Source organism: Bufo gargarizans, chromosome 5 (assembly GCF_014858855.1).
Source record: "Bufo gargarizans isolate SCDJY-AF-19 chromosome 5, ASM1485885v1, whole genome shotgun sequence".
NCBI lineage: Eukaryota > Metazoa > Chordata > Amphibia > Anura > Bufonidae > Bufo > Bufo gargarizans.
This window is the reverse complement of record NC_058084.1, coordinates 282,915,691-283,059,869: the sequence shown is the minus strand read 5'-3', so window position 1 is coordinate 283,059,869 and position 144,179 is coordinate 282,915,691. Positions and strand designations below refer to the sequence as shown.

The window sequence follows — 144,179 nt, the reverse complement described above, 5'->3', positions numbered from 1 at the left end:
TGTCACCTCCTCAAAAGGACGCATGAGCCTACAGGCATTGCGCATGAGCGTCCAGTAACGTGGCAAAAAAATTCCCAGCTCCGCAGAGGCTGTCCTAGCACCCCGGTCATACAAATACTCGTTGACGGCTTTTTCTTGTTGGAGCAGGCGGTCGAACATTAGGAGTGTTGAATTCCAAAGTGTCGGGCTGTCGCAAATCAAGCTCCTCACTGGCATGTTGTTTCGGTGCTGAATGTCTGAAATGTGCGCCATGGCCATGTAGGAACGCCTGAGATGGCCACATACCTTCCTGGCCTGCTTCCTGGCTACAGGACGTCCTGTAAGTCTGGGTACTTAGACACAAAGCGTTGTACGATGAGATTCAACACATGTACCATGCACTGCACATGTGACAACTTGCCCAAATTCAATGCCGCCAACAAATTGCTTCCATTGTCACACACCACTTTCCCGATCTCCAGTTGGTGCGGGATCAGCCACTGATCCACCTGTGCGTTCAGGGCGGACAGGAGTGCTGGTCCGGTGTGGCTCTCTGCTTTCAGGCAAGTCAACCCCAAGACAGCGTGACACTGTTGTATCCGGGATGTGGAATAGACCCTGGGGAGCTGGGGGGATTCAGTTGATGTGCAGCCAGACGCCGCAGCAGAAGAGGACTCAGCCGAGGAGGTTATGGAGGAGGATGGAGTAGGAGGAGTAGAGGAGGTGGCAGTAGGCCTGCCTGCAAGTCGTGGCGGTGTCAGCAACTCCGCTGCAGAGCCACGCATTCCATGCTTGGCAGCCGTCAGCAGGTTGACCCAATGCGCAGTGTAGGTGATATACCTGTCCTGACCGTGCTTTGCAGACCAGGTATCAGTGGTCAGATGGACCCTTGCCCCAACACGGTGTGCCAGAGATGCCATGACTTCCTTTTCAATCACTGAGTAGAGGTTTGGGATTGCCTTATTAGAAAAAAAAATTCATCCGGGAACCTTCCACTGTGGTGTCCCAATAGCGACAAATTTTTTGAAGGCCTCAGACTCCACCAGCTGGTATGGTAAAAGCTGGTGGGCTAAGAGTTCCGTCAAGTCAGCTGTCAGACGCCGGGCAAGGGGGTGACTCTGTGACATTGGCTTCTTACGCTTAAACATTTCCTTTACAGACACCTGACTGTGGGCAGATGAGATGGAACTGCTCAAGGTGAGAGGCAGAGTGGCGGGTGGTTGAGAGGGGGCAAGGAGGACAGCATTGGTTGACGTGGCTGAAGATGCTGAACCAGGAGGAGGATGGTGGCTTTGAGCTTGTGTGCTGCTTCTACTCGTCATCATGTGTTGATCCCATAGGCGTTTGTGATGTGCGATCATGTGCCTTCACAAAGCAGTTGTACCTAGGTGGGTGTTGGATTTCCCACGACTCAGTTTCTTTTGGCACAGGTTGCAAATGGCATAGCTGTTTTTAGAGGCAGACACACAAAAAAATTCCACACTGCTTTGCAATGACGGCATTCTGGTGGTGGCAACAGCATGCGTTGATTGGCGTGCTGTCTGGCTGACCCTGGGTGCCGATACATGCTGTCTGACTGTGCCACCAGCTCCTTGCGATGACCTCCCCCTGCTTCCAACTTGTCTCCTCCTTCTCTCTGTCTCCCCTTCTGAACTTTTCCCCTCTTCTTCTTCTCTTCGAGCAGGCACCCACGTGGCATCCATGGACACATCGTCATCATCAACCACTTCACTTGTATCTGACACCTCAACCTCCATGTGTGTAATGCTGCCTGACTGAGACATATCCCTGTTATCTACATCCCCTGGCAATAATGGTTGTGCATCACTAATTTCATCCAACTGATGTGTAAATAACTCCTCTGAGGGATCAAGTGAAGCGGCTGTGGTGGCTGTGGTGGTAGTGGTGGTTGTGGCGGCGGGGGGGAGAGTGGTAACTTGAGAGCAGGTGACCGAAGCTGAGCTGGAGGAGGATGGTGCATCAAGGTTCTCAGCGGAAGCTGTTGAAGATTGGGTGTCCTGTGTAAGCCAGTCAACTATTTTCTCCAGATTTTTTGGGTTCAGGGTACGTGGCCTCTGAACACTGGGCATTATTCCAGGGCCAGTGGAAATCACAGCACCACGAACACGACAGCCCCTGCGGCGTGGCCTGCCTCTGCCTGTCATTTTTTATTAGATAAGTGTTACTATGCGTGCAAGGTACTGTGCCACTCTATATAAGTGGTGGGCTGTGGGCACAGTACAGTCTGTGTGGGCCTGACACACACGGGCTTGCAAATGTGATTATATCACAGAAAATTTTTCAATATAATTTTTTTTATCTGCAAGGTATGTGTGTGAATGACACCCTGTAACGGTATGAGTGCAGGCCTAGCTACTAGCCAGTTGGCACAATACAGAATGTGTGGGCCTGACGCACACGGGCTTGCAAATGTGATTAGATCACAGAAAAATGTGAAATCGATTTTTTTTTCTGCAAGGTATTTGGGTGAACGACACCCTGTAACGGTATGAGTGCAGGCCTAGCCACTGTAACGCACCAAGTCGATTAGTTAGGATCTCAACTGCAGAGTCAATGGACATCAACTATTTACCACACTGCCTAATTGCTGGCTGTGTGTTTTGCGGCTGCTCAATTTGAACCCCAGGCGGCTCTCTCAGTCTTAGGCGGAGAGGTTGGGGTTACCAAAATCATGTACCGCAATACACATAAACAGATTAATTAATGGGGAGGAAGATCTCCTCTTAGTTGCAAAGGTCAGGAGGTATTTTTATAGCAATTCCTCAGGAATATATATAACTGCAATATCAACTCTCACCACCGGGTGGCAACAACTCTTCAGATTAGTATGTAACTGCAATATCAACTCTCACCACTGTGTGGCAGCAATTCTTCAGATTAGTATGTAACTGCAATATCAACTCTCACCACTGTGTGGCAGCAATTCTTCAGATTAGTTTGTAACTGCAATATCAACTCTCACCACTGTGTGGCAGCAATTCTTCAGATTAGTATGTAACTTCCACATAACCAGCGGAGCCTGTTAGCAGGCATGTACTTGCGATTTAGGAGTCCTCCAAGAGGAAGGCAGCAGTGTGGAAGTCCGTAGCAGATGGTGGTGAATCCTCCAAGAGGAAGGCAGCAGTGTGGAAGTCCGTAGCAGATGGTGGTGAGTCCTCCCTGAGCTGCAGGGTTCCAGACCCGCATCAACGATTCTGTCCTCTTGTGCAAATGGAGCTGACAGGGTGCGCACTCCATTAGTGGAACACCCTGTACAGCCCCTGACTCCTATTTATTGGCCAGAGCGTGAGTGGGCGGCGCCTTTAGACAGCCCAGCAGCAGGTGTGTTCCATCACAGTACCCCCCCCTAAGGGGACCCCTCCGGGGTACCCCAATAGGGGAGGGTCGGTCGGGGAACCTCCGGTGCAACAACTTTTGGAGCCTGGGAGCATGAACGTCTTGCACATCTTCCCAAGAGTCATCCTGGAAGCCATACCCCTTCCATCTAACGAGGTACTGGATCCTCCCCCGTCTTCTCCTGGAATCGAGGAGCTGTTCGACTTCAAATTCCTCTTCACCTTGGACGTCTATCGGGGGCGAGGGTCGAGGATCCCGTGATGGGAACGGGCTAGGTCTAAACGGCTTCAACAGTGACACATGGAATGTGAGATGTACCTGTAGTCGAGGGGGAAGGGTGAGTCTCACCGTGTTGGGGTTGATAACCCTTTCAATCGGAAAGGGACCCAAGAATTGTTTTCCCAATTTCTTGGAAGGTACCCCCAACCGAAGGTTTCTCGTCGACAGCCATACCGAGTCCCCGACCTGGTAGGAAGGATTTCCTCTTCTGCGGCGGTCGTAGTAGGTCTTTTGTCTTTCCTTTGCCCGTTGGAGGTTGTCTTTCAGCGTCTTGAGGGTAGTTTGCAGAGTAGTTAGATAATCGTCTGTGGCTGGAACATTTGTGGGAAGACTGGTTTGAGGAAAAGACCTGGGGTGGAATCCATAATTATCAAAAAATGGACTATGTAAAGTGGAGGAATTCATGGAATTGTTATAGGCGAATTCGGCGAGGGGAAGTAGGCCTTCCCAGTCATCTTGGAGAAATGAGCAGTGACATCTGAGGAACTGTTCCAGGCACTGATTCACCCTTTCTGTCTGCCCGTTCGTTTGGGGGTGATAGGCGCTAGACATCCTGTGGTCAATTTGGAGTCTGGAACAGAGCGCTCTCCAGAATTTGGATATAAATTGCGAACCCCTGTCTGATATGACCTGGCAAGGAACTCCATGTAACTTTATGATATTGGACAGGAAGGCCTCGGCTGTTTCCCTGGAGGAGGGTAACTTTTTGAGGGCCACGAAGTGTGCCATCTTAGTCAGCATATCTACTACCACCATGATGGTGTTGTTTCCTCTGGAAAGGGGGAGTTCTACGATGAAGTCCATCGAAACCCATTCCCAGGGTCTGTTGGCGATGGGAAGACTCATTAGTAGACCATATGGTCGATTCCTGTCACTTTTGCATGAGGCACAGGTCTCGCAGGTGGAAACGTATACCTCAATCTCTTTGGACATTTTTGGCCACCAGAAGTTCCTGCGTATCAAGTTTATGGTTTTGGCTATGCCAGGGTGCCCCGCGAGGGGTGAGTCATGGCAGAGTTTGATCACCTGGGTGGTGAGGGAGGGTGGTATGTACAGTTGGTTATCCTTGTAGAGGAAACCTTGTTGGTTCTGTAGAAGACCTGGGGGTGTGTTGGCATGGTGTCATGGAACCATGAACCAGACGTACAACAAGAGATAAGTGGGAATAAGAAGGCTTTATTGAAAATCAAGCTGTAAGCAAAAGTCCAAACGGATGGCTAAACCGAAGCAGGGTCTTGCGTAGCCAGAGGTCAGGAACCAGAAGGGTAGTCAGACGAAGCCAGGATCAGGAACCAGCGGGGTAGTCAGACGAGGCCAGGATCAGGAACCAGAAGCAGCAGCAGTCTTAGAAGCATGTGAACACAGGAGGACCAAGCAAGGAACTGAAGCCACAGACCTCCTATATATATGAGCTAGGCATCCAGCTCCTCCCAGTGGGAAGGAGAAGCCGCAGGGTGGGAGGCTACAAGAAACCCAGAAACCAAAATGGCCGCCAGCACATGTCAAACGAAGGAGAACAGCAAGAAGGTAAGACCATGACAGTACCTCCCCCTCAAGGGCCCCTCCTCCGCGGAGTAAGGAACGGTTTCTGAGGGAAGCGTGCGTGGAAGGCTCGGAGCAAAGCAGGAGCATGGACATCTGCGGAGGGAACCCAGGAACGCTCCTCTGGACCATAACCACGCCAATGGACCAAAAACTGCAACCGACCGCAGACCAGGCGTGAGTCCAGGATATTGCTCACCTCATATTCCTCACGATTGCCCACTTGGACCGGACGGGGCCGAGGAACCGAGGAAGTGAAACGATTACACACCAATGGCTTCAACAGGGAGACATGAAACACGTTGGAGATCCGCATGCCAGGAGGAAGCGCAAGGGCATAGGCTACCGGGTTTACCCTGCGAAGCACTCGGAAGGGACCAACAAAGCGAGGCGCCAGCTTGGGAGTGGGCACTCGAAGGTTGAGGTTGCGGGTGGACAACCATACACGGTCTCCGACCTGGTAGGAAGGAGCGGGCGCTCGTCTGCGATCAGCCTGGAGTCTCTGGCGCTGCGCAGAGACCTCAAGGGACCTCTGGATCTGTACCCAAGAAGCACGTAGGACGGAAAGGTGATCCTCCACAGCCGGAATATCCTGGGGAGAGAATACCTCCGGTAACACGGCAGGTTGGAACCCATAATTGGCCATGAAGGGAGACGTCCCAGAGGAAGAGTTCACCGCCGTGTTCCTGGCAAACTCAGCCCAAGGCAGGAGGTCAACCCAATTGTCTTGGTGATCGGAGACATAGCAACGAAGGAATTGCTCCAAGGCCTGATTGGATCGTTCTGCGGCCCCATTGGACTGAGGGTGGTAGGCCGAGGAGAAAGAGAGATGAATCCCCAACTGGGAGCAAAAGGCGCGCCAGAACCTGGACACAAACTGACTCCCCCAATCCGACACAATCTCCTTGGGCAAACCGTGCAACCGGAAGACCTCCCCGGCGAAAATCGTGGCCAACTCTTGTGCAGAGGGTAACTTCTTGAGAGGAACACAGTGGCACATTTTGGAAAACCGATCCACAATCATGAGAATGACCGTATGGCCTCGGGATGCAGGGAGGTCCACAATAAAATCCATCCCCAGGTGTGACCATGGGCGCTCCCCGGTGGCTATGGGTTGCAAAAGGCCCAACGGAAGGTGCCGAGGGGACTTACTCTGGGCACAAACGGAGCATGCCGCTACATATGCGGCGATGTCGGAACGTAGAGAAGGCCACCAGAACAGACGTGAAACAGCCCAGGACAGCTGATTCTTTCCAGGATGCCCCGCGGCCTTGGAGTTATGGTAGGTTCGCAACAACCGAGTGCGCAACTCCTCAGGCACAAAACATCTGCCGTTGGGTCTCCCAGAGGGAGCACCAGATTGAGCCGCCAAAATCAGCTCACCCAGAGGAGAGGTCAGACTGGTGCGAATGGCGGCCAGGATCTGATTCGGAGGTATGACCGAAGTCGGAATCGACTCCTCCCTGGACAGCTCGGAGTACTGCCGTGATAAGGCATCCGCTCTGATGTTCTTGGAACCGGGTAGGTAGGAGACCACGTAATTAAAACGTGACAAGAACAGAGCCCATCTGGCCTGACGTGGTGTCAATCTCTTGGCCTCAGAAAGGTAGGTCAGATTCTTGTGGTCCGTCAGGATGAGAACCGGAACCACCGAACCCTCGAGCAAGTGCCTCCATTCTTTAAGGGCCTGCACGATGGCCAATAACTCCCTGTCACCAATCTGATAGTTGCACTCCGCGGAAGACAGTTTCCGGGAGTAAAACCCACAAGGAAGCAGAGGACCCTCTGGTGTTCTACGCTGAGACAGAAGGGCGCCTACTCCCGTCTCAGACGCGTCCACCTCGAGGACAAAGGGCAACCCAGGGTTGGGATGCGACAGAATCGGAGCCGACACAAAGGCGGACTTTAGAGCCTCAAAAGCTCGGATGGCCTCGAGCGGCCAGACCTGGAAATTACTGCCCTTCCTGGTCAGATCCGTGAGAGGCTTGGCTAGCATAGAAAAGTCCCTGATGAACTTCCGTTAATAATTGGCGAAGCCCAAAAAGCGCTGCAGGGCACGGAGACCACTGGGCTGGGGCCACTGTAAGACAGCCGAAACCTTCTCAGGATCCATGGAAAACCCCTCAGCGGAAATGATGTAACCTAAGAAGGTTACCTGGGATCGGTGAAATTCGCATTTCTCAAGCTTACCGAACAGCCTGTTCTCTCGTAACCGTTGCAACACTCGTCTGACATCCATAATGTGGGCCTCCATGGATTCAGAATATACCAAGATGTCATCCAAATAGACCACCACACACTGCTGCAACAGGTCACGGAAAACATCGTTGATGAATTCCTGGAAGACTGCGGGCGCATTGCACAACCCAAAGGGCATAACCAAGGATTCATAATGACCGGTCCTGGTGTTAAACGCGGTCTTCCACTCATCGCCCGCCTTGATCCTTACCAGGTTATATGCCGCCCTCAGGTCGAGTTTGGTAAAGACCGTGGCCCCTTTGAGGCGATCGAACAGCTCGGAAATCAAGGGTATCGGGTAAGCGTTCTTGATCGTGATGCGATTGAGACCCCTGTAGTCGATGCAAGGCCTCAACTCACCGCCCTTCTTTTTCACAAAGAAAAATCCAGCCCCTGCCGGGGACGAGGATTTGCGAATGTGTCCGCGTGAAAGCGCCTCCCTCACGTACTCCTCCATGGCCTCATTCTCCGCTACCGACAGTGGATAGACTTTGCCACGAGGAGGAACGGCACCAGATTGTAACTCTATGGCACAATCGTATGGGCGGTGCGGAGGTAGGGCAACCGCGCGCACCTTATCGAATACATCCCGGTACTCTTCGTATTCAGGAGGCAACAGAGAGTCCGAGGAAGTACACAGCAACTTGACAGGCCCATGGATGCAACTAGACCCACACTGCGGTGACCACGAGAGGATCTCGGCCGATCTCCAATCGAAAGTCGGATTATGCTTCTGGAGCCAGGGGTACCCCAAGACCACCGAGTAGTGTGGAGACGAAATCACCTGGAGACAGACCGACTCTCTGTGAACGGCACCAATGGCTATCCCCACTGGAAGGGTCTCATGAGTCACGTGTGGCGGCAGAAGGGGTCTGCCGTCTATCGCCTCAAGAGCCAGTGGGGAACCTCGAGGCTGCAGAGGAATGGAATTGGCGGCAGCGAACACACTATCAATGAACAAACCACCAGCACCAGAGTCCACCAACGCCTGGGTCGTCACCAAGCCCCCGACCCAGGAGAGGACAACAGTGATCAGTGGTTTGTCAACACGGGAAACCGGGGACGAGGAGACTCCACCCAAGATCTGCCCCCGACAGGATCTCAGGTGCGAGCGTTTCCCGGACGGTTCGGACATGCCAACCGAAAATGCCCACCGAGACCACAGTACATGCATCGGCCCTCGCGTCTCCGGAGTACCCTCTCCCCCTCGGACAGACGAGCAAACCCCAGCTGCATGGGTTCACCCCCAGACAAGTCATCCCCAGGAGGCGTGGGAGGAGAGGGAGGCACGGGTGGGACAGCAAACGTAGGCGCCAATCTGTTAGAAGGCCTCCGCAGGCTCTCCTTAAAGGAAGGTCTCTCCCTGAGTCTGGTGTCAATCAAAATCAGGAAAGAAATAAGAGACTCGAGCTCCACTGGTAGGTCCTTAGCTGCAACCTCATCCTTCAAGGCATCCGAGAGACCATGAGAGAAAGCAGCGACCAGAGCCTCATTATTCCAGCCCACCTCTGCTGCCAGGGTACGAAACTCAATGGCGTATTCAGCTACGGATCGCGAACCCTGTCTGATGGACATAAGGAGCTTCGCAGCAGAGGCAGCACGAGCCGGCACATCGAATACCTTCCGAAGAGAAGCAACAAAACCGGAAAACTCGGCAACCACCGGATTGTTGTTCTCCCATAAAGGGCTGGCCCAGGCCAAGGCCTTGTCCGAGAGCAGCGAGATCAAGAAGCCCACCTTTGATCTCTCAGTAGGAAAGGCATGTGGCAGCAACTCGAAATAAATGCCCACCTGGTTAAGGAAACCTCGGCACTGAGTTGGCTCTCCCCCAAAGCGCTGTGGAAGGGGGGCAGAACCGGTCATACCCCGAGACACCGCAGGCGCAGCAACAGGTGTCGGGGTAGGTTCTGGCGCAACAACCGGAGCGGCAGTAGGAGCGGGCCCAGGAGCGACAACCGACCCATCGGCAACGGAAGCGAAATGAGCCGTGCGTTCAAGCAGGGTTTGCAACGCCACAGCGAACCGACCCAACAGGTGATCCTGCTGATCAAGTCTGGCAATCAGCGTAGGTAGCGAGGATGGCCCTGTACCGTCAGAATTCATGGCTTGGTCCTAATGTCATGGAACCATGAACCAGACGTACAACAAGAGATAAGTGGGAATAAGAAGGCTTTATTGAAAATCAAGCTGTAAGCAAAAGTCCAAACGGATGGCTAAACCGAAGCAGGGTCTTGCGTAGCCAGAGGTCAGGAACCAGAAGGGTAGTCAGACGAAGCCAGGATCAGGAACCAGCGGGGTAGTCAGACGAGGCCAGGATCAGGAACCAGAAGCAGCAGCAGTCTTAGAAGCATGTGAACACAGGAGGACCAAGCAAGGAACTGAAGCCACAGACCTCCTATATATATGAGCTAGGCATCCAGCTCCTCCCAGTGGGAAGGAGAAGCCGCAGGGTGGGAGGCTACAAGAAACCCAGAAACCAAGATGGCCGCCAGCACATGTCAAACGAAGGAGAACAGCAAGAAGGTAAGACCATGACACATGGTCCATATTCAAAGCATCCTTAAGCTGGGTTTCCAACCCGACAGTGGCGAGGACGAGTTTCTTAGGTGGTATGATCCATGTGGGGGCTGTGTCCGCAGCGCAAAATTCAGCTAGGCGTGATAGGGCGTCGGCCTTCCCATTTTTTGAGCCTGGTCGGTATGTAATTTGAAAATTGAATCTGTCAAAAAAGAAACTCCACCGTACTTGACGGCTTGACAGTGTTTTACTGGTTTTCAGATACTGTAAGTTACGGTGCTCCGTGTATATTGTGATGGGGTGTGTTGAACCTTCAAGTAAATGCCTCCAGTTTTCCAGAGAACATTTTTTGGCGAGGAGTTCCTTTTCCCCTATGGGGTAGTTAAGTTCGGCGTTATTTAGCGTAACGGGGATGAGAAGGAGCTTCGCTGGGACAGGACCGCTCCTATGGCTGCCTGGGAAGCGTCTACTTCCAGCACGTAATGATGGTTCGGATTCGGAAGGGTCAGTATCGGTGCCATAGTAAATCTGTTCTTTAGTAAATCAAATGCTGATTGTGCCTCGATGGACCAAACAAATTTAGTGTTGACACTAGTTAACCGGGTTAGCGGTTTAGTGGTAGCGGAGAAATCCTTGATAAATTTCCTATAGAAGTTTGAGAACCCCAGGAATCGCTGAAGGGCTTTCCTGGAGGTCGGGATCGGGCAGTTTTAAATGCAAGTGATCTTTGAGTGATCCATCTGGATACCCTGAGGAGAGATTATGTATCCGAGGAACGGAAGGGAAGTGGTCTCAAATATGCATTTTTCCGGTTTGACGTATAAGCGATGAGCGCTTAATCGTGCAAGTACCCAACGGACATGTCTCCGGTGGTCGTATAAGGTGTCGGAGTACACTAGTATATCATCTAGATAGATGATTACGCATACGTCCAGTAGGTCCCTAAAGATGTCATTTATAAAGTTTTGGAATGTGGCAGGAGCGTTGCACAATCCGAAGGGCATCACAGTATACTCGAAGAGTCCGTACCGGGTGCGGAAAGCTGTCTTCCATTCGTCGCCCTTCCTGATCCTAATCAAGTTGTATGCACCTCTTAGGTCCAACTTGGTGTAGATTGTGGATGTTTGAAGTCTTTCTATGAGTTCGGATATTAGCGGCAGGGGGTACCGATTTTTGATTGTTACTTTGTTCAACGCTCTGTAATCGATGATGGGCCTTAGGCTTGAATCTTTGTTTCTTACGAAGAACATCCCTGCGGCTGCCGGGGAGGTTGAAGGCCGAATGAAACCCTTCCGTAAGTTTTCTTCCAGGTACTGTTTAAGGTGAACAAGTTCTGGTTGTGCCAAGGGGTAGATTCTTCCTGTGGGTATCTCACTGCCCGGCAACAAGTCAATGGGGCAATCGTAAGATCTATGGGGCGGAAGGGATTCCGCCTTCTTTGCACAAAATACCTCCGCAAACTCTGCGTATTGGGTGGGGACCTGATTCACTCCCACATGCATGAGGGTCTTGAGAGGGAAGCAGGTCTCCACGCAGTAGGGCAAGGTAAACCCAACTCTCCCCTGTTCCCACAGGATGGCCGGCTGATGTAACCGCAGCCATGGCAACCCTAAAATCACGGGGAACAAAGGAGAGTGTATGATATCAAAGGATAAGAATTCTGTGTGGTTATTTTCGCATGTCACCAGGAGGGGTTGAGTCTGACTGTGGACAAGTCTAGAAGTGGTACCGTCAATGAAACTCACGGATATCGGAACGTTTTTTCTCGTGTGGGGAATTTTATTTCGCTCTATCAGATGCATATCGATAAAATTCCCACAAGCTCCCGTGTCCACCATGGCTTCAACGATAATTCGGTTTTGGTCCCACTGTAAGGTGAGAGACGTGTAGATGTAAGCACCTGTGCTATTATTCCTATTGCCTAAGGTACAAGACGTCAACCTCTTACCTTCGTGTTTCTTTCGTATGAGGGGACATCCATCAACTGTATGGTCGGCAGACGCACAGTATAAACAGAGGTTGAGGTTACGTCTCCTGGCTTTCTCCCTCTCAGTCAGAGGACCCCGAATCGCCCCGATCTCCATCATCTCTGCTGCAGGACCCGGACTGGACTGTCTCGGGGTGGGTATGAACCCTGAGAGTCTCTCTGCCCTGCGTTCCCTCAAACGTCTGTCAATGGTGGTAGCCTTACGCATCAAGGCGTCAAGAGTATGTGGTAACTCTCCTCGGGCTAATTCGTCCTTCAGGGCCTCAGAGAGACCGAGACGAAACTGATTCCTAAGAGGGAGATCATTCCATTCAGTCTCTCGGGCCCAACGAGTGAATTCCGCAATGAAGTCTTCTACGGGTCGTCTTCCTTGCTTTAGACTGCGGATGGCGGTCTCTGCGGTCAGCTGTTTGCTATGGTCCTCGTAGAGGAGGGCCATTGTTTCAAGGAACAGGGGAAAGGAATCCAGGACTGGGTCTTCTTTTTCTAAATATGTATTGGCCCATGCTCTGGGCTCCCCCCTGAGGTACGAGATCATTGTAAGTACTTTTGTTCTGTCTGTTGGATAGGTCCGGGGCCGTAATTCAAACATTAGTTTGCACGCATTTAGGAAATCACGGAACTGCTTCCGGTCTCCCGAGAATATTTCAGGTGGGCTGACCTTGGGTTCTGGTCCATCTCGGGGGTGACCCGTGCCGTGAGTGACGAGTTCCCGTAGGGTCTGATTTTCCAACTGGAGGGTTTGTACGGTCTCATTGAGGGTCCCCACTCTCTCTGTGAGGGCGACCAGGTGTCCAGCGAGCTCTGCTGGATCCATTAGGGTTCCACTAATATGTAACGCACCAAGTTGATTAGTTAGGATCTCAACTGCAGAGTCAATGGACATCAACTATTTACCACACTGCCTAAGTGCTGGCTGTGTGTTTTGCGGCTGCTCAATTTGAACCCCAGGCGGCTCTCTCAGTCTTAGGCGGAGAGGTTGGGGTTACCAAAATCATGTACCGCAATACACATAAACAGATTAATTAATGGGGAGGAAGATCTCCTCTTAGTTGCAAAGGTCAGGAGGTATTTTTATAGCAATTCCTCAGGAATATATATAACTGCAATATCAACTCTCACCACCGGGTGGCAACAACTCTTCAGATTAGTATGTAACTGCAATATCAACTCTCACCAGTGTGTGGCAGCAATTCTTCAGATTAGTATGTAACTGCAATATCAACTCTCACCACTGTGTGGCAGCAATTCTTCAGATTAGTTTGTAACTGCAATATCAACTCTCACCACTGTGTGGCAGCAATTCTTCAGATTAGTTTGTAACTGCAATATCAACTCTCACCACTGTGTGGCAGCAATTCTTCAGATTAGTATGTAACTTCCACATAACCAGCGGAGCCTGTTAGCAGGCATGTACTTGCGATTTAGGAGTCCTCCAAGAGGAAGGCAGCAGTGTGGAAGTCCGTAGCAGATGGTGGTGAATCCTCCAAGAGGAAGGCAGCAGTGTGGAAGTCCGTAGCAGATGGTGGTGAGTCCTCCCTGAGCTGCAGGGTTCCAGACCCGCATCAACGATTCTGTCCTCTTGTGCAAATGGAGCTGACAGGGTGCGCACTCCATTAGTGGAACACCCTGTACAGCCCCTGACTCCTATTTATTGGCCAGAGCGTGAGTGGGCGGCGCCTTTAGACAGCCCAGCGGCAGGTGTGTTCCATCACAGCCACTAGCCAGTGGACACAATACAGTATGTGTGGGCCTGACGCACACAGGCTTGCAAATGTGATTATATCACAGAAAAATGTTAAATAGAATTTTTGGTTTCTGCAAGGTATTTGAGTGAATGACACCCTGTAACGGTATGAGTGGAGGCCTAGCCACTAGCCAGTGGGCACAATACAGAATGTGTGGGCCTGACACACAGGGGCTTGGAAATGTGATTAGATCACAGAAAATTTTTAAATAGAATTTATTTTTTCTGCAAGGTATTTGAGTGAATGACACCCTGTAATGGTATGAGTGGAGGCCTAGCCACTAGCCAGTGGGCACAATACAGTATGTGTTGGCCTGACACACACGGGCATGCAAATGTGATTAGATCACAGAAAATTTTTTAATATAATTTTTTTTTTCTGCAAGGTATTTGAGTGAATGACGCCCTGTAACGGTATGAGTGCAGGCCTAGCCACTCGCCAGTGGGCACAATACAGTATGTGTGGGCCTGACGCACACGGGCTTGCAAATGTGACTAGATCACAGAAAAATATTAAATATAATTTTTTTTTATCTGCGAGGTATTTTTTGTAACACCCTGTATGAATGGTGTGCACTGTGCACACAGTGCTGTATATGACTGAGCCTGCAGCCTCTCACACACGGGCAGCCAGGCAACTGCAATATATATATATATATATATATATATATATTTTAAAAAAAAGCACACTGATGTACCAGCACTGAAAAGGGCTTTTTAGGACGCTGTCCTTACAGCAGATGAGTCTGTGGACACAGAACAATGCCCTAGCTAACGCTTTCCCTATTGAATCAGCAGCAGCTACGCTCTCCCTCCTCTCACTGTGAATGCAGTTTCCGAATGAATCTAAAATGGATGCTGTCCAGGAGGTGGGAGGGTCTGGGAGGGAGGGTCTGCTGCTGATTGGCTGGAATGTGTCTGCTGACTGTAAGGTACAGGGTCAAAGTTTACTCAATGATGATGTATAGGGGGCGGACCGAACATTGCATACGTTCGCCCACAGCAGCGAACGCGAACAAGCTATGTTCGCCGGGAACTATTCGCCAGCAAATAGTTCAGGACATCACTTATCAGCCTGTGTAATCTTTCCAGTGCAAACGAGCACCAATGGATGTGTTATTATCTATCGGCACTCGCACTGCCCAAGTATCAGGCAGTGTAATAGGGGATTAACAACAGAGAAAAATAGTCAGGCAGGTCTGATAGTTGTTATTATCGCTAAAACTGATTTCCATTGGTGGGAACCTGTCATCGCCATAGATATAATGATCACTAATAACTGTCATTACTGAGTGGATGATTTTCAGTAATTAGTCATTAATTGTCCAGTCTACTAAAAAGTGTAGACTGGAAGGTGGGTTGGAAATTTAATATGAAAAAAGCAAGTTGGCATGGCCTCTAACAGTTATTTTCCATCTGTGCTTTATTCACTTTATTATTTTTCCATTAATACTGGAAACGAATTTAGCAAATTCGGGTTTTTTTTATGAAAGAAAAATCACTAAGCAGAAAAACAAAACTGTTATCCTATTTCTGTTTGCTATCTGAAAACAGTGACTTGGAAAATGAAACAAGAACTAATGTGCATCTTACAGAATTACTGCTGTTTGTCATGAACAGATAAGAGATCTGAGTTACACACAAAAAAACACAAGGCAACAGGTTGAATGGCCCAGATAAAAGACGATCAGAAAGTAAGAGGAAAGGCTTATAGACTCAGTATGACAGTAAATGCTACAGAATAAAGGTAAAGCATGATCAAAGGTTAGAGACAAAGCAGTTCGATCCATGGGCAGATCACATCATGATCACTGCCAAAAGCAAAGTAAAAGAATGATGAAGAAAATAACAAAATATCAAGATATAATACAATAAAGTCAGAAATATAAATAGGGAGCCTAGGATGACTATCGATATTGGCTATATAAAGGATAGAACGGGCTATTTTAAAAAGGTAGGATGCCAGTAAGAATGGGCACATTGGTCTCCAGTGATGGATCATTCTGCATATCAAAGAAAACACAAAAGATTTTGGTGAAGTAATTCTTTAAAACTAAGTACTAATCTACAATGAGCCATACCATCTGTGTCCATTACATGATCAGGACCGATTTACACTGAAAAGCCCCAAAAATTATTTTTTCTGTATGAGCTATGCATTCACTGTATTTTGTATGCACACAGTATTAATAGGCGTTATTCACAGCCACCACTAGATGGACTGGGTCACCCTCTCTATAGAGATGTAGAGATGGAATTGCAGATAAGAAGCTTATAGACTCTAAAGCACTAGTGTCTAGATGTGTTAAGGCTTCCAACCCTGGATATATTCTGCAGTTTGAAGCTATCCACATCTCACAATTGAAATTGTGGACTTGCAACATGTTCTAAAAAGGTTCAGAGCTCAGTCTGACGTTTAGGGTTCACCCTGTTGGCTGCATTGTTTTATAAGAAGTATTACATCCCATCATGGGCAGACTGGGAACTTAAAGTGGCCCTGGAAAAAAAAAACTAAAGTGGCCCTATGTGGTACGGGTGTCCAAATTAACAGAAGGCGGGGAAACCCAAATAGGCGGGGCCAGCAATACCATAATGTAAAAAACTGTCCCAGCAGAACCATGTACAACAGAGCAGCACAATTTATTGCCCAAAAAGCTGTTCTTCTGTTGTGGCCATCATTAGATGCCAAAAGATATGGAGCAGGCGGCTTAGGAGGTGAGATGTGGGCCACAGCAGTTGAATTCACATGGCATGTGCGGTCGCTGGTGGGGTACATGAATTTCTGATTCTCACAGTGTTAATTAATGCTGAGAGCTCATTATGTACCTGGCCAGCAGCAGAGAGAAAAGCATTGGCCCACCAGGAAATTTCCCTGTAAGGTCTTTGGCCAATTCGCCCCTGCATCCCATGCCTGGATGCTTAAGTTAGCTAGAGAAGTGTTTCGTAAAGAAGGTTGCTCTAAAGAGACACTTTGGCCAATTAACTACCTGTGCAGCCATGAAACCTGTAACATCTGTGGAAAGGGCAGTACCAACTGCCAGTCTGTGCATGATAAGAACTGTCCTAATATGTTTGCATATGAATTCAGTACTTCAGTAAACAACTGTTCTGCTTCACAAATGCCTTATCATTGCTTACTGCATTGCTACACTGCACCAACATCCACAACAGCACCATGGGTCCCTGCCTGGCACCTCAAAACCTTCAACATCAAAGGCACTTCATTAGGAAGGAGAACCCCAGAACCAGAGTGTGCCCCAAAGGGAAGAAAGGTGTGCACTTCCCATGACTGCACAGTCTAGGGGAGCAACAGAGTACTACTTGCTACTATCACTCCTGTTCTCCTCCTCGACACACCTCCCCTGCAGCGTGCTACATAATGTGTCCCTTCTGTGAACTCCACACACAGCATCATTTCAGAATAAAAGAGGTGTGATTTATTGTAAAAATTAAAAATTTTATTTCAGTACACGAGGCTCCTATTATGCGTAACTTTCTTTTACTGAATCCGCAGCTAAAGAGTTAAATATCAGTACATAAAGAAAAGGTACAACCTAGCATGCTTGAACATATAGTAACCAATAAGGATGTATCAGAGAACATATAAGCAATATGAGGATAAACTCTGCCCTCTTTCTTTAGCTGCGTCTGCAGTAATAACAGCTGAGTGAAAATTTTCTTGTTATATTAATGATATCATTCTATCACATTTGCTCATTATTGTCCTTATTTTCTATATTAACTCCTTGTTTATTAACTTGTGGTTTTATTCATCTTTTTTCATCCTTCTTACTTAACATATGTGATCTAATTTTCCTTTCCCTCGTTGGTTGAGCTTTCGTCTCCCGCCCGTTCCAGTCAGTGCGAGCGCTGCTCTCAGACTGGACGGACATTTTTAATCTGCTGTGTAGAAAGATTTTTACTTCACAGGTTTCCTCATAATTTACTCTCTATATTAGTGACTGCTCTCTCTATATATATTAATTCTGCCTTTGAATACCTCACCTGAGGAAAATACTTTTGATATATACACATACTGTATATTATATTATTTTACCGGTAGTTAATTATCTACCCTTACAGGCCTCACTATAAAATGTGAATTTCTGTTTATTACAGGGCCCTCATATATACAGTACAGACCAAAAGTTTGGACACACCTTCTCATTCAAAGAGTTTTCTTTATTTTCATGACTATGAAAATTGTAGATTCACACTGAAGGCATCAAAACTATGAATTAACACATGTGGGATTATATACATAACAAAAAAGTGTGAAACAACTGAAAATATGTCATATTCTAGGTTCTTCAAAGTAGCCACCTTTTGCTTTGATTACTGCTTTGCACACTCTTGGCATTCTCTTGGTGAGCTTAAAGAGGTAGTCACCTGAAATGGTTTTCAATTCACAGGTGTGCCCTGTCAGGTTTAATAAGTGGGATTTCTTGCCTTATAAATGGGGTTGGGACCATCAGTTGCGTTGTGGAGAAGTTAGGTGGATACACAGCTGATAGTCCTACTGAATAGACTGTTAGAATTTGTATTATGGCAAGAAAAAATAGAATATCTGCTAGGAAACCACTGCTAAGGACAGGCAACAAGCAGAAGAGACTTGTTTGGGCTAAAGAACACAAGGAATGGACATTAGACCAGTGGAAATCTGTGCTTTGGTCTGATGAGTCCAAATTTGAGATCTTTGGTTCCAACCACCGTGTCTTTGTGCGACGCAGAAAAGGTGAACGGATGGACTCTACATGCCTGGTTCCCACCGTGAAGCATGGAGGAGGAGGTGTGATGGTGTGGGGGTGATTTGCTGGGGCCACTGTTGGGGATTTATTCAAAATTGAAGGCATACTGAACCAGCATGGCTACCACAGCATTTTGCAGCGGCATGCTATTCCATCCGGTTTGCGTTTAGTTGGACCATCATTTATTTTTCAACAGGACAATGACCACAAACACACCTCCAGGCTGTGTAAGGGCTATTTGACCATGAAGGAGAGTTATTGGGTGGTGCCAGATGACCTGGCCTCCACAGTCACCAGACCTGAACCCAATCAAGATGGTTTGGGGTGAGCTGGACCGTAGAGTGAAGGCAAAAGGGCCAACAAGTGCTAAGCATCTCTGGGAACTCCTTCAAGATGGTTGGAAGACCATTTCAGGTGACTACCTCTTGAAGCTCATCAAGAGAATGCCAAGAGTGTGCAAAGCAGTAATCAAAGCAAAAGGTGGCTACTTTGAAGAACCTAGAATATGACATATTTTCAGTTGTTTCACACTTTTTTGTTATGTATATAATTCCACATGTGTTCATTCATAGTTTTGATGCCTTCAGTGTGAATCTACAATTTTCATAGTTATGAAAATAAAGAAAACTCTTTGAATGAGAAGGTGTGTCCAAACCTTTGGTCTGTACTGTATATCCTCAAACTGAACATTTGTAAGATTTTCAGGATTCTTAGTTTACTTTATGGTAAAGCACTCATGTTTTGTTTATACAGGAGTGATGGTAACAGATGGTCAAGACATACTTATGTCTCTCAAGAGTTAAAGTCTAAGAATAATAGCCAAATTTTGTTAATTTGAGTCAATAAGTATTGGTATATGGAAGAAAGTATGCAAGGATATAATGAAATATTATATAGATATCTATTGCGCAATTGTATGAATCATCTAATCATGATATGTGAGTATGACATACATGAACTACATGGTAATTATGGAGTTACTGTAATTGTTATTTGGGATATTGTATTCCAGAGATGTTCCAAATATAAAAGAAGTTAATCCTGGATTACTGATAGGAATTTAAACTCATAAATGATCATTTAAATAGAAAGGTCAATTATATTGGAAAGCATTTCAGCTATAGGGATTATGTTAATACATATTTGTTGCATTTCTAAACAAAGGTTTATATTTACAGTTATATTTTAAAGACTACAATAATATTTAATAGAGTAATATGACATATCTCAAGCAGAATATTACTTTATTAAAAAAGGTAAAGATTTTGTTTTATTGTAGAAAGAAATATTTTGTGTGATCAATTAAATTAATCAATATAATTTGTATTTATAAAAAATCCACAAACATACACAAAGATATGTGACTGAAGGAATAAAGATAAAAAGGCTACACTTACATAAAGGATTTTGCATTAGGATAATATTTTCAATAATACATAAACATCTATATTATGTTAAAATATAATATGGTAATAAATGAATGGTATGGTACACTGTGATAATATAGGTTAGCTATAATCACCAACTTTGGTGTAGTAATAGGAAAGAAGAAGATATCTTTAATCAAGACTAAAGTAAACAGGAAATGTAATGTTTTCTAGAGACTGTGATATTCATGAAGTCTATAAACATAAAGACTGATGTGCACAGAGTCCCAGGAAAAGACTTGGAGGTAACAAAGGTGTGAAGATAAGGGGCACTGGAGAGTGACCCAACACCTGGAAGCACACCTGTCCATAGCCAACTCCATAGGTAAAGTTCCACACAGAAAGGAGGTCTGTGACAGAAGGACTGGCATCCAAAATGGAGAATTGAGCTCAAGAAGAGCAAGTGCTGAAGAGCTTCAGTAAGTGATTTAGGGTTAGTTTAGCTAGGGTTTTAATAAGTGAGTTATTTAGCTCCTATGTACAGCTTAGGTTGTTAAAATGCTATTCCTTTGGATTGCCATAAACACCTCTGTGAAGTTCAAGAATCTGCTACTTGTGATACTAAAGTTAAAAGCTTTGTTAAGGACTACATTCATTTTACTTGATTGTCAAAAATCATGCTAAAAGCGTGAAATTCTTCATATGAGGCTGAATGGACAGTTACTCTACCATGTTAAACCTGGTGAGAAAGAAGAGGAATGACAAAGTCACAGCTGTTCACAGATGCTTCTGAAGAAGACCAGGGAATTCCTGATATGTTTGTAAGTTAAAATCTGTGTCCAGGAAAGTTGTGTCACCGAATATAATAAAAGATGATAAATCTTGTACATGAACATCATTGGAAAATATGATATAATTCAATTTAAGGAGTGTGCATCATCCACATTTACAGTAGTTCTATCAATCAAATCACAGACTTTGATTAAAATTTAAGATGAATAAGTTAAATTACAGTATCAAAATCATGACGAGACCAGAGGAAGATGATGAAGAGAAAAAGATGCCTAATCGGATAGTAGATTCGTTTCTAAATTTATTTCATTGGTATTCAATCACAGTTTACCATATGTTCAACAAATAGTATTGTTTTATTGTAAAATAAATAATTGATGGACAATTAATTAATTTATAAAGAAGAAAAGAAGAATGAAGAGTCCAAGATAATTGTAAAATTTAATGTTGTGGGTTCGAAAAGATTATCTCACCCTCAAGAGGGGGAAATGTTAAATAATATGTGATATAATATTAATTGGTATTTAATATAAAGTATGTATTACACTACACAGTGACACCATTTAAAGTAATACACTTGGCAATGGGAGGTCTGTATGGGAACGTCAAGAACTATATTTGAAGTCTACCATATATGACAATGTATAAGCCCACACATTAGTAAAGACACACCTGTATCTATGGTATAAATGACAGACAGGGACAGACAAGGGGTGGTCTTTTTACACTCACTCACACACTTTGTTGGGGGTTGTTTCACGATGGCTAGAGATGCAGACACATGGAGTCTTGGGAAGAGGATTCCTGACCTTCAACAATGATACCTCAAGGACTTTCAACATTCACTCATGGACAATTAGACGAATACTTTTCCTAACCTATTTCTGTAAGTACTCAACTCTTATGAAGACTAGTGTTGAGCGGGAGGTGCCATATTCGCTTTTGCGATATTTTGCGAATATTCGCTTGAATATTCATCTTATATTCGACGAAATCGAATATTCATCATTATTGTATTTATTGCGATTAATATGCGATTTAATCATTCGCATATTGTGATTTTTAAGCTTAGAATTAGAAGTTATGAATTATAACTTCTAATTGCTTTATAACTTAATAATAAGGCAACTTTCCTATTCTTTAATCTTGGAGATCTAGATTTAACCCGAATATAGCGCTATATTCTATGCCTTTGTTAATAAAAGAATCAAGATAGCGAAGTATTCTTTATTCTACATCAACGAAGATAGCGAAGTATTCTGCATCAACGAAGATACCAAAGTATTCTACATCAACGAAGATAGCAAAGTATTCTACATCAACAAAGATAGCGAAGTATTCTACATCAACAAAGATAGCGAAGTATTCTACATCAACGAAGATAGCGAAGTATTCTACATCTTCTATATCTTCCTATGTTTAATGCTGCACAAAAGTTAGCTTAACACCGTATTAAAGTTACTATAGCATTACGCGATAATGACAATTACGTCATTATCGAGTAAGGCGATTTTGTTGTCCCATATCGAGTATAGCGTGTTGACAATCTTTTAATCCTAAAAATCTCTTCACATAAAATTTAGCAAACAGTGTTGGATAGTTGGTAGACATAAGTAAAAATAAGCGAAAATGTCTATAAAAAAAATAAATTGCGGGACATTTACCATAGGAGTGGCCATGAAAAAATAAATGCAATTATAAATAAATACGATAAAATCGTAATTTTTTATATTTTTTTGCGAACTGACAGAGGAGAATCGTCAACCCTCCCTTCTCCTAGCTTGAATAGCCAATGGGTAGGCCCTTTCACACCTTAGCAACATCCATAGCAGCCAATCGTACAGTAGCCTGCCCCTTCACTATATAAATAAAGACACTGCCGGGTTGCCATTTTGTGAGTTTAGTTGTTGGATTGAGAGGAGCAAAAGGGTTTGTCTGTCAGTCTGAGAATTGTGCATTGATCTAAATTAGAGTTTATTAGATAGGGATTAGGGGAGGGAATAATTAGATAGTTTGTAGGGTGCAGGGTAGTTCAGAAAGTTAGTTTAGGCAGTGTTAGGGCTTAGTTTATTATATAAAGTTCAGTGTAGAGTAGGGACTAGTTAGTTTGAATTGATCAAATACAGATAGGGAATTAGATAGTACTTTGAGGATCAATTAGCTTAGTGTTTAGGGTTTAGCGTAGGGTCTACTTTATTATTTACAGTTAGTGATAGTTAGGGTTTAGGTTAACTTGGGACATATTAGCTTAGTGTAGGGTCTTAGTTTAGTGTCCTACTGTGTAAATTTGTAGTCTTTCATTGTCTGTCCCTAGTTTGTTCTTTTTGTCCTAGTATGTGTCTTTGTAGATAGGTAGGAGAAAAAAATTAAAGTTTTTGTGTTACTTGTGTTCGTTTTGTCTTAGTCCATGTCTTTGTAGGTAGGTAGGAGAAAAAAAAAAGTTTTAGTGTTACTTGTGACGGCGGGTGGTGCAGGGGGGGTGTTGCAGGCGGTGGGGGAGTTGCGGGAGGCGGGCGGTGCGGCAGACGGGATCGCGATCCCCCGCCCGCCTCCCCTTGAATAATCGTTGGTTTCTAGTGGGTATACCAGGGTGCCAGCTGGTATAAACGGCAGACATCGTTGATGCGATGTCAGCCGTTTAACCCTTTCCATACAGCGGTCCGTACGGACCGCTGTATGGAAAAGGTTGACAGTAAGAGGGAGCTCACTCCCTCTCCGATCGGGAGGCTGCTGTGCCTTTGCAGCCCCCCGATGGAGAGGGAGAGAGCCCCCAGGCAGCCCCCCGAAGCCCCGTCCTCACCCTTCCCCGTCTGCGAAGTTGTGGCCGACGGGGAAGGTTCCCATGGCATAGATCTGTTCAGTGTAAGTAAAATACAGTACAGAACCCTATATAGGTTCTGTACTGTATTATACAGACATCAGACCCACTGGATCTTCAAGAACCAAGTGGGTCTGGGTCAAAAAAATTCAAAAAAAGTGAAAAAAGTTAAGATAAAAAAAAAACATTTGTCACTGAATAAAAATTAAAAAAATAAAATACACTACACATATTAGGTATCGCCGCATCCGTAACGACCTGATCTATAAAACGGTCATGTTACTTTCCCCGCACGGTGAACGCCATAAAAATAAAAAAATAAAACTATGAGAAAATTGAAATTTTGCCCACCTTACTTCCCAAAAAAGGTAATAAAAGTCGCATGTATGCCAAAATAGTACCAATCAAACCGTCATCTCATCCCGCAAAAAATGAGACCCTACTTAAGATAATCGCCCAAAAACTGAAAAAACTATGGCTCTTAGACTATGGAAACACTAAAACATGATTTTTTTTTGTTTCAAAAATAAAATCATTGTGTAAAACTTACATAAATAAAAATAAAGTATACATATTAGGTATCACATGACCTAACCCCTCAGATGACCACTGTAAAAAAAGAACAAACGGTGTATAAAAAGCAATTTTTTGCCATCTTACGTCACAAAAAGTGTAATAGCAAGCGATCAAAAAGTCACATGCACTCCAAAATAGTGCCAATCAAACCGTCATCTCATCCCGCAAAAAATTAGACCCTACTCAAGATAATCGCCCAAAAACTGAAAAAACTATGGCTCTTAGACTATGGAGACACTAAACAATTTTTGGGTTTTAAAAATGAAGTTATTGTATAAAACTTACATAAATAAAAAAAATTGTATACATATTAGGTATCGCCGCATCCGTGACAACCTGCTCTATAAAATTACCACATGATCTAACCTGTCAGATGAATGTTGTAAATAACAAAAAAAGTGCCAAAAAAGCTATTTCTTGTTACCTTGCCGCACAAAAAGTGTAATATAGAGCAACCAAAAATCAAATGTACCCTAAACTAGTACCAACAATACTGCCACCCTATTCCGTACTTTCTAAAATGGGGTCACTTTTTTGGAGTTTCTACTCTAGGGGTGCATCAGGGGGGCTTCAAATGGGACATGGTGTCAAAAAAACAGTCCAGCAAAATCTGCCTTCCAAAAACCGTATGGCATTCCTTTCCTTCTGCGCCCTGCCGTGTGCCCGTACAGCAGTTTACGACCACATATGGGGTGTTTCTGTAAACTACAGAATCAGGGCCATAAATAATGAGTTTTGTTTGGCTGTTAACCCTTGCTTTGTAACTGGAAACAAAAATAATAAAATGGAAAATCTGCCAAAAAAGTGAAATTTGGAAATTGTATCTCTATTTTCCATTAAATCTTGTGCAACACTTAAAGGGTTAACAGAGTTTGTAAAATCAGTTTTGAATACCTTGAGGGGTGTAATTTCTTAGATGGGGTCACTTTTATGGAGTTTCTACTCTAGGGGTGCATCAGGGGGCTTCAAATTGGACATGGTGTCAAAAAAAAACTGTCCAGCAAAATCTGGCTTTCAAAAACCATACGGCGCACCTTTCACTCTACGCCCCGCTGTGTGGCCGTACAGTAGTTTACGGCCACATATGGGGTGTTTCTGTAAACGGCAGAGTCAGGGCAATAAAGATACAGTCTTGTCTGGCTGTTAACCCTTGCTTTGTTAGTAAAAAAAAATGGGTTAAAATGGAAAATTAGGCAAAAAAATGAAATTCTCTAATTTCATCCCTATTTGCCAATAACTCTTGTGCAACACCTAAAGGGTTAACAGAGTTTGTAAAATCAGTTTTGAATACCTTGAGGGGTGTAGTTTATAGAATGGGGTCATTTTTGGGTGGTTTCTATTATGTAAGCCTCGAAAAGTGACTTCAGAGCTGTAGTGGTCCCTAAAAATTGGGTTTTTGCAAATTTCTGAAAAATTTCAAGATTTGCTTCTAAACTTCTAAGCCTTGTAACGTCCCCAAAAAATAAAATATCATTCCCAAAATAATTCAAACATGAAGTAGACATATGGGGAATGTTAAGTCATCACAATTTTTGGGGGTATTACTATGTATTACAGAAGTAGAGAAACTGAAACTTTGAAATTTGCTAATTTTTCCAAATTTTTGGTAAATTAGGTATTTTATTATGCAAAAAAAATTAATTTTTCTTACTTTATTTTACCATTGTCATGAAGTACAATATGTGACGAAAAAACAATCTCAGAATGGCCTGGATAAGTCAAAGTGTTTTAAAGTTATCAGCACTTAAAGTGACACTGGTCAGATTTTTTTGGTGGTTCGTATAAAAACCAAAGAATGAGCCACAAAAGCGGGGCATGCAGCCAGAGTAGTGGTAGGGGCAGAAGAACGAACACCGCTGGACAGCAGCCAGCACGTGGACGCTCCGGCAGTCATGGACAGGCAGGCGCAGTCAGAAGTGGAGGATGCCTGATCCAAGAGTTTTATGGGCATGGCAGCCGCCCAATCGGTTCTGACGATGCGGATGTAATTGTGGCTTATGTGGCACAATCGAGCACCATTGATTCATCTGCCCTGGCTCGCAGCAGGAGCAGCATCAGCAGCGGTGGAGCAACTCCACCTCCTGGTTCACCACCCCCCAGTCCCCAAGATTCTACCCCGCTCCTGTTTAGCGACAGTGAGAGTGACATGTTGGGGGGAGTTAATGCAGGAGGGGGATTTGGACTTTAGTCCACTGGATCGTCAGGACCTTATGGAAGGGATAGAGGAGGAGGAGGGGGTACCTCCTGTGAGTACCCCTGTGACATCCCTTCCAACGGGTACAGGTGGGATCAGCCACACAACCCCCGCACCTAGTCAGACTCAGGTGTCAGTGAGGGGACAGCAAAGCCATGGCAGGGGCTCCACGTTAGCTGGTCCTCTCAGTCCATCACATGGGGGCCTTGAGTCTGAGGAGGAGGGTGACCCAGAGGGGGTGCCACCTCCTTCGTCACGTGATAGCAGCACTGACAAAGGTACTGTAGGCAGGCGAGGCAAATTGCGCGCCAGGACACCAGGGAGCCCAGTGTCAGGGGCTCTACTGGTAAGAGCGGCAGGCAGCAGCAGCCAGCTCCTACTGTGCGCACCGAGCCTGAACAGCTATGCCATGCCAGGATGAGGAGAGGGAGGTGTTTGGCTCGGCTGGGTACCACTGCCCTCACCCAGCACCTTAGACACAATCACTGGCGGGAGTGGGAAGAGATGTGGGGTGGACGTAGCAAAAGCACCACCACCAGTGTGCAGAGGACAGCACCTCCTGCCACTGTTCAGCAACAGTGACTTCTTGGCCCCCGCTGTCGGTTCAGGCCGTTGAGAGGTCCCTTGTCCATCACTCTCCTTTTCTCTCCCTCCAAACATCCGTTGTTTTTTTTATATTTTTTACTTATTTATTGATATTTTATTTATTTATTAAATTATTTATATATGAATTGATTTATTTAATTACAATGAATTTATTATTGATAAATTTAGTTATGAATTTATTTTTCTATTTATTTTTTATATATATATATATATATATATATATATATATTTATATGAATTTGCATTATATTTTTATCTATTTATTAATTAAAAATGTATATATGTATTGTTTTTTATGTGTTTTTATTTTTTTTAATTTAATATAATCATGTCTGTTTTAATTCAGTAATAGGGTGTATGACATATTATTTGGAAGATGCAGCAGAACACTGCGTTTTTGCTTACAACGACATCATGTTGTGTTTTCTCGAAGCCAGAGGGCTGTGGAAGTGTCGGTGTTTAGCAGCGGCTCTTTAGTTCCTCCTCATGTCTGTGAGGAGGAATGTGTCCCGAAGCTCCACCCACCCATACACGATCAGTATCGCACACACGCTAGTCTACATCCAACTGATGCACCCATCCCTCATGTGCCTGTGTGAGCACTGAAGGCAGTGATGAGCCAAGTTTCATCGGCCGGAGTCTGGAAGCGTTCCGTCATGATCCGACGGGGGCATCGCAAACTCCCTTTGGCGATGAAGCAGTGTTGTTCCAAGGCTGATGGAAGGGTCCACATTGGGGCTTCCACCAGGGAGCAACCTGCATGATCTCTTGCCGGTCCTAGGGCATAATGATCTATTATAAGGGCCTATTTTGAACACCCGGGGTATTAGTGTCAGGCGCAAAGGGTGCATACTTCAGCATGGCGGGGGCTGACAGGCACAGCGGATCGCCAACACTGTCATCCAACACAGTGCATTTTTGAGTCTGTTAAGAGGGGAACAAGTGTTCTTCAGTTACACAGAACTGACAGAAAACTGTGCATAACGATTAGCAGTTTGGCTCCTTTCACACGGGCGTCACAGATAAGATCCGAATGCATCGCGTGCGCTTTTATGTAAAAGCCTGTGATTTTGCAAGCAAAGTCAATGACTTTTATCTGCGATTGTGTTAAGTTCTTCATTTTTTTCCACGCGTGTGCAATGCGTTTTGATGCGCTTTTAACTCCTCAGATAAAAAAAAAATAAGATTTACTTATAACATATCCTACCAACCATCATTGAAAACGCAACGTGCCCCCACCTGCTTGTGGATGCAATGCGTTTTTCACGCGCCCCCATTAACTTCTATGGGGCCTGTGTTTAAAAACGCAGGATATAAAACAAGCTGCATTTTTAAAGCAACGCACAACTGATACGTGAAAAATAAAAGCTTATGTACACAGACCCATAAAAAATAATGGGTCAGGATTCAGTGCATGTGCTATACATTCACATCACGCATTGCTCCTGCGCGTTTAACTCACCCGTGAGAAAGAAGACTTTTTTTTTCTATTTTTATAAATTAGTATTCTTTGAGGATCTATATAAATGTACAGTAATCCGGTCCTCTAAAATGCTGTTGTATGGAGAAGGAGAAAAAATCTGCACTTAAAAAGATCAGCTGTGGTAGGTAAATATATAGATGTTGTCTACAATGCAATATTAATATATCTATCTCACCCATTTCAGCCTGGAAGCAATCAAATTTGCTACCAATGCTGATATCAGCATTCTATTGGACCCTATGATTGTACATAGATATAGAACTTCAATTAAAAATGATTTCTAATTATATAAAATACACAATAAAACCATAACCGTTATTAATAAAGCCCAAACAGTTTACTGTCAGTTCTATGTAACTGAAGAACACTTGTTCCCCTCTTAACAGACCCAAAAATGCACTGCGCTGGATGACAGCGTTGGCGCTACACTGTGCCTGTCAGCCCCGCCATGCTGAAGTATGCACCCTTTGCACCTGACACTAATACCCCGTGTGTGCGATACTAATCGTGTATGGGTGGGTGGAGCGTCGGGACACCTTCCTCCTCACAGACATGAGGAGGAACCAAAGAGCCGCTGCTAAATACCGACACTTCTACAGCCCTCTGGCTTCGAGAAAATGCAACAAGATGTCGTTATAAGCGATAACAAAGTGTTCTGCTGCACTTTCCATGTGCCTGATCTGTAAAATGAGAGATTTTGTTCTATATCTAGATGTTAATTCCTTTATATATTTACATACATTTTTAGCTATATATACTGTAATTATTATTATTACTCTTAATATGTCTCAGTTGATGTATGGTGTTGCCCGGGTCTGGTGGGGGCCCATTCCCGGGAACACACTGCTGCTGCCCACATGTCACCTGCTGTTGCTGCTGTCAGAGATGTCTCAGTTGATGTATGGTGTTGCCCGGGTCTGGTGGGGGCCCATTCCCGGGAACACACTGCTGCTGCCCACATGTCACCTGCTGTTGCAGCTGCTGTCGGAGATGTCTCAGTTGATGTATGGTGTTGCCCGGGTCTGGTGGGGGCCCATTCCTGGGAACACACTGCTGCAGCTGCATTTCCTACGGAGTTAGGCCAAGATATTTATAGTCCTTATACTCCACCGTAACTTCTACCTGCTGCTGTTTGTTGGCATGATCACGGTGACTTTTATGTAGGACTTTTAAAACACTGTTGGCTGCTGCTACCTGTCTTGCGGAGTTAATCTGAGATATTTATAGGCCTTATACTCCACCATAACTTCTAGCAGCTGCTGCTGCTTGTCATCTTGATCACATTGACTTGTCTGTAGAACTTTTAAAACACCGTTGCCTGCTGCTGCCTGTCTTGCGGAGTTAGGCCGAGATACTTATAGGCCTTATACTCCACCATAACCTCTACCTGCTGCTGTTTGTTATCATGATCATGGTGACTTTGACGTAGGACTTTTAAAACACCGTTGGCTGCTGATGCCTGTCTTGTGGAGTTAATCTGAGATATTTATAGGCCTTATACTCCACGGTAAATTCTACCTGCTGCTGCTGCTGTGTGTCTTGGTGCTGGTGACTTAGTTGTAGGACTTTGACCAATAAAGTTAATCTTATGGTGCCTTTGCCTGTATTTAATCTGAATATTTAGTCCTATGTATGTGTAGAACTTACACTATAGCGTTCACATTTATAAGATTAGGTGTTTATTGATCCTGCCTGTGTAGTTGTGTAAATAATGTTGTAGTTCTTTTAGTGAAGAGTTATCATTTATAAGCTGCTGCCTGTCATGACAGTGCTGGGTTAAGCAGATCGATGGGTAGCTCTTGATCGGTAGCTTTAGTATTTAAATTCTACTTTCTGCCATTATTCTGCTAAATTATGATTGATCCTTGTATTACATTACAACAAAATATGTGTTGAAGCAGTCTGTCAAGATTGTTTGGAGACAACCGACATGGACCACTAATTTGCTATAGTAGTTTCTCTAGTATATAGTATTGGAATTCTCAGAAATTGGTGTGCATGTTTGCTTTTCTGACATGTGCTATGCTCATTATGTATAATCAATGATTAAAATAATAATACTAATATATATATATATATATATATATTTTATTAAAGTTTTGTGGTAATAATCAACATTCACCAACATATATATTTTTTTTAGTTTGTTATTTTGAAAAAATTGTGTTTGGGGGAGCCCTGATGTGGTTATCACTGTTAAAGGTGGGGACTGCACCTAGCCTTCCATTGTCAGAAGTTGTTGTGCAGTTAAAACTGTACAGGACTGATTGACGAAAAAAGTTTATTATTTATATATTTCTTTTATGTAAGGATCGAGGTTCGAACATGGTGTCGTCTGTCATCCTGGGAGGGATGGCTGACTTCCGTGTTGACCTCTCTCTACATGGTTTTGTGTGACTGGCATCATACGCAGCCATGTGGTAATCCGGTTTTGTGAATGTAGAATTATTGGCACATTTAGATGTAGCTATATACATTATTAATTTGTTAAAGAATATTCTAGAATATATGTAATGAAAATTATCACATGATTATTATAGAAGTCATGTCACCATTTTTTGAGAGATTCCACTAAATTCATCCCGCTTTTCTATTGTTAATGAGGATGCAATGCTCCAACAAAAAAAAATTGCGTAATCGCAAAAATATTTCTAATCCATGCTGGTTTTTTCTTCTAACAATCCTTTTTTTATTTTATTGTATCAGCTAGATTTTGTAGTAGATAAATGTCATTTTGAAATGACATGAAAAAAATAAATGCACATACAGTTTTAGTAGTTATTAATCTCTACACTGTATGTATTCAATTTTCAAATACAAATTTTTTTATTAGACTTTTTATATATTGAGAAATTAATAATCTAGCGGAATTTTGTTCACACATGTAGTAATATATTTATTTTAGCAAATAATCATAATTTTATAATTTAATTTGTACTTGGCACTATTCAGTTTTTACCCTACTTGACTGATGTGCCATAGTTTGGGGGAAAAAATGCTTACTATTCAATAAACACCCAAATTCAAGAGAATGCCAAGAGTGTGCAAAGCAGTAATCAAAGCAAAAGGTGGCTACTTTGAAGAACCTAGAATATTACATATTTTCAGTTGTTTCACACTTTTTTGTTATGTATATAATTCCACATGTGTTAATTCATAGTTTTGATGCCTTCAGTGTGAATCTACAATTTTCATAGTCATGAAAATAAAGTAAACTCTTTGAATGAAAAGGTGTGTCCAAACTTTTGGTCTGTACTGTGTATATATATATATATATATATATATATATATATATATATAGGTATATCTTTATATTTATATATATTTACTCTAGCAGAAGGACCCAGCTTCGCACGGGTATATGTCATGCATTTTTTTTCATGTTTCCATAGGTCATAAAATGAAATCAACAGTATCCTATTAATAGTGACTGGCGATCAGGCTAATTTTCTCTAATTTGACAAAGATGGCCCATAACTTTGACTGTGCAATAGTTACAGAAAATACTGCGCTTGTGCTGGGTCCCCATGAATTTATGAACAATTACACGCCACCCCTCTGCCTTACAGTAGACCGTCACCCCATTTGTCATGTGAGCGAGGCCCCAGGTTTGTCATGTCTGGGTTCTATCTTCTACCCACGATATAGGCTTCATTTCTGGGGGGCTCTCATACCGGTTCCATAATTCCGGGCTGAGTTATTGCAAAATGTATTTTCCTGGGTGGCTATAGCTCTGAATTAAATATACGCTGGACTCAATGACATCACGCCAGACTCGAATCAGCTCATTAGCATGCGGCATCTTTGTGTGTATATTATGAGGTAACCATCTGTCACACTAGTAAGTGAATACATCAAAGGTACTTTTTAGTAGTTAATGATTGTATATAATTAGTTAGATTATAATCAAATATCCACATGACAGGTTCCCTTTAATATTCATATTTTACACTAACAGTTACCCGGATTATACTCCTAAATTTTTTTATGAATAAGATCCGGATAGGGACGTGACATTGCGTAACACCTACCTCATAGCATATCGCTGTATAGTTGTGCCATCATCCGTCATATGACTGAATATTTCAGGACCTGAAAAGTGGTCAAAACTTGTGATCAGTGCTTCTGGCAACCGGGAATAGGACCAGCGAGCTTCTATTAACTGATAAGACAACTTGACCACGTGTATGGCTGTTAGGCTTGAATTGGCTATCATACTGTTATTTTTTTGGGTATGTATCGGGATAGTACTTTTGAGAGAGCATAGAACACCGCAACAATTATTTCCTGGTAGCAAGGGATATGTATTGCAAGTTTCATTGAAATCAATGGTTGGGTTTTGGAGTTTTTTTTAGAAACATACATAGTCGTGGCCAAGAGTTTTGAGAATGACACAAATATTAGTTTTCACAAAGTTTGCTGCTAAACTGCTTTAGATGATTAAATATAATTACACGCACTTCATACATTTCAAAGGCTTTTATCGACAATTACATGACATTTATGCAAAGAGTCAGTATTTGCAGTGTTGGCCCTTCTTTTTCAAGACCTCTGCAATTCGACTGGGCATGCTCTCAATCAACTTCTGGGCCAATTCCTGACTGATAGCAACCCATTCTTTCATAATCACTTCTTGGAGTTTGTCAGAATTAGTGGGTTTTTGTTTGTCCACCCGCCTCTTGAGGATTGACCACAAGATTTCAATGGAATTAAGATCTGGGGAGTTTCCAGGCCATGGACCCAAAATGTCAACGTTTTTGTCCCTGAGCCACTTAGTTATCGCTTTTGCCTTATGGCACGGTGCTCCATCGTGCTGGAAAATGCATTGTTCTTCACCAAACTGTTGTTGGATTGTTGGAAGAAGTTGCTGTTGGAGGGTGTTTTGGTACCATTCTTTATTCATGGCTGTGTTTTTGGGCAAAATTGTAAGTGAGCCCACTCCCTTAGATGAGAAGCAACCCCACACATGAATGGTCTCAGGATGCTTTACTGTTGGCATGACACAGGACTGATGGTAGCGCTCACCTTTTCTTCTCCGGACAACCCTTTTTCCTGATGCCCCAAACAATCGGAAAGAGAATATGACTTTGCCCCAGTCCTCAGCAGTCCATTCAGCATATTTTCTGCAGAAGATCACTCTGTCCCTGATGTGTTTTTTTTTTAAAGAAGTGGCTTCTTTGCTGCCCTTCTTGACACCAGGCCATCTTCCAAAAGTCTTCGCCTCACTGTGCGTGCAGATGCGCTCACACCTGCCTGCTGCCATTCCTGAGCAAGCTCTGCACTGGTGGCACTCCTATCCCGCAGCTGAATCCTCTTTAGGAGACGATCCTGGCGCTTGCTGGACTCTTGGACGCCCTGAAGCCTTCTTAACAAGAATTGAACCTCTTTCCTTGAAGTTCTTGATGATCCTATAAATTGTTGATTGAGGTGCAATCTTAGTAGCCACAATATCCTTGCCTGTGAAGCCATTTTTATGCAACGCAATGATGGCTGCACGCGTTTCTTTGCAGGTCACCATGGTTAACAATGGAAGTACAATGATTTCAAGCATCACCCTCCTTTTAACAGGTCAAGTCTGCCATTTTATACTACAAAAGAAAAAATATGAGGGATTCAGCCCGCACAACCCTATGCAGGTGCAGATTGCTATGGCAAAATACAAATACAAACTCAAAAACACAAATGCAATCGCACTCTGCAAACAGCACTCTGCCCTGCCTTTATGCTGGATGTTGAATAAGGCATTGGTGTACATTTTGGCCAAAGCATAATAAGCCACTCACCACGTCAAAGTCACCTTCATGAGTGGTCCCTAACACTAGTTCCTACCTGTTATGGGCCATGACAGCCACACAAAATCTAGGGAGTGTAGGTACAGCATGCACGCCAAGCACACTCTGCTTTTAACCCCATCCGGTGCCATTACAGCTTTCATCGGATCTAGGGCTGCAAGTACCAACATGCATGCTGAGCCCACTATATATTTCTCCTGGAGCCAAATGGCTACTGGTAGGTGCTATATAAGCAGACTCAGTTTTATACTGACTTTAAAACCAGCCTCCAGGGCATAGTAACTGGTCAGGTGTGCATGACTGCTTGGAGATCACCACGCCTCCAATATATACTACAAAGAAAAAATATGAGGGATTCAGCCCGCACAACCCTATGCAGGTGCAGATTGCTATGGCGAAATACAAATACAAACGCAAAAACACAAAGTATATAGTGGGCTCAGCATGCATGTTGGTACTTGCATCCCTGGATCCGATGAAAGCTGTAATGGCACCGGACAGGGTTAAAAGCAGAGTGTGCTTGGCGTGCATGCTGTACCTACACTCCCTGGATTTTGTGTGGCTGTCAAAATGTACACCAATGCCTTATTCAACATCCAGCATAAAGGCAGGGCAGAGTGCTGGTTGCAGAGTGCGATTGCATTTGTGTTTTTAAGTCTGCCATTTTAACCCAATCAGCCTGACATAATGATCTCCAGCCCAGTGGCGTAACTAGAACTGACCGGGCCCCACACCAAATTATTGAATGGGCCCCCCCCCCCCCCCCCCATGGGCAACTTCTTCAGTATAAATATACACAGACATTCAGTATATAGTCTTAGGCCTGTTTCTCATTTCACATATGCATTTTATGCATTGAAATTTCCACCAAATGCCTCCACTGGTGAGATAACTAGGTTCTGTTACATATAGATATACAGTATAATAGATAGGAGATAGATGATGGATAATCACACACACACCGTTCACATACATACACTTGCCTTTTATGCAGGCTAGATGGATTTGTCAGGCTGTGGAGGATCCAGAAGAGTTTCTAACCCCAGAGCACATGGCTGGGTGTCTCCTCCTCAGAGCAGTGCAGCCCCCCCCCTCCCCCTCCCCCTCCCCCTCACTCTGTCCCGACACTGACAGCAGAGCAAAGAGCACTACTGCCCTGCCATAATATGACAGTAAGTGAAGAGGAGCAAAACTGGGGGGGGGGGGGGGGGGGGTGTCTTAAGGAAGCTCCAGGGAGATTTTTTAAGGTAGCAGCATAAGCTGCTGCTGACAAGAGCTGCTGTTATCTTCAATGCGGCCCTCCACTATACGCTGCCTGTGAGGCCAGAAGTTTATATCATAGTACATGCAACCCTGCCCTGCTAACACCCCTGCTACTGCTCCCGGGCCCCTTCTAAGCTCAGGGCCCCGAAGCAGCTGCTTCCCTGATAGTTACGCCCCTGCTCGTCAACATTCTCACCTGAGTTAACAAGACAATTACTGAAATGATCTCAGCAGGTCCTTTAATGACAGCAATGAAATGCAGTGGAAAGGTTTTTTGGGATTAAGTTAATTTTCATGGCAAAGAAGGACTATGCAATTCATCTGATCACTCTTCATAACATTCTGGAGTATATGCAAATTGCTATTATAAAAACTTAAGCGGCAACTTTTCCAATTTCCAATATTTATGTAATTCTCAAAACGTTTGGCCACGACTGTACATAAGGTACATTTGATATATATATATATATATATATATATATATACATATATATATATGTGAAAGGAATGATTTGCTACGTTTCTAACCATGTACAAAGTAAACATTTGTGAAATGATAGAAATAATGTCTTGCATAAGAGAACATATACATTACTGAGTGTTGCCGATGTTATGTCAGCATTGTACCGGGACATTTTTTTTGTCTCGGATCTTACATGATCCATTGTACGTGATCCATTGACATGGTGCCACATATGGTCGTACCAATTTTTCACTATGACTATTTTCTTGTGCCGGTGGTCATGTGTTTGCCACAATTCAAACCGAATACTGCGGACTGTGGCGCTCTTAGCAGCACGCGTGACGGGACCAGTTCAGATCATAGACCTTATACAACATGCATACATGTAATCCAACATTTTTTAAATACAAGTACTAGTAATTAATGTGATCATGTCACCAAAAGAAACCAAAAATGAGTGCTATTAATGTAAAATGTTTGATTTTAGGTTACCGTTATAACATTACATTTAATTTAAATTGTATGTGTGTGGTGTATGAAGAATGGGGTATTGGCCATCTGAGGAGACGTGTACCTGTGTAGTGAAGTGACGGTACGGTATGGGGTGTACAGCTGTTTCGCCTTCACGTGGTGCACCCCGAGTTACGCTAAATGAACCAGCGAATACTGAAATACTGGAGGTCGATCATTACTTCTTCTAAACTATGTGTGTGTGTGTCTGTGTGTGTGAGTGAGGAGGTGGGGGGGATAAGTTGAAGGAGGGGGGTTTAAGGTGGTAGAGGGTTTAAGGGGGGAGGGTTGGTTGTTGTGGGTTTTATAGCGTGGGATATACAGTGTGTAGCACGAAAATGGAGGTGCTATGTGCATGAGAGATATTTGTCTGCTATTCATACATACATGTTACAGACATTGTAGTGTGATGAAACCACTATAATTTGTGCCATAATCATTCACACCCAATGACGTAGCTATACTTCCGCGGCTCATGTCTGTAACCATCAGTAATACTGATGGTGGACATTTAACCCATAAGATGCAGTGGTCACTTGTTAACTCTAACAATACAAGCAATAGGAAACTTTAAGCAATAGTGACCAATATTCTATCATTGCAATTCCAGCTTTGACGATTTTGCTATAGGAGGTATTGGTAGACTTAATGAATATAACGGATATATGACTATATCTATGAATAGTGCATTATATAAGTTGGATTCGCAATGCGATTGATAATTGTAAGTAATATCGCTTTGCGATTACAACTTGGGCGATTTTGCTAATGGTGGTATAGGAAGAAGTAACAAATACAGTGCTATATCTATGAATAGTGCATTATAGAAGTTGGATTAGCAATGCGATTAATGGTAGTAACTTATCCCAGTGCGATTACAACTTGGGCAATTTTGATTATGGTGGTATAGGAGAATTATCGATTACGATGAGAACAAATGAATATAACACTACTCTATCTTCCTTAATTATTTCCAGCAATCCTAAACTTGCCTATACCGAGATGTTAGTTGGATACGCAATGCAATCAATATTAGTTCATTTTCTCGCATTGCGATTACAACTTTTAGTCAACTCACCCTATAGGTTGTATTGATATCTGCGTTAATCCTGGCAATTCTAAGTTGTATTCGCAATGCGATTAATTGAATTTTAATTACTCGCATTGCTCTTTTAACTTACAGCTGTCCAGATTTAATCTAACCAACCAATAAAGAGAATCCTGCTCTATTTTCTTATTTGTTAATTCTAATAGTCAATTGTTCACATTAGTCAATTTTCCAATTGGTCCCCCACTATAAGTTGCAATCGCGTTCGAATGGAACCTTAGAGCTCTCTATTAGTCAGATTTTCTATTGTTGGCTTAATAGAATTAAGTTTCATTCGTACGATGATATGAAATTTGCCTGCCTATACAGTCCACTTTACTATGTTTGGTTTGTTATCGCGATAATACGTCATTTAAATAATCGTGTGCGTGCGTCTGTACGTGCGTGCCTGTCTTTGGATCGGAAAGAGAGTGGAGAGAGACAGATTCGAGAGAAATTTGGAAAAGAAATTTCAAACCAGAAGAGCTGGAATTTTTGATCACTGTAAGTAATCCTACCTAATATATGAGGGGAGAGAAGAGACAAACGGCCTCAATATCTCATCCACATATTCACTGGCAGGTTGGCTAAGAGAGTCATTGCCCGAGACTATCGGGCGCCCTGGTATTGGTTGCTTCCTCTTATGCACCTTGGGTAGTGCATAAAAGGTGGGGATCGTTGGGCTTTTATTGTACAGAAAATCCAACTCATCTTTGGATATGAGGTTATTGCCTCTAGCTGTTCTCAGGATCCCTTTAAGGTCCTCCAAATATCTCCTGGTTGGATTTTCAGGAAGGATCTGATATATTTCTTTATCCCCCAGTAATCTGTTTACCATATCTACATAGTCGTCCCTGTCAAGGATAACTATGTTTCCCCCCTTGTCACTAGGCTTCACTATTATGTCTTTGTTGGATCCTAGTTCCTCCAGTGACTCCAGTTCTTCCTTGGTTAAATTCCTAGGGCTCAATTCCCTATTTATTCTCACCTTATTGATGTCCTGAGATACCAACTGGACAAAAGTATCGATTTTCTGAAACTGCGCGTCGGTGAACGAAGCCTGTGTCATGGATGAATGACTTGACGCAGGCTACAGTGATTGGCTGGAATGGTGAACGTTGAGAGGTGGGCGGGACCCACAAGGACATATAGGAGGGTCATAATGAGCGCGCGGACACATACACCTCTATCCCCTGACGAAGCCACGGTGTGGCGAAACATGTCGGGAGGGAGGGAAATGTGTTGTCAATTTTAAGCAGTGTCTGACCGGCAGGGAAACGAAGTATTTAGTACGCTGCAATCAGCAGCATTGCAAACATAGGAGAGAGTGTGAGAGCGAGCCCTAACAGGGACAGATAGTGTTACAGCGTGCCTCTATGAATGATAATAGAGGACACGCTAGAGCAAAAGCAGAGGGAGATGACAGGGAGCCAGCACAGATAGAGGATGAATGGTGATGTAGCGATAGCGATGTGTGAGAAGCTGACTACTACATCTGCAGGAGTGGAAACGGCAACATTGTCAGCAGAGTGTTACTAAAGGTCACAGTGAACCTATAGTAGGAGTGACACTTCAGCCAGCACATGATAGTAGCGATAGCTGCGTGTGAGAAGCTGACTGCTACATCTGCAGGAGTGGAAACGGCAACATTGTTAGCAGAGCGTTACTAAAGGTCACAGTGAACTTATAGTAGGAGTGACATTTCAGCCAGCATATGCAATGTGACTAAGAATCACTCTGAATAAAGCAAATCACCCTCAATCCAATTGCTGGTTCCAATATTATCCCACAACACTAGGTGGGACGTATTCACATCCATCAAAACATCCCGTTGATTTAAAGGGAACGCGACCACACCACTCCGAATTAACCCTAGCCAATATCAGACACTGATAATTTTAAATAACTGTTCTTCTGAGCGTGTTTTTTCTTTTTCGTTTCAATTTTTAATTAATAACCATTAAAGATATAAGTTTTAATATCAGTTAGGGACCCCTACAGGGATTCAAGGTCTCATTAGACCATTGCCATATATATATATAAATATCCCGAGGGTCTCTAAAAGGGACTTTTGTTTATGAAATCCTCTCTGAGATAACACTTGAGGCTGGGCAAGAAAAAAGGAAGAGAGTGTACTGTGCCAGTTTCAATCTGACTGCCCAGAAATCCATGGGGTCAGGGAAGAAGGTACGTGCTGGAGATAGGCCACAGTGCTGCTACTGCTGTAATAGTTTCTGCTGCTTTTTGGTGTGGCAAAAAAAACATGCAGTTTTTTCAACACCATACCTGCGTGTTGTTCCAGCAAAAGGTGAAACACACAGGAGACTTAAAGGAAATGTGTCACCAAAAATTGTATGTGCCAGTTAAAACCGGATAGCACCACATATCCTTTTTTTCTAATCTGTTTTTATTTTCTAATTAGATATTTAATTATTCTATTTCCTGAACATGATTATGTTCTTAACAGCATTAAGAAAGCATTAAGAACATTTCTTTACATTTACAGCAGCCACATGGGCCACAGACACAATGGTCAGAAGGGGACCTCATTGAGTTATATGGGAGAGTTTTCTAGGCATATTCTGTGACCTGTGCAGAGGTCATTGTACAAGGAAGGAATAGATAAGCTTTCACAATCACCTATTGTGTGTGATGGATCCTGTCTTATCATGACCATGATTAAGACTTTAGGTTGAAACGCGTAGACCACTTTGGTCTCCAGTCGGCCAATGGTTTTTAAGATGATGCAATAAACGCAGAAATTTTAACAGTGGCCTGATTTCTGGAATTTTTGCACTTTGGCTGAATTGTTCCCTGGTCCGGGGTTTCCTTGCACGACCATGGCATATAAGGGTGAGCTAAAATTATTTATTTGTTTGTGACAGAGGTTATATCATTACAGGCAGGATTAGAATGTCAAATAAGCAGGTAACGGCAGAAATCTGTCAGACTTAGTCTACTTTCACACTCGCATTTTGACTTTCCGTTTGTGAGATCCGTTGAGGGCTCTCACAAGCGGTCCAAAACGGATCAGTTTGCATTCTAATGCATTCTGAATGGAAAAGGATCCACTAGGAATGCATCAGTTTGCATTAGTTCAGTCTCCATTCCACTTTGGAGACGGACACCGGTGTCCGTCTGATGAAACTGAGCCGCCCTGGCACACAATGTAATGGGGACGGATCCGTTATTCACTGACACAATCTGGCACAATAGAAAAAGGATCCGTCCTCCATTGACTTTCAAAGGTGTTCAAGACTCATCCGTCTTGGCTATGTTAAAGATAATACAAACGGATCTGTTCTGAACGGATGCAGACAGTTGTATTATCTGAACGGATCCGTCCATGACAGATCCGCACAGAACACGAGTGTGAAAGTAGCCTAAGAAGTGGCGCCATTTATTAGACTTAGTGGCCAGAGCAAAAATTCTTTATAAATATGCTAAACATAAAAATGTGATTTAAACGATAGGTTATTTTCTGATGACATATTTCCTTTAAATTACCTTACTGTAACTCTATTTTGTAATAATGTAATTCAGTTTTGCTGTGTGTTTTCCCTTTGCTGGAAGAAAATGTACCATAAACGCAGGTTTGTTATGTTTTTTTGTTTTTTTTTGCTGCACAAAAACACAGCACCGCTGCAATGTGTGGCAGCACCCTAAATGCTGGACTGCCCTCTTACGTCTTGCCTGATCTTAGGTTCTTAGTTTACTATTTTAACCTGTGAAGTTGTGTTATCCTAGTTATGCCTGTTAACCAACTCTGATATTCCACTGCCTGCCCTGACCTTAGTCTGTATACCGTACTGACCCCTTTACTGCCTGCTCTGGCCTCAGATTTGTTTTATGGAATTGCACAAACTTTGCATGCCCTGACCTCTGTCTGTTTACCGACTATGAGTATTGCCTGACTCCTTGGTGCTTTGCACCGGTGTCTCTGACCCTGTCTGTCAGCTGCCAACTACACAGGACTATTTCTATAGGTAGCAGCCTGGTTGGTCCCCTGCATTGAAGGCCAGATCCCTGTATAGGTGTTAAAGGGTGAAAACCAGGGGATCACCAGGATAACACCTTTTGGACAAGTCAAACCGGTTAGCTGGTATAATTACACAGTTTTTTCTTTTGCCTATTTTTGTGTGTATTTTTTGTCACAACCTAAAAACGCTATTGGATATGATCAATTGAAACAAAATCCTGCTGTATGGACTGCAACTTTCTTGCATGCCCGAGTGCCCTTTCTACTACCTAATCCCTTACAAAAAATATATATGTACATTTTTCATCTTCTTACACAGCTGGCTTAGGCTATAAGTTGTTCATAGCAGTAAGAATGTTTACAACCTAGGTATAATTTTCATGTAACTGCACTATTGGTTTTAAGCCATTTTACCTAGATTTCAGGCACTTTTGAAAATGCTTAGACTATTTTAAGCTGTCTGAATATGTATGTATGAAATGATATTTTTCCCCAAAATGCTCTTGCTTTTCCTAATGCAAGATGTTTAGAGAACAATTGAAACACTTTGGTGTATTCAAATAGAAATTATATGTGCTTCAACATAAGATGTAGTTTAAAAGCAATTACTCATCATGATGATAGGAGACAAAGGGATCAGCCATCATCTTAAGTGGTGGATTGAATAATTGTTTCTAAATGATAAGGTATATATTCCCATGAGCATTCAGTCTTTTGTTCTCATTGTTGATACATTGCTTCTAGAGATTAGTGAATTCGTTTGTAATGAACTGGGTTAGGCTACTTTCACACTAGTATTTTACAGATCTGTTTGAAACGGATCAGTCACGCAAATGAAATAACGAAGGCGAACGGAAATCATTTAAATGTATCCATTCGAATGGATCAGTCTGTAAAGCGGATCCGTTCGTCACATTTGTTTCCGTTTTAGCTTCCAATTAGCGGATCAGTTTTTAAGGAGGAGGCGTGTCTCAAAGTGTACACTCACTTTTACAGTGTATTTAAGCAGGGAAACCTCAATTTAGGCTGTGTTTTGGGACCATGTTGCCTGCACACTAACTTCTACGATTGAGGTTACTAATCCTGAAAGCGAGATGGAGAAGACATACCCAGGAAAGAAGAAGACTGTGGTATTGGGTCCACCCGATAATTTCCAAACGGATGACCAGAGGCATTTTTTCCGTCCTGTATTCGGAGCTTCGCGCGCATCCAGAAAAATGTGTCAACTATATGCGCATGACTGTCGAGAGTTATGACCGGCTACTGCAGAGCATTTCGACTTGAACACTACAAAGCGCGTGTTTAACTACAGACTGACACGAGCTAGACGACTGGTGGAGTCTGCCTTTGGCATTTTAGTTGCCAAATGGCATGTTCTCACCAAATCCATAAATCTTAAGGTTGAAACCATAGACGATATAGTCAAAGCTTGTGTAGTTCTACATAACTATCTGTTATCAGAGGAACCACTACGCCTGGACACGCAAGAGGATGATTGCACACTTACCAGGCTGCAACATCTGTGATATCGTTTAACCCTTGCCGTGGCCTGAATGAGGGACTGTTTCGCCGATTACTTTGTTTCTGAAGCAGGCAGAGTGAGTTGGCAGGACACTGTTGTTTAATCTGTTTGATCTTCTATTAAAGTTTTTTTTTGTATACACCTTGTGTCATCTTCTTTTGTACTCAGCACTAGTGATATATTTTATTTTTTTCACACAAGCTAATGCCACCCCATGACATAGTTCACATTGCAGCATCACTCTTGTGAACATGAACACGGTCCTGATCCTTATGGGTGGCATTAGCTTTTGTGAAATAAACATGAAGGGTAGTAGCCACACATATGGTTATTAAAGGGGTTGTCTCAGCTTAGAAAATTGGTGCATATTGCTAGCATATGCCTCACTTATAGGTGCAGGTCCCAACGCTGGTGACATAGTGTCACGGTGGAGAGCGGGGGACACCCCCACACCGTACAATGTGGAGCAAACGGTAAAGCAACTAGGGCAGGTAACCGGGATAAAGGGAGCAAGTCACCTCCTATGCATCCCTAAATACAATCCCTGACCTCCTGACGGTATGAGCCAACCCTGATGGTGGGAGGGCTCATACCCGGAACCTTGGACCCTAATTCACCCTGATGAGCCCTAATGGTAATGTAAGGAGAAAGAGACAACCGGTTCCTCCAAGACACGGAAGAACTGGAGTCTCCCACAGGCCTAGCAACAATGAAGGAGCAGAGAGCAAGCATAAACACATAACGTCAGGTAAGAGCCCATTGCAAACGACACGCACTGGAACAACCACCACTTACCTGCCACAACGACTGGGTGGAACAACTACAGCTTGCTAAATTTTAGTTCACCCCTCCAGGAAACCATGGAGCGCACTTCCGCAGGCATAGACAGACACCAACACCAAATAGACCAGACATGGAACACCAAATGACATACAACAAACAACCTGTACATAAACCCACACCAAACATCATAAGCAGGTGAGGAAGGGTAAGAGGACAAGGGGAAACATCGGGATTACATTGCCAAAGACCTTGATGTTCCACAAGGAGGCCCACATGGACAGGTAACACATCCAGAGAGGAGCAAAGCTCCTACTCATACAAAGGCAGACCTACCACTAACCTCTAGCTCACAACTCCAGTATAAGAAGAGCCATGAGGCCACACTCAGCTCCACCTTGCACACTCCTTTAACCCTAAACAAACCATAATGGGAAGGAACACCAGCCTTAAAGGGGAAGTGTAAAATCATGCTAACAACACGTTGCCATCAGTAACAAGCATGCACAGCAAAAGTGTCACAGTCCACTACCACCAGACCATGACAACCATGACACATAGCCTCACAAGGTGTTGTCTGTTGGACTTCGGTCTGGCTACCACCCAACGCTCTCTCTATAGAAGTCAATGAGAGTGCAGCGCACATGACCGGCCATTGCTCCCATTCACTTCTATGACCCGATGGAAAAAGCCTACTCAGTGCTTGGCTAGTTTTAGAGGACCCATAGAAAAAGAATGTAGAATGGATGTGCCTGAGCTGTGCACTCACCAGCACTTTCATGTTCACAATATAGGTGCGTGCACAAGTGCTGGGATACGCAACAATTTGCTGGCATATCCTAGTGATATCACCCATCGTTTGTGTTGAGACAACTCCTTTAAGCTATTGGCACCATTGTGTTTTTGTTGTTTGACAACATCACACATCTACCTTGTCAGGAACAGTAATGCTAGTTAAAGGGGTTGTCTGGGTTCACAGCTGAACCCAGACATAATACCCATATTTTCATCTAGGCTGCCCCAAAAATGAGCTGAATTGCATCAGCCAAAGTCATTTTATGGCGATCCGATGATGTCCCGGGCTCTCCATAGGACTGCCAGGCGGAGCACATAAAGTTGGTAAACACATAAAGTTGGTAAGGGCTGAGTTGACGCGCCAATTCCGCCCCCTCCCAGAGGCATATTAAGTTATCCATCATTAACTTTATTTCTTCTGCAAAACCTTCTAGAGATTCAGACACGATCTCTACAAGGTTCACAAAATGACCGTGACGGCTCCTTCCGAAGCTCTGGCTGTTGAACAGGGTTCTCAAATTCTGACGGAAATGTAAGAGCCTCTATTCAAAATAGGGATCGGTAGGGGACCGGGTTTGTCCTGAGTAGGTACATGACCAACAGGAGGGCTGGGGGTGGCGGTCGGTCCCGGGTCTGCCTCAAGAGGTGGGTCAGGCGCCTGAGTGCTGCTGGCAGTTCTGTTGGAAAAAAATAAATAAATTATTGGCCTTCAAATACTGCATCCAGGTTCTATGCTATTGCTACTGTCGACTGTAGGGGACTTCCCAAAACAGAGGGGCCAAATGCTCTTTTGTCTCAGACAGCCCTTGCACTCAGAATATGAGAGAACAGTTGTCCCTCCAACCGCAGGGGGCTGCCTGAAACAGAGGGCCAAACGCTCCTCTGTCTCAGACAGCCCCTTGCACTCAGAGGGAGAGGAAAGCAAACGCTTTTTCCAGTCCCCCAAAAAATAAATAAAATTACCTTCTTAGTGCAAGCATCCGTCTTAGGAACCCCAAGGCCGCATGATACATATATGGGGGCCTTGAGGTTGAGGATCCACTCGCGGCCTGATCCTCCCGGTTGTAATCCCTCTTGAGCGGTCCTGCATTGACCGCCACAGAATGAGAATCCTTTGAACTGTGAAAAAAAAATTGCAAGAATGTGGTAAAAATACATATTGTATTACATACCACATTGCCTCTGAGCCGCCGTGGTGAGATTCCCACAGGTGGTGAATAAGGCCTCACCCATCTCCCCACAGAGACACTGGGTCCACTGATGGTCGGCATGGTGGCGGTCAGCGAGGTACCATAAAGCGGGATGCACCTCCACCAGTTGGATGAGGAGTTCATTATCGATGTAAGGGACAACAAACTCCTCATCTTCCCTGGTGGAGACTCTGGAACCCTGTAAGAAAAAGAAAAACGAAATTTAGTAAAAGTCCAAAAACCAAATGGGAATTAGAACTAGGTATTAGATACTTAGCACATCCCCGGCCGCCACGGGCTCTCCCACGAACTCTGGAGGAAACTGGGGAATCCTGCCTGGTGCCTCTAGGTGCAGGTTCCTAACAAACAAAAAAAGTAAATGTTAGGGGGCGTGGTTTGCCAGCCGAGAGAGATGGCCGCCTGAGCTGTGAGCTCCCAAGCCCTAAATATCGACTGCATAGCTAAAGCGAGTTGGCACCTGCCTCAAATCGCTGATTTCTGGAGCACAAGCCTCCCTCCTTGCCCCCATGATGACGAGAGGGAAGAGATCGGTCAAGAAGCAAGGGAAGCTGGACTTCTTTGTGGAGAGACTAAGAGATCAAGATGGCGCGGGCTCGCCCAGCCTCCACGCGCTCCTCGGGCTCTGCGGAACAAGTTTCACCAGCGATCACTCCACCCCAGCAAAGAAGCCCGTTTGCCTCCCAGTCCTCCCCGACACATTCATCACCTCCGGTCAAGTCTCCTCTGATCCAGCCTGAGACGTGCTCGCCTGACCAACATAACCCTTCCAGCTCCCGGGACCGGGAAGACGACTCCCCCTGCCAGAGCCCACCCGAAACAAAAGCTGCGGCTCCACGGAGACACGCTGAGACCAGCGGGGGTGAGTGAACGGGATGCCCCGTCTCTAATAGACTTCCCTACCACCGATGATCTAGCTATCGGCAGTATGATCAAAGAAATGCTGGTGGTCTTCAGCCGCTCCATGCACAGTGAACTTGCGGCCTTGTTATCTCCCCTGCAGGCCTCCATAACAGAGGCAGACAAGCGGCTCACACACGTTGAATCTAAAATGGGGGACTTCGCGGCATCTCACAACCACCTGGTGGATGCGCACGAGGATCTAACCTCTGAAGTAGAAAGACTTAAAAATAAGGTGTTAGACCTAGAAGACAGGTCCCACTACAATAATATTAAACTTAGAGGCATACCAGAGGATATACCACCAAGGGAGCTGGAAGCCTATATTCTGGACCTAATGAGATCTCTCCTGCCAAACGTAGGCGACAAAGATCTTACTTTGGACAGGGCCCACAGAGTGGCCCGGCCGAAACTCCTAGCTCGGGTCCACTTCTTTCATATTAAAGAACTGCTCATGAGCGCCTCTAGGAAGAAAGGCTCCTTGCTAGCCCCATATGAAGGGATTAAAATTTTTGCCGACTTATCTGCCCCTACTCTTCAACAAAGAAGAATCTTGGCCCCCTTCACTGCTGCTTTAAGGGACCATAACATTCCCTATCGTTGGGGTTTCCCCACCAAGGTTCTAATCCAGCATCAGGGCACGCTGCACACGGTGCATTCCCTGGAGCTAGGACGGAAACTCCTGGTGGATTGGAACATCTCCATGAAAGAACCTCCTGACCTTCAATCAAAAGGCCCAGAACCTATCGCAATGGACTGGCAGACCGTCTCATCCAGGCGTAAGCCACATCGCTGACTGGTGACCTGCCAACTTGTTTTAAGGTTGTCTCTCATTGTTTGGGCTCAGTGCGGTTAGTCGGGTAGAAACCGCCTCACAAGCCCACACCATAGTGCCTGATGGATATCAGGCGTCTTTTCATGGTTATAGTTTTATCCCTATTCTTGTTCTTACTTCCCATGCAATGTTACTGTTACCTTAACATTTTCCTTTTTTATCCTCCTCAAGTACCAATAGACAGGGAACCGCGGGGTCCAGAGCTGAGATTATGTGTTTCGGGGCCTGTCCCACATCTTCCCACTATGTGTAGGTTTTACTTTATAGATCTGCCTTTCCCTCCATCATGGTTCTCAGGATTGCCGCTCTGAATGTTAAAGGGCTGAACAACCCCTTCAAGAGATCTATGCTATGGAGGGAAATTAGCGAACTGAAATGTGACATTTTCTGTGCCACTGAAACTCACCTGCTTAAATCTGATGGTCACAGGATCCATCATCCTAAGTTCCCGCACATTTATCAGTCCCATTATGTCAAAAAGCAGAGAGGAGTCCTAGTGGCCATAAGTAATTCTGTGGCCTTTTCCTTAAAATCCTCGGTTCTGGACCCTAGCGGCAGATTTATTATCCTAATATGCTCTATTAATAATGTGGAATACACTCTGGTTTTTGTATATGCCCCTAACAGGCATCAGGTATCCTTCCTCCGCCGCCTAGCATCGAGGGTGCGTCGGTTGCGGTCTGGCCATGTGATCTGGGGAGGGGATTTTAATTCCATTTTAGACCCAAGTGTTGATACCACGACCCCCTCCAGAGATACTCCTGGAGCTATTAATTCCCTATTTCTACAAGAAGACCTGTATGATGTTTGGAGAATCCAGCTTGGGTCTGAAAGAGATTTCTCTTCTCAGCGGCAGGTCAATCATATTCTAGAATAGACATGTTTCTGACTGGTAGGTCAGTGATTGCTAACACAATCTCGTCGTCCATCCACACGATCACATGGTCAGACCACGCCCCGATCACTCTGACGCTTAAAGAAACTCATTTAACTAAACCCTATTCTCCCTGGCGAAATAACACTTGTTATTGATCATCCCGACCTTTCCAAAGAACTCAAATCTGCATTGACGGAGTTCTTCAGTATAAATGATGGCTCTGTCTCCAATCCCTCCACCCTGTGGTGCGCCCACAAGGCGTATATTAGAGGTGTCTTTATCAAAATAGGTAGCAGACTCCAAAGGGAACGTAGAGAGAAGATAGATAGGCTACTGAGGGAGATCAAGACGGTTGAAACCCTCAATAAGTCCTCCGTTTCTCCTATGCATTCAGAGAACCTAAAATCACTTAGATCACAGTTATCTGCCTGTCTCCTTTATAGGCACGAATTACGCTTAAAAAGGACACAGGCTGCTTTTTACTCTCAAGATAACAAAGCAGGCCGCTTGCTGGCTAACCGTTTAAAACAAAGAGCAGCTAAGTCCAAGATCCCCTATCTCCTAGACCCTTCCTCAGGGAAGAAAATAGCATCCCCTGCGGAAATAGCTGACGCATTCGGATACTTTTATGCTTCCCTCTATAATCTGTCTCCTCGTAAACTAGTCACAAGCAGATCTTATTGATGCCTTTCTAGACAGGTTGAGCCTTACAAAAATGACTGCTGCCCAATTAGACACTCTCAATGCCCCCCTGACCACTGAAGAACTTCACGCCATTGTTAAAAAATTACCTTCACATAAAGCCCCAGGTCCAGATGGCCTATCTAATTCCTACTATAAGGTGTTCTTCAACCAACTCTCCAAATATATGCTCCAATCATTTCAATCAGCCAGAGAAACAGGATTCTTCCCCAAAGAAATGCTTGAAGCGTTAATAGTGACCATCCCCAAACCCAATAAGCCAACTGATGATCCAAAGAGCTTCCGCCCCATATCCCTCCTAAATACAGATATAAAGATATTTGCCAGAATCCTATCAACCAGACTAGCCCCCCTCATCCCTCTATTGGTACATTTGTTAAAGGTCGTCAAATTCAAGAAAACTCTAGAAGAGTCCTAAACATACTCGCTCACCTTCATAAGAAAAAAAAAAAACAGCGCTGTTTGTGACATTGGACGCTGAAAAAGCGTTCGACTGCATTTGCTGGTCCTTCTCCTTCGCAGTCTTGTCCAAAATGGGCATAGCAGGCCCCATCCTCGCCTCAATTCAGGCCCTGTATAAAGACCCCTCTGCTAGGGTATGGGTAAATGGGTCCCTTTCCAGACCCTTCACCATTTCCAATGGGACCAGGCAGGGCTGCCCCTTTTCCCCTCTCATGTTCATATTATCCATTGAACCCCTTGCTCAAGCCTTACGGCTGGAAGGGAAAGTGTCGGGCATTCAGATCGCGGATCGCACTCATATATTGAGCCTATATGCAGGCGATGTGATACTCACGCTTACCGATCCCATCTCTTCCCTATCCTCAGCCCTAGACACGATCTCCCACTTTGGCCGACTCTCCTATTATAAATTAAATTCATCCAAATCCCAGGCCCTACCCCTTAATTAAGACCCCCAAACAGGGGATTCCCTAAACTGGACCAAATTCAATATCTAGGCATAAACTTTACCTCCTCAACTCATAGACTGTATTTAGCCAACTACCCTTCTCTCTTATCTAGTCTAAAAAAAGATCTGGAGCAATATGATAAATTTGAAATCTCTTGGCTAGGTAGGTTGGCCACTTTCCAAATGTTTGCCTTGCCTAAACTCCTTTACCTATTTAGAGTCCTCCCTATAAAACTTCCACTATCTTACTTCTCTCAATGCAATAAGCTATTGTATACTTTCCTATGGCATGGCAAGAAACCCAGAATAGCGTCCAAAATTCTGCATGCCAGGAAACAACTGGGCGGTATTAGTTTACCTAATATACATGACTTATCTAGCGACACAAATTGCCCAATTAGAGAGTTGGTGGAAGCTGGATTTTTCTAAACAGTGGACTCCTATTGATTCCACGGAGGTCCCAGGGGGTAACCTGAAAGCTTTACTGATAGCCTCGCTAACTAAATCATATATAAGACCCGACCTGTCCTTCCTTGCCACCAATGCCGTAGATTGTTTCCGATATGATACCCTCACATCCAAAGGGTCCCGCCCTACCCCAGGCCCTTTCCCATTAGTGGTTTTAGACTACCTTATTCCTGATTTGGGAGTGGGAACTTGGCACAAATATGGTATAACAGAAATTCTGCAGTTGTTTTAGGATGACAGCCTTTCCTCCTTTGAAAGCTTACACCATGCCTTTAAGGTTCCCAATGCTGAGTTCTACAAATATCTCAGAATTAGGCATTTCTTAGTAGACAATCCCACTCTGCCAATGGCAAACGTGCGGATCCTAGAGCTTTGGTCATTACCTATACAGAAGCTAAAAACCCTTCGCCCCTTATACTCACAGCTTAGTCGCAAATACACTTTTATTATGTCCGCGCCTTTCCTATCCTGGGAACGGGACTTGGGGTCCAAATTTACGCCTTTACAATGGCAATCAGCTTTTAAATACATCTCGAAGAACATCACCTGTGTGACCCAATATGAATCATTTGTAAAGACCTCCCTGAGATGGTACTTCACCCCTGAAAGGCTACACATGATATATCCGTCTGTCTCTCCCCTGTGCTGGAGGAGCTGTGGCCACAAGGGTACATTGTACCACATACTATGGAACTGCCCGATAATTCAGCCATTTTGGAAGGAGGTTTTTTCCCTGATTTCTCAGATCTCAGATTCAAAGTCTGCCCTAGGTACCCCCTCCCCCTCAGTAGCATTACTGCTGATCGGTATCACAGAGGTGCCCATTGCTTACAGGGGATTGGTCTGTCATATCCTTCTTTCTGCCAAATTGGCTATCACTTCTAAATGGAAGTCTCTACATCCCCCTACATTACTCGAAGTAATCCAAAGGGTTAACAAGACCTGCCTCTTCGAACAAATAATGGCCTCTGCGACTTCGAATGGTACTTGCAATACCGTGAACTATGAGAAGACATGGCGGGTGTGGAGGTCATCACGATATATGTCCCCCTCCTAACCTTCCATGTTTGACAAAGATGGAATTCTATACAATATGTTCCCCATCATTTCCCCTATTGTTACATTCTGAGGAATTGTTGATTTTCTGTACTACTTCTTGATTTGCTGTATCATATGTATTGCTCTATGTTTTATCTCCCTTTGTCTGGGAGACTTAATGTTCACCTATGTTTTTCACCTGAGTCTACTCACCTGCGAGTGAGTATTAACTGTAATTGTTTGAAATATCTCAATAAAAAATTGATTGATTCTAAAAAATTAATGTTAAACCATAATAGAGAATACATATATAAATATAATTACTTGTTGCCAGCCCTGGTCCCTGCTTGGTTCACCTCCCCTTGATGCGGCTGAGGCCCCTTCGGAGGAGTGATGCTCCTCTTCCACAGATGATGAAGAAAACTACAATAAAGTACATATCAATGAATGCAAAGAATACAACTGTACTTCAAACTCCAAGCATTGCTTGTTATACTTACTGGCTGCACAATTCGCCTTCGCCTTCTGGGTGGGCTTACATCTTCGGATCCAGATGGTGAAGACATCTGTACGAGACCTAATACAAGACCAAATGCAGATTAAAAATGGCATATGAACATGTTTAGAGCACCATTGATAGAGATATCACATTTATAAAATATTTATTTCAAAAACTTACTTTGGAGTAGAGAAACTCGTGCTTGCCCACTACAGAAAATACTTCCTATAATTTTTTTTTTATGGGTTTTTGAAGATGCTAAAAAAAATAATAATATTCCCAAAATTATGTTTTTGAAGTAGAAAAAAAAATGTGTGGATGTGAGGCACGGAGGCAAAAGTGAAGCTCGGTGGCAGATGAGAGGCAAGGCATAAAAACTGAGGCAGGAGAGGCATATGGAGCCTGAGGAGAGGCATATGGCAGCTGATGAGAAGCATAGGGTCTGACGAGAAGCACGGTGGCAGATATGAGGCATGGGGCTCTAAAATGAGGTCTGAATGGGGGTCACTCACATTAAGGACTGAGCAGAGGTCTGATTGTGGGTCTGATCTGATGTCTTGTTGGGGTCTAGCAGAAGTCTGATTCTGGGGCAGGGCCTCTTGGGCAAAAAATAGGTTGTATAGCTATATATATATCTTAGGGCTGCAGCTATCGAATATTTTAGTAATCAAGTAATCTATCGATAAATCCGATTAACACCTTAACGACCCAGGACGAGAATGCTCGTCCTCAAACGCCGGCACTTAGCGCTTTAGGACGAGCGCTCTCGTCCTGCAGTCGTTCCTCCCCCACGTGCGGTCCCCCCTGTCAGCAGCAGAGATCCGGTGGTTACTGACCGCCAGATCACTGCTGCATCCACCAGCATCGGCAAAAACGCAGATGCCGGTGGATTAACCCCTCATATGCCGCGGTCAGCGCTGAAACAAGGATCAGAGCCTGTCCCATAGTGGGACAAAATAATAAAGTGAAAAAAAAGTTAATAAAATAAAGTTTTACCAAAAATGTATAAAGTTTCAAGCAAAAAAAAAAAAAAAAAAAGCATCCTTTACTAAAAATAAAGTAAAAAAAATAGTAGGAAAAAGACAGACATATTAAATATTGCCGCGTCCATATCGACTAGCTCTATAAAAATATCACATGAACTAACCCCTCAGATGAACACCGTAAAAAATAAAAAACAATTTTTGGTCACCTTACATCACAAAAAGTGTAATAGCAAGCGATCAAAAAGTCGAAAAAACTATGGCTCTCAGACTATGGAGAAACTAAAACATTATTTTTTTGTTTCAAAAATGAAATCAGTGTAAAACTTACATAAATAAAAATTGTATACATATTAGGTATTGCCGCGTCTGTGACAACCTGCTCTATAAAAATACCACATGATCTAACCTGTCAGATGAATGTTGTAAATAACAAACAAAAAAAACTGTGTTACCTTGCCTCACAAAAAGTGTAACATAGAGCAACCAAAAATCCTATATACCCTAAACTAGTACCAACAAAACTTCCACCCTATTCCGTAGTTTCTAAAATGGGGTCACTTTTATGGAGTTTCTACTCTAGGGGTGCATCAGGGGGGCTTCAAATGGGACATGGTGTCCAAAAAAACACAGTCTAGCAAAATCTGCCTTCCAAAAACCGTATGGCATTCCTTTCCTTCTGCGCCCTGCCATGTGCCCGTACAGCAGTTTACGACCACATATGGGGTGTTTCTGTAAACTAAAGAATCAGGGCCATAAATATTGAGTTTTGTTTGGCTGTTAACCCTTGCTTTGCTACTGGAAAAAATGGATTAAAATGGAAAATTTGCCCAAAAATTTAAATTCTGAAATTTCATCTCTATTTGCCAATAACTCTTGTGGAACACCTAAAGGGTTAACAACGTTTGTAAAAATCAGTTTTGAATACCTTGAGGGGTATAGTTTCTTAGATGGGGGTCACTTTTTTGGAGTTTCTACTCTAAGGGTGCATCGGGGGGGGCTTCAAATGGGACAGGGTGTAAAAAAAAAAAAAACACTGTCTAGCAAAATCTGCCTTCCAAAAACCGTATGGCATTCCTTTCCTTCTGTGCCCTGCCATGTGCCAGTACAGCAGTTTACAACCACATATGGGGTGTTTCTGTAAACTACAGAATCAGGGCCTTAAATAATGAGTTTTATTTGGCTGTTAACCCTTGCTTTTTAACTGGAAAAAAAAATTAAAATGGAAAATCTGCCAAAAAGTGAAATTTTGAAATTGTATCTCTATTTTCCATTAATTCTTGTGGAACACCTAAAGGGTTAACAACGTTTGTAAAATCAGTTTTGAATACCTTGAGGGATGTAGTTTCTAGAATGGGGTCATTTTTGGGTGGTTTCTATCATGTAAGCTTCACAAAGTGACTTCAGACCTGAACTGGTCCTTAAAAAGTTGGTTTGAGAATTGTCAAGATTTACTTCTAAACTTCTAAGCCTTGTAACATCCGCAAAAAATAAAATATAATTCCCAAAATGATCCAAACATGAAGTAGACATATGGGGAATGTAAAGTAATAACTATTTTTGGCGGTATTACTATGTATTATAGAAGTAGAGAAATTGAAACTTAAAAAATTAGCAAATTTTAAAAAAAATTGGTAAATTTGGTATTTTTTTATAAATAAAAATTATTTTTTTTACTCCATTTTACCAGTGTCATGAAGTACAATATGTGACGAAAAAACTATCTCAGAATGGCCCAGTTAAGTCAAAGCGTTTTAAAGTTATCACCACATAAAGTGACACTGGTCAGATTTGCAAAAAATGGCCTGGTCCTTAAGGTGAAAATGGGCCCAGTCCTTAAGGGTTAATAGAGTACTCTAATAAAAAAATAAAAAAATAAAAAAAAATGGTTTCCTTTATAAAATGTCATCAGTCCTCTGTTCCATCATCCCCCAATGCCATTAGTCCTGTATGCCATTAGCTCACCCATGCCATCAACTCCCACCATGCCATCAGCTCTCCCCAGTGCCATCAGCTCCCCCATGCCATAAGCCCCCTCAGTGCTATCAGCTCCCCATGCCATCAGCCCCCCCCCGTTCCATCAGCTCCCCCATGCCATCAGCCCACCCCCTCAGTGCCATCAGCTTCCCCATGCCATCAGCCCCCCTCAGTGCCATCTGCTCCCCCCAGTGCCATCAGCTTCCCCATGCCATTAGCTGTGTGTGCCATTGTGTGTTTAAATGGTGATGTCTGTCCTGTTGTCTCCACATGTGTATTGGTGATCTCCCTTTGTCCTGAGAGATAATTAGATTGCCTTCGGTTGTCTCTGGGACAGAGAGGAGGAAACCATGATGCATTGTGGGGATGTGTTGCATCTGTTTTGTATTTGCAAAACTGTAATAAAAACCAGGGTGGGTGTGCCAGCACATCAGAGCACTGCTGACCCTCAAGACGGAGCCTTGTCTCGTTATTGGGGGGATTCCCTGTATGCTGTTGGAGACTGATTGCCAGGAGTGTAAGCTGACTGATACGCTTTTCCTGTTCGTCTGCCGGCAGCTATTTGTGAGGTTCCAGTTTGGAGTGCTATTTTGTATCCAGTTCGGGAGGTTGGTGTTCTGCAGTAGCTGTACCTGTCTCTCGGAAAGGGGCATATCGCCTAAACGGATCTTAACCCCTTGTCTGCTGAAACGGTCCGTTACAGATAGACAGACATTAAACATTTCTATACTTACCAGTTTGTATGTCTTCCAAGATGGCCGATCAGAATGGCTGCTGGGGGAGTGTACAATTCTTGAGCATGCTCAGTGAGCAAAACGTTTAGAAACGGATCCGCCTCAAACTGAGCCATTACAAACAGATCCATCACTAATTGACAATCATTATATTGGATGGCGGATCAGTTTGGATCTGCTTCGTCAGGCGGACAGCAAAACACTGCAGGCAGCGTTTTGGTGTTTGCCCCCAGAGCGGAATAGTGACTGAACGGAGGCAAACTGATGCATTCTTAGCGGATCCATTACCATTCAGAATGCATTAGGGGAAAACTGATCCTTTTTGGACCGCTTTTGAGAGCCCATGATGGATTTCAGAAATGGAAAGCCAAGACACTAGTGTGGAAGTACCCTTAGTTACGAACATCTCCAAATTTTCGGACAGCAGACAAACCTAAAGATTTCAGGTTCAGTTTGGATGAATCCAGTAAAACGTTGCACAGTGCCATTTTACTGCACATGTCGTCAGGAAAAAACACAAGGGAGGACAAAGAAGAAGGGGAAGTGGGGGGGGAGGACCTGGATGAGCAAATCAGTGCTGCAGCAGACAGGAAGGCGCAGGAAATGTTTGGTGGAGGTGATTACTGCTAAAGAGGGATCTACAGGTTATTGAATTCAATGGATCACCTACTTTTTACCACTACAGTGTGGAAATTGACATTATGTGCTCAATAAAAGACATGAACAGTATAACTGCTTGTGTGACATTAGATTAAATAGTGTGTGTCTATAATTGTGGCTTAGGCTCCTTGCAGATGAGCGTTCCTCCCACAGCGAGTCCGCAACACAGCTCTCGGCCTGACCTCCCAGAGCTGCCGAGGTTCACATAGCATTATATTTATTTATGATGCTATGTAACCCTTACAGTTCTGGAATGTATTAGATAACACTTGCATAATGCCGCCAGTGTTATCCAATACATTCCAGAACTGTAAGGGTTACATAGCATCATAAATCAATATAATGCTATGTGAATGGCGTCAGTGCTTGGGAGGTCAGGGAGCTGCATTGCGGACTCGCTGCGGGAGGAACGCGTGTCTGCAAGGGGCCTTAGGCCGAGTTCACATCAGCTTTCAGCAGTTGTGCATGCAGCCATTCCGGGACCATGGGAGAGCCACCAAAATCTGGGACAGTTGGGAGGTATGCATTAGTACACCCCCAGGGAGACTTACCACAGGCCTGAATCAGACTTGGAGGGCATCTTCAGTTCTCTTCTTCTGCCCTTGAGGGGATGTGTGGCTGTTGCAGTGTTCAGGCTTCAGTTCTACTCTAGCCAGAGCCCAGAGACAGGAGATGACGGTGATGCTATAAGGTGGGCATGTAGGCGGGCCAGTAGACAGAGTGCTCCAGCTTCCTCGTTGGAACTGTTGAAGTGTGTGTGACTTTGCAGATTGATGGAGCAGTAGTTCCTGCTCACTGCTGCTCCACCAATCAGCGTAACAGAACCATGAAAAGGTGCAAGTGTGAGTTTCTCTCTTAAGAAATCAAGCTTAACCAATGTATATGTATGTCCTGATGAGTATCATTTGCGCCTCTTCCTCCATCACCTTTATCAATACTCTCGGAATCAGATTGTAAGGTGGAAAGGAGAGCTTTTGGCCATGGGCCTGACAAGGCATCCACCATTAGTGGCTGGTTCCGGTTGGAGAGGGAACAGAATAACTCTAGCGGTTTGTTTTTTCGACTTGCAAAAAGATCCACCTTCGGAATCCCCAATTTTTTTGAACATATTGGGGTCTAGAGACCACTCTCCAGCTCTTAGATTCTCTCTGCTGAGATAATCTGCTACCATGTTCTCCTTGCCCTTTAGATGGACGGCTACTAATGATTTTAGATTTTTTTTCTGTCCAACAGAAAATCTTATCTGCCAGATTGTGCAGTTTTTTGCTTCTTGTCCCTCCTTGACGATTTAGGTAGGCCACTGTGGTGGCATTGTCGGTTAGTATCTTTATGTGATGGGACCTTATCGATAGATGTAGAAACAGAAGCACTTTGAAAACCGCCATCAATTCTCTTATATTTGAAGAAGCTGAGGCCATCTCTGAATTCCAAGTACCCTGTTCCATCTTCTGTGTGGCCTCCGCAACCTCGGCTGCTGGCGTCGGTTGTTAGGACGCCATGATCTGTTGGTCGTCAAAATACTTTTCTTTGAAGATTCTCTCTCATCTTCCACCAGAAGAGAGACAGTTTTACCTTTAATGGAATTTTTACTCTTCTGTCTAAAGAGTCCTTTTTTCCATCCCAGGACTCTAAGAGAAAGCTCTGTAGGATCCTTGTGTGGTGTTGGGCCCATCTGACCGCAGGAATTGTGGATGTCAGATGACCCAATAGTGTCATGATGTCTCTGATTGACACTCTTCTGGACTGGCTGAATAGCGAGATCTTCTGATACAAGGAAATCAGTTTCTCCTGAGGGAGAAAAGACATAAGGTTGTGGGAGTCTAGAAGGATTCCTAAAAATGTATTTTGTTGGCTGGGGACTAGATCTGATTACTGTATATTTATTAACCAATATACTGACAAAAAGAGGGTGATGTTAAAAAGGAGCAAAAAAAAAATAATCTTTATTTAGTCACAAGGTTGGGGGGGGGGGGGGAAATAAATACAACACCGTTGTTCACACAGGCTGGTCAGGTATTATCGTCCTAGCCACAGGACTGCCTAAATAAAGATTTTTGCTTTAGTCCTTTTTAACATCCCCCTCTTTTTGTCAGTATATTGGATTATTTAGGGGTGTATACCTGCGTTACCATTGAAATTGTAAGCCCATATTTATTAACCAGCCTACTTCCACCATTTCCTCCTAGACGATATTTAGCTGTATCTGAAGATCTCGAAGGGATGGGGCTGCCATCAACAGATCGTCCAAATATGGGACAATTACTATCCTCTGGAGATGTAAAAACCCGGTTACATCGGCCATGATCTTTGAAAATATTCTGGGGGCTGACGACAGCCCAAAGGGTAGTGCCTGGAACTGAAAGTGACATCTTTGACCTTTTAGAAATATCACGATTCTGAGAAATCTTCGATAGCCTCTGTGTATGTGAACATGGTAGTACACATCTGAAATATCCATCGTTACCATGTAACAGTCGCAAGACATTAGGTTTACTGTAGATCTGATTGTCTTCATTCAGAATTTCTTGTAGGCCATGTATCCGTTTAGTTTCTTTAGATTGATTATTAATCTGAAGGTCTTGTTTGGTTTCTTGATTAGGAAGATGGGCCAATAAAACCCCCTTCCTTCTTGCTCCCTTAGAACTAGAACGATGACCAGTTTTTGCAGGAGAGATAATATCTCAGATTCTAGGGCCTGCTGTTTTTCTATTCTGCATAATGGTCTGTTGAAAGTGAAGTAATCTGGCGGAGGTTTGTCGAATTCGAGCTTGTACCCAACGCTTATAGTAATTCTTACCCATGGAGAGGTTGAAATTTTTTCCCAGGCTGAGGTAAACATCCTTAGTCTGCCTCCTACCTGAAGCCTGGCATCATTGATCAGGTTTTCTAGTTCATTCAGGGTTGAATAAGAATCCTTTCCCTCTTCCTCTAGAGGGTTGGCATCTTCCGGAACCCTCCTTTCTCTTCTGATCCGGTCTAGCTTTCCTTTGACTTCGAAAGGAACGGTGCTGTTGGTAGAATCTTGCATCAGAAGGAAATCCTTTCTTCCTATGTGATGCTTTATCCAATATATCTTCAAAGACTGAACCGAACAATCTATACCCCCACAAGGAATGGAGCATAGATGATTTTTTGAACATGCGTCTCCAGACCATGACCCGAGCAATATAGCTCTTTGTGTGGCATTTGAGAGGGCCGAGGATCTGGCTGAGAGTCTTACTAGGTCTGCTGAGGCATCGGATAGAAAATTTGAAGCTTGCTTTAACATGGGAATTGAAGCTAGAATTTCTTCCCTTAGGGTCCCTGCTGCCAGGTGCTCTTCTAGTTGCGTTAGCCAGACTAATAGAGATCTAGAGGTACAAGTGGCCGCTATACTGGATCTTAGCATGGCTGTGTTAGTCTCCCATGCATGTTTAAGAAGACCCTCACATTTTTTTATCCATGGGATCTATTAAAAGGCCCATATCCTCAAAGGGCAGGGAAGTCTTCGACATGCAGTTGACAGGAGCATCAATTTTAGGAGTCTATTCTCATAAGGCTGAATCTTCATCAGCAAAGGGATATTTTCGATTAAAGGAATTCGGAATTGCAATCTGTTTCTCCGGATCTCTCCATTCCTTAGTAATTAACATCTTTATAATATTATGGACAGGGAAGACCTTCCTCTTTTTGTCTCCTAGTGCCTGGAACATTCTGTCCTGCAGGCTCTTTAACTTCCTCAATTTTCATTAGCTCTTGTGGTTCTTAACAACCTCTCTGTATCCTCCAGGGTGCAGAAGGGCTTCCCTGAATCATCTTCAGAGGATTCAGAACCCTCGTCTGATATTATCTCTCCCTCATCAGAGTCAGGTTTCATCTGAAAATCCGACCTCTGAGATCTCTGCGAGGTAGAGGGCTGAGGGGCTGAGGAGCCGTTTTAACCTCTTTCTTTATCATACTTCTTATTGCTTCAAGGAAGAGGGGTGACTCTTCAGTCACTACTTAGTCCGTACATCTGGGACAGAACACCTTTTTAGTATTGGACGGTAGGGATTTCCTGCATAATGCACATTTCTTTCGTCCCAAGGATCCATCAGAGGATTTTATGGTGCTGGTTTCCCTGCCCTACAAGATAATCAATATTTTAGGGCTTTCTTAAAAAGGAATGGCTGTCTGCACCAGTGGGGGAATGCTAACAACTTGTGATCCACCCCCCACCCCCACACAAGCAGGGTACAATCTAACATGGCTGGAAGGAGGCTTAGCGGGCTCTGGGCTTGAAGGATGTTACAGGGGCATCCACTGGGGCCGACATGCTGCAAACACCAGAAGCGCATCTTTCCTTGCTCACGGCCTACCTGATATCCGCCAGTCCTCTGACATCTGCTACCGGAAGTGACGCGCAGAGACCTAGCAAGTGGAACTCTCGGCCCAGAGAGTTCCGGCCTGTCTGCGCATGCGCGCGATCCCTCGTTCCCCGCGATGATCGAAGCAGGGGAACGGAAAAAACGTAGACTTACCGATAATTATTTTTCCTTGAAACCACCATGATGGCTACGGATGAGATTGACCCCTTGACCTCTGTAGGGGCAGGAAATACAGAGAGATTAAGAAGCTCCCACCCACTCTCACCCTCAGTGTGTACCCGATACCCAAGTGGGTATAGATACATGTTTAAATGTTTCCATCATTTTTATAATTTTTTTTATTATACATGTATTATTTTTTTGTACAAACCGGATTCCAAAAAAGTTGGGACACTATACAAATCGTGAATAAATACGGAATGCAATGATGTGGAGGTGCAAACTTCCAATATTTTATTCAGAATAGAACATAAATCACGGAACAAAAGTTTAAACTGAGAAAATGTACTATTTTAAGGGAAAAATATGTTGAATCAGAATTTCATGGTGTCAACAAATCCCCAAAAAGTTGGGACAAGGCCATTTTCACCACTGTGTGGCAACTCCCCTTCTTCTTACAACATTCAACAGACGTCTGGGGACTGAGGAGACCAGTTTCTCAAGTTTAGAAATAGGAATGCTCTCCCATTCTTGTCTAATACAGGCCTCTAACTGTTCAATCGTCTTGGGCCTTCTTTGTTGCACCTTCCTCTTTATGATGCGCCAAATGTTCTCTATAGGTGAAAGATCTGGACTGCTGACTGGCCATTTCAGTACCTGGATCCTTCTCCTACGCAGCCATGATGTTGTGATTGATGCAGAATGTGGTCTGGCATTATCTTGTTGAAAAATGCAGGGTCTTCCCTGAAAGAGATGACGTCTGGATGGGAGCATATGTTGTTCTAGAACCTGAATATATTTTTCTGCATTGATGGTGCCTTTCCAGACATGCAAGCTGCCCATGCCACACGCGCTCATGCAACCCCATACCATCAGAGATGCAGGCTTCTGAACTGAGTGTTGATAACAACTTGGGTTGTCCTTGTCCTCTTTGGTCCAGATGACATGGTGTCCCAGATTTCCAAAAAGAACTTTGAATCATGACTCGTCTGACCACAGAACAGTCTTCCATTTTGCCACACTCCATTTTAAATGATCCCTGGCCCAGTGAAAACACCTGAGCTTGTGGATCTTGCTTAGAAATGGCTTCTTTGCACTGTGGAGTTTCAGCTGACAACGGCAGATGGCACGGTGGATTGTGTTCACTGACAATGGTTTCTGGAAGTAATCCTGAGCCCATTCTGTGATTTCCTTTATAGTAGCATTCCTGTTTGTGGTGCAGTGTCGTTTAAGGGCCCGGAGATCACGGGCATCCAGTATGGTTTTACGGCCTTGACCCTTACGCACAGAGATTGTTCCAGATTCTCTAAATCTTCGGATGATGTTATGCACAGTTGATGATGATAGATGCAAAGTCTTTGCAATTTTTCTCTGGGTAACACCTTTCTAATATTGCTCCACTATCTTTCTGCGCAACATTGTGGGAATTGGTGATCCTCTACCCATCTTGGCTTCTGAGAGACACTGCCACTCTGAGAAGCTCTTTTTATACCCAATCATGTTGCCAATTGACCTAATTAGTGTTAATTGGTCTTCCAGCTCTTCGTTATGCTCAAATTTACTTTTTCCAGCCTCTTATTGCTACTTGTCCCAACTTTTTGGGGATTTGTTGACACCGTGAGAATTTGAATCAACGTATTTTTCCTTTAAAATTATACATTTACTCGGATTAAACGTTTGATCTGTCATCTACATTATATTACAAATAAAATATTGACATTTGCCATCTCCACATCATTGCATTCAGTTTTTATTCACAATTTGTTTAGTGTCCCAACTTTTTTGGAATCTGGTTTGTATTATCCTCATAATATATACTAAACTTTTATGGGAGGGAATATATGAGCAGTCATGGTGGATTCAAGGAAACAGAATTACCGGTAAGTCTAATTACGTTTTTTTTCCATTTCATCCACCATGACTGCTACGGATGAGAACAAACAGATTACTAAGAGGGGGGGCAACTGCTTGCTACACTCTTTGGCCAAACGCCAAATCCGCCACAGCAGAAAAATTCAGTTGTAACTTTTTTCCTGCTGGCTTTTAGGGTACCAATTACTAAATCTGAGAGGCCCTTGCTCCTTAGGATCTCGCTTTCAGGATGCAGGCCGATAGCTTGAAGAGACCCAGGCTTTGATGTAAGATTGGCCCCTGTGAGAGAATATTCTTCTGGAAAGGAATCAGCCATGGATCTTCCAAGGATAAGTTTTTCAGGATGGGAAACCAGGTTCTCTTGGGCTAATATGGGGTTATTAGTATCACTGAAACTGGATCTGTGAGGATTTTCTGCAGAACCTTGGGGATTAATGCTCATGGGGGGGGGGGGGGGGGTTGTCTGCTTAGAAAATCTGCCTCTGTATTTTCCGATCCTTTCAAGTGAATGGCTGTGATAGATGAAACATTTGTTTCTACCCAAGAAAATATTTTTGTTGTTAAGGATCTTAATTTTTGGGACCTTTTGCTTCTTTGATGCTTCAGGTAAGCGACTGCTGTTGTATTGTCAGAGAATATTTTTAGGTGTTTTTCGCTTAAAAGATTGATTTAATTTTAGAGCCTCCCAGACCGCTCTTAACTCCCTGTAGTTTGATGACTCGTTTTTTATCCATTCTGGCCACTTCTCTTGCCAGCTTGAGGAGGCCACCATTGCACCCCATCCCATTGCGCTTGCGTCTGTTACCACTTGTATTCCTGGCTCTTTTTGCCAGATAACCCCCCTGGTTACATTGGTTTCCATCTTCCACCAATTTAAATATATTTTATTTGCAGGGGAATTTTTATTATGTCCAAGGATGACTGATGTTTGTTCCAATTGCTCAATATCCAGGATTGTATGGTCCTGGTGTGGGCTTGGCTCCAGGCAACCACTGTTATGCAGGTGGTCATGAGACCCAAGATGTGCATAGCATTCCTAATCGAGGTGCTGTGTTGAGTTTGGAATTTTCCAATTTTCTCGATAATGGTTTTTATCTTTGCCCAAGGTAGTAATGTCTTTTGGGCTACTGAGTCTAGTATCACCCCAAGAAATTTTCTGTTGGATGACGGAATTAGGGAAGATTTTTTTATATTCATCAGCCAACGCAAGCTGGAAATTTTTTGTAAGAAGGTTTGCGTGTTTGTGACTGCTTCTGAATCTCCCAGTAGAAGGAAATCGTCTAGGTATGGAAAAATTACTAGTCCCTCTTTTCTGGGGGAGGGCAACAATTCCACTATGAGTTTCGTAAAGACCTTTGGTGCGGATGAAATGCCAAATGGAAGGGCGCAGAACTGGAAATGATTACATTTTGTGATCCGGACTTTGTATTGCAAAACGAAGATATCTTTGCAAATTTTGATTTATAGGGACGGGATAGTATGCATCTTTGAGATCTATGGACGTCATACATGCCCCCTTTTTTTTATTAAAGGGACGATGGAGGAGATGGATTCCATTTAGAATTTTTTGTACACTATAGTCTTGTTTAGATCTTTTAGATTTATGATGGTTCTGGAGGAGCCATCCGATTTTTGAACTAAAGAGTCTTGAGTAAAAACCTTGTTTTTCCTTTGGCATCAGGAACAGTTTTATTACTCCTGATGCTTTTAATTCTAGTATACCCTGCCAGATTTTTGAAAAGGTATTGGGATTGTGGGACGTTAATTGGAATCTTTTTGGTGGGGTAGAGGTAAATTCTATTTTGTATCCCTTTTTTTAAAATAATTTCTAGTGCCCAAGGGTTTGATGTTGTGGCTTCCCACTGGGTTAAGAATTTTTTTAACCCCCCTCTACTTTGGCATCATTGCTTTTCACTTGGTTTGTTTTGGGGGTTGAGGAGGAAGCCCCTGCCTTTGCCCCCCTTCTGGTAACTCAAGCAACCAGGCTTTGCTTCTATATGGCCTAGATTGCTGACTGAAGGGGCGAAAAAATTTCCTTTTTTGTTCTTCAGGAAAGCCCTTTTTGTGGGCGGCTTTTTCTAGTATTTTATCGAGTACTGGTCCAAAAACATATTCCCCTGAGAATGCTATGGAGCAAAGTTTAGATTTAGAGATTTTATCACCTCCCCAACAGGATTTCATCCAAAGTCAAGAGTTTGAGAGGGCGGCGTCTTTGGCAGCAAATCTAACCGATTCAGTGGAGGCATCTGCTAAAAATGCCGTGGCAGATTTTAAGAGGGGAATAGACTGACTGATTTCTTCTCTGGGGGTTTTATTTTTTATATGGCATTCCAGTTCATTAAGCCAGAAATACATGGCTCTAGCCACTGAGGTAGCTGCAATATTCTTTTCACCCCAAACATAGAAGCTTCCCAACATTTCCTTAGAAGGGAATCCACTTTCCGTTCCATAGGGTCACGCACCTGGGAATGCGTCTTCTAATGGCAGGGAAGTCTTTTTTTGACTACTTTTGCCACCTGAACGTCAATTTTAGGAGTATTGTTGAAATTTTTTTATTCGGCAGGGTCAAAGAGTAACCTGGTCAATATAAAGTATAGAGTGGTTGTGCACACCTCATTTGGAGGGCTTCATCAAACGTTTTTATATAAAACAAATTACTGGTGAAGAATAATATCAGTTTCATTTTAAATAGGTTAAAAACTGATGTGACAGTATCCAATATGTAGGGAATTTCAGAGATATTCAACGGTACGGACCAGGGTCAGGTGGACCATAAAGTATTGGGGGTCTCCATAATGAATATCTCGGATAGTCCTCAAGTAGCTATATATAGCCCTCTGACAGTTCAGGAAAAGTCAAAAAGGTGTATCAACACTCATAAGATAGATACAGACATTAGCCAGAATTCATCAATATAGTGATCAATAATTCATCCACAATGGGGGGACCAAAGAGAACAATAGTGAAAAAACATATATCCACAATGGGACCACAAAGAAAACACAAATGTGAATGTAGAACACAAAAAATATCAAAGTAAACACATAAAAGTGAGTCCACCTCTTTAAGAAATATTATAAAATCAATTGAAGAGAGACCTAGTGTTTATGTATGAAGTATTTCCACCAATATGGATCATAATTCCACCTATAAAATGGAAAGTTCCACCTGTGAAAAAGAGAATGAGGATTCCACCTCTAAAAAGGGGGGGGGGGGGGGGGGGGGGAAGTGTAGAAAGTTTCTCCAATGGCTACTTCATCCACAGTGGGGCTGCAGGGGTTAAAATGTAGCGAATAGTTCATCCACTGTAGGAAGACCATATTGCCTATTGTAACAAATGGATATAATAATAATAATTATAATATTTCTTAAACAGATGGACACCTTTATGTATTTACTTTAATTCTTTTTGCATTATACATTCACATTAGTGTTTTCTCTTTGTAGTCCCATTGTGGATATATTACTGTTTTTTCATTATTGTTCTCTTTGGTCCCATTGTGGATGAATTATTGATCACTATATTGATGAATTCTGGCTAATGTCTATCCATCCGATGAGTGTTGATACACCTTTTTTACTTTTCCTGAACTGTCAGAGGGCTATATAGCTACTTGAGGACTATCCGAGATAGTCATTATGGAGACCCCAATACTTTATGGTCCACCTGACCCTGGTCCGTACCGTTGAATATCTCTGAAATTCCCTACACATTGGACACTGTCACATCTGTTTTTAACCTATTTAAAATAAAACTGCTATTATTCTACACCAGTAATTGGTTTTATATAAAAACGTTTGATGAACCCCTCCAAATGAGGTGTGCACAACCACTCTATACTTTATATTGATCTTTTTTCTATAGACTGGGTGTGTCTATATTGGTTGGAGCACTAATCCCATATGCAATAATCAGGTGATTCATCTCAAACAACCATGTTTATCAAAGAGTAACCTCTTTCTGAATTCTCTAGAAACCCCCAGTCTTTTTTCAGGATCCGACCATTCATCAATGATCATCTTTTATATTTTCATTAATAGGAAAGACTGTAGCTTTTTTTTTTTTTTGTAATCCCCCAAACATTTTGCCCTGTACAGATTTTGTTTTTTGGACATTTCGATACCCATGGTATCCCTTACAGCTTTAATAAGTTCATCCATATCTTCAGAGAAAAAAAAAAAAGTATTTTTTTTTCTTCATCATCCTCTACTATCTCCCCATCCGACAACTGATCATCATCAAGATCGTGTTTGAACGCTGACACACCTTCCTCCATGTCCTCAGAATCTGAGGAGGATGGAAAGGATAACCTTGGCTTTTTGATAGGAGGTGCGTTTTGAGGGGTGATAAGAGAGGCCAATGAGGATCTTATTTCATCCCGAATCATGGTTTTAATTTCCGTCATGATAGACTGTTGCTCTTCCATTTAAAAGGTCGCTAATGCAATTTTTGCAGAGTTTCTTCTTATATCCTTCAGGTAATTTTTTTGAGCAATTAAGGCATTTGGTATACTTTGTTTTTGCTTTTCATTTCCTTAACCTAGGTAAAAGAGCAACCCCAAATCAGGCCCATGAACTAACTTAAGAAAACATTTACAGAGAGGGATGCAGGTTTCCCCCTGGGAGACTCACGGATGGAGTTACCAAAGGTGGGTCTGCACATTCAACATGGGTCCCAGGAGCTTCCGGAGCCATCGTCGCTGCAGACAGGGGAGACGCTGACTGTGCGCTGCCACACTGTTTTGAAGCTCGGTGTCTGACGTCATCAGGGTTTGCTTCAGGAGCCCGACCCAGCGTGATGACACGTACCCCATGAAGCTCTGCCCCTTCTGGAAATAGCCGGAATTACAGCGGAGCCTTGAGCATGTTTTGCAGCGTTCGGCGTCCCCGCTCCCACTGGTCTGCTTCCACACAATCAGGAAGGAAACCCTACAAGCCTCAGTGAAATCAGGTCTCCCGCTATCAGAGAAGAGATCCACATCAACCTCCCCAGCCCAGCTTTGGCATAAGCTGCGGGAGGGCTGAGGAGGAGATTGGCAAGCCAATCTTTTAGTAAAAAAAAAAAACAATAAACTCTTCAACTCCCACAGGAGTCTTCTCTGTGCAGCTTGCCCCATAGAGACAGGAAAAACACTGAGGGTGAGGGTTTCTTAAACTCTCTCTGTATATTTCCTGCCCCTACAGAGGTCAGGGGATCAATCTCATCCATAGCAGTCATGGTGGATGAAATGGAAAACCGGGGCTGCCTTTATGGAAGGACTTATGCCAAAGGCAGGGGTAAAGGTTGTGCCCCTACAGTACCCGTCCTCTGCAGGGCCCTCCCGGAATGGGGCAATATCCATAGGCCATGCGACATCCACTTTAACTCCTGACACGGCAGGAACGGCTTCCACGCAATCCCGAAGACAAGAAACAAACTGAAGCAGGCCTTTTAAACTTGAGCTTCTATGTCGTTTCCTGTCCTGGGGAGGTGGAGACACCCTCCTGGAGTGCAGTTGTGGAGGCGCCGGGGAAAAGGGTTAATACACTTAACATTGTATACTCCTTTTCATCCCCTTTCGACCTTTTGTCTGCCATGTGAGAGCCAGTTTGTTACCTTTATTATGTATTTTTTGTGCCCAAACAGACCACATACCGGAGGCTATGTATATCCTTACTGCCAGATAAATTGCAGAATATAATATTTCAGGCATTTTTTTATTGTACCCATCAGCTAGTAAGTATTTGATACACTCTCAGATAATTGATCCTGCGCTGGATTGATTAGAGGGAGAATGCTTAGTCTATCCCCACAGCAACGCATCCTGTAATATGCACCAGTAGCGATAACAGTATGGATCACAAGGTATTTGCTCAACCACACATCCTCAAGCAAGATCTCGCACATGTGCAATAGGTCAGGGCCAGATCAGGCTGCGAGTGACGGCTCCATCTTGCGCCTGCGCAGAGCGGTGACACGCACGCTTAGACGCCAGGCCGTGGATGTTTGTGATGGCGCCATCTTGCATTTTAATTTAATGCAATTGTTTGATCAATTCAATAGGTATATGCTGTAAACTAGCACATTACTGCCTGTATAAAATGTATATGTAAGCTATTACACCACACCTAATAAGCATAATGCCATGGCAAACCATCAGCTCCCCACATTCAATGGGAAAATAGAGGACCCCTAATGACTGACAACCTGTCAGGTAGGACCATGCATACAATCAGCCAGCACTGTACTACTGCCCACTGGACTCCTAAACCCTAAATGAGCAGAGATTTACAAGATCAGAAAACATTAAGTTATACTGAATACTTTACTACAAAACTATACGTCAATCTGCTCGGCTTCCCCTGTGCTACAAGCTGCTGCCTGCAGAATGGTTTAAAATTTTCAACTGACTGCCTTAGGGCTCATGCACACGTCCCAGCAAAAAAAAAAAATTGACAAGTCCTATTCTTGTCCGTTTTGCGGACAATAGGACATTTCTGCAGGAAAAAAAATTAAAAAAAATGATATATATTTTAACAGGATCTCTACAGTTACCCATCTTTTGCAGATCAGCGATTTGTGGACCCTTAGAGGATAATTTTCCTTTATCCTAAAAATTTGTTAGTGTTACACCCATCTAAATGTGACCACTGCAAAAACGGAAAGAAAAAAAAAATATGTATTTCATTGAATACAGAAGTTGTATCAGGGTGGGAAGTACCATAATTTTGAAAGATCAAGGAGCACTCGGCAGACAATTGCTATTCTACAGTATATTAAAAGGTCAATTTGAACATTGCTGGATGAAAAATTTCTTCTTTGTCTCATAATAGATCTTGTGAATACTAGCATGAATGTAATCACCCAAAAAGCAAATGTTCTTCATAGGCATGGTAAACATGAACATTAGATTGTCTTATTAACAATTTACTGAGGGCATTTCATTAAGAATGTAGTTGTGTTTTACATTGCTGGGAGGTAAAAAACGAAACATCAAACCAAGGATCACATTTAATAGAAAACATAATTACACTGATGTGGAGTAAAAGGAACACCTTTTGAATGCTCAATGAGAAATGAACTAGTCAGTGAAGCAATGCTGCCCCCTAAAGCTCATGTGTGATGCATGCAGCTTCACCATGTTTGGATATCACTAGTTATTTTCGGATACAAAAACGATAGGTGATCAAGGACATTGATGACAATACCTCTTTTAGACTGGTGTTACCCACACATTTTTGTGGCAGTTTGAGCCAATGTCCAAAGTGGATCCAGTAGTGATGAGAAGTATAAGTACTTTCTTTATATTCCCTTACAACCCACTTCTTGTTTTGCCTCAAAAACTGTGAAATCATCCGACCTGCATTTTTTGTTGTTTTCACGCGGATCCATTCACTACTATGGGGCCTCAAAAAAAAGCAGACGCCACGCGGATGTCATCAGTGTGCTATCCACATTTGTACAGCAATTCACAAATTACAGAACATGTCCTATTCCTGTCTATTTTGTGGACAAGAATGGGCATTTCCAAGGACCAAAAAAAGCGCGGGATGCTCACGGCTGGCATCTTTTTTACAGATGGCAAAACGACAACGGCCATGTGCATGTGGTCTGAGATTGATTTCCTTCACTCAGATAAACAATACTAAAATCCTTCAGATAGCACCAGTTTTGATGATTGTAACCAAGTCGTCCACATTTATTAGGAGTTACATTCTTTTCTGCGTATTTTAAACAAACCCTTTTACTGCCAGGACTATTTTGCCAGACACAAATATAACCTGAATTTTATATAAACTTATACCCCCATAACCATATAGTTCCTTAACAATCTGGCACACTGTAAACTGTCACACTCATAGGTACCTTCCTGCAATTCTGCACCAAAACATAACATTTTGTAATAAATTGCAAAAATAAAAAACCTTTTGTTTGTGGATACAATACTTACAAGATAAAGAATACCAGCTCAAATTTGTATTCCTCCTTTCATCATGTGCATGAAACCCACTTCGACCATGTTGCAAACATGAACGTTTCCAAAAGAACAATTCAACATATGGTAAAAGGGCTCTTGGCTTCACTTCAGTACTGAACCAATTAAAAGTTTTGGGACATGAAAAGTGAAGCCAAAAGCCTTTTTACCAGATGCTGAAATGTTCTTTCTAAAACTTTACTGGATACAAGTAGATAGATTCAAGCAGAACCTGAGACCTATAACTCCAAAAAAGAAATGTTCTAGATTTACAGAGTTCAGGGCACAGTTAGCACAAACGTTTCAGATACAAGCGACCAGATTAAGTGCAGGGGTGACCATACTCTCAACTGCTTCTCTCTTCACTGCCAGTGTGACAGTCAGAGCAGAGCATAAACGCTCCAAGTCATCCTTCTTCCTTATGTCATTTGCAGCTTCAATCCTCCCACCGATACTTTATAAACATACACAGCTGGAAAGTAAAACTTCAAGTGGGTGCTATGCCCACAAACTTATGGCACTTAGAATGGCATCATTTAAAAACTACAATTTTGGCCCCTATTAGGACTGCACACTATTTAGGTGTAGCTATAAAATATATTGGTAGAGAAAATGTCCTCGTCTATGAACTCCTGACAGCTCTTAAACACTAATTTAAGCCATATTCATTATCTATTCATAATAAGCGAGCAAATTGCAATGCTAACAAATTTCTGTCCGAAAAGGTGTCGTATTTTTTTCTGTGGTGTCCACAAAATGAATTTCTGTTTACATGAATATATAAAGATATTACGGTATCACACACCCTCAGCCTTTTATTCTCTAGGGCAGGGGTAGGCAACCTCCGGCACTCCAGGTGTTATGAAACTACAACTCTCAGCATGCATACTTGCTCTACTCAGAACTCCCATAGAACTAAATGAAGCATGCTGGGAATTGTAGTTTCAGAACAGCTGGAGTGCCAAAGGTTGCTGATCCCTGCCCTAGGGTAATTAACTGTAGTTGATAACCATTCTTAATGGGGTGCATTCACATTACTGCAAACCTCAGATCCACAAAAAACAGACACAAGCCGTGTGCACACCAAATTGATTATCCATAATCCATTATCATCAATGTGTCTGCATTCCGCATGTTGTGGCCAAAGATAAGACGTGTCCTATCTTTTGCAGCGTGGCCACATGGACCTGGAAGCATGCAAATATTCTTTGAACTCCTAAAAATTTTTTTTTTTTTTAAATAATTTTTTTTTTTAAAGCAATCTAGATAATAGACTGGTGCCCAAAACTGGATTGCATGTTGAAGATGCAGTTGCACCAGTTGCTTTATGAAACTGTAAAATACTTTCTTCTCTAGATGCCATGCCTAGAGAGAGAAGACAAAAAAAATGTTCATTCTTTACGCAGTATATTATTATTTTTTTATTGATTATGAACAATTACACCCAAATCTAATGAGTCAAATACATGGCAAATCCAAGAGAAATTGGTAGCCCTAATTTTGTTGTGGTTTTTAAAAAGGAGATTTTTGTATAACTTACCAGTAAAATCTCTTTCTCGCTCTTCATTGGGGGACACAGGAACCGTGGGTATAGCTATGTCCTCTAGGAGGCGTTGACACTAGTAAAAGCTGTTAGCTCCTCCCCTGGCAGCTATACCCCCTCCAGCCTGGAGAGAGCGCTTCAGTTTGTGTAGAAGCAGGAGAAGCAAGCCAACCAAGAAAAAACATGGAACATCAAATATGTCGAAAACCTAACGGGGTTCTAACCAGCAACAGCCACAACTGCGGTCGAACAACAAAACTGGGTGGGTGCTGTGTCCACCAATGAAGAGCGATAGAGATTTTACTGGTAAGTTAGTTATACAAAAATCTCCTTTTCTCGCCCATATTCATTGGGGGACACAGGAACAATGGGACGTCCAAAAGCAGTCCACAGGGAGGGAAAACCACAGACCCATGGAAGCAAGCATCCCTGCAGGCATCTACGAAACTGCTGCCTGCAAGACAGAGTGGCCTAAGGCAGCGGCTGCCGATGTATAAGTATGCATCTGGTAAAAGCTTGCAAATGTGTGTAAGGAGGACAAGTAGCCGTCCTACACGACAGTACAGCCAAAGCGTGATTCCTCCGAGCCCAAGATGCGCCCACCGCTCTGGTGGAGTAAGCCGTGACACCTAAGGTCGGAACCCTGCCTTGGGCGCGGTATGCTTCTGCAATTGTAGACCGAATTCAGCATTCGATTGCCACCTTGGAAGCCGCTATTCCTTTTCGAGGACCCTCTGGAATGACAAAAAGGGAATCCGTACGGCGGAAGGAACCAGAGGCCGCTAAATAGATGTTCAGAGCTCTGAAACGTCCAAATGATGTAACTCCTTTTCCTTAGGGTGTGAAGGAGATGGGCACAGTGAGGTAAGGACAATTTTCTCATTAAAGTGAGTCAGAGACCACCTTCGGAAGAAAAGGGACAGACCGGCAAACCACCTTGTCCCCATGAAAAACCAGGAAGGGTTCTCTGTAGAGAGAGCGCTGCTAACTAAGACACCCGTCTGATTAAAGAGATAGCGACCAGAAAAAACTACCTTCCAGGACAGGAGTCGGAGAGAAAACTCTCGCAAGGGCTCCAGGGGAAACCTGGAACGTTGAGAGGACTAATTCAGAAACCAAGGCGGTAAAAGGAGGATGGAACAGAGGAACCGTATGTGCTGCTCTCTGAAGAAAAGTCCTTACAGGTCCCAGGGGGACCAGAGGGCACTGGAAATGATAGAAAGCGCCGACACCTGACCCTTCAAAAACTAAGGGCCAGACCAAGGTCCAAACCCGAATGTGGAAAGGACAGGACAGTGGGGGGAGAAAACATTTTGGCTTCCACAGGAAGGACCTCCAGGTCCTGAATAGATCCTGGACGATGCAGTCTTAATAACTGGCGGTCTTAATAACCACAAACGAAGAGTCCTGAAATACTAATAGAAGACCGGACACTGCGAAAGAAGGTAATCTCTGAGTGGCAGTGACCAAGGACGTCTCCTAGAAGGAGAATGAGATCGGCGCACCACGTGCGACGGCCAATCCCCAGGGCGACTATGATAAATCGGAATACCCTCCATCCTGATATTCCGTAGAACTCGGGGAAGGTGGGAAATAAAAGAAAGGAAGGAGAACTCCTGCCAAGGGGAAATCAGGGCACCCACGCCGCAAGCTTCCAGATCCCTTGCTGGGGAGAGAAAGGTGGGAAGCTTCCGAGTCAGTCAGTCAGTCTCGAAGCCATTAAGTCGACGTCTGGGCGACTCCAATGCAGACAGATCGCCTCGAACACCTTCTGCAGCCATTCTGTTTGAGGAGGAAGAAGAAATAGAAGGGTGTTCCGTTTCAGGAATGGAACGTCTATCAGCGTGGCAAGACGTGACAGCAACTCCGCTCCGTCTGGTGTGGAGAGTCTCGTAGCCTACCCACGGAATGAGCGGTGGAAAGTATGATCACCAGAGGGCTGAGGTGACCTAGACATTAGACATGTCTTAAGAGGTAATGTAGATACATGTAGCACACCCAGGACCAAATGGGAAGGATTCACCTGTAGAAGGAGAGATGTAGAGTGTGCAACAGCCCACCAGCCGGGTCCGGAAAAGAATACCCCGTGCAAATGCAACCAGGCATGTAGTGCCAAAACACCGCCAGAGGAGGAAGTCAAGCAGGAAGAGCCACAACTGTATCGCTAGCCCATACCCCAGCGGAGGAGGGGGCCACATCGCAGAGGCCACCAATTCAGTGCTAGAAGAATCCACCACCTGACGAAGGAGCTGTGCAGTAAGAAACATAGTATGTAGTTGTAACACAAATACCACTCCCACAGAAGTAGCCAGCTCCCGCCCTATCAGCACAAACTTATGGGGAGGCATGAGGCTATCCTGTAGAAGCCATGGTACCATACTGCCCCAGTTAAGCAGAGCTAGCCTGAACACTTCACCTTGGAAGGGCTCTGAACAGGAGACACAGCAAGCTAGCATCAGGGCAGAACCTCCAGCTGAGGGGGACTACAGAATCAGTGAACACAACTCGCTGGAACATACTCCCCCATATTATTCGCAATGGCGAATGCACCACGTATTGATTAGGACCATATCATGACCTACTGGAGCAGAGGAGGCCCATAGAGATGGGTGGTCTCAGTGTTGCTAGGCAACCCCTCTGAGAAGACAGAGGATGTTACAACCATGCTCCAAACCAGAACCGAAAGATAAGGAGCCCATGTGGAAACAGCTACCGTATCCACTGGCGGCACCCATACACCACAGATGCAGAGCACCAGCACCTGCAGTATCGACTTGCCACGCTCCAATGTGAAAGAGCATGTCCTAAGGCATCTAGAGCCGTGGCGTAGTTGAACTGTAGTAATCCAAGATGCTCAAGTATTCCCCTGTAAGCGGATCACTTGTGGAAAGGGAAATGCAACAGGAAGCACGGTGATGAGAGAAGGCTAATGTATACGGCAGGTACAGAACCCAGGGGAGATGCAATACCACCCCCTACCGTGGGGGGATGCATACGTCCGGCACTAAAACCAGTGTGATTGTACTACGCCTATGGAAGGAGTAATGCATACATAAGTACTGCAGCAGAAGTGGTCATGCATACAGCAGGAACTGAATGCAACGGTAGATATTATGCAGTTTACGTAAGGGTAATGCATATGGCGAATCCAGCACCTTGTGAGAGTGCAATTACTCCACCTAAGGAAGGGGTAATGCCTACAGTAAACACTAACTGGTGATAATGCCATAACGCCACCTATGAAAGAGGCTAATGCATACTGTATGGACTGTACCCAGTGGAAATGCAATTCCGTCCCCAATGGAAGGGGGAAAAAAACTACAGGTGTCACTGAAAACCGCGCTCTAGCAGTTAGTTCACTAGGTAATGTATGCAGCAGTGGTGCAAATACTCCACCTGAGGAAAGGGGGGTAATGCAGACGACAAGAACTGCTGGTTACTGTGGGCGCAATCTTGGAAGATTGCAACGGATTCGAGTCAGAGCCCGAATCACAGATTCTTTCCCCCCCCCCCTCGGACCGAATCTCTCCAGGGATGGAAGGGTGTGTCTGAGCGGGACCCTTGGGGGTGCGCAGGTGACCGAGAAGTTCTGCTCTGGCCCGCTTGCACGCAGTTCCACCTCTCAGAAACTTGCCCATGGCAGTTGTAGGCCGCGCCGGTGGGGATATATCAACCAGCTACCCAGAGGGTGGAGTGGGAATCTAGAGGGCCATCCACCGGATTGCATAGGCGGAGGAGCTTTATCAACCAAAACGACCCTGGAGGATGGAGTGGGAACTTTCAGAGGCATGCAGGTGGAGAATTATCAACCAAACGGCCCCGGAAAACGGATTGGGAAACCAGAGGATCTGTACTGGAGAACTATCAACCACACGACCCAGAGGGTGGATTGGGAATACTTCAGCTGTCCTCCCTGGATCTGCACAGGTGAAGGAATATCAACCAACGACCCAGGAGGGCGATTGGGAACTATGAGAGGTCATCCTTTGTCTGTATAGGACACGGGCCCAGCCTGGTACCACACAGACGGGGGGGGGGGAGGGGGGCCTGTAGGAAAGCACATTTTTTTCTTCCTTTTTTGGTATGCCCAGCGTCAAGTGGGCAGAGAGGCAGGAAGGTGTAACTGTTTGAACATTAAGGAGCTGTCCTCCCTTCACACTGCCCAGACAAGATGCACAGATATCTGGTGTCGGCTACAGAGGTGGCAGGCCAGAAGAGGTTAAACTGTCTAAAGGACTGGGCCCTGTGGCTTGTGGGAGAGGAAAAGTGAGGTGGGAAGAATTCGCACCACAGCGCATCCCCACCCCTTGTCTAGAGATGTGATTAACCCTCTAAGTGCCCCAGCGGATTACATAGGAGTGGGGGGTCTCTTCCGCTCCCTTTCTTGCATGTCCGACCGGTGCATGGTCCTGGTCCACAGTGGTACTTCCGCACTGCGGCTGGGCCTACATTTTCACGCACGGCCGACTAGAGCTGTCGGTCAGCTGGGGAGCAGAGGGACCTGAGCAGAGTGGCCGCGTGCACCCACCGGCCGGGGGGCAGAGTTCAGAGTGCGATACTTAACCCCGGACTGGGAAGATCGCGGGCTGGAATTTTCTTGCGGCGGCCGACTTCGGTGTTAATCCTACCGGATGCGGTGCTACCTGGTGCCGTCTTCCGAAAGGGTCGATCCCAGTGGTAGCTGCAGGACCGGCCTGGAACACCACAGTGCATGACCGTGGCCGGTCAAGAGGGCAGCGCCTGCCAGGATGTTATTAACCCCCTAAGTGGCCGCATAGCCGTCGGCCTACAGGGGAAGTAAGAGGGGGTCCTGGTGCTATAATACAATAGTGTGGCACAGATCTACTGCCACCTAATATCTGAGGGTTCATACTTGGCTACTGTAAGCCATTCGTTGTTTGGCAGAACATAGTGAGGCCCAATTAAGAGCAAGTCCGCCATATCCTGTGGCAGAACCCCTCTAGTTACTATAATAAAGCCTCATGCCTGTTTCCTGGTGCCTACCACCAAAGAGAGAGGGAGGGAGGGGGAAGAGGGTTAAAACATACTTACCTAATGCCGTGTACTCACCTCATCTTCATCCTCTTATAACCCTCCCTAAGTGGGCCCATAAGGTCACCTTCTCCAGCAGGGTCACCTCCTCAGCAGCTGGCACTGGAGTGGCAGGAGTCGGGTATGGCGGGAGGGTCTTCTCTTTGGCGGACCTAGGTAACCCCTTGGCTGGCGGGATGCAGGGGAGCGAGACTGCCCTGGTCCACCTTGTCTTCTTGTGGGGGAAAGAGACAGTGTGGCGAACCAATGCTGGCGTGCTTCCCCCAGGAGAACAGGGTGGAGAGGCGTCCACTGTTTCCCACCTGAAAAGAAGGAAAATAAAAAACTAAAATAAAAAAAATAAAAAAATCTTCTGGAGCTGAGGTCTTGCCTCCTATTGACACTAGAAAAAAACTGAAGCTCTCTCTCCAGGCTGGAGGGGGTATAGCTGCCAGGGGAGGAGCTAACAGCTTTTACTAGTGTCAACGCCTCCTAGAGGACATGGCTATACCCACAGTTCCCGTGTCCCCCAATGAATATGGGCGAGAAATAAGGATTCCTAAACTCCACTCTACTACACTGTACTAATGTAAGCATTTTCTATGCAGAATCCTCACCAACCAATGCATACACATGACTTAACAGAAAAATGGTTTTGCTGCAGAGGTAAGATCCTGTTCACACACATGCTGCATGTTTTGCATGCCTATTGTACATAAAGTTGTTAAAGAGGACCTTTCACTAGTTTAAAAACTAACTATATCAGTGGGCAGAGCGGCGCCCAGGGGTCCCCCTGCACTTACTAGTATGTCTGGGCGGCGCTCCGTTAGCCCGGTATAGGCTCCGGTGTCTGCAGCTCCCTCTGTTGTACTGGACGTGTCCCTTGCTGCAGCGCTGGCCAATCGCAGCGCACAGCTCATAGCCTGGGGGAGCCTGATATAGTTAGTTTTTAAACTAGTGAAAGGTCCTCTTTAAGCAACCAAAGCAACTTATCACCTTTCTACCACAGAGACCTCCACCAATAATGACAATGGGGGTTTGTGTCCCCAATTTGAAAGAAGCAGTGGTTGTGTATGTGCTCTGCTGCTCCATTCACCGCCTATGGGACTGACTGAGAAGGCCAAGCAGTGTAATACAAGTCAGTTGAGAAATGTTATACTCCTTTAACAGCCACTTCACGCCAGATTACAGAAATGTAACCAAAAGCTGACAACAAAGAATGTGCGAATATACAGTAGTTAACCCAGGTTCAGATTTTGTGACTGGTACCTGGCATCTCTTTTCTATTTTTATTTTTTGCCCTTTCCTCTTGGACAATTCTGTAACTCAAACACAGCAATAAGTTTAAGAATTTTATTTTGAAACTAATTCATCTTGGTTCTTTAAGAACAAAAACATAAAATGAGCATTAGCAAGTTTTGACCTCAGGAGTGAAAATTTAAAGAATACTTACAGAAAATGTTTTTTATTTGTTACATAAAACTAAATAGTCACATCGCGACTTGGTCCACTGCAGTGATTGTTCACGTTCTTAGTGATTCTCACTGCTTGTGCCATTGGCAGTAGACTCATCTGTACATGCTGAGGCATCATCTTGCTTCACATCACTGCTGTCAATATTCTCAGGATCTAGATCCCCATCCCCTGCCAATAATTCTTCTTCATCTTCTTTCATGCAACCAACGTCCATATCCTCAGTGTCCTGCTGATCCAGTCCAGCTTTAGCTTCTGTGGATGTCTTTTCTGTAGTTTCCTTGTTCTTGAAAACTTCCACTCCCATCATTCTCAAGTAATGCATTCTTTCATTTTTTGGCACAAACGAACGAATTGATGTTTTACCTCGCCACCCGCACAGAACGACGGGGCACTGAAGAGTGTCAGGTTTCCTAAAAACAGATGTCACTTGAGTTTTACAGTGCAAGACAATAGACAAATATTAGTCTTCATTCACATCTGCATCCGACACTCCATTTTTCTGTTCCATAATAGGAACAGAAAAATAGAATGCATGCTAAAGACAGATCTGTCACATGGTGGACATCATGTGACCAATAGACACCAATTACTATAAATGGTCTCCATAATTTTACTAGACAATAGCATAGCATTCTATATGCAGTAGTCACTAAAGATACATTATTAATTGGTTCCAGGACGACCATTGTATGTTAAAACCATTATAACTGAGTAATGGGTCCCAAAGCCCCAAAATGTCAAAGAAAAGAGAAAAATTAAGATTTAAGAAAAATAAGCAGATAACTAAAGACAGATAAAACATACAAGTCAGGAATAACTGCTAACTAGCAACTAATACAGCCATTTTACCAGAGAAACAGCCTTGATGATTTTGATTTGAGACCCTGTATGTTGAGTTTAGTTTCAACTTACAATGGGTCAGAAAAGACAGTCGTATGTTGAAAATGTTGTATCCCAAGGCCATTGGTTTTCGAGGGACCACTGTAATATATACATACACACACACAGAGTTAAGGATATTTGGCTTATGGGTGAAATTTCAGAATGAACCTAAAATGCACTCTAACCTTTACAGGTAAACTTAATGTGATCTTCTCAAAACTTTTGAATGCACGTGTCCAACTGTTCAATGTTTCAGTATTTTTTGCATAACTTTCTGTTCTCTTACGAGGAGCTTAACTGCAAAATTTACAACAGGTATTTGATCCATAAATCGCCCAATAAATTACCTGGTTCAATTAGAATTGGTATTTAAACAGTCCTTCTAATCATGCTGTTCATATTTTGACATCATGAGACCAAGACGACACCTAATAATTGATCAACAGTACCATGCCATTCTGAGACTTTAAGCAGGATGTTCTCAGAAAGAAGTAGGACCCGAGCTTAGCGTGTGACAGAGTGTCATCAGCAGGTTGCAACAGAGAAACTGGAAGAGTCACAGAAAGACATAGAAGTGGATGTCCTTTGGCCACATCCCACACTGATGACCGCTTCTTTGTAAACAATGCCCTGTGGAACCGGATGATGAATGCCACACAACTCCAGGCATATTTAAGAGAGACGAGAGGCACCCAAGTGTCACATCAGACCATTTGAAACAGTTTACATCAGTGTGGTCTTTGTGCTAGATGACCTGCAAGGGTACCTGACACAGGAGTCATGGTCTTGCAGTGCTGTTCTCTGATGAAAGTAAATTTATGCTCAGCAGAAATGATGGCCGCCAACGATGTTGGAGACGTCAAGGAGAGAGCTATGCATCAGCCACTGTTGTCACTAGACGAGCTTTTGGTGGTGGTGGTGTTAGAGTTGGCAGGTGTGTCTAGTGAATACAAATCTGCCCTATACTTTGTGAATGGTACAGTGACAAGCCCATACTACTTGAATAACATCATAAATCCAGTTATTGTGCCTCCCCATGAACAACACAGGCCTAATTTCAGCTTCATGGATGACAATGTGCCAGCTCATTGAGGTTGCATCATTAGGGAATGGCTGCTGGAGACTGGAGTACCTCAAATGGAGTGGCCTGCACTTTCTCCAGACCTGAAACCCATTGAAAACCTATAGGATCAGCTGAGTCACCGTGCAGAGGCTTGTAACTCTGTACCCCAGAACCTCAATGACCTGAGCGCTGCCCTTCAATAAAACCTGGATACCATGCCTCAACAGACGAAAAAGTTGACTGCACAAGACATCGTTGTCAAGCTGTAACTACTGATGCTCAAAGCCACATGACAAGTTATTGAGACACTGACATATTTTGTAGGGGTATAACCCACCACTGTTGTTGGCTTTTGTTTCAATAAATTGTTTGAGATGAGGAAATCACCATTGCATGCTTCTACTTAAATGCCCTACTTTTATGATATATCACTGTAGCGTGAACTGTTCAAGTTTCCATAAATTTCACCGGAAAGCCAAATATCCCTAACTTTTTGTGAGCAGTGTATATAGAATACAATATGTATCTAATGTAATGCAAAAACAAAAATAATTAAAAAATAAAGGCACAGGTTAGCAACGCAGCCAGTAATTGGCCAAGTGGGCATCTCCAGCTATTTCCTGTGTGTGAGAGCAGAAGGGATCCGAGCAGTGTTAAACGGCATAGGCAGTGTATCAATGAGGTTTATTTTTAACTTTACTTTTATTTTAACCCATTCTTCTTAAAAACAAATCTTCGCCCCCTGAAAACACTTTTAAAGAAATAAAAGAATACACATAACATGGCCGTCTATGTTCATTACACCTTAGGATTACTTACTGTGGATCTGCCTCAAATTTTAGGATGATACTTCCCATAGCTAGAATGATAAAAAAAAAAAAAAAAAAAAAAAATGAATACAATAACTATATATATTTATAGTCCAGTTCTGTTCTAGCCAACGCACACTATTCAGTGCTGGAGGATTAAAATGTTTGTGGGAAGCCTGCAGAACATGAAAAGATTACTTAAACTGCAATTAGGGAGCATTGTGGTTATAAAATAGAGATTGGCACACGGACAACGCTTGAGAAGAAATGCTTTATGTGGCATGCAGGAGAAAAATCAAACAGATTTGGCCTTTTTAATCCCAGGCCCTTCTGTCGCTGTCTTTTAAGCTCTTGAACACAATTGTAGTACACAACAACCAAAACAGACAGCATTGGGAGTCCACAGAAAAGACATCTTGAACCGGTTACAATACTTGCATTTGTCAAAGCCAACTTGAAGAGGAGTCAATTAACCTATCAGTATGCTTTTACTGTGTAGGATGAGATCCATGGGCAGTGTAAAAACATCAAATCTACTATAAAGGCAACACTGGCATGAACTAAAGATCACCATGCTGGAATGCCACCTATGTTTCCCAGTTCCCTCAAACAGCTGGCCATACACATTAGATACACAGACCAAAGCGGTCGGAAGGACCGGCTGACCATCTGTATGAAGGAGATGAGGACTGGGCTGTTGCATTACAGTTGCTGATCTTTTTGTTCTCTCGAGCATGTGTATAAGGAAGGAGGAGGTCAAGGGAGATAGTAGCCCATAACTTTTCTAATGTGTATGGCCATAATGAAAATTAAGTTCAATTGCTTCAGATTTGTGCATTTTTTTTTCAGTGGTTTTCAATGCTCTACCAAAAATGTGACAATTTACAGTAAAGGTCAAGCGAATAGTTATTTTCTTTTTTTTTTTAAATCACACACGTGAAACTTGTGCGAACACACAATGCGATGGAACGCACGTGACCAAACAGCACCCAAATGTAGTAGCAAAAGCCTTGCAATTTTTCCAATCAAGTTGCAATTCGCTGCTGCATGTAGGCTTGGTTGACACATTCTATAATTTGTGCAACGGACAGATAAATGTGGACAACGTAGAAAAGAATGGGTCTTCGTTAAAACAGTAAAAAAAAAAATTTAATTATATGGTCGTGTACATGAAGCCCTAGATGTAGTGGTGGTGCTTGATCACCTATTTTGTGTATAGTTTTACTGCTTTCCTTACAAAGGTGTACAGTTTGGAATACTGTTTAAGACATTAATCAGCACTGAATGTATGGCTAAAGAGAACACAACATAGGGGCGAGTATACATTAACAGCATCTTTGAGCTGTCCTTTGACATCACTTGGAAGGCCTCAAGCAAACCTCATTAGACGAGCCCTCAACCAGTCAAGTGGTCATTAGTGCTAATGTATCTGCAGAAAGTGAGCTGTAGGCGGTCCATTAGCCCATCTCTCCTAATCCAAACAGCTGAATGAATGAACAGGGGGAAGGAGTGATGGGATGAAAAGGCACAGGGACAGCTACTACTGATAGACTACAATTATTAGACTTACCTAAATCCTTAGTTTGCTTTTGAGTTTCGCTGCTGAATTTACTCAGAAAGGGATTCTCCTGAGTGAGAAGAATCTTGATATCATCTACAGATACAGTTACCACTCTTGACTTAATAAAAGGATAAATTGTATAAATTCCCTGAAAATGAAGGACAGATGAATAAATAATGCGGCCTCAACCTTCCCGCGTGTACTCGTTTCAGACTATACACTGCAGAAATAATGAAAAATAAGAACATTTATTCTATAAAGCTGCATGTATCCACAGAAAAAGATTTATATATGTAAATCTACTCCTGCACAAATTACCTCTTGTGCAAGCCTGTAAGCACAACCATACTGTTCCCCGTCACTATTCCGACACAGCACTTTAATGCCAGTGTTTATTACCTGCAATAGAAAGCAAATCTGATGGTAAGCTAATATAGTTATCTGCTACTGTCTGCATTGCCATTTTATGCTATTCAGTTTGTTAAAGGGATTTTGGGTATAGAGCTGTGGAGTTGGGTTGCTAGATCGCCACTAGCACATCCGCCCATTCCCCATAGCTCGCTGTGCTTTTATTGTGTCAAAAAAACGATTTTATAGATATGTAAATGAACCCAAACACCTATGTCATTTCCCATCAAAAAAATCACTTGCTGGTTAAATGAAAGTAACTAAGTCAAAATTTGCCAGGGCTATGAATAATTATGGGCAGCACTGTATATATAAAATAGCTATAGGGACTGGGTATTGCAGATGTGCTAGCAGCGATCTAGCAGCCCATGTCATCAGCTCTATACCCAAAATCCAGGTGACAGGTTCTCTTTAAAGGGGGTTGTTTCACCTGAGACATTGGTGGCATATAACCAGGATTTGTCAATGTCAAATAGGTGACGGTCTCAAAGTGAACGAGAGCGAACCACCCTCCATCTATTTCTATGGGAGTTGTAAAAATAGCAGAGTACTATTGACAACTCATTTAATAAAATTTTATCCGTATTGGATTTTTAGTCAGTCATTTTGAATACCATCATGGAATAGGTTGTATAAACTCTCTGTATAAAAGATCTCAGACCAAATGCTCTTTAAAATTAAAACCGTTCCTGGGTCTGCCCGCAAGGTCCGTTCCTGGGTCTGCCCGCAAGGTCCGTTCCTGGGTCTGCCCGCAAGGTCCGTTCCTGGGTCTGCCCGCAAGGTCCGTTCCTGGGTCTGCCCGCAAGGTCCGTTCCTGGGTCTGCCCGCAAGGTCCGTTTCAAGGATCCGTTCAGAATGCATCAGTTTGGCTCCGTTCCACCTCCATTCCGCTCTGGAGGACACCATCCGCCTGGCGATGCAGAGCCAAACAGATCCGTCCTGACTTACAATGTAAGTCAATGTAGACGGATCCATTTACATTGACACAAAATGATGCAATTGTAAACTGATTGTCAAAACAGTTTGACTTACACTTAGGCTCCATTTACACATCCGCAATTCCATTCCGCATTTTAGCGGAACGGAATTGCGGACCCATACATTTCTATGGGGCCGCGCGACGTGTGGTCCCGATACAGAATTGTGGACCCGCACTTCCGGGTCCGCAATTCCGATCCTAAAAAATAAATAAAATAAATATAGTACATGTCTTATTCTCTTACTGCCGGCAATGTGCGATCTGCAAAATGCGGAACGCACATTGCCGCTGTCCGTGTTTTGCGAATCCGCAAAACACACACGGATGTGTGAATGGACCCTTAGACTTAGATTTTTTTGGGGGGGACAGAATAATGCATACGGATCAGTTCTGAACGGATACCAGCGTTTGCATTTATAGGTGCTGATCCGTCTGTGCAGTAGCAAAGTAGCCTTAACTGGGACAATTGGCTAATGATGGCTTGTTTCACTGATGGTGACAGCTCTTTGGATCTCATCTTGAGAGTTGACAGCAACAGATTCCAAATGCAAATAGCACACTTGAAATGAACTCTGGACCTTTTATCTGCCCATTGTAATTGGGATAATGAGGGAATAACACACACCTGGCCATGGAACATCTGAGAAGTCAATTGTCCCATTACTTTTGGTCTCTTAACAAGTGGGAGGCACATATGCAAACTGTTGTAATTCCTACACCGTTCACCGGATTTGGATGTAAATACCCTCAAATTAAAGCAAGTCTTGTTCATTTTATGTCAAATCCATTGTGGTGGTGTATAGCGCCAAATTTTTTTGAATTGTGTCGATGTCCCAATATTTATGGACCCAACTGTATTTTTGTAGCAAGTTATAGCGATGGGTGTCCAACTGCTGATGGCCCCACAATTATAAGAACAGCAGCCATGTGCTCCCCATTTGAATGGAACCAATGGTTGAGCAACCGCACTACCGCCCCATTCAAAGTTGATGGGACTGCCGATAGTATGGTTGGATCCCCACCAACAGTTATTACCTCTCCAACAGATTGGGGCTAACATCCAGTTAGTGGAATATTCCTTTAAAGAAGCTGTAAATGTCCAATATTAGCTAATGGAGTTGTTATCTAATCACATACCATGATTTGCTCATGTGCTAGGAAAGCTCCATCACGCTATGGGCCAGATTTATCATTACACTTACATCTTACTCCACTTTCACATATGTCCAAAGTCACTTTTTGGCCAAGTCAGATTTATTAATGGTCTTTTAATACTGTGATAAATGTGGTTTGACAGTAGCAGTTTATCCTTTAGTAAGATCTACTCTTTAGTGCCCCCATCACAAAGAAAAGTAAACATCAACTAGTAGCCATTCAAACCAGTCTACGTAATGCAAGACAGGCCAGATCCTCAAAAGAGGGTGACGCTCTTTATAACTACTCTACTGTGGCCAAGAAATGTCAAATTCCCCAATACAACAGATGACCTGGGTTTTCTAAACTGGACAACTACTGAAGTCTTGTTCACTATTCCAGATACTGAAGGGGCCACAGACACATAAGTACCATAGTTTATTGATGAAGCATTGCTGGTAAAAACAGAAAATGAGAAGTACACCAAGACGCTTCTGCATTGGGAGGGGTTCAAAATGTGAAAAAATACCTTCATCTTTTCGCTATTATGAAGCAGCACATTTCTCAGTTCCTTGGAGACCATATACAGTTGTTTCTTCTTCCCTTCTTGGGTGCGAGTCAAGAGATTTTGCTGTGGGAAAGATGAATCTAGGGCATAGAATTTCCTGCCAAATTAAAAGGTCATTAGGCTTCCAACTTCAAATAGATTTGTTATTGCCATATATACCATTTCCTGTTAAGTCAGACATTTGTAAAGAAGCCCTAATAGAGTCACCTTAGTTTGTGTTAGCACATTAATACAGGGGAGAACTAACCAGTAACTATAGCTGGTCTACACTAGAACAGCTATTCCTCCTAACCCCCCATATATATGCATGCTTGGCTAGGCTGAATATGTGTTCTGCATGTGGAGAGGGGAGTAAGCAGCTGCCAGACACCTCTAGCAGAAGCTTATCTCCCCTGAAAACAAGTGGATCCGTCATCTTGTATTTTAATCTGCTATCGGGACAAAGGTGGGACATCCCCCTACACACTGGTTGGTAGGTCGGTTTGCGAAATTCGTGGGCTTGGCTGACATTAACCTAATGTGTATGGCCATCTTAACAATATCAGGAAATAAATGTGCAGCCAGATTTAACTTCAAATGATCGTGTAAGCCTTTTTTGCTTTCCAATACATTAAAAATGTCAATCCATTTCCCGCTCGGCGGGTACTGTATTTTTCGCCCCATAAGATGCATTTTTTTCCCCTGCGTCTTATGGGGCAAATACTAATGAGCGCTTCCATTATGGAAGCGTTTATTAGTACCAGAGGTAGCGGGAAGGCTCTGTACTCACCGCTTCCTGGTCCTCGGCTGTAGACTGCTGTGGCTGCGCACAGCGTGGGGGCGCTCTGACCTCACACTGGGCGCGCGCCGGTTCACAGCACAGCCGAAAGCAGGAGGAAAAAAAAAAAAGAGCGCGGGCGGTGAGGAGCGGTGGTGTTCAGGAGAAGGAGAGTTAAGTGGTTTATTTATTTTATTAAACATGAGACAATAGGGGCTCAACGGGGGCTGCCGAGGGCTGACACGAGGCAACGGGGGGGTCATTCACATTGGGGTCGGAGCTGAGGGCTTGTTAGGGGTCTTATTGTCCTCTAAAACATAGATGCGTCTTATGGGATGGTATACACTGCTGGGTACAGAATGCTCCATGCAATGTAAACCTGACCAATATGATTTTGAGGCTGTTTTGTATGTGTTAAAAGCCCTTCTGAAATGTATACCATTGATCTACAGAATGCTGTGAGGCACAACAAGCCCATATACCTCCTCGCTTTTTATATGATGCACAATTCTGTTGTGGAAAAAATAAAAATAAAATCACTTACTGTATAGGGGGAAAGATTGGATCATCCTCTGACAGAAAAACAAATGGATCTTCTTTAAATCCAAATAACTTCATTTTTTTGGATGGTGGAGGCCTGTACACAGGAGTAAAATGTTTGGAAAATATTTTTATTATTGCATTCTACTTATCTTGGAATAAAATCCTTCTGTCAATTGGTCTAAAAATGTTCAACCGATTTTTCTCTCCAGCCTTCAACGTCAGTATTTGCAGACTTCTCCTCAGGAAATCGGTCAGAGAGCTGCACTGATGGCTTGATCTGTATCCCTCATCTCTAGTTCTCTGACAGCTCAAACACTCATTTAAGCCAAATTCTTATCAATTTGATGAGTTCGGAGGCAAATCTGTGCGGTCAATCCGCATCAATTGGTGCAGATTTGCATGCGGATTTGCGTGCAGATTTTACTAAGTGAATGAAGAAAATCCGGTCAGAAAAAATAAAATAAATTGACATGCTGCGGATTTTAAAATCCGCACCGCCGGTCAAAATCCGTGCGGAAAAAATCTGCATCGTGTGTACTGAGCATTCCAAATTCTCATAGAATAAAATGTACATAACCTACAGTGCGGATTTTCCGCACGCAATCCTGATCGTGTGCATTTAGCCTAATAAGTTTAAAAAAGGAGTCTGCTTTACATGACACCTCTACACAAACTTTTTTAGGCCAGTCTCACACTGCGTGCAGCAGTTATTTGTCCAGCCGCCTCTACGCCACTCCCCATTATAGTGAATTGGGCCAGGCGGACTACCGCCAGCACACATGTGTACACTGTAGTACAGATTCGGCAGGCCTTAATAATAAACTGGCCTTAATAATAAACTGACCTTAATAATAAACTGACCTTAATAATAGGATTTTTGTGCTTAGGCTACTTTCACACTTGCGTCAGGATTCGGGCAGGCAGTTCCAGACGCAAACTGATGCATTTGTCAGATGGATCCGGATCCGTCTGACAAATGCATTGAAATACCGGATCTGTCTCTCCAGCGTCATCCGGAAAAACAGAGCCAGTATTTATTTTTTCAAAGATTTAAAGGTCCGTGCATGCGCAGACCGGAAGAATGGATCAGTCAATGTGGTAATTTTAATGCTGATCCGGCACTAATACATTGCAACAGAAATTCTGGCAAGTGTTCAGTATTTTGGGCCAGAGAGAAAAACACAGCATGCTGCAGTATTTTCTCCGGCCAAAATACGTAAGAGGGACTGAACTGATGCATCCTGAATGGAGTGCACTCCATTCAGAATGCATTAGGATAAAACTGATCAGTTTTTTTTCCCGTATTGAACCCCTAGGACGGAATTTAATACTGGAAAAGAAAAATGTTAGTGTTAAGTACCCTTACCTGTTAAATCCTTTTCTCGCCAAGTTCATTGGGGGACACAGGAGCCCATGGGTATAGCTGCTGCTACTAGGAGGAGAGACTAGGCCAAAAAAAGTTAGCTCCTCCTCTCAGCTAATCAGTTTGTACAAAAGCAGTAGGAGCATTCCAGGAGAAGCCAACAGAAAAAACGAGTAAGAAGATAACTGGAGATAGGTCCGAACCAAGAACAGGTAGGACCCATCAGGAAAAGCCAGCGATGTATGTACTGGGTGGGTGCTGTGTCCCCCAGTGAACTTAGCGAGAAAAGGATTTTACAAGTAAGAACTAAAATCCTATTTTCTCCCTCGTATCATTGGGGGACACAGGAGACCATGGGACGTTCTAAAGAGTACCATGGTGATGGAACAGAATCCAGAACAAATCTAAGGCCGGCTATAAGGTCCCGCTTTAAAACGCAGGGAAAGGATGCACAGGAAGCCCTGAATGGGACAGGAAGAGCATAAACCCGGAAGTCCAGCCAGAGAGCGAAGAACACGCAGTGGCTCAGACTGGGTAGAAAGAGGAAACCCCCAGTTAAAGGAAGCCCAAGGGCTCGAGAGACTTCAGAGCAGCACAGAATATCCACAAGAAGGATAAGCACGTCTGACGACTGAAGAAGGATCAATTGGATATCAAGGATCACAAAACTGCAGTAGAAGCCTGGACTGGAAAGCCAAGATGTCTTGCATGACAATAGGCCCCACAAAAACAAAAAAATAAAAATAAACACGAGTTTGGTCAACTCACGGAAATGGGTCTGTAGAATCCGTGTATGAATGAGAACTGGCAAACGAGCAACAAGGGGACCCAGACAAGATCTTATTAAATGTGTAAGCATATGGATGGGATATTTCTACACAGGAAAAAACTTTATAATTTGGAAGGAATCACTAGGAAGATGGCAGAGGACCAGTCCTCTAGCAATCTCCAAGGTAGATGAGGTGACATCTGTGGAACAATTTGCAAGAGAAAAACACAGTAGCCACCCGTTTGTAAAAGATCCAGCACGAGAAGAGAATAAAAATTATGGAATTCAATCAATAAGATATAAAGGACGGCAAAGGGAGATGAAAAAAAATTACAACGGGAGCCAGTTAGTTAGAGGTATAAATTGAAAGGCCATAGGCCACTGGGGAGAAGTCAGAGGAAAAAACATTGTCCTCGGGGCAATGATTCAATAGCATCTCAGCTGTGCAGCAGAGAGGAATGAGGCATAAGGGTGTGGCCAAAATAACCACTGTCACTGGACAAGACGAAGAATGTGAGTAATGCTGGATATAGAACCATAACATGACTGGCTTTAGACAGCCTGAGAAAACGGAGCGGGCTACGATCCATGAGAGAGAGAGCACATACACTCCCCAGGAATACACTCATGGAAGCAGAATCAAAAAGGTAAGGACCGCAGGATACTCCTCGTGAGACTTCTAACGAGAGAAGCTGCCTGATACTCCACAGAGAAAACTGCCTGAATCAGACATGCCCACCTGTAGGCCAAAGAACAAAATACCTTGGGGATGGGTAGAAGCAAAGCAGACGCCAGAAACATCGGAGGTGGGAAGCCTCGTCAGAGACCACATACTGTCAGTGTAGCAACTCTGCCTGAAGTGGAGAATGTGGTCATCAGTTTTAGAGATAATAGAAGTACTCCTCCAGTAAGGGAGTGTGATGACGATATCCAATGTCCCAACAGTACCAGAGAAACACTGGTACAAAGTGGAAAGGGTGTTGCGTTCAAGCAACGAAACCTCTATTAGAGGTGGCAAGAAGTGACAATAACCCGGCTCTGCCTAGTGGGGGGAGTAATGTAGCAGACTTACAGAATGAGCCATGAAGAAGTATGTTAACTATTGAAGGACATGTCAGAGTCATTACTCATGTCTTAAGAGAGGCAGTGCTGATGTCACAGCATCAACTGTTAGCGCCCATGTCCCACTTGTGACGGAAACAACGTGGTAGACAAGAGCCATAGAAGCGAGGAAGCTATGCCAACTGAAGAACACCGCAATAGTGCGCACCCGAAGTAAAGGGGCTCATCAGCTATAGCATTCATGCCATTGCAAATGCCTGGTTTTATGAAGGAAGTAATGCAGATGACCAGGTCCTCAGGAATGAATGGGCATGTCTGCTACGCCACCAAGCCAGCAGAAAGACCACACTTGTCGGAGCAACAGCATTCATTGGTAGCGTAAAATGAGCCGAAGGTCCACCTGAGAGTGAAATATAGATACAGTCACCACACCTAGGACCAGTGTGAAGGTTTCACCTGTAGAAGGAGGGACACAGTAGGAGCTACAGCCTACAAACCAGGGACGAAACACGTTGTGGAACAAAAGGCCAAGTGTAAGAAAACACAAAACCAATACCCAGCGAAAGATGTGGGGAAGGGAGCAACGTGGGAGCCACCACGGCTAGCGGGGTGGCAGTAAACCCCGAGCCTGAGAAGGGAACAATACAGTAGCAGATAAAAAGGTTAGGGCTAAGGCAAATTCTCCACCTGAGAATGGGGCCATATCTAGTGGTAGTGCAATACTCCACCTGAGGAGGCCATACAGTATAGGCCACAGTATCGGAATAATCAGAAGAACTTCTGGCCGGGAAAGGAGGATGGGACGAACAGCCATGAGATGGCCAAATGACGGATGAAGAAGCCTGGGATGGGTATACAGGACGCCCAATAGCAGGGTGCAGCAGTCGACCCGGGAGAGGATCTAACCGCTGGGAAATGCTATCGGACTGCCCTGGAGGTGAAGGGGGGGGGGGGGGGGGGGCCCACAAAGGAGAAAACCAAGGCCGGTAGGGAATGCAGGCTGAAAGGAGCACTTCAGTGGAATGGGGGAGGAAGAGCGGAATGGAGAGGTGGGGTGGAAATTACAGGGGGAGGTGGTGGGAGTTATAATTGCCCTGTGCTCACCATACTCACTCCATCTTACTCCTCTTCACCCCCACCCCCTTGGGGTTACCTCCTCAGCCATTAGCACTGAGGTAGTAGTGAGGCGGAGGGGGAGGGGGGCTGCAGAAATGCAGGTGACACCATGGCTGGTGGGATGCAGGGGAGCTGGGCTGCCCTGGTCCACTTTGCCTTCTTGGGGAAGGTTGGGCGATGAGGGGAACTGACATCGGCCTTCCTCCCCGGGTAAACAGAGAGGCAAAGCATCTGTTTCCCGAACCTAAAGGGGAAGAAAGTGAAAGTAAAAGAAAAGAAAACTGTAGCAGTTGCCCTGCAAAGCAGAGAGAGAGGTCTGCCTCCTACAGACACTAAGCTAAAACTGATTAGTTCAGTCACTGCAGGAGGGGAATAGCTGAAAGGAGGAGCTAACACTTTGTTGCCTCCTTGTAGCAGCAGCTATACCCATGGTCTCCTGTGTCCCCCAATGATTTAAATTTAAAACATTCAGTTCAGATACTTATTTTTCAAGTTTGAATCATTAAACATACATTCAGAAACTATTGCCCCAAATACCTTTCTTTACAGTAATATGCAACAAAAGAAAGGCACCAATGGAGATACCCGCATCTCTATTTCTATGGTCTTCAAGGGGGTGCTCAACCACATAACATTTTTTCAAACTGTTTACAAAATAAAGTAGCGCTCACCTTTCCAATCCTCTACGACCCTCAAGTCAACCGTTTGCTAGAGCCTGGTAAAAACAGGCAGTGGGCCAGTAAAGAGCTGGCATGGGATTATTTTGTACTCTTGTTATTTTAGACCACTGAAAAGTGCCTTACAAAAAAACTTTATGCGAGTGGACAACCTCTTAAATAGATTCAGGTGGTAAATAAAATAAATATAAATACTAAAGTTTAATGACCTACCCACACACACTGTCTTTTTTAACCGAATCACTCTCAGGTTTGGTGCCTTCATTCTCCACATCAGCTGTAACCATTGCTGGCTCAGATGTTGATTCTGTGACCTCTTCCGCAACATCAGTAACTACTGGTACATCTGGCACAGCAGCGGGAGCCCTCCGCAGTGCCTGCAAAAAAAGCAGATCGCGTTTCGGGTCAGGAGGAGGTTAAAGGGAGTCTGTCACCTCCATATGGCCATATCCAGTGCTTACATGGCTCTGTAGCACACCTATACAGGATTGTAATGGTACCTTTGTTCTTTTCTTTAGACTTGCACAAGCAGGAAAAACGAAGTTTAATTCAAATGCAAATGAGCAATCGCAAGTGCCCAGGCTGCTCTGCCTTTTCACTTTATTCCTCCCCAGTCTCTGCCTTTGCCTGCCCTCCAAGCCTCATCGATAGGTCTGGACTTGGAGGGCGGGCAAAGGCAGAGAGGTGGAGGTGACAGACTCCCTTTAAAACAGTTTGTATCACATGTTATCTGGAGTTGAGCAGTAAAACTCCCACGGCAGTCATTATTGGAATAGTATTTCAAGAACAGATAAAAAACTATTATTCAGTATTCCTTCAAAAAAGATACAAACCAACCAAACACCTACAGGAAAAGGAGTTCAAAAAGCCAAATATGCTGCTATCAATTTTAGTTTTTTAGTTTGTTTTTTTATACAGCTGGGTTCCACTTTCACATGGAAACTTGTTAAATTCAAAACTGTCTGAGGCGTCAGACCTCCTCAGTTCCGATATGGATGACCTACCCTAAGTATATTCACTTCAATGCCTAGAACCTGGAAAACCCCTTTAAAGAGCATCCCCTGATAGATGGCAGTGCCATATTTATAGGCACACACCGATTTCCTTCAATTCATAAATGTAATTCTATGCAGAGAAGGGAAAAAAAACTTGGCATTTGCCAAATTGATGGGGTGCTATGGATGGGTTCAGCATATACATCTTTTTTGGTGATCTTTACTGGGGCACATTCAAACATGGTTCACAATGCCAGAAAAGTGTCCAATTCGAAAGATTTCTTGAAAACGTTTCACTCGTTCTTCCAACGAGCTTTCTCAATTATGAGTGACCGTACAAGAATTCTCTGGGAATAAATATGTAACTGAATCAACATCTGATAATTATACCCAGCATGGGGTCAGAGGTCATTATACCCAGCATGGGGTCAAAGGTGTTGATTCCATTATCCTAATTGGAGTCAGTAGGTGATAACGACCTCCCAGAAAAAGGTGTCAAGACAGCATTGTATGTGGCAGACAATAGAGAAGCCAAGCTTGAATAGAGGCGGGGAGGTTAGACATCTATTGTCTTCCACATACAATGCCGTTTTGACACTTTTCTGGGAAGTCTTTATCACCTACTGACTCCAATTAGGATAATGGATCAACACCTTTGACCTCATGCTGGGTATAATGACCTCCATTTATCACTTTTACAAAACTGAATTTGAAAAACGCCAATGTCTCTGTATATTGGGGAAGTGTGTGTGTGTGTGTGTGTGTGGAGGGGGGGGGACACTGCTGAAGTGGGTTACTGCTGTGGCCATTGACTGGCTGAATGGGCAGTCCAAGCGGATGACAGCATATCACGCATGATAACAGGAAGTGGAGAGGAGCGGGGATCAAAGTAATGTACACTTCTACAATAGTATATTACAGTTCACCTTGGGCTGTCTTCTGTTCCAAGGCATAGCAGCCTTCTTTATTAATACAGCTACAAAAAATCCACCCGTGTTCTGATGATGTGGCAGTATTCTTAGACTGAAATAGAGAAAGTGAAGTCATGACGTGAGTTGCCAAAAAACATTTCCCTAATATTTTTGTAAATCTTTGTATGCAATCCTGTGGTTCTACTAAACCAATCATCATAGAGATACATGCATTTCTTTTAAAGGGGATGTTGGATAAAAAAATAAAAATAAAAAAATGTTATTATAAACCGATTCCTAAATCAAATCCTTAATTATGGCTCATTTAGTCTAGGGGGAAATCGGTTAAGAAATTAAAATGGCCACTGTCAGATTACTAGCATGGAATCAGTCCTAATCACACAGCAGGATGGCCTATGTCAGAATGCATAGCACAGAAGCCCTATGTAAGCTCCAGTCTCTGCCTGCATCAGCACTGTGAAGCACATTATGTGCCCATGGACCTCACCTCACCTCATACTCTCAGGTGGTCTACTTTCCTATACTTCACCCTGTGAGTACGAGGTGAGAGGAGCTCTGTTCTGAGGCCCATGGACACAGATAAGCGCTCATCTCAGCCTTGATCTGCCTCACAGTGCTGCTGCAGGTAGAAAACTCCTGCTCTGTAGTCTGACATAGGCCGTCCTGCTGTGTACAATTATTAGGACGGATTCTGTGCTCAGTAATCAGCAGCCATTTTAATTTTTCCACTGATTGCCCCCTAAACTATAAGCCATTATAAATAATTCACCCCTTCAGTACAGAGCCACTTTTCACCTTAAATCCCAGGCCGATTTTTGCAAATCAGACATGTGTCACTTTATGTGGGAATAACTTTGGAACACATTTACTTATCCAAGCCATTCTGAGACTGTTTTCTCGTGACACATTGTACTTCATGACAGTGGTAAATTTGAGTCAATATATTTCACCTTTATTTATAAAATAATCCAAAATGTACCCAAAATTTGGAAAGTCACAATTTTCTAAATTTGGATTTTTCTACTTTTAAAACAGAAAGTGATACCTCATGAAAAGGAGATTTTTGTATAACTTACCAGTTAAATCTCTTTCTCGCTCTTCCTTGGGGGACACAGACCTTGGGTATAGCTCAGCTCCCTAGGAGGCGTGACACTAAGTAAAACTGTTAAGCCCCTCCTCCATCAGCTATACCCTCAGCCTGGAGATAGAGGCTACCAGTTGCGTGTCCAAGTAGTGAAAGGATAACAACCAATAACGGAAACAACCAGCCAGCAACCCAACGGGGCGCCAGACCATAACCCTGTAACCAAACACAGAAGGGTGGGTGCTGTGTCCCCCAAGGAAGAGCGAGAAAGAGATTTAACTGGTAAGTTATACAAAAATCTCCTTTTCTCGCCCATTTTCCTTGGGGGACACAGACCTTGGGACGTTCAAGAGCAGTCCAAGAAGGGAGGGACCACAAACCCGAGGCGGAACACCACCAGAGCATCAGGAAACCGCTGCCTGCAAAACCAGGCGGCCCAACGCAGCATCCGCTGATGCATGCGTATGCACCCTATAGAACTTTGTGAAAGTGTGCAGAGAGGACCAAGTGGCTGCTTTGCACAACTGTTCAGCCGAGGCCCGATGCCTCTGCGCCCAGGAAGCTCCGACTGCTCTGGTGGAATGAGCAGTGACGCCAAAAGGCGGAGGCCTGCCCTTGGCTCGATAAGCCTCAGACACCGCCAGTTTAATGAAACGGGCAATAGCCACCTTGGAGACCGCCAACCCTTTGCGCGAACCCTCCGGAACCACAAACAGGGAGTCCGTGCGCCGAAAGGACCCGGTGACCTCCAAGTAAATCCTCAACGCCCTGACCACATCCAGACGGTGCAGTTCCCGTTCTCTGGGGTGGGAAGGAGAGGGACAGAGCGACGGAAGGACGATGTCCTCATTGATGTGAAAGGCGGAGACCACCTTTGGCAGGAAAGTCGGGACAGGCCGAAGCACAACCTTATCCTGGTGGAAGATCAGGAAAGGTTCGGAGCAAGAAAGAGCCGCTAACTCCGACGCCCGTCGGAGAGACGTGACGGCCACAAGAAAGATGACCTTGCAGGACAGAAGGCGAAGGGAGACCTCCCGTAAAGGCTCGAAGGGGGCTGATTGGAGCGCCGAGAGCACCACATTCAGGTCCCAGGAAGGAACTGGAGGGCGGTACGGCGGAACAGAGTGAGCCACCCCTTGTAAAAAGGTCTTAATTGGCCCTAGAGGGGCCAGGGGACGCTGGAGAAGAATAGACAGCGCCGAAATCTGACCCTTCAGAGAACTGAGGCACAGCCCCAGGTCCAGACCCGACTGGAGGAAGGACAGGATTGTGGGAAGAGAAAACCGGAGAGGTGGGATGCTCCGGGACTCACAGAACCCCAGATAGGACCTCCAAACCCGATAGTAGATCCTAGAGGATACGGGCTTACGAGCCCGGATCATGGTGCGGACTACGTCCGCGGAGAAACCCCGTCGCGTTAAGACGGCGGTCTCAATAGCCACGCCGTCAAACGTAGCGAGCCTAAATGCTCGTGGAAGATCGGTCCCTGAGAGAGAAGGTCTTCCCTGGAGGGCAGTGGCCACGGTGCGTCTGCCAACAGCAACATTAGGTCGGCGTACCAAGACCGGCGGGGCCAATCCGGGGCGATTAGAATCGCGGGGACGCCCTCTGCCGCGATCCTCCGAAGAACCCGTGGCAGGAGGGGAAAAGGAGGAAAGACGTACAGAAGGGAGAATTCGCGCCACGGAAGGACGAGCGCGTCGGCGCCGTATGCCTTCGGGTCCCGTGCCCTGGCCAGGTATAGGGGGACCTTGTGGTTGAATTTGGAGGCCATGAGGTCCACGTCGGGGCGACCCCAGCGAAGACAAAGGGCTTCGAACACCTCTGGGTGCAGGGACCATTCTCCTGGGTCGATGGTGGACCGGCTGAGGAAATCCGCCGCCCAGTTGTCCACCCCCGGGATGTAAATCGCAGATAAGGCCGGCACGTGCGTCTCCGCCCAGAGGAGAATGAGGGTCACCTCTTGCATCGCTGCGAGTGCCTCCCTGATGGTTTATGTATGCCACAGCCGTGGCATTGTCCGATTGGATCCGAACAGGGTGGCCCCTCAGCAGATGGGTCCAGTGTCTGAGGGACAGAAGAATCGCCCTCAGTTCCAGAATATTGATTGGAAGTCTGGACTCCGATAGAGACCAAACGCCCTGGACGGACCGGGGAGGGAAAACCCCCCCCCACCCCCGTAAGCTGGCATCTGTGGTAATCACCAGCCAGTTCAGTGGAAGGAAGGACTTCCCCCTTAGAGGGATATGCAACCACCAGCCGAGGGAAGCTCGAGCCAGGGGAGGCAGAAGAAAGGTCCTGTCCAGACTCCTCAGTGATTTGTCCCAGGCCGACAGAATTGCCCTCTGAAAGGTGCGGGATCGGAATTGTGCGAACGGCACCGCTTCGAAACAGGCAACCATCTTTCCCAACAACCGCATGCTGGATCTGAGGGAAGGGCGGTGATGACGGAGGAGACTGCGAACCGACCCGCGAAGGGCCAGACGCTTGTCCGACGGAAGGCGGACCTCCGCCAACTCTGTATCCAGGAGCATCCCCAGGAAGATCAGCCGTCTGGAGGGGGTAAGGGAAGATTTGGGGTGGTTGATAATCCAACCGAACCGCGTCAGGGTCTCCAGAGTGAGTTCCACACTGCGGGATGTCTGAGAGAAGGAGGGTGCCTTGACCAGGATGTCGTCCAAGTATGGGAGAAGAAAAACACTTCTTGAACGTAGAAGGGCCAAGACAGGGGCCAGGACCTTGGTGAACACTCGAGGAGCAGTCGCCAGACCAAAGGGAAGGGCGACGAATTGGAAGTGATCATCCCCCACCGCAAAGCGCAGGAAGCGGTGATGACATGGAGCAACCGGAACGTGGAGGTATGCATCCTGAATGTCGATTGAGGCCATGAAATCCCCTCTTTCCAGGGAGGCCACTGCGGACCTGAGAGACTCCATCCGGAATCTCTGCAGTCGGAGAAAACGGTTCAGGCGTTTTAGGTCCAAGATCGGACGCACTGAGCCTTCCTTCTTGGGAACCACAAAGAGGTTCGAGTAGAACCCCCTGAACCTTTCCGTCGGAGGCACGGGGGCGACGACACCCTTGTCCATTAGAGAGTGAATGGCCGCGAAGAAGGCGGCCACTCGTACGGGATCTCGCGGAGGACGGGATCGGAAGAAACGGTCTGGCGGAATGGACGCAAATTCGATTTTGTATCCGCAAGATACAATCTCGAGCGCCCATGCGTCTGAGATGTGGGCCCGCCATACGTTCCTGAATAGGAGAAGGCGGCCCCCACCCGGGTGGGTGGGGGCGCACCTTCAGGCAGAGGGCTGCTGGCCTGTGGGAGCCCGTGCAGGCTGGGACTTGCGCCAGGTAGGTTGCGTCCGAAAAAACGGCTTCTTGCGTCTATCCTGGGCTGGGCCAGAGGAAGAAGAACTGGCCGCGGGTCTAGACCCGGTGGGCTTGCGAAAGGACCGAAAACGGGACGAACCAGCGCGACCACGGGGGGCGCCCATTGGCCTGGACTGGGGGAGGTGAGTACTCTTCCCACCCGTGGCCTCTGATATAAGTTCGTCCAGACGGGTTCCGAACAGGCGGGAACCCGTGAATGGTAGGCCGGCCAAAGAGCGTTTGGAAGCGGCGTCCGCCGCCCAAACCTTCAGCCAGAGTTCCCTCCTGACAGAAACTGCCAGGGCAGAGGAACGGGCAATGAGGGCACCCGCATCAAGGGAGGCCTCACAGACGAATTTTCCGGCCTGAACAATTAGTTGGGCTAAGGAACGGAGGTCCTGAACAGGGACGTCCGACCCTAACTCCCGTTCCAGTTGCAAACCCCATTCAGAGACCGCTTTGCCAACCCAGGCGGAGGCAAAGACCGGTCTAAGGGCCGAACCAGAGGCAGTAAATATGGCCTTGGAGAGGGATTCCGTACGACGGTCCTCAACAGACTGGAGGGAAGATCCGTCCTGTACAGGAATAGTAGTGCTTTTGGACAGGCGAGCCACGGGAGGATCAACCTTAGGCGGGGATGTCCACGTGGTCACAGAATCCGCTGGAAAGGGATAACAAATGTCCAGCTTTTTGGGTGTAATAAAGCGGACGTTAGGCCGAGTCCAAGCCTTGGATACCACAGAAGAAAAATCAGCGTGTATGGGAAAAACCTTGGAGGCCTGTTTGGGGCGGAGAAAGGACACGCCGGCCTGTTCAGAGCTGGGGGGGTCATCGTGTAGCTGAAAGGTATCACGGATGCTAGTGACAAGATGCCCCACCGCGGACGCCAATTTGGACGGAAGCTCTGAGTCCATGTCCACGTCCGAATCCGCCAGTTCTCCCTCAGAAAGCGTATCCCTTTGAGAGGATAGACTTGACTGAGCTCGCACGCATGGCGGAGAGAGCGAAGCATCTGGAGAAGATGTGCGCTCAACCCTTGAACGTTTCTGAGTATGCCGGGCCCTGGAAGATTCGCTGGGAGGCAGGGAACCAGTGGGGGCGGCAGAAACGGTAGTCCCAGCGGGTGCGACAGGGATTGTGGCAGCCTGCGGGAGAGGCGGTCTATCCACGAGACGGCCCACTACGTGTGTAAGGCTTTCCACCGCCTGAGACAGAGACCTAGCCCAGTCAGGGGGTTCAGAGGCACCGGGGGGCGCAGCGGGAAGCGGGCCCTGCACCGGGGCCTGACATGCAAGGCAATGCGGCTCAGATTGCCCACGCGGAAAAAGTTCCTTACAGGCGGTACAGGCATGGTACCAGGGTTTGGGGGCACCTGTGGGATCTGACATGCTGAAGTGTGGTTGTACTCTAATATAGAGACCACAAAGGGTTATAGCAGCTATGACCAGGAGGGTTAGGAGAGGGTTAACTGTCCTACCAGTGCCTCAGAAGAACGTCAGGAGATGGCCCAGATCAGCAGCAGCAGAGAAGCAGTGAACAGCAGTGAGCAGCAGAGAGCGCCCACAGAAGCCGAGCGATGTACACAGGAGGTTAGAGTCCCCCACCGTGTCCCAGCTTCCTGTCAGGAGTGAGGAAGCGCGGGAAACCTCAGCAGAAAGCGCGGGGAACAAGCTCCGCCCCCTCCAGCGCTTGAAATGTCTCCTGTGAAGGAGAACGTAGCTCCGCCCCCAAAATGACACGCGGAAGCCCCGCCCCCTGCCGGGACCGCTAAGCCCCGCCCCCCGTTCTCGGCGGGAAGGGGGAGAGAGAGAAGAGAAAAATGGAGTCAGCCCCGAATGAGGGGGAGGGGGGGGAGAAAGATAGCAGCGTGGGGGGGAAAAGCGTGGGGGTGCTGAGGATGCTGCTGTGCTGCATTGTCCTGCAGATGAGCGCTCAGAATGAGCGACCACGGGTGCCCCCCTTACCCAGAGGGGTAGATGCTGCAGATAGGGACGGGGTATGGGCTGGAATAGCCATCTCACCGTGCGACGTCTTCACCCTCAGTCCTTTCCAGCAGGGTCGCCCCTTCAGCCACTGGCACCGCAGTGGCAGGAAGCTGGAAGAGGGGCTTGGCGTGCGGGCGACCCCCTAGCTGGCGGGATGTAGGGGAGCCATTGCTGCCCAGATCCTTCTATTGCTTCTGTGGGGGAGGCAGCAGTGCAGATAAGTTGGCACTGGCGCAGCTCAACCCCGGGAGAGCAGAGAGGTCAATGCGTCTCTGGTATCCCTAGGAAAAAATAAAATAACAAAATTAGAAGAAAAAGTAAAAATAACAAGGAGAAAACAGCCCTGCAGTAGCAGGGAGTGTCTTGCCTCCTTGGACACTAAGCTAAAACTGGTAGCCTCTATCTCCAGGCTGAGGGTATAGCTGATGGAGGAGGGGCTTAACAGTTTTACTTCGTGTCACGCCTCCTAGGGAGCTGAGCTATACCCAAGGTCTGTGTCCCCCAAGGAAAATGGGCGAGAAATATTTATTACTTAACATTCCCCATATGTCTGCTTTATGTTTGCATCATTTTGTAAATGTCATTTTGTTAGGACGTTAGAAGGTTTAGAAGCAATTTTTCAAATTTTCAACAAGATTTCCCAAACCCTTTTTTTAAAGCACCAATTCAGTTATAAAGTGATTTTTAGGGGTTTACGTAATGGAAACCACCAATAAATTACCACATTTTAGAAACTACACCCCTTAAATTACTCAAAACTGATGTTACAAACATTAACCCTTGAGGTTCCACAAGAACTAAAAGGAAAATGGAGGTGACATTTAAAAATAGATAGTAGATTTTTTATGTTAACAGCAAGTGTTAACAGCAAAATAAAACTCTATATATTACTCTGATTCTGGAGTTTACAGAAAAACCATAGGTGGCGGTAAACTGCCCTATGGGCACGTGGCAGTGGTCAGAAGGAGAAGAGCGCCACATGGATTTTGGAGGCAGATTTTGGTAGAATGGTTTTTAGGCACCATTTTGCATTTGAAGAGACCCCGACATTGGTAATCCTCAAAAAGTGACCCCATTTTGGAAACTACACTCCTTAAAGAATATGTTAAGGGGGGGGGGGGGTACTGAGCACTTTGCCCCCTAAGCGTTTTATGGAATTTCGAAACACTTGGCTGTGAAAATAAAAATAATTTCTTCCAATAAAATGTTGCTTTAGCCCCAAATTCTTCATCTTTACAAGGGGTAGCTGGAGAAAAAGCACCCCATAATTTGTTGCCCATTTTCTCCTGAATACGGCAACACCCCATATGTGGTGGTAAACTGTTGTGGGGGCACATGGCTTTTGCAGCGCAGATTTTAATGGATTGGTTTACGGGTGCCATTGGTTTTTATTTTTTGAGTGATTGTCTTATATGGGGGCTAATTTTTTGCGGGATGAGGTGACGTTTCTGTAACAGTGGCTGCTGTGCGCCGCTGTTCCCCTGCTTACCACGGCGGTCCTGGGCACCGTGCTCAGCGGTGATCTATGGCCAGAGCTTCCCATTCACCACTGCAGCTCTGGGCTCTGTTTGTGTAGGTTCTGTAGTTCTGAGGATCTGCTCCACAGTTTCATCTCAGCCCTAACCACAGCATGCTTGCTGCTGTTTTTTTTGTTTTGCAGAACTTCCTAGGTTTTATGGGTTCGGTCATGTGACCTCGCTGACCAATCCTAGCCCTCATGCGCATATATAAGTGGCTCAGCCCCATTCTCAGATGCGTCAGTGTCAAGATCCTTTTGCTCTGCTTAGGTTCCCGATAACCACTTGTGTTCGCGACTCGTACCTGTGTTCCTGGATTCTGTTACTCGTCTGATCTCTGCCAGCTTGCCTTGTCTTTCCCGTTGCTGACACGGATTGCCTGACCTGACCTTTTGCCTGTCTGACTACGCCTGTGCCTCATCCTTCTGTCCTGCCCCGTTTCTCCTGGTAACAACTCCACCTGCCTGACTACACCTGTACTTCTGGTAACTTTCTCAGGTACCTTCTGGTACAACTGAACCAGCTGCCTGGTGTATCTATTCTCCTCAAGAGGTAGCGACCTGGTGTTCCCCCTCGGGAAAGTCTATCCCCATAACTTGGGGTTTGAGGTAGGACACGAGGCACAGTGGGGTCACACCTGCTGGTTCGTGACAGTTTCCATTGATACCATTTTGGCGTACATAAGACTTTTTGATAGCTTGGTATTCTACTTTTTGTGAGGCAGTGGGAAAAAAAAATTATATATATATATATATATATATATATATATATATATATATATATATATATATATATATATATATATATATATATTTTACACCATTCACCGGAGGGGTCATCTCAGGCTACTTTCACACTGCCGTTTCTGGGTCCGCCTGTGAGATCCGTTTCAAGGCTTTCACAAGCGGCCCAATACGGATCAGTTCAGCCCTAATGCATTCTGAATGGATAAGGATCCGTTCAGAATGCATCAGTTTGCCTCCGTTCAGCCTCCATTCCGCTCTGGAGACTTGCAGCGTTTTGGTGCCCGCCTGGCGATGCGGAGCCAAAACGGATCCTTCCATTGACACAATATGGTGCAATTGTAAACGGATCCGTCCCCCATTGACTTTCAATGTAAGTCAGGACGGATCCATTTGACTTACACTTAGACTTTTTTTTTTTTACATAGTAATGCAGCCGGATCCGTTCTGAACGGATACCAGCGTTTGCATCATAGGTGCGGATCCGTCTGTGCAGATACCAGACGGATCCGCACCTAAATGCAGGTGCGAAAGTAGCCTTATGTGATATTTTTATAGAGCAGGTTGTTACAGATGCGGTGTTAGGTTGTTAAGCTTTACACAGTGAAAGCCTTTTTGAACAGAATAAAATCTTGTTTTCGTGTTACTATTTTCTGAGAGCCATTGTTTTTTTTATTTTTTGTGCCCGTTTGTCTTAGGTAGGGTCTAATTTTTTGCGGGATGAGATGACGGTTTGATTGGTACAATTTTGGGCTAAATAGGCCTTTTTGATCGCTTGGTATTATACTTTTTGATACGCAAGATGACCAGAAAATGGCTGTTTTGGCACGGTTTTTATTTTTTTATGGCGTTCATCTGATTGTGTGGTTGTGATTTTTTTATAGAGTCGGTTGATACAGACGCAGCGATACCTAATATGTCAACTTTTTTCAGTTTCCCTTTTTTGGGGAGGGGGGGTTGGTGGGACGACTTATTTTTATTTATTTTTTTACTGGAAACTGAATTTTTTGGGGTAAAACTTTTTTTTATTACTTCTTTTTTCACTTTATTTTTTGTCCTACTCTGGGACTTCAACTTTTGGGTGTCTGATCCCCTTTACAATGCATTACAATACTTCTGTATTGTAATGCATTGGCTGTAGGTGTATTACCAGTGAAATACACTTACAGCCTTCCTGCCTGTGAGATCCAGGGGTCGGAAAGCAGCCACGATGCCCAAGTAAGACCTCGGGCTACCATCCAAGCCATCGGGTCTCAGTTACAGCAGCACAGGGACCCGATGGACACCAGGCAGGGTACCGCACATGCCTCAGTCAGCTGTGTTTTCACCGATGCCGTCGCATACAGCAGGAGTCCGGCTATCAGTGACTGCCGGACCCCTGCAGCTGATTGGGCGGGCACACCTCCTGTGCCCGCCAGATCAGAGAGCCGTAACTGCACGGCGCTGGGATTTGAGACACTGTTACCAGCGCCGTAAGCTGGTATCCTGCGGGTTAAAGGCATTTAGGAATCAATTTATGTTTTTTTTTACTTTTTTTGTGTCCTGAAGAACCCCTATAATAGTTTTGTGTGTAAATAATAGTTTTGTGTATAAAAAAAAAAACAGGAGGCATCAGTCAATCTAGAAGTGCTGCACCATCCCTGCTGCAGCTGTGACATTGTTTTGGCTGAAATGGCGACATCCAAGCTACAGCCTGGCATAAAGGACTGAGGGGCAATTCACACATCCGCAAATGTTCCGCAATATCGGGAATGGGGGAGGACCCATTCATTCTCTATGGGGCCGGAAGAGGTGCGGAGAGCACACTCAGCAAAAAAAAAAAAAAAAAAAAAAAATAGAACATTTTCTATTCTTGTCTGCAATTGTGGACAAGAATAGGCAGTTCTATGAGGGGTGCCGGCTGGGTGTATTGCAGATCCGCAATACACCACGAACGTGTGAATGGAATTATCTAATCATAGAAACACTTCTCCTCCTCCTCCCCCCCCCCCCCCCCCCCCCCCTCATGCCACAATGCCTGGGCCCCCAATTATAAACAATACTTACCCGGCCCCCAAGTCACGTGGATCAAAACATCCAGCAACAGGGAGCAGCCAACAGCAGACCGCTACAGTGACCAGCCTCCCCAGCATCTCCCGTGATCCTAGGGAGGCTGGTTACCTGGCAGTTATTGGCTTGTCTCCCCATCATCTGATGTTTTGACCCGCACGACTGGGAGATGCAGTGTAGGGATCTGGAGCGACATGGGTGGCAGGGACCGGGTAAGTATCGTTTATGCGTGGGGCCCAGGCATTTTGATGGGGTATTTCTACTATTGGATGACCCCTTTAAGCCGTTCTATTATTTCAGCAGCTTTTCTGCACTTTCACATAAAAACTTTCAACTCTGACAACCTCTTTAAGCCAAGGGCAATCAATAAATCAAACCCACAAACTATTTCTAGGTAAAACAATTCACAGCATTTTCAACTGGTCAGCACACAACAACATGTACCCAAAATTATTCCTAAATTTCACGCAAAAATACACATTTGACAGCTTGACAATACTACAATTCCCAGATTGCTCTATTCACTTCTATGGGGGTTGGCAAATGTGCATGCTGGGAGTTGTAGTTTTACTACAGCTAGAGTGCCGAAGGTGTCCGATTCCTGCATTAGAGCAATAAAAGCTGCCTACCAACGGTGCAAGTTCATGTCTTTCATCTTTGTTTCATCCAGAGGAAACATCGTTGGTCGAATTTGGGTATGTCTACTCGTGGGCACATCTTCCCACTTGTCAAACCACTGACCTTCTTTTGTCATTACCTGTTAAGAGAAAGGATAGCTTTAGGTGTTGCACGAAAGGTGGCAAAATGTCTTCTGGCTATTATTCACTCAGATTCCCTAATGGGCTGGCTCTGGGAGCAGAGCTCAGTAAGCAGAGGCAGAATAAGCTCAGATGGCTTCCTACCAACAGACTCCCGACATCAGTTTCCCAGTTTACATCCAGAATTGGCACCTCTATTGTATAAGTGCTGATAGCAAGCAGCGCCATCAAAACTGCTTTTTCTACAGTACAAGAAAACGGTTGGTTCATGATGCCAACCGGCACAGTTTTAGGCGAGAACAGGGGGCCAGAGGAGAGGAATAGTAGTACAGAGTGTAGTCCTATCCATGGCTGAGAACCATTTGTAGCACAACGGTTGTACTCCATAGGAATGCAGAATATCACATATACATGAGATGGAAACACTTGCCCTCCAGTGGGTTATCCCAGGCATCCATTTTAAGCCAGGAAGCTCTGAAGATACATCAGCAAGCTCAAGAGATCCTAGAGGAAGAGGAACAAATTCAGGTTTAGGCAAAATGTTTACAACATTAAAAGGGGTTGTTCAACCATTTATGGGGAGCACAAATGTGAATCTCTAATGAGCCTGGTACATTAAAAAAATAAAGACTTCTTCACACGATAACAGTATTTAGAGGACTTGTCCATATCCAGCAAAAACGCCAGCTCTCGGGCTCATTGACTGATATTTTTTCCATTTTAGTTCCAGGCAAAAGATCAGTGGAGGGTCAAATATAAAAGGATCCCAAGTGCTGCAGTTTTAGGAGGACGTGACTGGGCTTTAAGCCAAAAACCAGGAGTGGATCTTAAAGTCAGTTAACAATATAAGGGAGGCATTTAAACTTGATTTTCATCCTATAGTATCACCACATAATACACCTATGGTCACAAGTCGACCTGTGGTTTCCCTACTATACCTAATGAGAACACTGTGGAGAACTACACATCCACTGAGATCCATTATCATAGCTAATGGCGGAAGCTGCTCTCGGTACATTGTGTGGTGGTTATACAAGACAGAGAGCTTGGCCTTGCCTTCACTTTTCTCCAGCAGGGAGACTATAACAGCTTCATCTTCAATGGGATTCAGAGAGCACGTTGAATACACCATCCTCCCCCCTTCTGCCAGCTGTTCAACGCCACGGGTAGCGATCCTAATCTGCAACCTAGAAAAAGCAAAATGAAGGTTAACATCAACTTAAGCAGATTTCAAAAGATTTTTACACAAAAGCACTGCAGGCTGCGAGTCATATCTGAATGAACTAATACATTCACATGAGAAAATAAAATCAATGGGAAATAATGCTACAAAATTCAAAACGTTATTTCTAGTTTGGTTAAGTATTGCATTAATATCTGGGCTCTAACTACCTTTTTGCCACAGACAGTACCCATAACCTTTTCCTTTTACTACTCAACCGTTTAAATGCCTGTATGATACTGAATGCTAAGCAGAAGATATAGGAATGTCCCACGAGTGCCATTACCGGTAGGCAGCCTCCTCTATATTCTTTTACAGTACTCCTAATAGTGAGAACAGCTTCTCCAGGTACACCAATGACATATCTAGTCTATATATCTATGATAAACTAGAAGGTATACTAATCAAGTACTGGGGTTGCCTCAGGAAGACGACCCTTGTCCATATGCCCTAGTAGGGCCTAAGGACATTACAGAGGGGCATAGCTTGCTCTGGACCCCACCCCCCCCCCCTCCCTCCCTATCCTCATACTGATGGACTCTGGCAGTCTGTCTAACATATGGCATATACATGTACATCAAAGCCGAAACTAGCACACGGACCTCTTCTGATTTTCAAGGACAATATGCCTCTGACTAAACAACTGAAGGCAGACAGAAATGGGCGACTTTAATGCCAGGGTCACACCTGACTGATGAGCTGCGGATTTGTGTGCAGCAACTCCACAGCTTTGTACAGTACCAGAAAAGTGAAAGGGAATTTCTGAATGTTCATCTCCATGCAGAAAAGCAGCAGTATTGTGAATTTAAAATCTGCTGCATAGCGGATTTCACCCTTCTCAGTGGAGAGGGTGGAATCTGCTGGCTTTTCCGTAGAAAATACCACATGATACGTGTGCTTTTGTTGAGGTTTTTGCTGTGAAAAAGCAGCAAAAATCAGGATTTTCCAACTGGGTTTTCAGTCAAGTGTGACCCCGGCCATAATGGGGTTGTCCCCTAAAAAAAACCCTCCTGAGCTGGGATAGGAAGAGCATGGACCATGCCCCCTTAGCTGCAGCAGAAAAGACACTTCCTTTGAGCTGCCTTCTTGATATCAATCTAGCAGAGCATTGAATGGGGAGATCTCTGGATCTATGTGAGGTACAGGGTCGGTTCTAGCTTTGTTAGAAAGAGGTTGGCATGTACTATATGATGTCTGATATTTTTTTTTAAATAAATCAAGACTATAATTTAATACATCTCAGGGAGACCTACAAGTAGCTATGTTTTACTTGTAGGGGGTAAAATGTGGTGACAGAATCCCTTTAACCCCTTAGGGACCCATGACGTATCGGTACGGCATGTTTCCCGAATCCTTAAGGACCCATGACGTACCGGTACGTCATGGCTTCAATTCGCGATTCCGGCGCCACGGGGGTTAATCGGAACGGGATGCCGGCTGAAATCATTCAGCCGGCATCCCGTAACAACGCAGGGGGGGGGTCATTTGACCCCCCCGTATAGACGATCGCAGAAAACCGCAGGTCCATTCAGACCTGCGGTTTTCTGCGTTTCCGGTCCATTCGGGTGTGCTGTGACCCGATGAACCGGAAAAAGACTGCGATCGGTGGCGTAATTTTACACCACCAATCGCAGTCCGAGGATTTGAGGAGGCGGTGCTGGCCCTGGTGCTGAACACTGCTGTCCAGGGTGCTGATTGGTGCAGGGGAGAGAGGCGCGAGATTCAAACTTCCTGCGCTCCTCTCTCCCCTCCTCTTCCTGTCCAGCACCCTGACCGTGCAGCATCGTCCAGCACCAGCTCCTGTGTCCCCCTAATCGGCATCCATCACCCTCCTGCACCCATCGCCACTCAGGTAGGTTAGGGTCAGTGAGGGAGAGGCACCATTAGGAAGGGAAAGAAGGGAAAAGTTAGTTAGGAAAAAAAAAAAAAAAAAAAACTTTTACACAAAACTTTTTTGATCCATCTATCAGACCCCAGAGGCCCCCCTGCCACTTGCCCCCCCCCTACCAGCCCCCCACCACCACCAGCCCCCCCCACCCCCCCCCCCCCCCCCCCCCTCACCACTAGCCCCCTTACCACCACTTTTTTTTTTTTTTTCTGCGTTCGCTGACTGGTCGGCACTTTAGCGTCCGTCCACTGTTAGCGCATCGCCTGCCCCACCGCTGATCAGCGTTGTACCGCTGATCAGCAACTTTGAACTTTTTTTTTTTTTTTCCTAACACTTGCCCCTTTATTTTCCTTTTTTTAGTACGCGAACACCCGTTGCCCCCACACACACGCACATATAATAAAGGTTTCCACACACGCACACCTACACGCACACACACCCATGGCCCGCCGGGTGTTCTCGGCCGAGGAGGCATACGCCCAGATTGCCTCCGACTCCGAGAGCCCCAGTGAGGATGAGGATGACCCCACATTCCTTCTGTCATCCACATCCTCCTCATCATCATCGGATGACGATGAGCCACCAAGGCGGCGGAGACGCCGCCAGGCGGAGCCAGGGGCCACACATGCTAGGGATCCTGTGGCCCACCCTAGTACGAGCCGCCCTGGGGTTCGTACTGGTTTCCCGGCCCACCAAATAAGTTCACCGGAGCCCCCTGCCGATGAACTTAGCTGGTGTCCCCCAGTGGACTTTGAGCCTGAGATTCCGGATTTCGCTGGCAATCCTGGAATCCAGATTCCCACAGTGGGGTTTACTGAAATAGACTTTTTTAGTTTTTTTTTCAGTAACCCACTGGTGAATTTGATGGTGGAGCAGACGAATCTGTACGCCCAACAGTTCGTCGCTCAAAACCCAGGCTCATTTTTGGCTAGACCCGGTGGCTGGACGCCGGTCAGTGCAGCCGAAATGAGGACTTTTGGGGCCTCGTGCTGTATATGGGGACGTCCTATACCAGACCCCACTGTACAGTATGGTCATGACACGTCCCCGGTTTGAGGCCATCCGGAAATGTCTGCATTATTCCGATAATGCAGCATGTCCACCCCGAGGTGATCCTGCCTATGACCGGCTGTATAAGATACGGCCGGTCATCGATCACTTTGGGGCCACATTTCAGCAGGCCTACGTACCTGGAAGGGAGGTCGCGGTTGATGAGTCTCTCGTTGCGTTCAAGGGGAGACTCAGTTTCCGCCAATACATTCCCACAAAGCGGGCGAGGTATGGCGTGAAGCTATACAAAATTTGTGAGAGTACCTCAGGGTACACTTACAAATTTCGTGTGTACGAGGGGCGAGATTCCCGTATTCAACCCCCAGAATGTCCCCCCACTCTGGGTGTTAGCGGGAAACTCGTGTGGGACCTTATGCACCCACTGCTGGATAAGGGTTACCACTTGTACGTGGATAACTTTTATACCAGCATTCCCTTGTTCAGGTCCCTTGCCGCCAGATCCACGTTCGCTTGTGGGACCGTGCGGAAAAATCAGCGCGGCCTCCCTGCCCACCCCCTCCAGGTACCTATCCCCAGGGGTGAGACCCGTGCCCTTACCAGTGGAAACCTGTTGCTGGTCAGGTATAAGGACAAGAGGGATGTCCTTATGCTGTCCACAATCCACGGTAACAGCACCACCCCAGTCCCTGTGCGAGGTACCGCGGCAACGGTCCTTAAGCCCGATTGTATCGTCGACTACAATCGGTATATGGGAGGAGTTGATCTCTCTGATCAAGTCCTCACGCCATATAATGCCATGCGCAAAACCCGGGCATGGTACAAAAAAGTTACGGTCTACATGGTGCAGGTTGCCATGTACAACTCTTTGGTACTATCCTGAAGCGCTGGCAGCACAGGGACATTCCTCCAATTCTATGAGGCAGTCCTCAAAGACCTGATCTTTTCGGACCGGGAAAGAGCAGGCCGGAGTACCTCGGGAACTGGAGGCGCCCGGATCGTCCCTGGCCAACACTTTCCAGGTGTGGTCCCCCATACTGGAAAGAAGGGACGAACCCAAAAAAGATGCAGAGTGTGTCACAAGAGGGGGATACGGAAGGACACCACCACTCAATGTGACACGTGCCCCGATCATCCGGGCCTCTGCGTTATCGATTGCTTCAGGGAGTATCACACTTCCATGGAGTACTAAATTTTTATAATCCCCAACAGTCCACTAGAGAACATAAAACACTATGGCTCTTAGACTTTGGAGACACAAACAATTTTTTTTCCCCAAAAAAATATTAGTTTTAGAGCAGGCATCCTCAAACTGCGGCCCTCCAGATGTTGTAAAACTATAACTCCCAGCATGCCCAGACAACCTACAGCCATCAGCAGGGCATGGTGGGAATTGTAGTTTTACAACATCTGGAGGGCCGCAGTTTTTAGGATGCCTGCTTAGTGTCTCCAAAGTCTGAGAGCCATACATATTGGGTATCGTCGCGTGCGTAAAAGTCGTCGCTATAAAAATAACATTTGACCAAACGCCTCGAATGAACGGTGTTAAAAATATAAAACAAAAACGGTGCCAAAACACCCATTTTTGGGCAAAATTTCAATTTGAATCCCTTTTGCCGGTAATAAAGCAAACTCAATATTTATGGCCCTGATTCTGTAGTTTGCAGAAACACCCCATATGTGGTCGTAAATGGCTATATAGCCGCACGGCAGGGCATAGAACGAAGGGAACTCCATACGGTTTCTGGAAGGCAGATTTTGATGGACAGTTTTTTTTTTGACACCATGTCCCATTAGAAGCCCCCCCTGATGTAGCCTAGACTAGAAACTCCAAAAAAGTGACCCCATCTAAGAAACTACACCCCTCAAGGTATTCAAAAGTTACTTTACAAACTATGTTAACCCTTTAGGTGTTCCACAAAACTAAATCGCGAATGTAGAAAATTTTTTAGAATTTAATTTTTTTGTTACATTGCCTCAAAAAAGAGTAATATAGAGCAACCAAAAATCATATTTACCCCTAAAATAGTCCCAAAACAACAACCACCTTATCCTGTAGTTTCCTAGATGGGGTCACTTTTATGGAGTTTCTACTCTAGGGGTGCAACAGGGGGCTTGAAAGGGTACATGGTGTAAATAAACCAGTCCAGCAAAATCTGCCTTCCAAAAACCATATGACGTTCCCCTCCTTCTATGTCCTGCCGTTTGGCCAAACAGTAGTTTACGACCACATTTGGGGTGTTTCTGCAAACTACAGAATCAGGGCAACCCATTTTGAGTTTTGTTTGGCAGTTAACCCTTGTTTTACTCCTGGAAAAAATTGATTATATTGGAAAATCTTCCAAAAAATAGAAATTTCTAAATTGTTTCTCCATCTGCCATTAACTCTTGTGGAACACCTAAAGGGTTAACAAAGTTTGTAAACCCAGTTTTGAATACCTTGAGGGGTGTACTTTCTTAGATGGAGTCACTTTTTTGAAATTTCTATTCTAGGGGTGCAACAGGGGGCTTCAAATGGGACATGGTATAAACAAAACCAGTCCTGCAAAATCTGCCTTCCAAAACCCATATGGTGTTCCCCTCCTTCTATGTCCTCCCGTTTGGCCAAACAGTAGTTTACGACCACATATGGGGTGTTTCTGCAAACTACAGAATCAGGGCAACCCATTTTGAGTTTTGTTTGGCAGTTAACCCTTGTTTTACTCCTGGAAAAAATTGATTATATTGGAAAATTTTCCCAAAAATAGAAATTTCTAAATTGTTTCTCCATCTGCCATTAACTCTTGTGGAAGACCTAAAGGGTTAATAAAGTTTGAAAAAACAGTTTTGAATACCTTGAGGGGTGTAGTTTCTAGAATGGGGTCATTTTTGGGAGGTTTCTATTATCTAAGCCTCACAATATGACTGCAAACCTGAACTGGTCCATAAAAAGTGGGATTTTGAAGATTTCTGAAAAATTTCAAAATTTGCTTCTAAACTTCTAAGCCTTGTAACATCCCCAAAAAATAAAATATCATTCCCAAAATGCTACACACATGAAGTAGACATATGGGGAATGTAAAGGCATCACAATTTTTGGGGGTATTACTATGTATTACAGAAGTAGAGAAACTGAAACTTTGAAATTTGCTAATTTTTCAAAAAAAATTGTAAAAATTTTATTTTTTGGTGCAAAAACATTAACTTTTTTGACCCAATTTTAGCAGTGTCATGAAGTACAATATGTGACGAAAAAACAATCTCAGAACGGCCTGGGTAAGTCAAAGCGTTTTAAAGTTATGAGCACTTAAAGGGACACTGGTCAGATTTGCAAAAAATGGCCAAGTCCTTAAGGTGAAATAGGGCTGAGTCCTTAAGGGGTTAAAGAGTAACAAAACTTTTATTATAATTTTTTATATGTTGTCCCTAATCCCCTAAAAAAATATTTTCTAATATACTTTATTAATTTTCTATTTTTACTACACTTTTACATCCCTAAAGCACACCTTTCAGTGTGCGCTTAAAACTCAGTTCTCCCTACACTGCTGACAGCTCAGTGCTGTACGGAGTACTCATTTTATGAATGGGCAGCAGCAGCGCAGGAAGTACAGGCAGGAGCACATATTGCTGCTCCTGCCTGTGCTCCCCGGACAATTACTAACTCTTTAATAATAAACGGCCGGCTCTTTGTCAATTCTATATCCACATTTATTGAACCCTTCTAAAATTATATAAACTATACATAAAGCAAAATAATCTTTATAGAAACACAATAAAATAAAAAAACTTAAAAACTTAGCATAGAATAGTATACAGTCACGGTCCCTCTATCAGCAGGTAATGTGGAGCTCACGCACTAGTCTAAATCTAATACGTTCCACAGCAGTATTAAAAAGGGGTTGGCCAAATATCTTGTCGATATAAACTCTCACTGTAATGTTCTTAAAGAGGACCTTTGATCGGTTCAAACATTGTAAGACAATTATCAGGCAGTGTAGAGCAGCGCCCCGGGATCGCACAGCCAGGGAGAAAAAATAAACTCCCAGGCTGTGAGCTCTGCGCTGCGATTGGACAGCGCTACAGCCAGGGAGAAGGAACGCCCAGGGAGAAACAGGGCAGACTCCGCCTAGTATAACCAATTCAGCGAAAACACAGAGGAACATAGCAGGAGAACGGAGCGGCCTCCCAGAATAATAGTAAGTGCAGTGAGATCCCGGGGTGCCACTCTACACAGCTTAATTATCTTACAATGTTTGGACCGATCAAAGGTCCTCTAAGTAGTTTACCATAAAATTGATATGGCCATTAGATGTATCCAAATGTAGCAGTCAGAGTTTTGAAAGTCAACCAAAGTCACATATGTATTAATTACCATTCAACATAGCAGCATGTTCGGTAAGCATTTAACATCACAATCTGCTTGATCACAGCGCATAATAATTATATTATTCAGCAAATACATTGATCAAATTGTGACTGCAAAACCACTTCACTATCATCGCATGTCTTATATGGAACCAATTTAATAAGTGGCAACTATAAGACTGACTGCTACATTTGGATACATCTAATGGCCATATCAATTTTATGGTAAACTACTTAAGAACATTACAGCGAGAGTTTATACCAAGATATTTGGCCAACCCCTTTTAATACTGCTGTGGAACATATTAGATTTTAGAGTACCGTGTGAGCTCCGCACTACCTGCTGATAGAGGGACCTTGAGTGTATACTATTCTATGCTCATTTTTTTTAGTTTTTTTATTGCGTTTCTATAAAGATTATTTTGCTTTATGTATTTATTTTATATAATTTTAGAAGGGTACAATAAATGTGGATATCGAATTGACAAAGAGACGGCCGTTTATTATCAATCGTATCAAGCAGCTAGGTGGTATAGCAGCCCATGCAGTATTCCAGTGAGCTCCCTTAATTACATTGTTAATTACTAACTCTTGACATAGTACATGGGTACCCTGTACCCATGTACTATGCCAGGATTAGCCGAGAGGAAAGGGCTCCTGCTTCTGCCTGCTCCGCTAAGAGAACAGTCATGCAAAGAATGGTGCGCTTTAGGGTTCTAAGTGTAGTAAAAATAGGAACTTATTAAAGTATATTTGAAAAGTTTAAGAGATTAGGGACAACATATTAAAAATAATTATAAAAGTTTAGTTACTCTTTAAAGGAGTTGTCCAGGATCAGAAAAACATGGCTGCTTTCTTCCACAAACAGCACCACCCCTGTCCACAGGTTGTGTGCAGTATTGCAGCTCTGCGTCATTGACTCCAATGGAAGTAAAATGCAATACCAGATACAACCCACAGACAGGTGGAGCTGTTCTTTGAAGAAAGCAGCCATGTTTCTCTAATCCTGGACAGCGAGAGAGAACACTTACCCATGCAGCTGCAAACTGTTTAACGTCGTCCATTTCCTCCAAACATCAATGTTCTTCCTCAGAGTCCCATCGCCGCTGTAACAAGACAAGTGCATTTGGGTCAGAACTGCAGGAAAACTACTCAAATAGGAACACAGAATATTAGACAAAGAAACTGAATATTTTTATAGACCTAATTAAACCACTAGACACCGCTCGCAGAATGTCCCAAGCGTATAGTTCACAATGTGGCGGTCTTGTGTATAAATAAGATTGAGAACATACATTATAGAGCTGGCACAGCAGAGGAATGAGCAAAAAAATAGTAGCTGCACGAAAATGGGCTGATAGCGAGCGTAATGGCAAGAAAGCAAATTAATTACGGGGGATTCTTGTCCTTCACATAGGAAATGTCACAGAGTCAAATATGTCATTACCAGAAAGAAAGGAATACCACCTATGGCTGCAAGGATGTAAGAAGAACAAGACTGTTCAACCTCAAATCACATAATATATACACACACACACACACACACACTGTAGGCAAAAAAATTTCATAAAATGGGTAGATATGTAGTGTAAAGCTGTCGGTTATACTCATGTATAGAATGCCCCTCCCCCTCCCCAAAAAAAATTACAAAAAAAACAGCATAAAGTGAAATATACCACAGCGCGATGAATTAGACTAGTTTCACACTGTGGTAGAGAACAGCCTGCCGGAGCTCTCAGGATACGGCATTGCCGTGTGTTACCAGAACGCCAACCACCCTCATTGGAGTATAATGGGGATCCGGCTACTACTCAGCAAATATACTGGGATTGGGCCGAACAAAAACTGCTGCACAAACTGGGGGGGGGGGGGGATTTATCATGAGGCTAATATTTGAAGTCAGTTTTGCTCAAGTCTGTGTTGGCGTACTGTGATTTTGTGTGTTGTATTTTTCAAAAAGCCTCAATGGAGTGAAACTCATTAACATAGCTTAACCACATCCACTTGGCCACTCACATTTCATAATTGCAGTGAATGCACGAGTGTTTGTGAGGCTTTTAAGCCAGAATTCTGAAGTGAAGGCATGATAGATCAGGGCCAAAGACAAGTTTGGGGCCAGGCGAGCATTACAAAGGAACGGCACAGGATTAGGAAAGCAAATTTAATGTTTTTTTTTATTTTAGAATTATCTGCAATAGTTTTTTTACAACTGCCACATTTGGGTAAAACAGATTTAAAAACTGACACCACGGGTCATTTTCTGCACAGATAATTGTTTTTGCTTCATTTGGTTAAAAGGAGATGTGTCACCCAAAAACTTTTCTGCCAGTTAAAACCATATCCTTTTTTCTAATCTATTTTTGTTTTCAGATTACAGATTTTATTTCCTGAACATGATTATTGGGGCTGACATCTTGCCTGAAATGTTCTTAACAGCATTGAGAAATGACTTACGGCAGCCACATGGTCCATAGACACAATGGACAGGAGGGGAGCTCAATAACTTCTATAGGAGAGTTTTCTTAGGCATGCTCTGTGACCTGTGCAGGTCATTGTACAGTGAAAGAATAGATACACTTGTGACAATCACCTATTGTGAATAGTGGATCCTGTAATATCTGTCACTCTCATTCTGCCGGTAAGGATATCACCTCTGTGTAAAGATAAGCAGATAACTGCAGTAAAGTGATGTGTACAGACCAAGAGGTGGCACCTATCATTAGGCTTAGTAGCCAATATGAGAAGTACGGAATTGTATGGTTTTTGTTTAAATAGAGATACTGACATGGAAAATTAAAAAACAAAAATTATTTAAAAGTATTAAATTGAATTTTCCATTGCCAAATAGAAGTATACAATACAAACAGTTATTGTTGTATTCAACGACAAAAGGAACATCGTATAGGCAAAATTTCTGAAGAGCTGACAAAAATTAAAATAACCCAAAACTGAAAAGATTACTCTCCCCCCACTCCCTTATTCAAACCACATCTCAGCCTATCCTCACCCCAACCACCCCCCTCCCAGTGGAACATGTATGGCAAAAATCCTGTCTTAATCGACCAGATTTTCAACTCGCTTTCAATTTCCCCAACCCATCCTTCAGATCTTCTACCAAAATACCAAGGTCGCCAGTTTAAAAGGGGACATTATCTTTGGATATTCCAACTCGGTGACATATGCTAAAAGGAATCTCTTCCAAACAGAATATCATTTTTTTACCCCAAATCTCTTAAAGCTATTGAGCACTTCCAGCCACGCCTAATGAAATACATGTCTAAATTGGGTATCATTTCACTAGTCAGGACTTCAGCTCTAAGCCACCACCATAATAAACTGTGCTTGGCTATCAATAACCTATAGCCCGCCTACGATAGAACCTTTGTAGGGGACCCCCCATCTTCTAGGGTCTCTGACTATCAGTATGTATTATTGCAAGGGATGGAATGATATTTCCCCTAAAAGTGCTAATTTGTCGAAGAATGTGACCCATCTGCAACCAGAACCCCTCCAAATTGGGACACCTCCATAGGCCGTGAAACAAATCTGTCTTTGGCAATTGACATTTGGGACATGCTGTCAATCTTTCTAAATCCTCTCTCTGTCAAGGCAGATTAAAGCCATAAATTGTATGGTGCCATATTTTAATATGGGTTTCTCGACACTTCTTGTTAAAGGGAGTCTTTCACCTAAAATGACCATTATACACCACAAACATCATGATATCCATTACAGTCCCCATATTATAATCTTACCTTTCATATTGCTGTCCGTCGCCTATTCTCTCTTAAAAACGCTTTTATTCCATATGCTAATTAGGTTCTGAAGGTGCCCAGGGGCGGCGTTTATGCGGCCGGTGCCCAGGCTCCACGGTGCTGTTCAAATCAAACCCCTCCCCTTTCACCCCTCTGGCCCGCCCTCGGTTCTTCAGATACCATCCTCCAGTCAATGACAAATCCGGCGCCTGCACACTCCATTACCCACTAGGGCAGAGGCAGCAGAGCGTTTAATGCGCATGCGCCGGTCCATACATCCTGATCTAGCCGGCGGAAGTAAACTGCCAAAATATCTGGATGTACGGACCGGCACATGCGCATTAAACGCTCTGCTGCCTCTGCCCTAGTGGGTAATGGAGTGCGCAGGCGCCGGATTTGTCATTGACTGGAGGATGGTATCTGAAGAACCGAGGGCGGGCCAGAGGGGTGAAAGGGGAGGGGTTTGATTTGAACAGCGCCGTGGAGCCTGGGCACCGGCCGCATAAACGCCGCTCCTGGGCACCTTCAGAACTTAATTAGCATATGGAATAAAAGCGTTTTTAAGAGAATAGGCGACTGACAGCAATATGAAAGGTAAGATTATAATATGGGGAATGTAATGGATATCAGGATGTTTGTGGTGTATAATGGTAATTTTAGGTGAAAGACTCTCTTTAACTATCGCCTTATACAAAGTCAATGGACCTTAAATAGAAATGTTTGGAAATCTCCTCTGTTTCAAATATCTCTCCCCATTTATTGAAAAATTTCTTGCGATCCTTAGACCTCCATCTGTCTCTTAACAGTTGATAAAACAGTGTTATTGTAGGTCTAGCCTTAAAGGGGTTTTTCTCCTGGCTGGGCCACTCGCTGTCCTGAACGCTCACGATGGCTATGTACTATACTGGCCAGGAATAAGTCGCCATGGCACATGCGCAGCGCGCGGCCGGGAGAAGACTTCAAGATGATGCCTGCTCCAGCCAGAATCCAGGAAGTGAATGGCGCGCTGGCAACAGGTTAAGTATGAAAATGCAAAGTGGGATAACCCTTTAATACTAAGGAAAGAATCAAAGTCATTTTGTTTCCACTCCTGAGAGAGATCCCCAACAAGACTCCTACTATAATTCCCAATCTGCAGAAAAGGGAGATAATTAGGTCCCCGCAACCCCCATATTTTCTCTAGCTCCTGCAGCGTGGCCCAACGGCTCTCAACTTTAAATAAATCCCCCATTCTTGTTATCCCTTTTAATACCCATTGCTAAAAGAGCTTACTGTAACTTCCCGTCTCAAAGCCAGGATTATGTGTCAACGGAAGGTGCTTGGAAAACTGATAAGATAAATGAAACTGTTTCCTCAAAATCTTCCATGTTAATATTGTATCTCTCAGAACAAGTAACCTTTTAATTGAGATCAGGGGCCTGGGTAAGCTAGTATGCATCAACGCTACCAAAACCCAAGGCGTAGCCAGCTGTCTTTCTAAGGCTAGATTTGAGTAGTATGACTTCTTGTTGATCCAATCCAAAATATGTCTGCTTATACATGTCAAGTTATATCCTCGTACGTTTGGGAAATTCAATCCCCCATGCTCTTTCCTCAATTTTAGCTTTTCTAACGAGATTCTTGGCCTCTTCCCATTCCATAAAAAACAGAGAAACCTGCTCTCCAGCAACTTAATGTCCGCATGTCGAAGTAGTAACGGGATAGTCTGTAACAGATATAGGAGCCTAGACATGCCCATCATTTTAATTAAATGACATCTCCCCGCCAAAGATAACGGGAGATTCTTCCATCTGTTCAGGTAATTTAACTGATATATAGAAGGAGCCTGTTTCCCTATTTTAATACCCAAGTATGTAATATGAGAATCAGCTTGTGTAAGAGTCGAGACGGCCACCGTAGGGGCCTCCTTTTTTCCGGGAATAATGTCAAAAGCTTGCATTTGGACGTATTCACCCTATACCCCGAGTAAGAGCCGAAGACCCTTAACGCCTCAAAGATTTTCTCAATGTGTCTCTGGTTTAGCCAAAAAAATAATTTTATTGTCAGCGAACAAAGCTGTCTTCAGCTGCTTGTTTCATATCGTTATCCCTTCAAATAAATCCGATTGATTCAGACTCCTTGCCAGGGGTTCCAGTGCCAAGTGAAAAAGAAGGTGTGACAAAGGGCACCCCTGACGTGTACCCTTCTGAAGATGAAAGGGCTTGGAAAGCAAACCTGAGTTTACACCCTCAATCTAGGATTGCTATACAACTTGAACAGGAACACCCGGAAAGGTCCACAGAAACCCATCTTATCCATGCCCACCTGACATTATCAAATGCTTTCTCGGTGTCTAATTTGAGCATGGATGAGTTCTTCCCCTCTCTCGACTCGTGATGGACCCTATCTAGGACCGCCAGCAATTTCATTTTTTGTTCTTTGTATGTTTCTAACTAGGCAAATGTAAGGGCTTTACAATTCACTTAATTTATCTCCAGTTGCTGCTTTCTCAGATTTCACTGAGGGTCACATGACCTGTGATGTCAGCTTCTCTCCCTGCTCAGACCATTTTTTGTGCACAAGCCTGAGAGATCAGATATGAGTCTGTACGCTAGATGACTCTGTGCTGGCAGAGATTGTTGTTATTGCAGGTAAACAAAGGTCCAGAAGAGAACCAGGGAAATGAGAAAAAAAAATTTTGCCGAAAACTTGCTTAGCTTACTTATATATTGCTGACCATCAGATTTACAGTGCTATGTATTTTTTTTCATAACTCAGACAACCCTTTTAAAACATAAAAACATGATTTAAATAATAGGTTATTTTCTGATGACACATTCCCTTTAAATCTCATCCAGTTTGTTACTATTGTAATTCTGGTGTAGAGTTTCCAACCCAAAATCCAGACAGAAAATCCATAGAAATTTCGTTATACGTGAAAATACCCCAAAAAGCTGAAGAGGTTAAATGGCCAGTTGTGGAAACCCTGATTACTGCGCTGCATAACTCTTCACTGAAGACTAGGCAATGGTTTTACCCGTTCCACTTTTTGGCACTGGCAACTGAAATGCCATGTATAAATCAACTGTAAGATTTCAGATGCATTCCTGAATCAGCAAATCGCTTTGCCCACTGTCTGATGTTTCTATGGTCCCTTGATAGAACAGCGTTAAAGAAAAAAAACAATAAAAGATACCGAAATACCTGCACGGCACATCACACAGTATCCGGTCATAGAATAAAACTTCCCGGACACCGTTGTTTTCAACCAGGAGTCGAGGAATGCTGGAGGCATCGTGATTCACAACCATGACACAAGGACTATTGAGTCGTTTAGCTTGATGAACTAACAGGTAACACCGCTTGTTGTCCACATCATTGGCAATCACAAATCCCTCTAAATAAAGCAGACAGACAAGACTTTAAAATTGTGAGTACTTTTTTTTCACCTTCCCGACAGAGCCTATTTTTGCAAATCTTTATGTAGTAATAACTTTAGAACGCTTTTACTTATCCAAGCCATTCTGAGATTGTTTTTATTCGTGACAATGTACTTTATGACAAAGTTACGGTAAATTTGAGTCGATAAAAAAAAAAAATGCAAAAAAAAAAAAAAAGTGTACAAAAAATTTGGAAAAACTTGCTTTCAAGACGGATAGTGATACCTCAGAATACTTTTACCATATGTCTACTTTACGTTTGGTAGTACTTAGTACCTTTTTGAATGCTCGCTATTACTTTTTGTAAGGCAAGGGGTCAAAAAGGTGACCAAAAATGGCTTTTTTATGGTGTTTATCTGATGGGGTAGAGCACATTATATTTTTATACAGCTGGTCGTTTTGAACACATCGATACCTAATCTTACACAATTTTTATATATTTTTTTCAAACTATGCTGTTTTTGTGTTGGCATTTTCTGATACGCGATACGCAGCAATTAACCACTCAGGTGCCACAGATCACATGCCCTGTTATTGAGGCCGGGTGCTGGGTCTGTGATACCACTGCAGACAATTGTATAAAGGAGTTAAAGAGGACCTTTCATGGGTCCAAAGAATATGAACTTAGTAGTAGGCTGCATAGAGCGGCGCCCAGGTATCTAAGTGCACTTACTATTATCCCTGGGCGTCGCTCCGTTCGCTTGCTGTGGCCACCCGGTATTTTCAACATTCAGAGCAAGGAGGAGGAGACGCCAGTGTCTCTCCATCTCCATGACAGCAGTGCTGTCCAATCAGAGCTATGCAGCCTGCTACTAAGTTCATATTCTTTGGACCCACGAAAGGTCCTCTTTAATTACATTAATTGGTGATGCAGTGCGCCCTCCCAAAGCCTCATGGAATGGATGGAATTAAAAAAACATGAATATTTTTTTTCCATTAGGTCATTAAATATTTTTAGATTACGAGCATTTTCACAGGCGGTGATACCTATTATTTTGGCAGTGGAAAGAGGTCAGTATGAGCACTCTGACGAGTCTGCAGCTAAAGAATTAAAGGGGTTCTGCAGGAATATAATAATGACTCCCAGCAACTCATCCTAGAATATGACTAGGCTGGTTTGCTACCACTTCCATTGCTGTTTAGGGGGTGAGGGGTGGGGCTTTATTACACTTCACACTGCTGTGATGTGCTGTCCGGCTGCTCAGCCTGATGGCATATATCTCCTGTATAATGGCTCCATTACAACCTGTTGTAAAGCAGGAACTCTGCTCTACAAAAGAAATAGATGCTAAAAAATGAGACCATCTGTCATGGCTTAGAAGCCACACAAGTATAGGGAGAGTGTTCCTGCTCTACAATAGGTAGTAATGAATCCATTGAACATGGAATATACTTTCAGGCTGAGCAGCCTGACAGAACATCTCAGCAGTGTGAAGAGAATGCAGCGCTCCGAGCAGTGTGGAATCTCCTAGCTACATGCCACACATTTTCAGATGGGAAAATTCCTTTAATGTTGTCGCTGATCAGTGCATTATCTTAAAGGGAACCTGTCACCGGGATTTTGTGTTTAGAGCTGAGGACATGGGTTGCTAGATGGCCGCTAGCACATCCGCAATACCCAGTCCCCATAGCTCTGTGTGCTTTTATTGTGTAAAAAACGAGATTTTTGTATAACTTACCAGTAAAATCTCTTTCTCGCTCTTTCCTTGGGGGACACAGAAGACCTTGGGTATAGCTCATCTCCATAGGAGGCGTGACACTAAGTGAAAACTGTTAAGCCCCTCCTCCACAGCTATACCCTCAGCCTGGAGAGAGAGACTGCCAGTTGCGTGTCCAAGCAGTGAGAAAAGGCAAAGTCCAACAAGGAACCAACAAGCCAACTACCCAACGGGTAACAAAAACTTGGAAAACGTACAGAGAAAAAACAATGAATGGGTGGGTGCTGTGTCCCCCAAGGAAAGAGCGAGAAAGAGATTTTACTGGTAAGTTATACAAAAATCTCGTTTTCTCGCCCAGTTTCCTTGGGGGACACAGAAGACCTTGGGACGTTCAAAAGCAGTCCAAAAGGGGGAGGGACCACAGCACCAAGGTGAAGCACCCGAAAGGCATCAATGAACCGCCGCCTGTAAACCCAGGCGGGGTAAGGCAGCATCTGCCAAAGTCAGAGTATGCACCCTGTAGAACTCAGTAAGGCGTGCAAGGCAGACCTGTGGCCGCCGTGCCCAAATGCACGGCCGAAGCCCAATGCCTCCGGCCCAGGAGGCACCGACCGCTCTGGTGAAAGGAACGGTGACACCAAAGACAGAATCCTGCCCTTGGTGCGGTAACCTCAGCAATAGCCAATCTGATCAAGCGGAGGAAAACCACCCTGGAGTCTGTCAACCCTATGCACAGCCCTCCTGGAAACCCAAGAGGCCAAACGTCTGCAAGAGTCGGAGATCTCCAAGTAAAAAACGGCAAGGCCCAAACAACGTCCAAATAGGTGAGGTGTTGAAGCGAAAGGCAAACACCACCTTCAGAAGGAAGGAAGGAAGAAACGGGATGCAGAACAGCCCTGTCCTGGAAAAGACAAAGCTCGTAACAAAAAAAGGGGCCATTCCGGCACCCGTCAGAGACACGACTGATACGGAACACAACCGTACAGGACAGAAGGGGTAGAGAGAACTCCTGTAACGGCTCCAAGGACAAGATTGGAGCGCCGAGAGTACAGTACAGAGGAACCAAAGAGCCACTCCGAGGAAGAAGGTCTGGACAGGCCCCGAGGGCCGGGGAACGCTGGAAGAGGAAGGACAGCGCCGACACTTGACACTTCAAGCAAAGGAGTCCCAGTCCCAGGTCCAGGCCGGACTGGAGAAAGACAGAACCATGGGGGGGGAGAAGGGCAGAGTGGGGAATGCCCAGCTACCCACCGACACCCAGACAAAAAACCCTAAGTCCAACGACAGATCCTGGACGAAACACAGCCAGGAGCGAACAGTAGCGAGCCCGCTGGAGTCACCTGGGCAAGCGGATAAAAACCCAATGTGACCAGGCGCAGACCAGTAACACGGGCAGAAGGGTAGGCAAAACTGGTCCCGTCGGCCTCCGAGCAACGTTGTCCCGTATCCACCCGGAGTGGGGGAGCAGAAGGACAGACGGAAGGGAACCGAAGGGTCCGCCCAGCATCCGCCAGATGCCAGGACAAGACAGGCTAAAGTCCATGCTTATGTAGCCACCACAGGAAGACTATCTACAGTCCTGGTGTGGGAGATCGAAGGACAATCTGGACCGAAGGGCAGTCCCCCCAAGTTACCAAGAAGGTAAGTCTACAGCAGGACCATAGCCTAGAATGGAAAACGCAATCTGCACCCAGCGGGAGGACAGAACGCGGTAGACCCAGCAAGAGGCACACAGCTAATACAGCCAGTGTGAACAAGGGAGACAGTACGAGACCAAAGGAACACCGGAACCATCCACATGAACAACCATGCTCCCCCCAGAGGGGAGGACAGTGAAGGAACAGCCTCTGAAGCCTGGCCGGGCAGAAGCCACATCGGCGTGATCTGTACCGAACGGGGAGCCAAACAGAGCCGGCGAGACAAGGTAGTCGAGACAGAGGCCGGCATCACACCCCCCAACCGAAAGGAGGAGTGGGCATCAGGGAAGTCATAGGACAGCCCAAAAGCAGAACCCTGCTACACTGTGAGACGCCAGGTTCACCGCCTCGCAGAAGGCAAATACCCTGAAGAACCCAAGGTGGAAGTCCTCCGGACCTGGGTAATAGAGCATCCAAGAGAAGTTGGGTGATCTACCCGAGAAGAGTGGCCCGAACCTGGTAGCAGATCAGACCGAAGCGTAGAGGGCGCCAAGAGGAAGGACTCATACCACACTGCATCCGAAGAGGAGGAAATGGTAATAGGCGAAGGAACCATAGTCCCGCCAGAGCCAACGAAGAATCCGAGGGGCGCTGCAGACAACAGCACGCATCTAGGAACCACGAACACTTCCCGGGAGGAAGGGCCAACGAAATGAATGAGTACCACCCAGCTCGGTGCAGTAGAGAGCACAGAGCCCTCCGGGTCTGGTGGACAGAACGATCTCTGTAGAGACGAGTGCAAGGCTTGCGGCAAGTAACCCAAGAGAACAAAGGGATGTCGCAGGAAGGAGGGGAAGCATACGTACGAGCAGCCCCGTAAGCAGTGAGAAGGCCAACCCACCTACGGGAGGAGAAGGCATAAACGGCCCAAACAACGCACAAGAACGGCCGCTCCCTGCAAAAAAGTCACTCAAAGAAGAGGGCCAGCCACAGAGTGCCCCAGCATCTATGGAAGTGCAAAGTGCAACCTGAAAGGGAGTTATGCATAAGCCTAGCATGGCACGCGATGGAACGTAAGCAGTCCGCCCCGAAAGAGGGGAAATGTACCTGGCAAACTGCAGTCGGCAAGAGTGCAAAGGCCCACCCCAAAAGGGGGTGACGCCTAAGGCTGTACCTACTCCAGAGACATAGGACATACCATACAATCCTGCAGGAGCGCAGGAGGTCCACCTAGTGAAAGGGGGACATGCACAGGGTTATCCTAGCATTAAGAGAGCGTGCAATAATTCCCCCAACACCGAACTTTGTGAGAGTGCAACCACTCCGCCAATGAAGGGGACATGTACAAGTCCAGCACAGCACGTACAAGGACAGCCGTGAATCTCATGAGCGTGCAAAGGTCCGCCCATGGAATGAGGGGTGGTCACACACAAGGCCAGCACCGAATCCAATGGGAGTGCAAGCGTTCCACCCATGTACGGCGCTGGTGCGATGTGTAAACATGACGCCCGCTTGCACGTGCAGCGGGCGTCATGCACATGGCCAGCATCTCATCCAGGGAGAGTGAGAGCACCCTGCCATGTACGGGAGTCATGCACATAGCCAGCAACGTACTGGCGAGAGACAAACACAGTCAGTGAGAATGTGTGTATGTCGCCTGAGGAAGGGAGGCATGCCCATGGCCGGCAGCGAATGCGAATCCAGTGAGAGTGCGTACACCGCCCACGGAAGAGGGGCCATGCACATGGCTGACAGCGGATCCAGCGAGAGTGCAAGCACCCCGCCATGGAAGGGGTTCATGCACATGGCCAGCAACGCACCGGCGAGAGAACAACCACAGACAGAGGGAGTGTATGCATGCCGCCTGAGGGAAGGAGGCGTGCCCAAGGCCGGCAGCGAATCCAATGAGAGTGCAGCATACCACCTATGGAAGGGGGTCATGCCTATGGCCAGCCGCGAATCCAGTGAAAGTGCAGCGTTCCGCCTATGGAAGCGTGTCGTGCACCTGGCCAGCACCGCATCCGGTGAGAGTGCAGATTTCCGCCTAATAAAAGGGGGACATGCACATGATCGGCAACAAATCCAGTGAGAGTATAGCGTTCCGCCAATGGAAGGGGGTCACGCACATGGTCGACCGCGAATCCAGCGAGAGTGCTGCGTTCCGCCAATGGAAGGGGGACGTGCACATGGCCAGTACCGTATCCGGTGAGGGTGCAGTATTCCGCCTATGGAAGTTGGTCACGCACACGGCCGGCAGCGAATCCAGTGAGAGTGCTGCGTTCCGCCTATGGAAGGGGGACGTGCACATGGCCAGCACCGTATCCGGTGAGAGTGCAGTATTCCGCCTATGGAAGGGGGTCACGCACACGGCTGGCAGCGAATCCAGTGAGAGTGCAGCGTTCCGCCTATGGAAGGGGGACGTGCACATGGCCAGCACCGTATCCGGTGAGAGTGCAGTATTCCGCCTATGGAAGGGGGTCACGCACACGGCTGGCAGCGAATCCAGTGAGAGTGCAGCGTTCCGCCTATGGAAGGGGGTCGTGCACATGGCCAGCACCGTATCCGGTGAACCTGCAGCAATCCGCCTAAGAAGGTCATACACAGGGCCAGCCCGCAGCCAGGGAGAGTGCAGTATCCCGCCTGGGAGGGGGGGGGGGGTCATGCCCATGGCAGGCACCATACCTGGAGAGGGTGACGAATGCTGCCTACAGAACTGACCGCATGCACTTGGCCCGCGCTGCATCCCGGGAGAGGGCAAGAAACCGCCTAAAAGGGGAAATGCACCTGGCAGCGACGCAGGCTGGGAGCGCGAAACCATGCTGCCTATGGAAGGGGGGCATGCAGACAGGCAGCACTACTGCGATGAGGCTGCAGCGTCCTGCGCAGCCCACAAGAATCTGTTAGACATCTGTTTATTCATTATTATTTCATATTTTTTTTTTTTTTTTTTTATTTAAAACAGCCTCTCTGAGCCTAAAGGGGAACCACCATATAGGGGCACAGATTCTCTTGATGCAAGAGAAAAAAGGGGTGGCCAACCATACAGGCCCATTGGGAGCCGGCCTGCACCCAAAGGGTTAACAGGGAGCCGGCCTGGGGGCCGGCGCTGCGATCCACTGGGGGCGGAGGAAGCCCCAGGCGGGAAGAATTCGCGCCTGGAGAAGTACCCGCCCCCTCCAACAAAGGCCAGAATTTCGCGGCCTAGTAGGCCGTAAAGCCGGGGCCTAAATTTGTGCGGCGCCCGGCCGACCGGGGCCGCATAGTATTATATACCGCCGGGACTGAGGCGGAGCGGCGCATTAAACCGGCCGCGGGAGCCCACCCCGCAGGCCGGAAGAGTCGGGCCCAAATGGAGTGCCGGAATTGCGGCCCCGCAGGCCCGATGGCGGCCCAGCAGGTCATTGCGGCGCCCGGCCGCACCGGAATGTCCATGCCGGCCGGAGGCGAGGTCTGTCAGGAGCGGGCCCCAGGCCCTGAGCAACGCTCCGGTAAGGAGATGGGGGGACCCCGAGATCGGGTGCCCGCGTAGTATCATATACCGGCGGGACATCAAAAGATAAAGGGGGACAGCAGCTGCATGTCCTATGGGGCCAGGAGGGGGAGGGGGGGAGCAGGGAGCAGATTGCCGCCCTGCGGCACCCCAGGGGCCAGCCTAGATCCAGCAGTGGAAGGGTTAAGGTTTGTCCAGGGATTCGAACTCATGACCTCTGCCATCAGAGGCAAGGCATTCACCATCACAGCTATGAAAGCTGTTCAGAGAGGCACAGTATGGGCCATGGGGGGGGGGGGGTTAGGCCCGCAGGAGACCGGGTGGTGGTGGTGGTGGAAAGGGGGGGGTCGTAGGGCTGGAGAAGCCAATCTCTCACCATAGCCGTCTTCACCCTCGGTCCATTCCAGCAGGGTCGCCCCTTCAGCTACTGGCACCGTAGTGGCAGGACGCTGGAAGAGGGGCTTGGCGTGCGGGCGACCCTTGCGCTGGCGGGATACAGGGGAGCTGGGCTGCCCTGGTCCACCTTGCCTTCTGTGGGGGAGGCAGCAGTGCGGTGACCGGCACTGGCGCAGCTCGACCCCGGGAGAAACAGAGAGGTCTAGTGCGACTCTGTTGTCCCTGATGATCTGGAACAAAAAGAAAAGAAAAAAGTAAAAATCAAAATTTAAACAAGGAGAATCAGCCCTGCAGTAGCAGGGAGTGTCTTGCCTCCTTGGACACTAAGCAAAAACTGGCAGTCTCTCTCTCCAGGCTGAGGGTATAGCTGTGGAGGAGGGGCTTAACAGTTTTCACTTAGTGTCACGCCTCCTATGGAGATGAGCTATACCCAAGGTCTTCTGTGTCCCCCAAGGAAACTGGGCGAGAAAAACCCGATTTGATACATATACAAATTAACCTGTAACCCGAGATGAGTCCTGTACGTGAGATGAGTCAGGGACAGGACTCATCTCAGGTTAATTTGCATATGTATCAAATCATTTTATTTACACAATAAAAGCACACAGAGCTATGGGGACTGGATAATGCGGATGTGCTAGCGGCCATCTAGCAACCCATGTCCTCAGCTCTATGCACAAAATCCCGGTGACAGGTTCCCTTTAACAGAATGGGCACAATCTTAACTACACATTAAATGGCATTCATTTATAACAAAATAAACTCAGCATACAAATCGGTACAGATATAAAGATAACTTTCGGGTAAAGCAAGACTGAGCAAGCTAGGCATACCAGGAAATGGAATATCCATGTCGGCATGCAACATTTCAATAAGCTGCTTTGTTTTAGATCCTGGGGCTGCACACATATCCAGGATCTAGGCATGAAAAACAATTATTAGTACCAATATGAAGAACTACATTACAGAAAGGTAATGACTTACAAAACAATTGCATTTCCAATAGGAATAAGGTGAAAATTGTAAAAGTTGTGTTTCAGTACTCACTCACTAGATTACTGGATTGCATCTCACCTTGTGATGTGGCTGGACATTAAGAAGAACAGGGGGAATCATGCTGACTGCTTCTTGACGACTTATGTTGCCCTAAAGACGAAAGCAGTAGTTTGAAAATTATAATTTGAGACAAAATAATAAATCTGTATTGCACACTAACTGGTCCTAGTACTTCTAGATATAACAAAGATAGTTTTTAATACATATTGTACAACACACACTGTGTGTGAAGGGGAAAAAAATGAGAATTTTTCTAATTAGATTTAAAGGAAATCTGTCACCACACAGCTGTAACTAAAACTAGCTGCATGTTTAGATGTGCTCTTTGACTCGGCCTTATCCATACCCCCTATTCTGAGAAATAAGGCTTTTCATTTTATGCAATAAGCCCCTTGGTGCAACAAGAGCTTTGCAGTTGCACCAAAAGCTCTGCTCATTTTCCTTGATGGCCACGCCCACAACGCTTTGACTCACAGGTTTAGACAGTGTAAATGTAGTCGCGTCTGGCCCCATCATTTAAAAAGGAGGGACTGGCAGAGGAAACCGGAGGTGCAGGGTACACAGTCGTTTGGGCCGTCCTCTGTGCACTTAACTTCTTATTAGCATATGGATAAAAGTACTTTTTCTCCTTCTCCAAAATGAAGCAGAGGATTGTTAAGTAAAGTATCATCACATTCAGCTGAGCTGGTCCTACAAGGCACGGTGCCTGGTTTAACAGTGAATTTCCTGGTGATCAAAGGAGTTGTGTAGTGGTATAATACTAATGACCTATCCTCACTATGGGTCATCAATACCAGATTGGCGGGGGTGCTGGGAGTCGAAAGGGAATGGGAAGAGCAGTTGGGATGTGCACTTAAACATTAAAGAAGACAATGTGCTCGGTTGAGTGCTGCAATCCCTACAAACAGCTGTTGGGCAGGGTGGCGGGAATCAGACCAGTACAATCTGATATTGATGACAACACTGAGGATAGGTCATCAATATTATAAAACTGCAAAAACTATTTAACGGTTTTCTCAAGGTATCTTACCGACTCAGTCTCACTGATAAGAAACTGATGAAACTTCTCCAATTCAGGGGACTTGCGAATTATCTTTCTACTCAAGTTTGTGTGCCAGGCAAGCTCATCAGGGTACCTATAAGGGCGGGCAAAAAACAAAAAAAAATAAAATAAAACACAGCTTTAACAATCATCAACTTCATGCCTCTCAGTCTGATGCAAGTGGGGATCAAACACAGAAATATACTGGTGTACCAATAAGGCCTCATACACACAAACTTATTTTCTTTGTGTCCATTCTGTATTTTTTGCAGACCTTATGCAGAAACATTCATTTCAATAGGGTCGTAAAATACTTTTCTCGTTGGATGCATTGGGGGACACAGCACCATGGGTATATGCCCTGCTGACACTAGGAGGCCGACACTAGAAATAAAAATGTTGGCTCCACCCAGATGGGCTATAACCTCTGCTCAGACACTAAACTAACCAGTAGGTCCGAAAGCAGTGGGAGCATCAAAAAACCAGACGAACAGTGAAGCGAACAGGTCCTAAACCAGAAAGCGGACCATTATCAAAGGGTCCCAGGAAATCCAGAAAACCTGAACTAAGAAAAAAAAATAACAACAACAAGGGAGGGATCTGTGTTCCACATAGCATCCAACGAGAAAATGATTTTATTGGGGGACAGCACCATGAGAAGCCCCAAAGCAGTCCCCAAGGGTGGGAAGAAACAGACAAAGAACCTAGCGCACAGCCGCTTGCAGAACCTTGCGACCCAAACTGGCATCAACAGAGGCCAAGGAATTAATATAGTAGAATCTGGAGAAGGTGTGAACTGAGGCCCAGGTGACTGACTTGCAGACCTGGGAAGCAGAGGCTAGATGCAGGACCGCCCATGATGCCCCGACCGCCCTAGTGGAGTGAGAGGTCAACCGGAAAGGGGTCACATAGGCTTCCTTGACAGCCGACCTAATCCAGCGGGAGACTGTAGCTTTGGAGGCTTGTAAACCTTACGTGAGCCCTCGGACGACAAAGAGTTAGATCGACGTTAACTGGAGATACAGCCGAAGCGCCCGAGCCACCACCGGATTGTGAAGATACCGCTCTCTGGGATGAGAGGGGTTCGGACAATCTTCATTAATGTGGAAGGAAGGAACCAACTTGGGAAGAAAAGAGGGAACTGGGTGCAGGAGAACATTGTCCTGGTGAAAAACCAAAAAAGGGGACCAACACGGAGACTCTGCGAATGGAAGTAATCGCAACTAAAAACACAACTTTAAAGGAGACATAAGAAAGGAAGACCTCCTTCAAGGGTTCGAAGGGAGAGGACTGAAAGGCATCTAGGACCAAATTCAAATCCCAGGGTTCCACCAGAGAATGGAAGGGAGGGACGCGATGAGCCACCCCCTGAAGGAAAGTCTTAACCTGGGAACGAGAAGCCAAGGGCCTTTGGAAAAGGACAGACAAGCAGAGACCTGACCTTTGAGGGAGGCCAGACGGAGACCCTTCTCAAAGCCGGCCTGAAGAATGGCAAGAATCCTAGGGACGGAAAAAAGGAGATGGTGAACCTCGCCAGATTCACACCAAGCAAAATAAGCCTTCCAGGTACGATGGTTACTCCTGGCTGACTGGGTTTGCGTGCATGAAGCATAGTCTGGATGACTAACTCAGAGACTGCAAAACCTCAGGACCGCGACCTCAACATCCACACCATTAAATGAAACAGAGGTAAACTCTGGTGGAATATCGGACCTTGAGAAAGGAGGTCGGGAAGCAGAGGTAGCCGGCATGGGGCGTCGGCAAGGAAGACTAGGTCTGCGTACCACGCCCTGCGGGGCCAGTCCGGAGCCACCAATATCGCCAGAACCCGATCCATTTTGAGGCGTTTGTGTACCAGAGGAAGAAGCAGAAGGCAAAAAGATACAGGAGACTGAACTGGAATCACAGGAGCACCAAGGCGTCTACCGCCAGAGCCTGAGGATCCCAAGACATGGTGACGTAAAGCGGGAGCTTGTGATTCAGACGGGAGGCGAAGAGATCCACATCTGGGATTCACCAACGCTGACAGAGCTGTTGAAACACCTCTGGATGGAGAGACCACTTGCCCGGGGTCGGGACGCTGGTGACTGGAAGTCGTCTACCCAATTGTCGACTGGAGAGAGCGGGAATGTGTCCCTCTGCCCAGCGCAGGATGCGAGAGGCTTCCTTCAGGACTAGCGCGCTTCTGGTGCCTCCTGGTGGTTCAAATAAACCACCGCAGTGGAGTTGTCCATCTGAATCCGGACAGGATGACCGTGGAAGAGGAGAGTCCAACGGGACAGGGCTAGGTCACAAGGTGAGTGGGGCTCCTGGGGAGAAGCGACGCTCAGGGAGGGAAAAAACAGGGCAAACAGAGCACCAGGGGCCCGAGGAGAGGGCAGGGAAAATGCAGCCTAGTTCCTGGCAGAAGCCGGAGACTAAAGTAGAAGAGGGATCGGGAGATGGGGCACCAGAGGCTTGAGAGGCAGGGGGTGGCCAGGGATGATACTACACATATGCCCATGGGTGGCATTTGGTATTGCAGAGGAGTACAAGTGGGTAAGGTAAAGCTGCAATGCCACAAACATATCTAACATGTCTTAGGGTACTTTCACACTAGCGTCGCTGGATTCCAGCAGGCAGCTTCGTCGCCGGAAATGCCTGCCGGATCTGGCAATCTGTATGCAAACTGATACGGATCTGTCTCATAAATGTATTGCAATATCGGATCCGTCTCTCCGGTTGTCATCCGGAACACTTTGGGCCAGATCTGGCATTAATGCATTTCAATGTAAAATAATGCCGGATCCGGAATGTGTTCCGGTATTTTGGACGGAGAAAATACTGCAGCATGCTGCGGTATTTTATAAGTCTAAAAACCGTACAGTGAATGAACTGAAGACATCCTGAACGGAATGCTCTCCATTCAGAATGCATGGGGATAAAACTAGGACGGAACTCAATACCGGAAAAGAAAAATGCTAGTGTGAAAGTACCCTTAGAAAAGCTGTAGACTTCATCGGGGACGGCACCAGTGATCAAACCACAACTGATCACACAATGGCTGCATATCCCCAGGTCGGAAAACATTTATTTGTATATCTTAAATTAAAAATCTCACTGTAAAACGGTCTTACCAGTTAAGTGGCTGGGGAGCTTCTATCTTCTGGCCGTCAACCTCAATATTCTGCAGCTCTTTGAAGTATTTCTCCTTCAGGCAATGTAGGATTTCTTTAGCATGACTATAAAAAGGTGAAGATCCATAGGTCAAACATTAACAAAAAATATGTCACAAGGAGTGAGAGAAAAGAACACAACCGGCACTGCAACATGCACCCATGCAGTCACTGGAGCACATAAAACACTTGGATCCCGAACCTTCACGGTGGTGCTCTGTCGGTGATATAGTAGTTATGATTAGGGCTGCACGATAAATCGAAAAAGTAATCGAATCGCGATAATCGGCAAATGCGATATGGCGATTTGGCCGACCGGAAAATGCCACGATTATTTAAGGGGCCCTGGGCACATAACTGCCTTTTGCGTGTAAAGTGTTTTACTAGTGTGTGTGGGTGAAACAATCTCTCCCCTAACAGGTCCGGCCTCTGTACTCTCTGAATGCAATGCTCTGCAGCGAGCGGCAGCGAGGTGGCCGGCCGGCGCGTGACTGACGTCACTTAGTAACGCTCCTCCCACTTCAGGAAGCAGGAGCGTTACTAAGTGACGTCAGTCACGCGCCGGCCGGCCACCTCGCTGCCGCTCACTGCAGTGCATTGCATTCATAGTGAGTACAGAGGCCGGACCTGTTAGGAAAGAGAGTGTTTCACCCCCCCCCCCCACACACACACACACACACTAGTAAAACACTTTACACACAAAGGGCAGTTATGTGCCCAGTTTAGGACACATGAGGGGGACCAGCATAAGATGCTATATGTCTTAAGCTGGCCCCCCTCATGGCCCTATGTGCCCTCCACAGGTCCCCCATAACAGCGCCCTCCACAGGTCCCCCATAACAGCGCCCTCCACAGGTCCCCCATAACAGCGCCCTCCACAGGTCCCCCATAACAGCGCCCTCCACAGGTCCCCCATAACAGCGCCCTCCACAGGTCCCCCATAACAGCGCCCTCCACAGGTCCCCCATAACAGCGCCCTCCACAGGTCCCCCATAACAGCGCCCTCCACAGGTCCCCCATAACAGCGCCCTCCACAGGTCCCCCATAACAGCGCCCTCCACAGGTCCCCCATAACAGCGCCCTCCACAGGTCCCCCATAACAGCGCCCTCCACAGGTCCCCCATAACAGCGCCCTCCACAGGTCCCCCATAACAGCGCCCTCCACAGGTCCCCCATAACAGCGCCCTCCACAGGTCCCCCATAACAGCGCCCTCCACAGGTCCCCCATAACAGCGCCCTCCACAGGTCCCCCATAACAGCGCCCTCCACAGGTCCCCCATAACAGCGCCCTCCACAGGTCCCCCATAACAGCGCCCTCCACAGGTCCCCCATAACAGCGCCCTCCACAGGTCCCCCATAACAGAGCCCTCCACAGGTCCCCCATAACAGAGCCCTCCACAGGTCCCCCATAACAGAGCCCTCCACAGGTCCCCCATAACAGAGCCCTCCACAGGTCCCCCATAACAGAGCCCTCCACAGGTCCCCCATAACAGAGCCCTCCACAGATCCCCCATATAACAGCGTCCTCCACAGATCCCCCATATAACAGCGTCCTCCACAGATCCCCCATATAACAGCGTCCTCCACTGATCCCCCATATAACAGCGTCCTCCACTGATCCCCCATATAACAGCGTCCTCCACTGATCCCCCATATAACAGCGTCCTCCACTGATCCCCCACAACACAGCGTCCTCCACAGATCCCCCATATAACAGCACCCTTCACAGATCCCCCATATAAAACAGCACCCTCCACAGATCCCCCACAACACAGCGTCATCCACAGATCCCCCATAACTGTCATACCCAGCCGCGTCAGCGGCTCATATGGGAAAATCCAAGCAAATAGACCTCTAGCACAATTCCTTTAAAATATTGCATCGCATATCGTTATCGCAATTTTTAGGGCCCTAATCGCAATCGCACAAAATTCCCATATCGTGCAGCCCTAGTTATGATGATACCGCAGTGCTTTTTTCTTCTGCTATCATTAACAAAAAATATAACCGCTTATGTAAACTCTGTATTCCATAACGAACAATCATAACAGAATAGGGTTCTAAGGGGAAAAATTATGACAAGTGTATTATTTGTTCAAGCCCAACCTCATCCTCTCCATTTGAATTTGTATTTCATAGAAGAATGCCCCAACGGCAAAATAATCACAGGCTGTGCCCCTGCTGGGGCCCCAGTGATCAGCAGGAGTCAGTGAACTTGGCAGCAAATGCTCAATTTCCCTGCAGCGCCACACAGGGGAAATTTAGCATTACGGTACATAGCTTCTACTGAAATAAAGACTTGTGCATGAACACGTTTGGTCCTCTACAGCAGTGGTTCTGAACCTGGTACCTCCTACTGGCATGAAGCCCGAACCAAGTACCCCCAAGGAATCGAACAGCGATCAATGTTAATAAAACAACGCTATTCTCATGCTGCTGTCAGGCTTTGTTGAAAGCCTTTCAGCCTGAAATCTTCCTGTCCAAGTGACATATTACTTTTTAAATTACATTCTGCACTACCAAAAACATACAGGAGGATACAGCACCACATACCTCAAAGGGGTTAAGCCATGAATGATGTAAAAAAGACGGGCACAGTGACATTCAGTGCTCCGCTAGATTATCTTCAGCCATGTAGCTCAGGGGTGTGTCCTTTTTGCTGCAGCTCTCTCCCTGTAACGGTCACAGCTTCTAACAGAATGCATGGCTGGTGGCAGCTGAAGATTTCAACTGAGCACATTCAACCAGCTATAGTAAAGTTTTTAATTACATGCAATCACAAAAGTATTCAGGAACAAAGATTCAGGAACTGGTTTCAAAATGTAGAATATGTCTGGTGACACAACCCCTTTCAAAGGCCCCTATGGACTGCAGATTATCTTTCGCAAGTAAAGGTGCTGCCAATTAACCAATGAGCAAGCAAGAACGCTCATTCATTGGGTAAGCGAACAGTTTGTGCGGCGGACTCCTAAATCACCACAGATTGCGGTATCTAAACCGATTCTGCTGCCTGCAAACCATTATTCTGTATGGGGAGGAGTGAAGGCATTAGCGATCATTCCTCCTCATACTGTGGAGGAAATTGCTGCATGTAAATACAATGGTCTCCTAAACCGACGTGCAGGCAGTGAAGGGGTCTTTACATCCAGTGAGGTCTCTTCTGATATACATGTTCTTTCCTCATCTTCTCCATTCAGACCAGAAAGCTATGTCTCATCTTAAGTTCCTACTTTTCCATCATCCTACCCACCTTCTGAACACGCTTGCTGTGCTCCCCAATAGAAGCAGAAGACAGAGCCTCTGAAAATACTAGCACCACATACAGTGCCTACTTCAATAATTATCGCCACAGTGCGCTCAAATATAACTGCCCCAAAAAGTGCCAGAAAGTGTACGCCCCAAATAATGGCAACCTTAGCCGTAAGAGTGCCCCAGTAGTAATGTTTCCCATTGGGCCCCACGTTATGATTTGTCCATAGTGCCCATAGCGTTAATGTTCCCCATGGTCCCCCAGCAGCAATAAAGCCCACCACAATGCACCCCAGTAGTAATAATTTCTCCTGGCATGCCCCCAGTAATGGTAGAGCCCACCATAACGCAGCATTCAACTGTACCCCCTCATCCTGCAATGTGTACCCCTTGAGGTTCACGCACCACAGGTTGAGAACCACTGCTCTACAGCAAGAGACGCTCTTTGCATCTGTTCTCTGCTCCGACTACACGGTTATAACCAAATGCGGTGGACGAGATCTGGCAGTATTCCATAGACTGGCTACCCAGTGTTCATTGGTAATGGGACGTCCCTACTCTGCCACATACATCTCTGTGCACTGTGACCAATGTGCCGCGGGCACAGGAGGGAAGTTCAAAGATTCGTTTAACAAGCCTGTGCCCCTCATTGAACCGTATGGCACAGGCAGGATGGTGTGAACACTGCCTGGGCCTGTCAATCAACATAAGCAGGGCTCGGCAGGAGGAGGGAGAGCGGAGCCCCCATTGCTCCCAGAGGCTCATTTGCATAAAATGAAAGGCCGCGCAGGAAAAGAGACTAACCCTGTTAACTTCAGCTGACATTAGCACGTGTCTAGCGTCAGCTGGTTTATTACCCCTGTTTCTGATGAGAGAAGCCCTCTAAGTAAAGTTTTCCATGAAGGTGTTAACCTCCTATTTTGCTATGATTTCTAGTATGACGATGCAGTCTCCTTCAATCGGAAAGTTTTCTGACCACCGACATACAGATACCCTGCACCAATAATCAGAATGGAGCAATTCTGAAACGGCTGAAGTGGCCTTGCGAACAGAGTAATAATGGCGGCACATTATTATTTATTATCAAAGCGCTGTTCATATGAAAAGGGGTATACATACATACATAAGACAAAACAACTGCAATAAGCCAGCGAAAGACTAACGCTGGCATATAAAAGACCAGTGTAAGGGTGGGTTCACATGAGGTTTTTCCCATCCTTTTTAACGTATACGTTAAACAGCTGCATCATACTGATGCCATACAGTGCCATCCGTTCACCACAGAGTTCCATTGTTAAAAAATAAAATAAAAATTATATATATATATAAAACTTTTTTTTTTTTTTTACTGGACTGTGCAGGATACAAGAACGTGGTTATGCTACTTTCACACTGGCAAGTCAATGGGGACGGATCCATTTTTACTGACAATAGAAAACTGATCCGTCCTCCATTGACTTTCAATGGTGTTCAAGATGGATCAGTCTTGGCTATGTTAAAGATAATACAAACGGATCCGTATTGTCTGAATGGATGTGTTTGTGCAGATCCATGATGGATCCGTACCAAACGAGAGTGTGAAAGTAGCATAAGCTGCATTTTTTTAAATCTTTTTTTGGAATGTATACGTCAAACGGAGGCATAAAACGTGATGTGAACCCTCCCTTAGTAAACAGCCCTCAATGTGTCCAGGACTGTCAGAAGAAGCTGCTTCTAGTGCGATTCTTATCGGCAGGGATAATTCTACCTTTATACACGTGTCTCGAGGTGGTGGGACTAAGCTAATGAGTCCATGTCACCACCGTCACTGGACACTAGGATATGCTCACATGATGTTGTGGATCTAGGTTTAGCTCCCAACGCACACCGTCAATGTGTCCATAAAGTTACATTAGTCAGGAGGAGGCCAAAAGAGCCCTTTTGGCGTCATATACATCAGTGCACTGCATTAAAAACCGAATGGATTAGCGCGGTAGACAGGAGCTTTTTTTCTTCTTAAAAGCAAATCCAACGGAGTAAATATCTATGTACTTCCAGGACCCCTGACAATCAGCTATTTGAGAATGCGCTGTTGCCGCCTTCTCTCAGTGCCGTACATCGTATAGCGGCTGTACTTGGTATGGCAGCTCTGCCTCGGTGACTTCTATAGGGATGATCTGCGCCTAGGCCACGTGGCACATGAACGTGTCATCATTGGCCTAGGAAAAGCAGAGAAAACCACAGCGCTACTGCAAGCTCTCAACGTGTCAGTCCTACTTTGTGGGTCCCAGGAGTCCGACCCACACCGATCAGATACCGACTACCTATCCTGAGGATAAATTAGATGAACCGTCCAAATGAGGAGGTGCTTCGGTGGAGTGGATATGATCCAAACAAATGAAAAAAGAACCACCGCACACTCACAGGTTATATGCAAAAGAGGTAACTATCCTGAGGATAGTTCATCCCTTAGAAACTGCCTTTAGGCCGAATGCACACGGCCGGTGTATTACTGTATTGCGGCGGCAGCAAGGAGCACACTGCGTCGTAGCAACCAGTGACGCCGTGCGCTCCTGCTCTCAGCAGAAATCCAGGCCGTGTGCATTCGGCCTTAATCGCATGAAAATGGTGAAATCTAGTTCTCACGGCTCTGACAGCAAACACCCGACAGGAAATAGCAGTCCACAGACTTCTGCCAAACACCAGCTCCCCCTCTGCCAATCATACGTTGAAAACAGTGGTCAATGGTTCGTGTATGGCCTCTCCAGATGGTGATCATTGCCACATAGAATTAGACCTTGTGTGTCTCCATGTGGTGTGATGCAGTGTAAAGCAGCACGTACCTTTTGTATCCAGTGATTCTTATTGTAGCTGGAAGAGGCTCCCGCATGGCAGCCATAAACTGCTCCCACTCCCCGTCTGGTACAATCTTCAGCTCCTGGTAGTAATGCTCAAAGAGCTTGTTTTCTTTGATGATTTCGGCATAGCCACTTTCCCAGGCCTTAGAGACAAACAAAACCTACTTTAGGGACTACATTTGGACAACACATGGACTGTACATAAATGGGTACGTCCACACGTGGGGGTTATGCCTTGTCTGGGCCAGGAGTCACGGGAGTGGAGGATTTGATCATATTCCTTGAAGGAATGCAAATGAGCTCTTAAAGCGAAACTGCCGTTCTATTTTTATTTGCGTAAGGCCTCATGCACACGACCGTGGTGTGTTTTGCGGTCCGAAAATAGTGGATCCGCAAAAGACGGATGGCGTCCATGCGCGTCCTGCAATTTGCACCTTAGGCTACTTTCACACTTGCGGCAGTGTGATCCGGCGGGCAGTTCCGTCGTCGGAACTGGCCGCCGGATCCGTCTCACAAATGCATTGCAAGGACAGATCCGTCTCTCCGCTTGTCATGCGGACCGACGGATCCGTCTTGTACATTTTTCTCATTTTTACCGATCTGCGCATGCGCATGCCGGATCATTCCTATGGGAAAAAATGCCGGATCCGGTGTTCAGGCAAGTCTTCAGTTTTTTTCGCCGGAGAGAAAACCGTAGCATGCTACGGTTTTCTCTTTTGCCTGATCAGTCAAAACGACTGAACTGAAGACATCCTGATGCAAACTGAACGGATTACTCTCCATTCAGAATGCATGGGGATAAAACTGATCAGTTCTTTTCCGGTATAGAGCCCCGACCGACGGAACTCTATGCCGGAAAAGAAAAACGCTAGTGTGAAAGTACCCTTAACAGCGCTCCTCTGTCTTCTGTTTAGATAACACAGTCAGTGTTGAGCAAGTCTCCACAGTTATGTAAACAGAGGAGCGATGCTAAGGCTCAAAATGGGCCACTTTACAGCTATTTTTCTAATGGAAATGTACGATTTCAGTAAACTATATTACATAAATGGTTAACACCACTGCCCCTACACATTACACAAATAAAAATAGAACGGCAGTTACACTTTAAGCCCTGCCTCTAATGCCATCAAGATGTAAGGCAGCTATCCTACAATTCAATGTGCGACCCTTTAAACAGGCCTTGAGACATGACTGATATTAAAAAAGGCAGCATCTCATCTGCAGACAGCTGTTTCAGGGTGATTGCCCCTCATCAGTGCAGAGCAGAGAGTACGGGCTTAGGCTACTTTCACACTTGCAGCAGAGTGATCCGGCAAGCAGTTCCATCACCGGAACTGCCTGCCGAATCTGGCAATCTGCATGCAAACGGACAGCATTTGTAGACGGATCCGTCTTACATATGCATTGCAAGAACAGATCCGTGTCTCCGGATGTCATCTGAAGAAACGGATCTGTTATATATTTTTTTCCACATTACCGGTCTGCACATGGAACGGATCCAGCATTGCTATATTTTTTATGCCAGATCCAGCAGCAATACATTTCAATGTAAATTAATGCCGGCATTCCGGCAACTGATCTGGAATTTTGGACGGAGATAATACCGCAGCATGCTGCAGTATTTCCACCGCCCAATACACCGTTCAGCGACTGAACTGATGACATCCTGAACGGATTACTCTCCATTCAGAATGCATGGGGATAAAACTGATCAGTTCTTTTCCGGTATTGAGCCCCTGTGACGGAACTCTATGCCGGAAAAGAAAAACGCTAGTGTGAAAGTACCCTTAGGCTCCAGTCACACGTCTGTAATAATGGGTCCACATCCGTTCCGCAAATTGCGGAACAGGTGCAGACCCATTAATTCTCTATGGTGACGGAATGGATGTGGACAGCACACAGTGTGCTGTCCACATCTTTATTTCCGGAACGCACCGCCTATCTTCCGGTCTGCGGCTCAGGCTTCCGGTCTGCGACAATTGTGGACACGAATAGGCATTTCTATGGGGGTGCCGGCCGGATGTATTGTGGATCCGCAATGCACTACTGGCGTGTGAATGGACCCCTAACTGGGTGAGAGGCCTAAATCAGAATTTGGGGGGTACTATCTCTCCTTGTGCAGAGTGTCTTAGTGACATGAGGAGACTTAAAGGAAACCTGTCACCATGATTTTGCGCATAGAGCTGGGGACATGGGCTGCTAGATGGCCACTAGCACATCTGCAGTACCCAGGTCCCATAGCTCTCTGCGCTTTTATTGTGTTAAAAAACAGTTTTGATTGATATGCAAATTACCTGATACAAGTCCTGTATCCGGAGATGAGTCAAGCGGAAAGGAGCCCAGCACCGCCCCGCGTCCTCCGAATCTCCTCCTTGCTGGGTGACGTCACAGAGCTGGAGCGCCGAAATCTCGCGATGCGCGAGCTAGCGCATGCGTAGTTCGTTCCCTGTGCTGATGCCAGTACAGAGAATGAACATGATGCCGACACTGCGCATGCGCTAGCTAACACATCGTGAGATTTCAGCGCTGCAGCTCTGTGACATCAGCCAGCAAGGAGGAGATTCGGAGGACGCGGGGCGGTGCTGGGCTCCTTTCCGCTTGACTCATCTCCGGCTACAGGACTCATATCAGGTCATTTGCACAATAAAAGCGCAGAGAGCTATGGGACCTGGGTACTGCAGATGTGCTAGTGGCCATCTAGCAGCCCATGTCCCCAGCTCTATGCGCAAAATCATGGTGACAGGATTCCTTTAAAGGCCATTCTTGCTTCTCTGGAATTCTGGGAAGACAGAGATGCAAAGGAGCTCTGCCTTAGATGACACCAGATGTAAGGCCGCTATCCTATAAGTCAGTGTTCCACCCTATAGATAGGACCTGGATAACAGTTCACACTGCAATGTGACAGCCATCCAAGGGTCAGACTGCTGAGGAGTCCACCATATGGCTGTACAGGCAAGTAAGGCGGCATCTGATTGGTCAGAACACTACATAAAGTGACCCCCCCCCCATGCCAATGTCTTCTCCACAGAAGGGGATGTGGTTGGCACACAGCTTGGGCAGCCCAGTAAGGACCAGGCTTCCACTTGGAGCTCTGGTAAGGGAGAAGGCTGCTGAGGCACAGCTCGGCACAGGAGCCTGTAATGGCCGGCCCACCGCACAGCCCTCACCGCCTGTTCTCTGGCCTTGCGCCTCTCCTCCTCTTCCTCGGGCGTCCTCTGCACCGCAGGGCGCTGATCCCTCTTACGGTTGCGCCGGTTTCTGCGCCCCATCGCCCAGCACAGAACTCGACACCCGCGACGTGTGAATATCTCTGCGGCAATGAAGTCCCTAGGGAAGAGATGAACAGTATAACAGTGTCTGCTCTAACACAGCACTACTGGATACCACGTGTAGATAGAGCATTCCCACACCTGGCGGCACTGCTGACGTCTCTACGGGTGCCGAGAGAGCAAAACGGGAAGAAGCCGCTGCCAATAAGAAACGGCGGATAGTGACGTCATAAGTAATGGCCATAGAGCCTTCGCCGGGCATCTCTCATAAGGACTCGCCCTTACCAGTGATGGCAAATTCCGTTATACAGCAGCTATTTCCCGTCACTGGGAGGACGTTTCTTTTGCTTTGCCCCCTAGTGGTCAGGTCGTGAACAGACTGTTTCTACAGCAGCCGTCTATGTGCCGTTCTCTGTAGGGACCATGTGAAGGGGCAGATGGGCCCCCACCTGTCTATGCACCCGACCATATGTAGTCTGCGGTCAGCAAACTACAGGCCTATTGTCAAAATGCCTGTTCTAGTACAAGGACATTTTCTATGGTTTTTGTGGCCCCATAGAAATGAGTGAGTGTGTGCAATCGGACGTGGACTGAAAATACGGTCACGTGAATAAAGCCTAAGGCCTCGTGAACACAACCGTACTTCTGGTCCGTGTCCATTTTGTATGGATTTTTTCTTAGTACAAAAGATAACAGCACAAGGATTACATCTGGGTGCTGTTCATATCAGTGGGCTGTAAATGATAGAACCTGTACAATTCTTGGCTGTTTTGCGAAAAATTGTGGGAGGCACACGGACCGCGTCTTGTGCAGGAGGCCATAGACATGGTAACAGATGCTTACTACAGAGATACGATAATATATGTACAGTGTATGGGCTCATTCACACGGCCGTGGTTTGGTTCCGCAACACGGACAAGAAAAGGACATGTTCTATCTTTTTTGGACCGGAAATACAGATCTGGACTGCACATGGAGTGCTGTCTGTATCTTTTTTGGCTCTATTGTAATGAATGGATCCACAGCCGATCTGC

At 45.4% G+C, this 144,179-nt stretch overlaps 1 protein-coding gene across 1 annotated transcript; it reads right to left on the bottom strand.

Annotated features, from left to right (window-relative positions):
* Positions 1-78,457: 78,457 nt before the first annotated feature.
* Positions 78,458-143,436, bottom strand: NSUN2 (NOP2/Sun RNA methyltransferase 2). The gene is made up of 20 exons (XM_044294198.1): positions 143,287-143,436; positions 143,044-143,203; positions 139,862-140,019; positions 133,752-133,856; positions 130,624-130,729; positions 129,612-129,683; positions 129,371-129,455; positions 121,121-121,313; positions 115,214-115,288; positions 106,777-106,907; positions 106,151-106,224; positions 105,592-105,719; positions 94,207-94,303; positions 92,499-92,662; positions 87,300-87,392; positions 85,960-86,095; positions 83,228-83,308; positions 82,919-83,057; positions 81,359-81,398; positions 78,458-79,004 (listed from the first exon to the last, which is right to left on the bottom strand). Exons 2-20 carry the CDS (start codon positions 143,143-143,145, stop codon positions 78,650-78,652), a joined length of 2,334 nt encoding a protein of 777 aa, XP_044150133.1. The 5' UTR covers positions 143,146-143,203; positions 143,287-143,436; the 3' UTR covers positions 78,458-78,649.
* Positions 143,437-144,179: the final 743 nt, after the last annotated feature.

Bases quoted from the DNA above. Each gene is read 5' to 3' on its own strand.
- NSUN2 (XM_044294198.1), bottom strand. From the start codon at position 143,145: ATGGGGCGCAGAAACCGGCGCAACCGTAAGAGGGATCAGCGCCCTGCG. The intron at 130,730-133,751 runs GTAAGACCGTTT...CCGCCCTTATAG, and splicing joins GCTCCCCAGCCACTTAACTG to GTACCCTGATGAGCTTGCCT. The intron at 121,314-129,370 runs GTATGCCTAGCT...TGCTTTATTTAG, and splicing joins CATGGATATTCCATTTCCTG to AGGGATTTGTGATTGCCAAT.